General features: G+C 39.8%; 14 protein-coding genes across 15 annotated transcripts in view; 10 read left to right on the top strand and 4 right to left on the bottom strand.

Annotated features, from left to right (window-relative positions):
- aldh3a2b (aldehyde dehydrogenase 3 family, member A2b) overlaps positions 1-2,127 on the top strand; it is an 11,706-nt gene extending 9,579 nt beyond the window's left edge. The window contains exon 11 of the mRNA XM_062432705.1: positions 1,188-2,127. Coding sequence (XP_062288689.1) covers positions 1,188-1,202 — 15 coding nt within the window. The 3' untranslated portion in view covers positions 1,203-2,127. The remainder of the gene's footprint in view (positions 1-1,187) is intronic.
- Positions 2,128-2,955: 828 nt separating this feature from the next.
- On the top strand, positions 2,956-10,382 carry ca4c (carbonic anhydrase IV c). The gene is made up of 8 exons (XM_062432540.1): positions 2,956-3,010; positions 4,939-4,986; positions 7,577-7,741; positions 7,835-7,980; positions 8,355-8,447; positions 8,544-8,610; positions 8,756-8,919; positions 10,194-10,382. The coding sequence occupies exons 1-8, from the start codon at positions 2,956-2,958 to the stop codon at positions 10,380-10,382; spliced, it is 927 nt and encodes a 308-aa protein (XP_062288524.1).
- A 1,401-nt stretch (positions 10,383-11,783) lies between these two features.
- On the bottom strand, positions 11,784-21,980 carry asl (argininosuccinate lyase). Its single transcript, XM_062433109.1, has 16 exons — positions 21,859-21,980; positions 21,185-21,379; positions 20,354-20,437; positions 18,132-18,188; positions 17,898-17,995; positions 17,727-17,804; positions 17,531-17,608; positions 17,390-17,442; positions 17,165-17,227; positions 16,414-16,528; positions 14,870-14,954; positions 14,155-14,214; positions 13,988-14,071; positions 13,645-13,725; positions 12,334-12,440; positions 11,784-12,195 (listed from the first exon to the last, which is right to left on the bottom strand). The coding sequence occupies exons 1-16, from the start codon at positions 21,871-21,873 to the stop codon at positions 12,051-12,053; spliced, it is 1,398 nt and encodes a 465-aa protein (XP_062289093.1). The 5' UTR covers positions 21,874-21,980; the 3' UTR covers positions 11,784-12,050.
- A 3,069-nt stretch (positions 21,981-25,049) lies between these two features.
- Positions 25,050-37,994, top strand: LOC133994012 (serine protease FAM111A-like). The gene is made up of 6 exons (XM_062433178.1): positions 25,050-25,121; positions 26,928-27,287; positions 28,329-28,439; positions 28,652-28,729; positions 35,221-35,301; positions 35,580-37,994. Exons 3-6 carry the CDS (start codon positions 28,386-28,388, stop codon positions 37,500-37,502), a joined length of 2,136 nt encoding a protein of 711 aa, XP_062289162.1. The 5' UTR covers positions 25,050-25,121; positions 26,928-27,287; positions 28,329-28,385; the 3' UTR covers positions 37,503-37,994.
- LOC133994013 (serine protease FAM111A-like) lies at positions 28,862-32,228 on the top strand. Its single transcript, XM_062433180.1, is given in 3 exon segments — positions 28,862-29,041; positions 29,312-29,482; positions 29,484-32,228. Coding segments are annotated over 3 exon segments (1,959 nt in total). The 5' UTR covers positions 28,862-28,972; the 3' UTR covers positions 31,203-32,228.
- A 706-nt stretch (positions 37,995-38,700) lies between the features above and the next one.
- crcp (calcitonin gene-related peptide-receptor component protein) lies at positions 38,701-42,785 on the top strand. The gene is made up of 6 exons (XM_062433416.1): positions 38,701-38,763; positions 39,730-39,766; positions 39,866-39,964; positions 40,079-40,173; positions 40,326-40,383; positions 42,017-42,785. Exons 1-6 carry the CDS (start codon positions 38,756-38,758, stop codon positions 42,161-42,163), a joined length of 444 nt encoding a protein of 147 aa, XP_062289400.1. The 5' UTR covers positions 38,701-38,755; the 3' UTR covers positions 42,164-42,785.
- Positions 42,786-45,488: 2,703 nt separating this feature from the next.
- LOC133993987 (protein-tyrosine sulfotransferase 1-like) lies at positions 45,489-55,603 on the top strand. The gene is made up of 6 exons (XM_062433140.1): positions 45,489-45,733; positions 48,327-49,033; positions 49,856-50,014; positions 50,196-50,449; positions 53,568-53,769; positions 54,977-55,603. Exons 2-6 carry the CDS (start codon positions 48,626-48,628, stop codon positions 55,010-55,012), a joined length of 1,059 nt encoding a protein of 352 aa, XP_062289124.1. The 5' UTR covers positions 45,489-45,733; positions 48,327-48,625; the 3' UTR covers positions 55,013-55,603.
- A 1,706-nt stretch (positions 55,604-57,309) lies between these two features.
- LOC133993548 (pinopsin-like) lies at positions 57,310-61,118 on the bottom strand. Its single transcript, XM_062432539.1, has 5 exons — positions 60,794-61,118; positions 58,805-58,973; positions 58,362-58,533; positions 57,982-58,215; positions 57,310-57,468 (listed from the first exon to the last, which is right to left on the bottom strand). Exons 1-5 carry the CDS (start codon positions 61,116-61,118, stop codon positions 57,310-57,312), a joined length of 1,059 nt encoding a protein of 352 aa, XP_062288523.1.
- A 2,328-nt stretch (positions 61,119-63,446) lies between these two features.
- On the bottom strand, positions 63,447-68,733 carry htatsf1 (HIV-1 Tat specific factor 1). The gene is made up of 10 exons (XM_062432858.1): positions 68,557-68,733; positions 67,483-67,638; positions 66,896-67,109; positions 66,642-66,689; positions 66,392-66,546; positions 66,031-66,194; positions 65,806-65,902; positions 65,624-65,713; positions 65,371-65,508; positions 63,447-64,343 (listed from the first exon to the last, which is right to left on the bottom strand). The coding sequence occupies exons 2-10, from the start codon at positions 67,636-67,638 to the stop codon at positions 64,047-64,049; spliced, it is 1,359 nt and encodes a 452-aa protein (XP_062288842.1). The 5' UTR covers positions 68,557-68,733; the 3' UTR covers positions 63,447-64,046.
- A 215-nt stretch (positions 68,734-68,948) lies between these two features.
- LOC133993547 (uncharacterized) lies at positions 68,949-88,853 on the top strand. Its single transcript, XM_062432538.1, has 7 exons — positions 68,949-69,120; positions 70,592-70,716; positions 71,534-71,745; positions 80,571-80,756; positions 84,387-84,529; positions 87,113-87,324; positions 88,123-88,853. The coding sequence occupies exons 1-7, from the start codon at positions 68,983-68,985 to the stop codon at positions 88,424-88,426; spliced, it is 1,320 nt and encodes a 439-aa protein (XP_062288522.1). The 5' UTR covers positions 68,949-68,982; the 3' UTR covers positions 88,427-88,853.
- Positions 88,854-88,971: 118 nt separating this feature from the next.
- On the bottom strand, positions 88,972-93,287 carry bnip1b (BCL2 interacting protein 1b). The gene is made up of 6 exons (XM_062432862.1): positions 93,198-93,287; positions 91,833-91,925; positions 91,625-91,716; positions 91,173-91,280; positions 90,285-90,403; positions 88,972-90,145 (listed from the first exon to the last, which is right to left on the bottom strand). The coding sequence occupies exons 1-6, from the start codon at positions 93,279-93,281 to the stop codon at positions 89,949-89,951; spliced, it is 693 nt and encodes a 230-aa protein (XP_062288846.1). The 5' UTR covers positions 93,282-93,287; the 3' UTR covers positions 88,972-89,948.
- A 3,187-nt stretch (positions 93,288-96,474) lies between these two features.
- LOC133993785 (clathrin interactor 1-like) lies at positions 96,475-106,580 on the top strand. Its single transcript, XM_062432863.1, has 13 exons — positions 96,475-96,608; positions 99,641-99,745; positions 99,883-99,979; positions 100,372-100,480; positions 100,738-100,910; positions 100,980-100,983; positions 101,684-101,852; positions 102,222-102,438; positions 102,572-102,653; positions 102,854-102,931; positions 103,124-103,443; positions 103,836-104,013; positions 104,448-106,580. The coding sequence occupies exons 1-13, from the start codon at positions 96,568-96,570 to the stop codon at positions 104,852-104,854; spliced, it is 1,980 nt and encodes a 659-aa protein (XP_062288847.1). The 5' UTR covers positions 96,475-96,567; the 3' UTR covers positions 104,855-106,580.
- A 6,178-nt stretch (positions 106,581-112,758) lies between these two features.
- On the top strand, positions 112,759-126,813 carry tcerg1b (transcription elongation regulator 1b (CA150)). Of its 2 annotated transcripts, XM_062433172.1 has the most exons (21): positions 112,759-112,805; positions 114,371-114,602; positions 115,690-115,842; positions 115,998-116,274; positions 116,375-116,617; positions 117,878-117,937; positions 119,028-119,228; positions 119,674-119,780; positions 120,609-120,697; positions 120,799-120,959; positions 121,055-121,136; positions 121,259-121,394; positions 121,734-121,823; positions 121,947-122,065; positions 122,271-122,421; positions 122,535-122,699; positions 122,910-123,092; positions 123,344-123,523; positions 123,698-123,781; positions 124,389-124,489; positions 126,029-126,813. In XM_062433172.1, the coding sequence occupies exons 1-21, from the start codon at positions 112,759-112,761 to the stop codon at positions 126,228-126,230; spliced, it is 3,063 nt and encodes a 1,020-aa protein (XP_062289156.1). In that variant the 3' UTR covers positions 126,231-126,813. The 2 variants fall into 2 exon arrangements, with proteins under 2 accessions (XP_062289156.1, XP_062289157.1); XM_062433173.1 differs by lacking the exon at positions 117,878-117,937 and having other exon boundaries at positions 112,767-112,805.
- Positions 126,814-128,045: 1,232 nt separating this feature from the next.
- LOC133993909 (prenylcysteine oxidase-like) lies at positions 128,046-137,677 on the top strand. Its single transcript, XM_062433042.1, has 7 exons — positions 128,046-128,327; positions 129,495-129,701; positions 131,562-131,736; positions 133,034-133,245; positions 133,588-133,728; positions 133,940-134,351; positions 135,531-137,677. The coding sequence occupies exons 1-7, from the start codon at positions 128,219-128,221 to the stop codon at positions 135,778-135,780; spliced, it is 1,506 nt and encodes a 501-aa protein (XP_062289026.1). The 5' UTR covers positions 128,046-128,218; the 3' UTR covers positions 135,781-137,677.
- The last annotated feature ends 3,969 nt before the right edge of the window (positions 137,678-141,646 follow it).

Here is a 141,646-nt window from a genome sequence, read left to right as displayed (position 1 = left end):
AACGTTTACTGAGGTTAGAAATCAAGTGAGAAGTTGGTGAATTCTCCATTGACTTGTATAGAGACGGAAGTCCTTTTGACACCAAAACGGTCGCCCCCTGGTGGCCTTTTGATAGAATGCAGTTTTAGGTTACTTCCGCATTGGCATCATTTCAGAGGACCCGAACTCCCCGCCTGACTTTAACAGACAAACTTGACTTAAAGAAAATCGCTAGCTTAGCAACATGAATACAACAAGCTTCCCATAATGCAGCACCCATTGTAGTCTATTCAACGAGTATCTTGATGTTGTGAACATGTTTTTGTCTAATCCTTGAATGTAAGATGACCCCCACTTTGTCAAATGAAACCAAGGTTAAATATCAGCATATCATATATCATATTATATTTTATCCAGTACCACAATGTCAGCTCAACCATCAAGCATCAAGATTGAGACGTCTATACATATACATATGTGTATATTTATAATTACATGGATTGGAAAGTTTTGATTGCCTCGAATCAACCACTTATCCATCTTGTTGATGCAAGGAGTTGTTAATAAAAATGAAATTGATAAATACTTCTGACAGCTGATTACTGCAGAAAGTTTGAGAAGGATCTGTCTGCAGTCTCAGACCTACATGACATGCACCCCGACCCCTAAACCTGACCCAAGTGGGTTTGACCTGTAGATGCTACAAGTCTGCAAACACACCTACTTGGAAAGTTTAGACATGGTCTTTTTTTTCTTTATTCTTTTTGCTGCCAGTGAGCATGTTGGACATCTGCACTAATGCTCGTCCTGCTCACAGACATTTTTAAATTTCATTGTTTTGTTTACAAAAATATGTCTATCCTCTAAGGCTAACAAACATTTAGAATGCATTTCTTTCCCTCTCAATACATTTACAAATACACTTTTGAAAGTTAAAATGGTTCATTGCTGCCTTTCTGGCACATTTCGGTCACTCTCAATAAGCATTACTGCCCTCTACAGTTGGCAGAAATGCACTTCAGGTCCCCTCGGTGCTCATGCACAAAACAGGACACAGACAGGACAGGGACTCAAACATCAGATCACCATCACAGTCACAGCATACTGTACATTTAAAATCAATAACTCAGCAGGAAGTATGAATACAGATGAGAAGACAGATTCATGAAAACTAAAAGGCCTCTAACTGAATTATATCCTTTTTTCAGAATTATCTCCTTTGAAGACATCACACTGCTCTCCAGACAACAAACCTCCTTCACCCTGAGGACCTGAGAGAAGAAAAGCAGCAGCATGAAGTTCGTAACATCACATCAATGAGTTTCTGAATGAATAAGATCAAAATCTGCACAAGACACTAATGCTGCAGTACAGTGAATGTTCAGGGTGTTGCCTTAAATCATTCTTTATTTCAGTAACAATATCGTAAGTTTCACAATGTAGTGAGCGCTCTCATTTCCAGAAAGTAACTATTTATTCCATGCACGCCTCTTACATGTGTGTTCAGTATCACTACCTATTGTTTTAACCTGTTAAAACAGGTTTGCATATTTTAAGGACATGTTTTAAACACACTATATAATTGACCAATTATCGTCGTTATTTTGCTATGAATGATTTTAAATGAAGTAACACAATGTGTGTAAAGCTCATCACTGTGAAATAACAATATTTGTAGCAATCAATGCTCACTGAAGATGAAGTTCATAAAATATAACTGTTTTTATTGTTAAATAATTAACTACCATTAATTTAGGGTCCAATCTATTTCAATAATGGATCAACCATTAACTTTACGTCCAGCCTAAAGGGACCTGAGTGCAGGTTTGTTTGTTTTTTCAGTATGTGTTTTTTTTGTGACGGCAAAGATGGAGACAACGTGTTGATTGTAGTGTTTGATCATGAGTCAGAATCAGACACGATCATGTGAAGGACATTTTATTTCATTTTCTTAAAACACCAAATGCCCTTTAACAAATTTAACTATTATTGTAAATTGTTTGTCAATCTTTAAACAACTGTCATAGCTGAATGTGTTTTTTTAAATCATACTATCAAAGATTTTAAGTACTTTTAATTAATAGTTGAATATATCTACATGTATTTCTGTATTGGACTGATATACAAATAAATATATTTATACATGTATCTGTCTATAATATGATTTTTTTGTATTTTTGTTATGTATTAGTACAATATCCTACATGTTATATATTATGTTGGAGGTGGCCGTGGTTTCCTAAACTTCCTACTAATCATGGCGTCTCCTGTAGTCTGGGTTAGAAATAAACTCCCAGTCCCACATATAACAGTCAGACTACTAACATCTTACCAGGCACAAGCCCGAAAAAATGACGTACCCAAAAAATCAGTAACAATTACACAAATGTTCAAATGCAAGAATACAAAACAAAAATACAATTATCTTGCATTTCTGCAGAGAAAGCATGTTGTTCAGCAGCTACATTGAACCATTAATGTTATTATTTACATATGTGCTTCTCTTACAGCGACATATCAAAATGTCCTCCGTATAAAAAAGCCTATCTAGCAGTTTATTATGTCTGCTGGCATTTTCATGTATACTTCATTTTGTCACATTTCCATCTTATATTAAAACTCAAACCCAGGTTTTAATAAGCTTTTATGGGATTGTGACACCCACGTTTAGTCTGACGGAGGAAGCAGAAGGAGCATCGATTTAAATATGACCCACGGGAAACTGGAAATGACCCCACAGTATCTGATTTTGCCAGCAGGTGTCTGTCTTCTCTTTTTCACACACCTGCTGACAAGGTTGAGGCATTTGCTCAGAGTTTTCGCCCCTTTCTTACACACACACACACACACACACACACACACACACCTTTTGTCATAATCCCATGACCGTCTCCTCCCACCTTCAAATGCAGCTCAGAGTCAGTATGTGAAGGCAGCTGAAGGTCATCTATCAGGAGTCGTGTGCTGGTACTCATCATGGATTTTTCTCTCTACCTCCTGATTTTTCTCTCTCTCCTCTCTCAGTGCACAGGTAGGACGCACACACGCACATGCACACCCACGCACACACACACATACACAGAGTTACTATTAAACAATTAAACTGCTGCATACAAGAGCTGTGCTTGGGTTCAGTTTTCTGGGCCTAGTTTACACCTTCCCTCACGTATCCTCTTAATTAGGAGTTTTTAATTTGACTCTCTAACTAGAGAGCTTAATGTTAGGCAGTGCTTTCCAATCTGGGGGTCACAAGATAAATCTGAGGGGTTGCAATTTTGATTTTTACCTAAAAGGGGAGGAAAGCAGAAAAAAAATGTTTTGCAACACAATTGTTTTTCTGACTTTCCTGTAATCTTTCACTTTTTTCTTTTTAATTAGTAAATTGCCTTTAGCATAATTCAAATTAAACAACGAAGAAAATAACTTTCTGGTTGAATGGGATGAAACTTGGAGGCATGCGTGACAGGTGATGAGGTTTTTCAAGCAGACATTGCTTTTTTTTAAGAGGTCACAAGCAAAAAAAAAAAAAAAAAGGTTTGAATCCTCAGATTTAAGATAAGGATTTAAGTTTCATTCATTGGGAAATAAAATTCAAGTTTAAGAAAATAAAACTAGTAGGCTACGACCCGAACATCTTAAGTTTGACTTTTTCGTACTGCTCAGTTTGGCACAGGTGTATGAGCCAGGTGGAGAAAAGCCAGCCTCCACCTGTGCATTGTTCTCAGTTGGTGAGAACTATTATCCCCTTTCAAAGAATGGCATTGTGGGAGGCAGCGGGGTTAATCTGTGTTCCTATATTGGCTAAATGGTTCTCTATAGTGCCTTTCATTCCCACCGCAGAGTCAGACACTGGAACGTCATTCACATCAGCAATACAATACACAACCGCCGCACAACAGTAAATGACTTCACCAGCACCTGTTGGACGGACACGTTTAATGCAGCGGTGTGGAGGCGGTTAAGGAGCTGGATAAAGGTTTTCTGAGCCAACCGTCCACTTCACACTGAATGCAATCAATGTAATCACACTTTATTTGCACTTTATCTAAATTATTTGTTTAGATATAATGATGGAAAGCCATAAAAGATAATGACTTTTACTTACTTTACTGAAGAAGTGAAGTTTCTGCATTTATTTTAATACGCCATGTTAGTCAATAATAGCAATATTAGTTTTCAATAGTATCATTAATTTAACCACAGACACATCATGACAGAACTTAATCAAATGCAAACATAACAATGCCTCTATTATCAAATATAAATTAACATTTAAATGTAAAAGCACACCCCAGCTCCTAATGTTGTGTACTGAGTAGAATATATATTATTATATATTATTTTTATCCAGCGTTCTGACTGTTTTAACCAAGAGTGCATCAGTGTTATATCAGATCGTCCCTCTATCACTGAGACTCTTAATACATCATTAACTTGTCACTGGTGATGATTTTGTCATGCTTTTCTTTTACAAGTGCTTATTAGAGAATTTATATTTAACTAATGAACGCATAAAGGCGACTGAAGGACATGATTAGTAATGTGAGAATTAATCATTATCTTGGCTTGTGTGTGTGTGTGCGTGCGTGTGTGTGTGTGTGTGTGTGTGTGTGTGTGTGTGTGTGTGTGTGTGTGTGTGTGTGAGAGAGAGAGAGAGAGAAAGCGTTTTGCCCTTTTTGACTTCTCAAAGGTCAGCTGCAGAGCACGAAGGCATTAGCAGATCAGCCAGTAAGATTGCTGACTGAGAAAAAACCCCACTGAGGCTAATAGAGCGTGAATGTGAGAATTAATACTCATTTATTAACTGGAGGAGGGCAGCTTGTTCGGCACAAAAGAGAACTGTACCTGCACAGGAATATACTGTGTGTGTGTGTGTGTGTGTGTGTGTGTGTGTGTGTGTGTGTGTGTGTGTGTGTGTGTGTTTCTGGATCTGACCTGAGTGCTCTACTTTCTCTTCAGCTCAGTGGTGTTACCAGAGCCAGTACTCCTGTGATGACACATGCAGAGGTAAGACAAGGTGGAACGACTCACAAGTATTTTAAGAGGAAAAGCTCAAAATTTAAATACCACACACATTATCCATCACAAGCTTGTGATCTCTGATCTTTATCATCTTGGTCATTGTAAAACTGCAAACTGCAGGAGGCTAAAACTGCTAAAAGAGAGTGAATATTGGACACTGCTGCCAAGTGCCCAAAGTGTTTTGCAGGTTTAAAGTGGATGTAATCAACATTTTTATAATAACAATGCATGAAATGAGTAATGTATAACATGAGAGACATTGCTTGAAGTGATTTACAGCTGATAGAGTTTTATGGCGAGTTTCAACCCATTGTTTCTGGACTGCAACAGGCAAGTTTTAAGAGAAAAAGGGTCTAAAAACTCACTGTACACTACCAGCTCAGCACCAAACAGTAAATACACACATTTAGCAGCTAGTTGGTGAACAGAGTGGAGCATTTCACAGCTTAAGAGCCAGATATTTCCATCAAGAGTTGGTAGAGACCCAAAACTGAGCTAAAAAAGAGCGAAGGTTAGACTTAAATTCACCAGACTTCAATTTAATGACAACATTGTCCTGTAACTGCTGGTTATGTATATAACTGACTGTTTGATACACAGATTAAATTAAACAATGTGGAACAAAATGTTGATAACAGTCTAGAAATACAGGCCAAGGTGATGTCTTCAAATTGCAAAGAAAACTGACTAAAATGTTCAATAGATATAGAAGATATTCCATTGATTGTTATATATATAAAATCTGAGAAGCTGGAACCATCAAATATTTGTCTTTTTTTTTTAAAGAAAAAAGATTGAAACAGAAACTCGCTTCCGATTAATTTTCTGCTAATCAATCAATCAATGAATTGACTGATCATTGTGGTTTTGAAATTTTTAGAGCAGACATTTTGACTTGTTAAACCAGGAATAGCACAGCTGTAAATAATAACATTAACAATAGCTCCCTTCCATTATTTTTAAAGTCATATCAGTGAGAGAACCAGAGCACTGACTGGCTCACCTAATAAATGGAAAGATTATCTTTCTCTCTGTGTTCATTACTGTACATACTTTTCTGAAATAAGGTCACATGGTGAACAGTATAAGGGGTGGGACTTCCTCTATTTCAGTCAGAGCTCTTCCTGGACCCTTTGATACATGGTCCAGTTGATCTAGTCTTGTTTTTAATCCTGTCACCTCATAAATGCCCACTTCTCTCAAACCCTCCAGCTCCAATATGTAAGCATACTTTTTGTTAAAAATGATAAGCCTTAAACCGAGATAACCCTGATGACATTGTCAGATCCCAATTTTGGAAAGCTTTTAGACAGGGTGCTTTTTGTAAAAGGAAAAAGAACAGAAAGGAGAAGAGTCGGATCTATTGATACATATAGTGTTACCTGTCTGTGTAGTGCAGGCATCTCATAATTGAGGCAATGGGGAGTAAAACGTTTGATATCTGACCACAAGAGGTGTAAAATGAACTCGGCAACAAGCCTTCATATATTACCTCATCAAGTTATCATGACTAATGAGTCAGCAAACATTTAAGTCCGGAGTAGCTGCCACTGATGCATTAAACACATAGACTGTATATAAGAAATGGACGTAACATCCGTGACGTCACCCATTGATTTGTGGACTGCTGCTCGGAAGCCAATAGTATCGGATCTGGGCAGCGCCATCTTGAAAATTTCAGGTGCATGCCGGGAAAAATAAAAACAGGGATTCTACTTATATGGGCATCAGGAGGAGCAAGAGGCGCCCTCCTGAACCTGTGAACCAATCAACCTGTCAATCACAACGTAGCCACGCCCTAATGCATACCCTGCTTTATCGTCAAATATAAAATCAGGGAGGCCAAAATTTCACAAATGAACATCATACTGCATTGAAGAAGGCTTTAAACTAGCGACTGAGACCATAAACACATTTTGAAAACGTTTACTGAGGTTAGAAATCAAGTGAGGAGTTGGTGAATTCTCCATTGACTTGTATTGAGACGGAAGTCCTTTTGACACCAAAACGGTCGCCCCCTGGTGGCCTTTTGGTAGAATGCAGTTTTAAGTTACTTCCGCGTTGGCATCATTTCAGAGGACCAGAACTCCCCGCCTGATTAAACAACATCCAATCAACAGTTCATTCCACTGAGAGCACAAGTTTCTCACTTCATGTGACACATAAGCTTGAATAAGCATCATTCTTACACTCTCTCCAGTCCTCCTCTCTCATTTACTCACTACACTCATCTAAGCACAGAAAAGTATAGAGAGTATTTTTGTTCATAATAAAAATTAAAAGCAAATGGAAATGCTAATACTGCACAGCCTTTAAATGCTACTAAAACAAGGCACAAAAAATAAAACTTGTGCTGATCTCTCATTGGGAAGTAAACACTCTAAACCAAAACAATCAGATGAGCTGGAAGCAGAAGAGTGGTGTTCATTCTCAGTGGGATCAGCAGTACTAGTAATCTTTTAACATTAGTACTGAATGTTACTTAGAAATATTACTTTGTGAGAAGAACATTCAGACACGATACAGTCAGCAGAGCTTTAAGTGTGATGCTGTTGCTCCCGTTTCTGTTGTTTAGACCCGAGCCGCTGGGCAGCTCAGTTTCCCAGCTGTGGAGGATTACGCCAATCCCCAATTAACATCGTCACCAGCAAAGTGCACGTCAACACCGCCCTGCCACCCTTCGACTTCATTGGTCACACCAACAGAATCAACATTACAGTGGAAAACAAAGGACACTCTGGTAATTACACTGTTCTCTTCTCCTCTGCTTGACTTTTGTGCCAGATGTTGGAACACCTCTGGCTGATTAATATCCTGTGACTCTTCCCCGCAGCTCACTTTGCTCTGCCGCAGTCAGTCCGACTAACCGGAGGAGCTCTGCCGGGTCACTACAGAGCCGCCCAGTTTCACTTTCACTGGGGAGGGAACGGGAGACCAGGATCAGAGCACACCATCGATGGAGAGAGATTCCCAATGGAGGTACGTCACTGAGGACACAGTGGACACATCATTTGTTGCTATGGAAACAATAATGTTGTATTGGAAAACATATTTTTTTGCTTCAGCTTCTCCAAACTTTTACTTTTACAAAACTGCAAACACAAGTGAACTATACAGGAGTATTTATCTAAATATAGTTAAGTGTCAATACAGTTTTTAAAATGTTTTTTAACATTTAACGTATATTTCAAAACAGCTCCAAACATGAGTCAGCAAATCACAGTGGAAAACTGCAACTGTCCATTATTAATTATTTAACATAAAGGGATCAGAGGACAGTAAATGTTTGAACACACTCAGTATACTGTATATAATGTACTTCATTTTACTGTAACTCTATTCTGTCCATCCAGCTGCATATAGTCCACATCAAGGAACCGTACGGCTCTCTGGCCGAGGCAGAACATGATATGGCGGGTATAGCTCTGCTCGCCTTCCTGTTTGAGGTACTGCATGGTGCTAGATTCATCTTCACAACTCTTAGTAAAATATAAACAAATTATAATTTAGAAAAGACAGCTGATGGTTTTTTTTCCTCACAGGAAACGACAGACGATCATCCTCACTTGGACACAGTAATAGCTGCTTTGGGCCAAGTACAGAACAATGGTACGAGTTTGGTTTCTTAAATGTGAAAAATGTAAAAATCCAAAGTCATGAACCTTTTAAAAAACCATTATAAGGCCCTCAGCTTGTGACTTTGAATTTCCTAACTTTGCTTCTTCACTCTCTTTCACCCTTCTTATGTGTTAAGGCAGCGCCACAGTGATTTCAAACTTTCGACTCAGTGACATCATCCCAGCCGCCAAGGACCTCCACAGTTACTACCGCTATGTGGGCTCCATGACGACACCAGGATGTGAACAGGCAGTTGCCTGGACGGTGTTTCACAAGACTATCTCCATCAGCAGTCAACAGGTGTGCAAGCAACTATTTCTGTTCAATAGATTAAAGTTGCAATACCATAGACTGTATATAAAATGGACGTAACATCCGTGACGTCACCCATTGGTTTGTGGACTGCTGCTTGGAAGCGAATAGTTTCGGATCTGAGCAGCGCCATCTTGAAAATTTCCGGTGCATGCCGGGTAAAAACCCCCCACAGATTCTACTTATATGGGCATCAGGAGGAGAAAGAGGCGCCCCCCTGAACCTGTGAACCAATCAACCTTTCAATCACGACGTAGCCACGCCCTAATGCATACCCTGCTTTATCATCAAATATAAAATCAGGGAGGCCAAAATTTCACAAATGAACATCATACTGCATTGAAGAAGGCTTTAAACTAGCGATTGAGACCATAAACACATTTTGAAAACGTTTACTGAGGTTAGAAATCAAGTGAGAAGTTGGTGAATTCTCCATTGACTTGTATAGAGACGGAAGTCCTTTTGACACCAAAACGGTCGCCCCCTGGTGGCCTTTTGATAGAATGCAGTTTTAAGTTACTTCCATGTTGGCCTCATTGCAGAGGATTGGAACTCCCCGCCTGTGCAATACACGACTTTCAGCCACTAGAAGTCGCTCTATAGCACCAACATCTCAGACCAAAATAAATGTGTGTGCCGTTTACTCAGTAAAGTTGAAAAAAAAAGAAAGCTGACAGCTCATGAAAGTCAAATAAAACTGTCACACTGGGCAATGCTGATCAAACTTGTATCAAGATTCTGTTACTGCATTGCCTTTTTCTGCCTCAAATGTTTTCAGAGACATATTTTAGTGCACTGTTAAGCTATTATTTCAGTTTGTGCCATCTTGGAAATGGACGTAGAGGACATGGATGGACTTGGATGCAGTAACGTTCGGCCGGTGCAGCCACCAAAACAGAAGAGAGCAACTCTGATAACAACACACACAGACGTAGTGTGGCTTAATTCTCGGCGATGGCTGCCATTACTCTACTATCTCTTTACATAGAAAATAGTTGTTTGCTGAATGTCATTTATTGCATCTTTAAAAGGCATCCTGTCTGTATTGATTTGAGACATAAATTAAAACTTTTATTATTACAATTTTGGTAATTATAAATAAGACGTATAAGAGCTATAGTAAAAATATGAACTTACGCAACTTCTGATGAAAACAAGTCAAATCTGTACTCCTAACTTCTGACATCTTGTCACGTTCCTCCCTGTATAAACCTCCCTTCAGCTCATAAATAATTTACACTTTCTATTTCTCTCTACTCTAGCTGGATGCAATCGCTCAGAAGTGTCGATTTTGGACGGGGCAGCCGATGACCGACATCTTCAGACCTACTCAGCCTCTGGATGGCAGAATTGTGTACCGGTCCGAGGCAAGCTCAGCTCTGACGAGTGCGATCCAACTGTGGTTTGTTGTTTTTTCAGTTGTGCTTGGGACAACGGGTCTTATACACTGACTCAGCAGTGACCTGATTTACATGACAAAAGCTACTGTATGTATTAAGGCAACTTTTACCTGTGTTACAGTAAAACTACAAAAGTCTCCGTCATGTTTATCGTTATTCATTTAACAAAATGTCCACTGTATTTGCACATAAACTACGGCCCGCTACATTAATCATGACTGCTGTGACAGTGAGAGAAGATATTGTGCAAAGTACTTTTTTGGCTGTTGTTACTTTTCCACAACTTTGTTCAGTGTAGTTTTTCCCCATTGAGACTCCAAAGAGCTTTCAGGTGAGCAGCATTTCTGTGTACATTCTGTGTACTACTGTACATTTATTTAAGAATTGTAATTTTGCCTGACGAATGACCAGAGATGAAGTAGGTATTGTTACTGCTTGTGTGTGCAGGTGTGGATCGCCTCTTCAAATGATCAAATAAGTGACAGTGAGTCTGTAATCTCATTTTTGAGTTAGTAAATTGTCTATTGAGCTCACCTCTGGATAGCTCTCAGTCTTCAGCAGCATATTAGAATCTTTACTTCAGCTGGCTCAGTCTTTTATCCTAACTTTCTTTATTTTTGTTGCCATTAGTGGTCATTCTTTTATATTCTCAAATTATAGCCTCAAGTGAAATCTAGTTAAATGTGTAAAACAATAGCGTAATGAGGGAAATGTAGAATTAGGAGCTTACAGTCAGTTTTGTCTTTCTTGCAATTACAAGCTGAAGGACATTATACATCAAGTGCTATTCTGCTCTTTTTCTGCATTTATATTATGTTATAAAGGATTGTCAATGATATTTTAATAATTTCACATTAGGGATGTTCCATTTGGGCCAATAGTGATTGCTGATTTCATGTCAATAGAATCTAAAACTGATCACTGACTGTCTCTGTTTCTGTTCTTAACCATTTTCACTGAAAGTTTCCTCTTCGCCACCCTAAAAAACATGGCACTTTAGTATAATGTCTAAGAGTTATGAAGAAATTTGCTGTGACTCACCTTGCATTTCAATAAATTGTGTGGAGTTTTTCCAAATTAAATGTAAATAGACAGTGAGTTTATTAAACGACTAGAACACCAGACATATTTTACTGTTACAGCTGTGTCATTGGGCAGACGCGTGATGTTAAACCGCTTTCATGAATTCAATGAACAAACGTGTCTGTCTCTATTTCTGTCAACAAAAATACAAGCCTTTCCATGCATTTCAACAGCAGCATCTTAAAGGTTTACTGTGCAAGATTTTCCTTTAAAAAACTCAGACTTATTTTTTGCTGTGCTATGGACATTTCTGGGCATCAACCTTTGAGCAGTGTGTGTGAAGCCCCGAGCCTTCCTACACCTGGGAAGGCGTAGCATTGGAAATGCACTTTAAGTCTGAGTGGGTCTACACAAGACACAAAACTGTGGTGGAAATCAGGTTGTGAAAACATTGTTTGAGTAACATTTATTCACTTTTGTCAGCTATTTTACACTGGTCAGGTCATTTGTAACGTGTACTATCCATCCATGATCAATTGAAAATATGTTTCATATCCAACTGACATGTTAAATGTACTTAAAAGGAAAGGAATAGTAGAAAGGCAACATGGTTTAAGTTATAAAAGTTAGAGTTTGACCTATTTAACGTGTTTCAGTAAACCTGATTCTAAATGTTAAGGTGAAGTCGTTTTGAGGTCACTGTGCCTGTTTCTTCAGCCAGTTCCTCAGGTGTTCCACCTGTGCAGCAACACTACTCTTGGCTGTGCCTCCAGGGGCGCTGTACTGCTCCACGCTGCTCCTGTAGTCCCATACTGAGGAGATGTCACTTCCAAACAGAGGGCTACAACAACAGAAAAGATACAGGGAAGAAGAGAAAGGGAAAATATAATCATTTGAAGAGCACAATTTCCATGCTTAATCTGTGTGTGTGTGTGTGTGTGTGTGTGTGTGTGTGTGTGTGTGTGTGTGTGTGTGTCACCTGATAGCGCTCAGGTCCTCCGCAGTGAGTTGATTCAGGGCGATATTTTTCGATTCAGCTGCGAACACAGCTTTACCAGACATACCGTGGGCCTCTCTGAACGGCATCTGCAACACAGAATAACTGTAAAACACAGACATGTATAAAACCCTAAAAATATAAATGTTCAGGTTAAAACTGTTCCACATTTAAGATTTGTTTTAATCTTGTTTTTTTCATTTAATCAGATATTTAATCAGATTTAATCTTTGCTGCTCATCCTCTGAAGGGAAGCAGGGTCCACCCTCAACAGGCTGCCAGTCAGTCTAGTATACTAGTATAGTATAGTACAGTATACTTGTATAGTATACAGAAATTCACACCTAAGGGCAGTTTAGAGTAATCAATTAACCTAACCTGCATGTTTTTGGTCAGAGTACACGGAGATAACCCATGCAGACACGGAGAGAACATATAAACTCAACACAGAAAGGCACCAGCCAATTGGTGTGTTCAAACCATAGACTGTATATAAAATGGACGTAAAATCCCTGACGTCACCCATTGGTTTGTGGACTGCTGCTTGGAAGCGAATAGTTTCGGATCTGGGCAGCGCCATCTTGAAAATTTCCGGTGCATGCCGGGTAAAAAAACAAACACGGATTCTACTTATAAGGGCATCAGGAGGAGCAAGAGGCGCCCTCCTGAACCTGTGAACCAATCAACCTGTCAATCATGACGTAGCCACGCCCTAATGCATACCCTGCTTTATCGTCAAATAAAATCAGGGAGGCCAAAATTTCACAAATGAACATCATACTGCATTGAAGAAGGCTTTAAACTAGCGATTGAGACCATAAACACATTTTGAAAATGTTTACTGAGGTTAGAAATCAAGTGAGAAGTTGGTGAATTCTCCATTGACTTGTATAGAGACGGAAGTCCTTTTGACACCAAAACGGTCGCCCCCTGGTGGCCTTTTGATAGAATGCAGTTTTAAGTTACTTCCACGTTGGCATCATTTCAGAGGGCTGGAACTCCCCGCCTGGTTCAAACCCAGAACCCTCTTGCTGCAAGGTGACAGTGCTAACCACTGCACCTCTGTGCCGGCAAACAGTATGAACTAAATTTTTGAACAATGATCCTGCAGGATAAGCATCAGCTTCTGCTGGCAGACAGAAACAGAACGTGGTGTGTGTGGACTGCAGCAACAAATGATGAAAATAATATGCAAAGTGCCATACTGGCTTGCTTTGCATTGACTTAAAAAACAAAGTCTTACAATTAGCACAACATTTGGATGGTAATAGATCTACATAATACACTACTCACCCCCTTTCTCACGAGGTAGTAGGCCAGATCAGTAGCCAACATGTCAGGACTGAGGGCCGCTTCCATCACACTCTGGCTAATCTGAAACACAGGACAAACGTCAAAAAATCTACCACACAATGTTTTAAGCATTAACTCTGCCAAAAGTACTGAATACAGTTCAAGGTTTCTACATTGTGCGTTCTCTCAAAATGAAGCAAAAGACTTTACACACAAAGGATGTCAAGTATATAAAACAGAGGCAAGTAGTTTAAAATTTCTATCTGCAGCCACAGTGTACCCATGATTCCCAGTGTGTTTTTATACATTCATTTTTCAAACAACAGTGAACTTGACCTCTGACCTTGAGCGTAGACATGACTCCAGTTGTCACCTGCAGCACTGCATGAACAGTATCATAGCAGTCAAACATGGCCTCTTTGTCCTCCTGAGGAAGGATGACAAAGAGAGCAGAAAAAAAGGTTAAAGAGGAAATATCCAGAGTGAAACCACACAAAGACATGTTCATACCTGCAGGTCTTTATTGTAGGTGCTGGGAAGGCCCTTCAGCGTCATCATGAAGCCTGCACACTGAAATACAGATTAAAACTTGAGTGGGACAAGACAACCTATGATAAGTCATACAAATGGAAAGAGAAAAGCACTAAAATGTGTCTAAGTATGTTCTGCATTGCTTTTTTAAGGTAATAAGGGGGCACCAAGAGAGGACATTTCATTTTTTTAGGTTGCTGAATTTTTTCTATCTTGACTTTTTCATGCTGTGGCCGCCAGGTTTGATTTGGAAGTGATAAAAGTGAAAATAGTGATAGCTTTACAGCACATGAGGGCGCTGGTTTTCCAGTTTGTGGCAGATGGCACATGGAGTGAAAAGTCTGCAGTAAAAATATTTCTGACAATCCTCTTTTAACAAGTAAAAGAGAAAACTGTATGGGTTAAGGGTTTATGAGAAATGTGGTGTCCACATGTGCTAATCGCAGTGTTCTTGTATGTTTGATGCAATTATTTTACAGTAAGATACAAGAATTTAAGGTTAGAAACACATATCAAAGATTATTACACTTTTATTTTTCCACATTATGTGTTTTTTGCAACATCATCTGACTAAAAAGGGTTGTTGGAGTGAGCTCTTGGGACGCAGCATCCAGGCTGAAACTGGCAGAGAAGCATTCAATGAACAGATAAACAGATGATTTAATAAAATTCACTCTTTAGTTCAAGGTCTTACTCTGCCAAAGACTCGGCCGGCTTTACTCCTGATCAGCTCCAGACTGTCCGCGTTCTTTTTCTGGGGCATCAAACTGCTCCCTGTGCTACACACATACAAGGACAGGTGAGAGGAAAAGAGGAAAATAAAAAATGTGGTGAAATTGGAGGAATGTGTGGGGAAACATTCATACATCATATATGTGATGTGAAGCTAAGACAGCAGCCTTAAGCCAAAGACTCCAGGGAGCTGTTGTTGAACGTTAGAGCTGCGACAATTATTTGATAAATCAGTCAATCAAAAAGAAATTAACTGACAATCACTCTGATAATAAATTCATTGTTTAAGTTATTTTTAAGCCAAAATGACCAAATATTGTAATTCCAGCTTCTCCAATCAGATAATATTTTCTCTTTTCAATATCATTGTCAACTGATTGGCTTTGGGTTTTAGACATTTGGTCGGACTCCACCTCGAGCTTTGAGAAACTGTGATGGACGTTTTACTCTATTTTGTGACATTAACATACTGATCGATTAATGAGATAAATGATGAATGAGTTGATCCTGATATTGCTTGTTTCAGCCCTAAAATATATTTTTTGTTAAACTGACAAAAAGCCAAAATTAGTAGTAAAATATTAGCACCAGTGATTCATGTTAGATCAATAAAAAAAATTAAAAATAGAAACCTTCTCAGCAAAAAAATAGATTATCATATACAATAGGTAAGGCAAGGCAGTTTTTTTATATAGCGCATTTCATACACAGTGGCAACTCAATGTGCTTTATATAAAACAAACATTTAACAGAAAAAATTGGAAAATAAAAAAACCCCATAAAAACATGGAATTTGAGAAATTAAAATAAAACCCAATTATAATAAAACACATACATCCCCCCCCCCCCCCACACACACACACACACACACACACACACACACACACACACACACACACACACACACACACACACACTAATAATAAAAACAAAGTACAGAAACATAGAAAGAGAGAGAAATAAAATACTATAATAGAGCATTAAATATAAAGTTGCAGCATAAAATAATGATTTGCTTTAAAATCATTAAAAGGACATAGAGTGCAAATGAAAGATTAAAATTTAAAGTGCTTTGAAAGAGCTCAATCATAAGCACAGGAGAAGAGAAGTGTTTTTAACCTGGATTTAAAAATGATTTCAGTTCTGCTGGTAGTTTGTTCCAGTTGTGTAAAAGCTGCTTCACCATGTTTAGTCTGAACTCTGGGCTCCACTATCTGACCTGAGTCAGTACATCTCAGAGCCCTACAGGGTTTATATATATATATAATACAGCTTATTGTATTTTATTTCATATAATGAATTGCTTTGTTAAAGTTTGAACATGTTAACTTTTTTGTTGGTGGTTACTATGTTCAGAAACACCAATTCCTTGTTCAAACACACACCTTATGTCAATACATGTATTATTGACTTTCTGTAGTTCACACATGGCATGATCATAATCCAGAGTTGTGCAGAATATGTGCAAACTTAACTTTAGAATCACATAACGAAACGTAAACTGACCTGTAGGCATCAGAGAGGTTGATGAAAGAGAACTCCTTTGTGCTGTACAGCATCAGGTCTTCAGCCATCTTACTGAGATGGGTCAAACACAACGAAGCCCAGAACAAGAACTCCACTAAAGAAACACAAACACAGAGAAAAAGCAACTTATTTTGGTGTATTTTCCAGGCGGGGAGTTCAGGTCCTCTGAAACGAGGCCAACGCGGAAGTAACTTAAAACTGCATTCTATCTAAAGGCCACCAGGGGGCGACCGTTTTGGTGTCAAAAGGACTTCCGTCTCTATACAAGTCAATGGAGAATTCACCAACTTCTCACTTCATTTGTAACCTCAGTAAACGTTTTCAAAATGTGTTTATGGTCTCAATCGCTAGTTTAAAGCCTTCTTCAATGCAGTATGATGTTCATTTGGGACATTTGGCCTCCCTGATTTTATATTTGACGATAAAGCAGGGTATGCATTAGGGCGTGGCTACGTCGTGATTGACAGGTTGATTGGTTCACAGGTTCAGGAGGGCGCCTCTTGCTCCTCCTGATGCCCATATAAGTAGAATCCGTGTTTTTTTTTACCCGGCATGCACCGGAAATTTTCAAGATGGCGCTGCTCAGATCCGATACTATTCGCTTCCAAGCGAAAGTCCACAAACCAATGGGTGACATCACAGATGTTACGTCCATTTTATATACAGTCTATGGTATTTTCATTGTTTGTATTAATGTATGAATGACAGCTGACATGTGTGGTGTACGTACCAACAAAGTCTCTTTGGCCCGTAGCATCCAGGCTGTTCAGGCTGATGTCATCGAATCCCAACTCTATAGATCAAGGTGAAGAGAAATGGTTTCAGTTTTTAAAAACACATATTTTTAACTAAATGATACACAGTTGAAATGTAAGTGTAACATAGGGGCTCTCAAATAGTGTGGACATTACAGTGACAATCTGGTTTTTGTTTTGTTTTGTTTTTTTGTTCTGACCTTTCTGCAGAAGCTCCCTGTCGATGTCAAGTGGTGTCCCAGCGATGGCGCCGCTGAAGATGAAAAAAAAAATGTCTTATGAAAATGTGTGTGTGTGTGTGAAAATCAGTGTCAGACAGTGAGTGTATGTTTGCAGCGTACCTGCCCAGAGGTAAAACGTTAACTCTTCTCTTGATCTCCTGAAGCCGATCCACATCTCTGCTCAAAGCAACAGCATGACTGAGGGACAGGCCAACGGGGGAGAGAGGGAAAGAGAAGCAGGACAATGACATAAATCACGCATCGTCTAATATAAAGTGGGAGAAATGTGCCGCGGGTTTCGCTTCAGAAAGGTCACCTCAGAATCCAGTGGCTCCACCTGATTGGCTGAGCTCTCTGCATGTGGGTGTAACCAGGAAACAGGACGTCAATTTCTCTGAGGTTCAGAAAAAGGTGACACCACGAGCAAACTTTAAGAAAAGACAGTTAAAAGTATGTCTGTATGTTTGCGTGTGTGAGTTTTTCTTACGCTGCTGCACGCTCAACCATCGTAGATATCAGCTGCAGAGTATTGTCCGTCAGAGTTGAAATACCATCACGCAGCCACAGCCTCATGTCAGTCACAACCTGGTCGACCCAAACACATGCACCACAGTCTCACTATACTCTATCAAATATTCCTAGCAATGAAGTATTACACTGTACAGGATGCAACTGTAAATGATAATTATGTCATTACAGTTTTCATCTTGTCAAAACAAACCTGGTCGTTTCTGCTCCTGCCAGTGTGCAGCTTCCCTGCAGGTGCACCAATCAGCTCCTGAAAAAAAAAAAAAAGGCAAATGATTATAACGCAGCCATGACATGCATAGTGTATACTTATAGGCTATAATTAAAAGGAATAGGAGAAAAATATTATCCATAAGTTTCTTCAAATTGTCAATAAAACCCATGAAATGACCAAAACTGACAATGCACTAGTCTGTCTCTGTATCTTCTGATTTACCTACTCTGTCTCTGGCACCTATCAAGATCCTTAATTACTACTGTAAATTAAAAAAAATCTTTAAAATAGATCCAAAATATATTATTTCTTTTTTTAAAACAGTAGATTCTTATAGCAACAGCAGTTTTTTAAAAATCAAATGTCTCTAAAACAGGAGTAAATGTGTAATTGTTGGATACTTCTTCCAGCAGAAGAATAATACACATCTCTTGTGAGTCTTTATGCGGCAGGACGGTGTATGTGGCTTTTTTTTTATCAGAATTCAATGTAGACTTTTCCATGTGAGACCAAATCAAAAAGAAAGATGCAAGATGTGACTTTAGTTAGTGGTCATCTTAAAGAAAAATGTGCAGATTACATACATATTTTTATTGAGGGCTCCAAAATTTTAACAATGGAAAAGCTGCAATAGAAATAACCATTCCACAAACCAGTCCCCCCATGCTGTAATGAAGGAACATATCCTCTGCAAGAGTGTCGCTCATTGATGTGTTTTTAATAGTTTTTAAAAACAACGGAGCTCTGCGGCTCAGAGGATTAAGCTACATGAGGCTTTGTTTACACAGACAGAACTTAGTGGGATCAATTCATTGTTAGCTTTGGTCTACTCGTGGGATTTTTTAACAATAGTGTTGGAGAAAAAAAAGAATATTTCAAGACCATTTCTTTCAAGTATACAACTAAACTAACATTATTTCTAAAGTTAAAAAATCAGCTCTGTGGATAAATGGTTATATGCAGTTAAATCTGGTATGTTTGGGTAAGACATTGGTTAAATTTACAAGCAAGTTGGCAGATCTAATTGTTTTGCATAGCAGGATATAGGTTTCATGTAAATCCACTGGCCACACCCTACAATACACTTTGGGCCTGATTTACTAAGATCCCAAATAAAGAGTACTAAATTGCGAACACGGTGCAATAGATTGCGTGTGCCGTTTGCGTGCGTATTGCGGGTGATCTACTAAGAATAATTGCGTAAATGAAAACAGGTGCAACAGGGTGGAGACAGCAGTATTTAAATGAGGGTTTTGTGTCTTTATGGAGAGTTTGGACGAGCAGAAAGCTGCAAGACCAAAATGAAATGTGATCAGGTTCTAGTGGAAGAGGTTAACAAATATATTGAGTTAAAACAAAAACTAATATTACCAGAAAAACCAACATATGGGAGAGTATTAGTGACAAAGTCGATGCTGTAAAATCAAAAATATTCCACTCCAAAAATATTAACACAGGTGGAAAAACTCCGTCCTGTGCGTATTCTGTCATTGAGCCTCCGTCTCCTCGTCTCCATAGTAACAGCCGGTTAATACCTGCCCTTCAAAAGGTATTATTTATAGACGCAGTTAGCGTCAGAAATAATACCTTCAGGTTTGGTAAATCACAATGCGTGTGCTAAATAACATATTAACATTTTCTCCTCCCTGTATTTTGCACACTGGGGTTGAAACGCCTCATATTACATTCATTATGGTAAACTACTAATATTACATTCATTATGGTAAACTACTAATATTACATTCATTATGACAAACGTACTAAATGGACAGTGCGTACTATCTTGCACAATTGAAAGATGCAAACGTCAGTTCGCTGCGTTAGTAGATCAGCTTGCACATTTTTTGCGGGTGATGTCAAGTTTGCACACGTTTCTACACACGCAAACCTTTAGTAAATCAGGCCCTTTATGCCTTGTTTCCAGACTTTACATTATATATTTATTTCAACAGGTGTCGATCATACAGATTGCTGGAAGCAGATCTGTGTTGTAATAAACCAGAGTAATACTTTACTTATGTCAACAAACCCTCCATAATATCACTCTCCATATTTGATACAAGGCCTCGTAAAAGGAAACGTCCCTTGTCTCAAAACACTGCCTATAGAACAAACCATAAACTGTCAAATGTGGTCATTTACAATTTCAGTGTCTTCTGCAAAGTAATGATGAACATACTCTATAGTGCTATAGAGCTCACCTTTAGCCTGCGCTCATTGGCAGTGTGAATGTCTTCATCTCCGGGTTTGATCACAAACACACCTTTGGACCACTCGTCATGAATCTGGGTGGAGAAAGCACAATATCACTTAATATGAGCGTGATAATCAAACCTTTCAAATTCACCAATTTAACCACTAAAAGATGTGGGCAGGGATTCAGAAGTACAGAAGCAATTATGTTATATTAAAGGGGGGGGGGGGGTTCAGTTTGACTTCTGCTGTTCCTGTCAAATAGTTGTACTAGATATATGGATTTCAGGAGAGCATGAATCACTTCTTTGTGTCCCATTAGCGCCATCATTTGTTTTTCTGTGTTGTGTTGTGTTTACCTCGCGTCACATGCACTGTCAAAGCAAAACAGCAGCAGGGCAGAGAGAGGGCACCCTAAAATCTGACCTGAATGTGTGAGTGAACAAATTACTGGAGCTGTTTGGCAGCTGACATCTGTCACATGATGATGGCATTGTTCACCACACACTCAGCAGAATACACAGAGGAATTCAGCGCCATGGCACATTTTCAGCTGTTCATCTATTAACCTGCAATCTACACCCGGGGCTGGCAGTGACACACACACACATATATACACATATACACACACACACACACACACACACACACACACACACACACACACACACACACACACACACACACACACACACACACACACACACACACACACACACACACACACACACACACCTATAAGGCAGCGGGTGTGTATTTCCCTTTCTTGCATGCAAATGTGTGACCAAAAAGTTAATATTTACACAGTCTAGTCATCTCACGTGCAACCAAGTGTTCACCTGATCCATCCCATGTAATATCTGGCTCATCTCATCTGTGGTGACCAGCTTTGCCTTTTCCAGAGCTTTCACATAAGCTTTACTTCCTCGGATGTCAGCGTCCCACATCCTCTGATCATAAGCGATGGATGCATTGAACTTCTCCATGATAGGATCTGTGTCTCCCACGAAACGACCTCCCCACAGTTTACCTCCCTGAAGAGAAAAGCAGAGACACAATGGCAATGTTAAATATGTGAAAATACACACATTATCGTTAGCTAAAGCATATTTTATATGCATAATACAGTATTAACGTTAGCTAGCACAGGCACAGTGGAGGGTTTGACAGCTTGCTTTGTTAAGTCTGAGTCCAGCTGGGTGTTAAAACAACAACACGTGGATGTTGGTGTTAAGGATAAATCTGTCCCCCCTCAAATAATGTTCCCCCTAATGTCCAAATCATAGACTGTATGGTCCAAATAGTGTTTTCAGTAGCAACACCTCCGTGATTAAGGTAAGGATTTAGGTTATTGTTATAGTTAGTAGCGATAGAAAGTTGGATTAAGGTTGGGGTGAGCACCTAAGAAGACGACTGGTTCGTGATAATAAGGTGCAGTAGGGTTCAGGGGAGACATTTCGACGGGGCAGCAGACTTCGACACAACACCTATTACAGATAAATGTTAATCTTACCTCAGTGTTAGCCATGTTTATCGAGGCGGGTGTCTGCAGCGGCTCTGTCCGGTGAAGTGTTGTAAATGAGGGGACGGTGAATGCCAACGGCGGTACTCGGAGCTACTAGTCTTTAGTCGGTCTCCATACTGTCCGTAAATGGGCTGCTGTCCCTTTAAAAGACGTCACAAGACGATGACACGCACTTCACTCCGTCACTCCGTTCTGTCTGGATCCAAATAAACATGCTTATATATACTGACAATTGAATGTATTTTATTTGGTCTTTTTGATAAGGGCATGCCTACAAAGAAATTGTTTATTGTCAATCTCATTTCTTTATTAGCGAAATTCCTCATATCTGGACACACTGAAACACTGCACAAACTGTAAAGCTTTGAAAACTAGAGCTTTGTGTAATGACTTAGATTTGTGAATTATTGTAATTATTTTCATTTTTTCTATCATTTTCTTTATTTATTTAGGTTTTTTGCATTTAGAATGTATTATTGTTTTTCCTGTTGTTGTTTGCTGTACCGTTACCTCGAGCATTCCTTGTTATTGTTGAAACTTTAATTTGTACAAACCTTTGTATAAATAAAGTTTTGGGAAAAAAAGAAGAAAAAAACATGCTTATATCTGACCACGTTTGTTTTAAACTTTACTCATATGATTTTATCCAGCTGAGAAATATTTTTGTACATTTCGTTGTATTTCCCCTGAGACCAGGGGCGGAGCTAGGGGGTGGCTAATCTATTTAACCCTCCTGTTGTACCCCTGGGTCAATTTTGACACAATTTTAACAAAAAAATGTGGTGTAATTTCCATTTTGGAATAACTTTGGAATAACTATGTTTATCAACAGCTATATTAATGAAAATTTTTGGTTATTTTGGAAACATGCACATTGGAAGAAGAAAGAATAAGATAACTCTAAATTAAATTACCAGCTATATATTACAAATATTTTAAATGTATTGGCTGAATTTCAAATTCATAAAAGCAAATTTGCAGATAACAAGTTGAACTTGTTTTCTCTACAAACAGTGCATTAATTCAATTAGATTTTTCCTCTAATCCAAAGGCTAAGAACTGTAACTCCCTCTAGCTCAGAGTTTGTTTTTTTAACTTTTCTTTAGCAAACCCTAATGTAAATATTTTGATATTCTGTAGCTATATTATTTATCACTTCATGGACGAAGAGATTGTAACTGTTTTTTGTCAATAAATAAGGGGGAAAGATCAGTCGCCTATGGTAGGCTTCGGTTGGTTTGAGGCAAAGCTGAACTCCAGTCATGTAAAAAATGGATCATTAAGCCGTTTCCTCGTGCAGATAGTTTGCCATGGATGTATTATGGGGGTTTTTTTTAGGGTTTTTTTATTTAGATCTTTTGACAGAAAATCACAAACAACAAACATCACAGTACAAAAAGAAAACATCATGGCCAGGCACTTGACATCCTCTACATCTACACAATATGTATGGATTTTGGACAGGGGTTTGTATTATTGTTTTATAATTGAGTTAGGGTGAAACCATGCCCACTTCCATATGCTGAAACCTTCAACAGAAACCTGGATGGCTGCAGTCCCACTGACAAGGGGTCCAGCGGATGAATTTGTTGTTTATCGGACCACTATTGAGACCAGATTAGATAGCGTGCTATTTCCTAACTATGAAATTGCAGTAAGTTCACAGTCCTTTAACTTATTGGCATGACAGCTAGGGGATGTAATTTGGTAGGCTATGTGTCAATGTTACCACTCATGAAGTAGGCCAACAGGTTTCCAGTGTTGTCGGGCATTGTTTTTGGGGGAGCATTCAGAACTTCAGGGAAGGGGTGGAAAAGTAAGGATGGGGAGTCTTGTAAATTGCATTGGTGAGAGAGCACAGGAAGCAGGAGTGAAATATTTGTTGATGGACTCGACAGTGTGGTGGCCACCTTGTTCACCATGGCTTTTTTTATCAGAATTCAATGTAGACTTTTCCATGTGAGACCAAATCAAGAAGAAAGATGCAGGATATGCCTTTAATTAGTGGTCATCTTAAAGAAAAATGTGCAGATTACATACATATTTTTATTGAGGGCTCAACAATTTTAACAATGGAAAAGCTGCAATAGAAATAACCATTCCACAATTACTGATGCATCATGAAAACTGAATATCAAATCACATCAATATCTTCACTACAGAGTTTATGGCAAACTTGGTACTAAGGTGGGCTGAAGAAATTAGACCAGCACTCTCAGATTCTAGCACCAATGGTGGGAAATGTGGGACCAAACCAGATCTAGGCTAATAGTAGAATTATTGACTGTGTTAAATGGAGTATCTAGGTCAGGACACACTCTACTCACCCCACTAACCTCAACATGATCCCTCCACTCTACAAACTCCAATCGCCTCCTTCTCCCCAAGAATAGACTCAGCACCCTGGGTGATCGGGCCTTCTGTTCTGCTGCCCCTCGTCTATGAAAAACCCTCCCTGACCAGCTGAGGGCACCAAAGACTACTGAGAGTTTTCAAAAAGGGCTCACAACCAGGCGGGGAGTTCGGGTCCTCTAAAACGATGCCAACGCGGAAGTAATTTAAAACTGCATTCTATCAAAAGGCCGCCAGGGGGCGACAGTTTTGGTGTCAAAAGGACTTCCGTCTCTATACAAGTCAATGGATAATTCACCAACTTCTCACTTGATTAATAACCTCAGTAAACGTTTTCAAAATGTGTTTATGGTCTCAATCGCTAGTTTAAAGCCTTCTTCAATGCAGTATGATGTTCATTGGTGAAATTTTGGCCTCCCTGATTTTAGATCAGATCCGATACTATTGGCTTCCAAGCAGCAGTCCACGAACCAATGGATGACGTCACGGATGTTACGTCCATTTTATATACAGTCTATGCTTAAAACATTTATTTTTAGCAGAACTTTTTACTTTTAGTTAACCTTGCTTTTTGCTACTTTTATATGCTCTTGTTTTATGATGTTTTATCTTAGTTATTTTTTAAAAATCTGTCTTTTATATTGATGCTTTTTACTTGTACCACTTTGAGATTTGCTTCAAATGTAAAATGCGTTCCAAATAAAATGTATTATTATTAATAATAATATTTAACTAATTCAGTGGAGTTCTACAAATGACCTGTGACGGCAGTAATATGCCTTTGATAGGTCCAGTCTGCTTCAAATATCACCGGAAGAAGACAAAAGGGGAGACCAGTCTAAGACGCGCATTTCAGAACTGGATGAGGAAAGGAGTCTGATTTACTCAAACCGTCTCTGGTAAGTTTTTTCTTATCCAAAATGACTAAAGATGGTACAGATACTAAGTTAGCTGGTGTACACATTGAGACATGTAACAGAATATTATCGAAGAATGAACTCGGTGTCAGAAGCAGTGGCGGCTGGTGACAAAAATGTTTGGGGGGGCGCAGTTTGATGGTTGGTGGTCCTAGGGTTAGTGTCAAATAAGCCGTAGCACCACTTCATACCGCAGCAAAAAAATAAAAATAAGAAAGAAAAACGAATCTAAAAACAACACAACACACTATAATGTCCCCTGGTTTGTCCCAGTATAGTATCTCTGACCCACAGAGAGAGGAATAAAAAATTATAACCAGATATGATAAAATGCACATTTCACTCACATCACTTAAAGATACCAGCAGTTAAAGCAGAGTTACCAATAAGGTAATATGCTTAAAAAGAGACACCACCTATATTTTAGTTATTGTGTCTTCAGTCCTGATTTCACAGTAATCTGTTAGTTGTTGCAATACCTAAACATGACAATAGATGGCGCATTAAGCACTATACACTGCTGTGATTAGGCATAATTTATTTAACTTTAATAATGAAATGTACCCAAATCAACTGTAATAGTCAAAATTACTTCCATCACTTCTTATCCTGCATTTATGCATTTTAGTTTTTTACACTTCATAGTTATGTCTTTTATAAAGTATTTTTTAACACTTTACAATATTAATAACAGCAATGCAGCTACTACCTGATCTTTTATATGTCCTGTTGGAGCTGCTGGATGCAGCCACTGACTGAATCTATGTTCCTCTTCTGGAGCTTGGCATAGCGGAGGTCCACATGTGGCCAGATGTGGTGAAACAGCTGCAGAAAGAGCTCAGCAATGCTAAGTCTGCTAAAAACAACTTAGCTCCATGCTATTGTCTCGATGGCTGCAGCTTTCTGTTTGATTTTTTTCAGAGAGATGTTTTAGGTCTCGTTCCCCTGTCGTTGTCCACAACGCTTCGGTGCTGACACTTTGAAACAGCAAACAGATAAAGCAATAAAAGGAATAACTCACACTGCATCCAGCTAGCCAGCTCCGTTTATCATAACAGCAGCAGGAGAAACTCTCAGCTCCTCCATCACCTGCTGCTGCTTTATCCTCTTTCTCTCTTCTAGTTAAAGTCTTGTGAAATTATTTTTTTGTAGAGAAATTACAAAATAATCTTCTTTAATTTCCGCGGCTCCACTTTAACGTCATCTCCTGAACCTACCGTCAGCAGGAGTTTGGGTGACAGCAGCTGACGGGAGGGCGTGAATGACAGCCGGAACTGTCCAATCACAGTAGATTAAAAAACATGAAACAACAACAATTCGCTGCCAATAAAAGTGGGCGTGTCCGGGGCGCACTGAGCTGCGCCCCGTGGGAAACGTGACGCAGGCCAATGAGAGAGCAGATTCAGGTCACATGCTTGTCAAAAGTTTGAGGGCTTGCATTGACTTCCATTAGTCCGGCGCCCCACGTACAGGAAGTACATATAGAAATTAATAAAATACCATTTGGAATCGATTTATAATGAATGATGACAGGTGCTTAGAGGCTAACAGGACCATCTTGCAAACAAATACTATTTATTTCATAATTATTTAGCATTTTCTAATTCATTTATGTTTAATATGTTTAAGTAGATTTTGGCCAGATATTTGATGGGGGCGGCGCCCCAGCGCCCCGCATTGACCGGCCGCCACTGGTCAGAAGACTTCCGTGATAACTTAAATGGTTGACAGGAACATGTAGCTTTATGGTCATTATAACGTCACTGTATTATTTTTCTCCATCCTCAGCTGTGTGCGCCCGAAGAGAAAAACATTTCACAGATAAAACAGCCTAGTTTTCCAATAGCCTGCTACATTAACTTTTAAGACACCGTGGCCACTGTCAAGAGTCGGAGATGATGGAGAAAAAGCAAAACTAAAAATCCTGTTTCTCTAAAATCACAAGTAACTCATGGATTGGAAATATATGGACTGATGCCAACTTCCGGGATGACTTTGTTAAAAAAACAAACGACGCCGCTTTCCTACCATAGTAAGGTAGACACCGAACTACATCCTGATGTTCACTAAATGAGCCGTCCCCTGAGCTGGACTAATAGCATTTGGACAGGGACGGTCTTAAAAGTCCAACATTTAAACTTTCTGCAGGTGAGGAAACTCAAGCTGTTGTTGTAAAGTACCTTTTGCCATCTAGTGGATCTACTTTTTGTTTTCGAGTTTAACAGTTTGTTCTTAATGCACTAAGATATGGTTAAAACATTTAAAATACATTGTTTAATTTTTACTATATGGCGACCATATGCCTTTATAAAAAGCTTCTTAGACCATTAAAGTCAGCTGTGATGGATTTGTTTTGTTGTTGTGCTAGTTTTCATAATATTAAGAATTGTAATGTTAATATTAACAGAATTTTTTGGGGTTTGGCTCTATAAACACCAAATGTTGTATACAGCTTAGGGGGGACTGATATACACATTTTGAACATAAATGAACAAAATTGGTTAAAAACCATGGCTGCAATCAACTAAAATATCTCCGGAAAGGGTGGTGGTTGTAGAATATTGACCATAACTCATTGACCATTTGTCCAGTCATTATAAATCTTTTCATGTGTGTTCCCTCTGTCATTGGGAACAGGTCTACCAAAGCATTTTGAACTGGACCCCTTAGGGGCACCAGAATAATACAAACATGTATGTGAAAATCTGGTGGACAGAATTTCACCATACTTGGCGTTCTTGCTCTGGGAACATGTATTAACCAACATCTGAAGTGCTGTATTGGGTGGTGCAAGTGGACATGTCCTATCACGTATTTCCAAGTTTCAATTATTGAAATGCTGCAGGCTTTTTGATGATGACACAAGTGTATGAATGTTCTCACCTGTTTACACCTTTTCTTAAACAGAACTGAACAAGCTGAAATGACGTTGCTTACATTTCTGAAGCCTGAAACTCGCTCATTGCTGCTTGCGGCTTTAATTGTGGCTGATTGAGCTGCTTCCCTCTGTTGAGCGCAAAAAAGATTTGAACCCGCTAATTGCTGCTTGCAGCTATATTTGTTTTTAGGGTTTTATTTTTAGTAAAGTGAATCACAGTAAATGCCATATTGATTTGAACAAACTAAATTATATATTTTTGTACTTTAAGCCATTAGAAATCTGTCATGTTTCTGTGTCCTTTCCTGTAGGTAAACTACAACATTACCTCCTGTCAAAGTTGCTGAGATAAATCTCCAAACATCATAATGGGACCCAAGGTTAAGGCCAAAAGTAGTGGACCAATGGACAAATTCGTCAAGGTACTGATTTCTCCTGTTCCAAATTATTTCATATACTTTTACCACATTAGTTATTTGATTTGTGAGACTACTGTCTTATAAACGTTTGGCAGTTTCATCTAGCTCAGTGTCCCTTATCAAGAAAATATATTTAAAAAGTAATCATCAGGATCATGTCAAAACTCTTGCATTTTGTAATACATAGCTATTGACAACATTACTGTTATTGTTAGAGGAAGAAAATGGCAGGAAACCAGAATGGAGAAAGCAGTCCACCTCTTAATTTACAAGTTGACAAGTTACAACCAAAGGTTTGTCATATTTTGTTTAATTTCTGTGTTGGCTAATAATAATAATGAATAAAATACACAGCAACATCTTTACTGAACCTTCATTATTTTGATTAGTGCGACTACTGTTTTATATTAGTTTGGTAATTTTATCTCGCTCTTTATCTCTTATCAAGGAAACTAATAACATGTCAAAACTCTTGAGCATGCTTTTTTGTAATACATAGCTGTTGACAACATTACTGTTATTGTTAGAGGAAGAAAATGGCAGGAAACCAGAATGGAGAAAGCAGTCGGCCACCACGTATACAAGTTGATAAGTTACAAGTAAAGGTTTGTCATATTTTGTTTAATTTCTGTGTTGCCTAGTAATAATTATGGATAAAATACAGAGACTTATTCATTCAACATCTTAATTAACATTTTAGTCCCAACTGCTGCTGTTTTTTATTTACATGGTAAAAATGTATTTACTGGTAGTGTTAGTAGGTGTTTTCATTTCACTTCAGTTATGAGTTTGAGATGATACAACAAGGTTTTAGTGTGATATTTCTTTAACGGAATAAAGTTGTTGTCCTGATCATTTTGTTTTTTCATTGCCAGGAAGTGGAGCCACATGAAACCCATTCTTTTGATTGGTGCTTGGGTGACAAGAAACCTGAAACTATCACCTGTGATAAAGCAAGAACTGTTGAGGATGTGCTGAAGACAAGTGATGAGTTTAGAAAAATTGCAAAAATTAACAAAGACAAAGAGCTTGTTATTATAAGAGATGGGGAAAGCTATCAGTTCACACTTTCCATGTTGCTTAATTAAAGGTGAACGTCTGACTGTCAGATATGTTAAAGCTGTGGACAAGGCGAAACAATCAGCATGTGTTCCCCAAAGAAAGAGGCCACCTGGCAAGCTTATGATCTTTCATGTCCTAACAAAGGGAGGTAAAAAAGTAGTGAAAATCATGAGAAACCCAGCGCTACAAAGAGAAGCTCACATTAATGAAATTACTGTTTATGCATATAACGGGGAAAAAGTGAAGCAGGCTCTTAAGAGAGATGGCCGTCTATTGGATATTATATTCAATAAGACCTGCGCTCTCTCTCGCACAAGCACTAACATGGCAATGTCCAACCTCGTTGATGACCTTGATGGGGAAACTGTCAAGATCATACTACGCAGTAAGTCTAGTCCACCAGAAAGTCAGCCTGGTAGTCTTGATGATATGTACATGGTGCAAAATGAATCTCAGAGATCTGATTTAGATGAAAACCAAGATCCTCCACAGCAGTCAGCCACAACTGAGTCAGTGAATGACAACACACCAAAGGAGAAAACAGAGCTAAATGGTGGCACAACCACATTAAAAATATTACATGAAATACCCGATTCAAAACCAATGCAGCATCTTCTGTCTAAACAGTTAGAAGATGTTGTGAACAGGATGAAAAATCAGCGTGTTCCAAAGCGTTCTCGTATTCAAAATCTCTTCCATGTGGAGTATGGAAAGAATGATGAGACATGCAAGAAAGTGAAAACTATGAAGAAATTGATGCAGCTGAGTGATTCTGTGTGCCAGGTGAGAGTAGATGGGAGTCCACTTGGAACCGGCTTTCTCCTGTTTGGTAGGTTTGTCCTCACAAACAACCATGTCGTTAAAAATGTTAATCCTGTGACTGGAGGGAAACTTCAGCAGAGGGTAACTGTCCATTTCTCCTTTGAAAGTCTAGACCACATGCAGGGTGAGCAAGGGTCACAAGCAAACATGGTAGTGGAAGAAATCGTTGGTGGTGAATACGGTCTTGGTGTGTCAGGTCACATGCATGACTGGGCTTTGTTGAAACTCAGGGCTGATCAGACGTTGCCTGATGGACTGTTACCACACTTTGGATTCCTTCCCCAAGATGGTGGAATTTGCATAATTGGGCATCCTGGTGAAGGTGTGAAAAAGATTGATCCATGCTTCATTATTCCATCTGAAAAGCGCAGCCAGATTGTGGAGAGGCATCAAAATGAAAATCCAGAGGGCGTTTTGAGAGAAGACAGTGAACAGCGGATTCAGCTGATCACTAACAATTTCTTTAGAAATGTGGCAGAATCTGTCAAACATAAAAGCCAGGCTCTGACTTATGAGTCTTGTTTTTACTTTGGCTCATCTGGTTCTCCTGTCTTTGATAATCACTGCAATGTTGTTGCAATGCATACTGGAGGGTACCACTACCACAATGTAAGAGGTCACCCCCAAAGTGTCATAGAGTATGGCCATCCTTTGTCCGTCATAATGGAGCGCATCATCATCCAGATGGTGGAAAAGAGAAAACTTGATGTGTTGAAACACGAAAATGTGATGGTCAGTTTGAAGAAACTGATCGAAAGCAGAAATCTCGTAGAATTTAGAAATGCCGTAAGCAACTCAGTTAATACAGGTGATGAGAAACTCACGACGTTCTTTGAGTTCTTCTCTCAGACAGAGAACCCCGTCCCAATGGACACAGACTAAGCTAACTGCAGACTAAAGACACAGTGAAAGCAGTTTGAAAGCTGAGCAACAAGGGCTTGTACTTTTCGCATATAGCTACTAGGACACATTTTAATTAAACACCAAAGGAGTGCAGGGAGGGATTTTATTAGAAACTTGTTGTATTTTCTGGAATCTATATTTTCCTGTATGGAAATAAATGGTGAAACGTTCATGCACGTACACATAAAGATTTGAAACTTGTTGAGAAGGTAGATAATTGTTTTTTTAAATTTAAAAAATACATGGCATTTTGTGACATAAAATCATGTTTTCATTGTATGTGCTTTTTAATGAACTGTATTTTTTATAATTTTCTTTACTTTCTTAATACTTTACTTTCCTCAATCACCAAAACAGCCTTCTATCAGCTTAAGAACATATCCAGGGTGAAGGGTTTTATGTTTGAAACAGACCAGGAGAAGTTGATTCATGCTTTCATCTCCAGTAGACTCGACTACTGTAACGGTCTTCTGACTGGACTCCCACAAAAAAGCATTAAACAACTGCAGCTCATTCAGAACGCTGCAGCTCGAGTTTTAACCAGAACAAAGAGATCAGAGCACATTACTCCAGTTCTAAAGTCTTTACACTGGCTCCCAGTCAGCTATAGAATAGATTTTAAAGTTATGCTACTGGTCTACAAATCACTGAATGGTTTAGGTCCAGAATACATGAATGACATGTTAGTAGAATATAAACCCAGTAGGGCTCTGAGATCTACTGACTCAGGTCAGATAGTGGAGCCCAGAGTTCAGACTAAACATGGTGAAGCAGCTTTTAACTGTTAGGCTGCACACAATATTTTAAAAACCAGGTTAAAAACACTTCTCTTCTCCTGTGCTTATGATTGAGCTCTTTCAAAGCACTTTAAATTTTAATGTTTCATTTGCACTCTATGTCCTTTTAATGATTTTAAAGCAAATCATTATTTTATACTGCAACCTTATATTTAATGCTCTATTATAGTATTTTATTTCTCTCTTTTTCTTTGTTTCTGTACTTTGTTTTTATTATTAGTGTGTGTGGTCAGTGGGGAGTGGGGGGGGGGGCATGTGTTTACTATAATTGGGTTTTATTTTTATTTCTCAAATTCCATGGTTTTTTGGGGGGGGGTTTTCAATTTTTTCTGTTAAATGTTTGTTTTATGTAAAGCACATTGAGTTGCGACTGTGTATGAAATGCGCTATATAAATAAAACTGCCTTGCCTTGCCTGGCCTAATAAATTTCACACTGAAATACTGAGCATTTATTTTATTGTGTATGTAAAAGATTATTTTACACCCATTCTAAATTGTGTTTGACGGATTTCACTAACAGTCTGATTTTCAGTAGTGAGTCAGATTAAACAACAGGTGGAGACATTTGATTTCTTTGACGCTTTAATCTAGAGAGAGAGAGTACCAGAAGAAATTAGACCAGCACTCTCAGATTCTAGCACCAATGGTGGGAAATGTGGGGCCAACGCGAAAGTAACTTAAAACTGCATTCTATCAAAAGGCCACCAGGGGGCGACCGTTTTGGTGTCAAAAGGACTTCCGTCTCTATACAAGTCAATGGAGAATTCACCAACTTCTCACTTGATTTCTAACCTCAGTAAACGTTTTCAAAATGTGTTTATGGTCTCAATCGCTAGTTTAAAGCCTTCTTCAATGCAGTATGATGTTCATTTGTGAAATGTTGGCCTCCCTGATTTTAGATCAGATCCGATACTATTGGCTTCCAAGCAGCAGTCCACGAACCAATGGGTGACTTCACGGATGTTACGTCCATTTTATATACAGTCTATGCTTAAAACATTTATTTTTAGCAGAACCTTTGACTTTTAGTTAACCTTGCTTTTTGATACTTTTATATGCTCTTGTTTTATGATGTTTTATGTTAGTTCTTTTTAAAAATCTGTCTTTTATATTGATGCTTTTTACTTGTACCACTTTGAGATTTGCTTCAAATGTAAAATGCGTTCCAAATAAAATGTATTATTATTAATAATAATATTTAACTAATTCAGTGGAGTTCTACAAATGACCTGTGACGGCAGTAATATGCCTTTGATAGGTCCAGTCTGCTTCAAATATCACCAGAAGAAGAAAAAAAAAGGGGAGACCAGTCAAAGGCGCCCATTTCAAAACTGGATGAGGAAAGGAGTCTGATTTACTCACACCGTCTCTGGTAAGTTTTTCGGTCTTAAAAAAATACCTCAAACCGTTCTTTCTTATCCGAAATGACTAAAGATGGTACAGATACTTAGCTGGTGTACACGTTGAGACATGTAACAGAATATTATCGAAGAATGAACTCGGTGTCAGAGAAGACGTCCGTGTTAACTTAAATGGCTGACAGGAACATGTAGCTTTATGGTCATAACGTCACTGTATTATTTTTCTCCATCCTCAGCTGTGTGCACCCGAAGAGAAAAACATTTCACAGATAAAACAGCCTAGTTCTCCAATAGCCTGCTACATTAACTTTTAAGACACCGTGGCCACTGACAAAGCAGAACTAAAAAATCCTGTTTCTCTAAAGTCACAAGTAACTCATGGATTGGAAATATATGGACAGATGCCAACTTCCGGGATTACTTTGTTAAAACACAAACAACACCTCTTTCCTACCATAGTAAGGAGTTCCAGAAGTAATACAAACAATGTATGTGAAAATCTGGTGGACAGAATTTCCCCATACTTGGCGTTCTTGCTCTTGGAACATCTGAAGTGCTATATTGAGTGGTGCAAGTGGACATGTCCTATCACCAGTGGCGTGCACAGACATTTTGGGGGGCAGGTGCTCAGTGAAAAATAAGGGCACTTTGTGCAGCATGTGGAACTGCAGGCTGCCTTATTATAGCAGAGATTTATCTCCCTCATCTTCCATGCTAGTAGATGGCCTATTGCTGGACAGCACACAGCTGCTTCCCTGCTGTAGCTGCCTAGAATAGAATAATAATAGTTTTAATAATAGCCTATTTTTTAAGTTTTAATAATAGCCTATTATGGTAAATACAAGATTACTGCAAGTCTTGTAACATAGAAATAATTTATGGTTGGTACAAAATAATACAATTAGCTAATATATCTTAAACAGAACTGAACAAGCTGAAGAGGCGTTGCTTACATTTGTTAAGCCTGAAACTCGCTCATTGCTGCTTGCGGCTTTAATTGTGGCTGATTGAGCTGCTTCCCTCTGTTGAGTGCAAAAAAGGTTTGAACCTGCTAATTGCTGCTTGCAGCTATATTTGTTTTTATGGTTTTATTTTTAGTAAAGTGAATCACAGCAAATGCCATATTGATTTGAAAAGACTAAATTATATATTTTTGTACTTTAAGCCATTAGAAATCGGTCATGTTTCTGTGTCCTTTCCTGTAGGTAAACTACAACATTACCTCCTGTCAAAGTTGCTGAGATAAATCTCCAAACATCATAATGGGACCCAAGGTTAAGGCCAAATGTGGTGGACCAATGGACAAATTCGTCAAGGTACTGATTTCTCCTGTTCCAAGTTATTTCATATACTTTTACCACATTAGTTATTGGATTTGTGAGACTACTGTCTTATAAACGTTTGGCAGTTTCATCTAGCTCAGTGTCCCTTATCAAGAAAATATATTTAAAAAGTAATCATCAGGATCATGTAAAAACTCTTGCATTTTGTAATACATTGCTATTGACAACATTACTGTTTGTTATCTCAAGAAAATGGCAGGAAACCAGAATGGAGAAAACAGTCCACCTCCTAATTTACAAGTTGACAAGTTACAACCAAAGGTTTGTCATATTTTGTTTAATTTCTGTGTTGGCTAATAATAATAATGAATAAAATACACAGCAACATCTTTACTGAACTTTCATTATGTTGATTAGTGAGACTACTGTTTTATATTAGTTTGGTAATTTTATCTCGCGCTTTATCTCTTATCAAGGAAACTAATAACATGTCAAAACTTTTGAGCATGCTTTTTTGTAATACATAGCTGTTGACAACATTACTGTTATTGTTAGAGGAAGAAAATGGCAGGAAACCAGAATGGAGAAAGCAATCGGCCACCACTTGTACAAGTTGATGATAAGTTACAAGTAAAGGTTTGTCATATTTTGTTTAATTTCTGTGTTGCCTAGTAATAATTATGGATAAAATACAAAGAGACTTATTCATTCAACATCTTAATTAACATTTTAGTCCCAACTGCTGCTGCTTTTTATTTTTATTTACATGGTAAAAATGTATTTACTGGTAGTGTTAGTAGGTGTTTTCATTTCACTTCAGTTATGTGTTTGAGATGATACAACAAGGTTTTAGTGTGATATTTCTTTAACGGAATAAAGTTGTTGTCCTGATCATTTTGTTTTTTCATTGCCAGGAAGTGGAGCCACATGAAACCCATTCTTTTGATTGGTGCTTGGGTGACAAGAAACCTGAAACTATCACCTGTGATAAAGCAAGAACTGTTGAGGATGTGCTGAAGACAAGTGATGAGTTTAGAAAAATTGCAAAAATTAACAAAGACAAAGAGCTTGTTATTATAAGAGATGGGAAAGCTATCAGTTCACACTTTCCATGTTGCTTAATTAAAGGTGAACGTCTGACTGTCAGATATGTTAAAGCTGTGGACGAGGCGAAACAATCAGCATGTGTTCCCCAGAGAAAGAGGCCACCCAGCAAGCTTATGATCTTTCATGTCCTAACAAAGGGAGGTAAAAAAGTAGTGAGAATCATGAGAAACCCAGCGCTACAAAGAGAAGCTCACATTAATGAAATTACTGTTTATGCATATAAGGGGGAAAAAGTGAAGCGGGCTCTTAAGAGAGATGGCCGTCTATCAGTTATTGTATTCAATAAGACCTGCGCTCTCTCTCGCACAAGCACTAACATGGCAATGTCCAACCTCGTTGATGACCTTGATGGGGAAACTGTCAAGATCATACTACGCAGTAAGTCTAGTCCACCAGAAAGTCCGCCTGGTAGTCTTGATGATATGTACATGGTGCAAAATGAATCTCAGAGATCTGATTTAGATGAAAACCAAGATCCTCCACAGCAGTCAGCCACAACTGAGTCAGTGAATGACAACACACCACAGGAGAAAACAGAGCCAAATGGTGGCACAACCACATTAAAAATATTACATGAAATACCCAATTCAAAACCAATGCAGGATGTCCTGTCTAAACAGTTAAAAGATGTTGTGAACAGGATAAAAAATCAGCGTGTTCCTAAGCGTTCTCGTATTCAAAATGTCTTCCATGTGGAGTATGGAAAGAATGATGAGACATGCAAGGAAGTGAAAACTATGAAGAAATTGATGCAGCTGAGTGATTCTGTGTGCCAGGTGAGAGTAGATGGGAGTCCACGTGGAACCGGCTTTCTCCTGTTTGGTAGGTTTGTCCTCACGAACGGCCATGTCGTTAAAGACTTTTATGATGTGACTGGAGGGCAACTTCAGCAGAGGGTAACTGTCAATTTCTCCTTTGAAAGTCTGGACCACATGCAGGGTGAGCAAGGGTCACAAGCAAACATGGTAGTGGAAGAAATCGTTGGTGGTGAATACTGTCTTGGTGTGTCAGGTCACATGCATGACTGGGCTTTGTTGAGACTCAGGGCTGATCAGACGTTGCCTGATGGACTGTTACCACACTTTGGATTCCTTCCCCAAGGTGGTGGAATTTGCATAATTGGGCATCCTGGTGAAGGTGTGAAAAAGATTGATGCATGCTTCATTATTCCGTCTGAAAAGCGCAGCCAGATTGTGGAGAGGCATCAAAATGAAAATCCAGAGGGCGTTTGGAATGAATTGAGTGACCTGCAGATTCAGCTGGTCACCAAATATTTCTTTAGAGATGTGGCAGAATCTGTCAAACATAACAGCCAGGCTCTGACTTATGAGTCTTGTTTTTACTTTGGCTCATCTGGTTCTCCTGTCTTTGATAATCACTGCAATGTTGTTGCAATGCATACTGGAGGGTACCACTACCACAATGTAAGAGGTCACCCCCAAAGTGTCATAGAGTATGGCCATCCTTTGTCCGTCATTATTGAGCGCATCATCATCCAGATGGTGGAAAACGGAAAACTTGATGTGTTGAAAGAGTACCTCGCTTGCAGTTATGCACAACACCAAAATGTGAAGATCAGTTTGAAGAAACTGATCGAAAGCAGAAATCTTGTAGCATTTAGAAATGCCGTAAACAACTCAGTTAATGCAGGTGATGAGAAACTCACGACGTTCTTTGAGTTCTTCTCTCAGACAGAGAACCCCGTCCCAATGGACACAGCCAGAGACTAAGCTAACTGCAGACTAAAGACACAGTGAAAGCAGTTTGAAAGCTGAGCAACAAGCGCTTGTCCTTTTCGCATATAGCTACTAGGATACATTTTAATTAAACACCAAAGGAATGCAGGGAGGGATTTTATTAAAAACTTGGTGTACTGAATGTTGTAAATATTAATATTCAGTTTTAGGATAAAGGAAACCATATTTCTTTTCCATACTCATTTTTAGTGATATCTCTAAATACGTATTTGTTTGGTTATCCATAAATAATTATGTTTTTTAATTCGATGCTTGCTCATTGCAAATGCAACTATTATTAATATGGTTGGATTTATTAGCTCAACTGGCCAATATTAATGGCCAATGATTTTATCTTATGACAGATATATCAGTGTTGGGATATACATATGCCGAATATGATTATTAAGAAGAATTGCAGTATAAAAATGCCTTACTCTGATGTGTCTGGTTCATTACATATCTTCTGAGATACTCTGATTTCTTGTATTTATTTCTATATTTTCCTGTATGGAGATAAATGATGAAATGTTCATGCACGTACACATGAAGATATGAAACTTGTTGAGAAGGTATATAATTGTTTTTAAAATTTAAAAAATACATGGCATTTTGTGACATAAAATCATGTTTTCATTGTATGTGCTTTTTAATGAACTGTATTTTTTATAATTTTTTTTACTTTCTTAATAAATTTCACACTGACATACTGAGCATTTATTTTATTGTGTATGTAAATTATTTTACACCCACTCTCTAAATTGTGTTTGACGATTTCACAAACAGTCAGTAGTGAGTCAGATTAAACAACAGGTGGAGACATTTGATTTCTTTGATGCTTTAATCTTTCTTTGGATCAACATTAGCCATTACAAAAATGGTGAAGGATGGTCATTACCCACACTACTCTGCCTCTGATTGGTTTACCTTGATATTCCTATATTAACCATAGGCTGTATATTAACCTTAACCAGTCTTCCTATGGATGTATTCAACGAGGGGAACCAGCACCAGTCACCCAGGGGCTACAACAATGGTTGTCTGATTAACGTACCAAAGAATAAACAGCTGTCTTTTCAATCATAAAAGTCTAGTCTTTGTGAAAACTGAAGAAGACAACAAAGATCTGACATAACTAGCAAATAAATAATAAATAAAAGTAATTTAATGCAGGCGGAACGTTTGAAGCGATCCTCATTTTCCACACGGAGCCTTTTGCGGAGGAGCACAGCTGAACGCTTGGCGAGATGGAAGTGTGAGAAATCTTTTTGAATTGATCATTAGTTCATAATTGTTTATGAGTGTTAACTGGAAACTGTTTGCTGTGTATTATAAAACATTTTTTAATCTCTTGATATGTTGTTGAAGGTTGAACAGTTTATCTATTTATCAGCCTGTTGAAAACGCTCATTTTAAACTCTAAAGTCAGTCGTAAAACCCCAAATTGCAGTCTGCTTTAATGAGATTTTTTATTTAATTTAAAGATTAATTATAAAGACAAATAAATCCGTTAAAACATTGGATGTTGCCATTATTTATTTTTGACAGCTGACAGTGCGACACTTGCTCATGATACATAATACAGGATTCAAAATATACTCAATAAATCTTAGAGGACAAAGCTTTTAAATAAAAGGCAGACAGGTTTAAGACTATTCTCAGTTTTGGCTTGATGAAATAGTGCAGAAACAATAAACGATTCAATATATTTAACAGGAAATTAATCTGCCACATCGTTTGCCATTTAAGAAGAACATCCTGATACCAGTTTCATTTTACTGGTAATTGACATACATATTGAAGATCTTTTGGATTTTGGACTCTTGGTTGAATTCACCATATGATTTTGTGAAATTGTAACAGATGTTTTTCACAAATGTTCTGACTTTTTATATATTATAATAATATGTAAATAATAAATCATTATTAGTAGCAGCACTATGCTACAGTAGAGCATTTTTACAAAGTTTCCAAATGTAAAGAATAGACAGAAATAAAAACATAAGTTTCAGTATTGTGATCTACTACATCCTTAAATAATCACAATCAATTTTACTGTCACCAAAAACACTCTTAGCATACAAAGAAGCAAAATGCTATTCTCAACTGATCAGTCATTTTTCACAGTAAAAACAAAAGATATTTAAAATATAGAATCGTAAAAACAGCAGCCTTTAAAGTAAAGTGTTGATGTGAATGAACTTATTTTCTTCTTTTTTAGGAAAAATGCTAACGCTGCTATGCTCAGCAACTATGAGGTAAGGTAATGCATTTTGTCTCAGTGTTTTACATTAAATCTGTTAGGGCTGTTAAAGGATGAGACGAAAATAATGTTGTATGTGTGTGTTTTTTCTCAGGTATTCAAACTCCTGACGGACCTGAAGGAGCAGAGGAAGGACAGTGGGAAGAACAAACACAGCGCTGGGCAGCAGAATCTCAACACCATCATGTATGAGGTCTGCACACGTCCTCTCTCTCTCTCTTCATTGACTTTAACCTGCTTAGTGTACCTGTTTTGTCACATCTACTCAACATGAAGCCCTTACGGTGTCCTTTGCATTTCCACACAGACTCTGAAGCACCTGTCGAAGACGCCCTGCAGCCGGCAGAGTCCAGAGATCGTCAAAGAATTTCTCACCACCATGATGCCTCACAAACTCACAAAGTCAGTAAGATCGTTATTTACATGAGATGAACCCAAATACTTAATGTATGTTGTGTTCTGTGCACACACACACACACACACACACACACACACACACACACACACACACACACACACACACACTGATGATATTTTTCCCCCAATGTCATCAGGGCTGAGAAACTGCATCTACTGAACCACCGGCCACAGACAGCAGTGGAAATTCAGCTAGTGAGTGTTTTTCAATACTTTTATCAATTACCATTATCAGGAGCGCCGTGGTGGTGGAGGGGTTAGAGCGCATGCCGCATAATCGCATTGCCCTGGTTCGAATCAGGACAGGGACCTATGCTGCAGGTCATTCCCCTCTCACTCTCTCTCTCTCTCTCTCTCTCTCTCTCTCTCTCTCTCACTCTCTCTCTCTCTCTCTCTCTCTCTCTCTGCAGGTCATCTCTCTCTCTCTCTCTCTCTCTCTCTCTCTCTCTCTCTCTCTCTCTCTCTCTCGCTCATATCCCAGCATCTCTGCCAGTATAAAAAAAATTATCAATCTCTTAAATGTCTCAGTGTCAAGCTGATGAAATATATATATATATTTTTTTTTAAATATTGTAAACAAATCCCATGTAAAGACCAAAACTTAACAACAAATTGACCCTTCTAACAAGTATTGTGCATGTAGCCAGTGCCAGTTATAGCTTGTTGGCACATACAGTAGGAGGGTGCCAAACAACATATCTGTTGACCAGACTGTTGCACTGAGTGACATATTCCTTCATTATAATGAATCACTGTAGTTCATTTTAAGTTGATCCCAAGTGTACCGTCCTCATGCCATAAATAACAATTACAGTAACAATCTGTTTGGAAGTCAGAAAGTATTGAGAGACTGACTGGTAATTCTTATTTAGGATTATGTAATTAATGTGTTTAGTCAGAGTTGGGCCTGGGTATCCTTAAAAACATTACGATATCAGTATCAATCCAAGTACCCTTAAAGTGATACCAACACCAATTGAGTACTTCATTCAATACCCATCTTGTGAATGGAAGCATTAAATTGCATAAAATGCCACCACTCCTCCACAGATGGGTTGTAACTGCTGTGGCAGCGGGCCAATTACATGTCACATTAATTCAGAGAGCGCTGGCTGTGAACAAGTCCGTACAAATAGACATATTTTCTAGCTCTGGATGCAATAAGGATCGATTGCAAGTATCGTTTATTACGGGAGACGTTTCGACACTACTTGGTATCAATTAGATAAGAGTATCGAGTACTGATACCCAGCCCTAGTCAAAGTTCATATGTTTTATTCAGCTGTTTTGCTGTACATGGCTTCAGTGATTCCAAAATCTCTGAAAATAGTTCAGTAAATTTGCTTTTTAATGTAATCATTTGGGAATAGAAGAGGCAAAATAATGTCTAAGCTGCTCATGTTTGGGACTGAATTTGATTTCCTGATGCTCTTAAGGAGATGTAACTCCCATTAGAGTACAGCATGTACGACTTGTCCTCCAAAGCCGCGTAAATTTTGTGGACTCATTCAAATGCAAAGCATATTAAGTGATCCCTGACTGGTCAGCGTGGGAAACATAAATGTGCTCTGTCTGTGTATGTTGCATTATTCCTGGGAATTGAACTTCCTGTTTTTCATTTACTCATTCATTCATTTCCGTCATTTGTAACTGCAAACATCTACAGTTACACACTTGCAGCTTAAAAAACTTGCACTAATGTTGTTTGTGTGAAAAACAAACCCCATGCTATAATAAAGTAAGCTCCAGTTGCAGAATACTTAGTGTTACATCATTTACAATAACAGACATTGGTGAATATGACTTTTATCTTTCTGTTTGTCGTCAGATGGTTGAAGAGAGTGAAGAGCGGTTATCAGAAGAGCAGATTGAGGAGCTCATCCACATAGTCGCAGACGTCCTGCCCGGCGACCCGGAGCAAGAAAACGCAGCTCCAGCAGATGCAGAAATGGTTGAAGGTGGTGAACAATCCTGACACAGTGACAGATCACAACTGACCCACAGGAGACCCTGGAGCGAGGGTCAAACCTATTACACAGCTGGACTGGTGGCCTTTTACCTGCGCTATTTTCCATCCCTGTTTGAACTGAACACCATGCAGACAGAAGGGATGCACAATTGCTAAAAGGACTTTATTAACTCTGAAATAAATGGAAGATGAGCAGATTGTTTCAGATTTGCATGTACACATACAACTGGATTCAAACCTCACATACACATACTTTGTCCAGGTTTATCTACCATGAGCCACAGTTGGCCCTGTTTTGCTTCTGAGTCTTCTAATTTGTATTTCACATGTGATAATGTTAACGTAGAGACTTGTGTTTACTTTGTATATTTTTGGTTTCTTACTTAATTTCAGTCGTCAGTTTCTACTGTCTGCATAGAAATAAGGGTGTCTGCTGCTGTATGATTTCCCAAGCTGTAATATAAGGCAGTCATGCAATTAAATGTGCATTGGTATAGCACTAGCATAAGGTCATACAGTATTATTAGAGTGGCTGTGTAATGACACAAGGGACAAAGGAGGTGATCGTTGTCTCTTATTCATGAGAGATGTTATCTAAAATAAAAGCTGCAGCCCTTTTTTGAATGTTGATGTGCTAAATGAGATGTAAAATAGGGAACATGGAGTTAACGTGGTGCAACACAACACACTGCGAAGAGCTGGTGCTAATTTTGGAGTGTCTTAAACTTATTTCACAGTCACATGATGGTGGTGTCACCTTCAGCTGCAGGAAACCACTTGAGTGTATCCTCATTCTTCAACTACTAGTAAGTGTGGCAATGCAACACAAAAACAGGAAAGCACCTGCAGGATGCCTTAAAAAACACTATGGCAATACATTAATATGCCAACTATACTGTAGTAGCCCCATAACCAGGGTGAATTGCCATTTTGTTTCTCTTCATTAGTTACTTTGCTATTTATTTTTAATCACTTAAAAAAAAAGTGTGTGGGCAGTGTTGTCGCAATCAAAAGAGGTCTGCAACAAGGCGAGAACCACAAACCATGTAGCAGCAAGAGGAGTGGCACACCAAGGAGGGGCGGGGGAATGCTTCTTTTTTTTTTTCTTGTACCATTGATATTTATGTATTGATGTAAAAACAAGATGCAATCACTAATGATAGTTAATAATTGGCTAAACACCTTTGAATATTTTTGTAAACCTTGAAACAGGTTTCAAGGTTGTAAGCTCAGCCGGCATCATTTTTTAATAGAAGAACAAACTTCTGTAAACACTCAGAGATTAAACTGGATATAAATTGTAAAAACACAGTTTCCAGATCAGCTCAAGTCTTCTGCGTTGGGATGTCACGAAGAAGCAGAGGAAGGATGTGCTGGTTAGACGCGTGTTTCTCAGTTTTGGGCTTCCTGTTAGTGTATAACTTTAGTTTCCTGTTCTTATTTAGTACCTTACTAAGGCGAGATACTGAGGCGTGGGTGAAAGTCCTAGACATTGATTTTGTACAGGAGACACGGCTGACGGAAACATTTGAGAAGTATTTTTAGTCAGTGGTCAGGTATAAACACCAAACATCTGCAGCCTACAGCTTCAAAAATGTGAATAATCGATTAGTGCTTCTCTTAATTTCATGCTTATCTTTTTTGATAATATTTGTTTAGTTACCAGTCAGACTTAGTAAGCAGTTTTACGATGCTTCTTTGGCCCTGCAGAGATGAGACAGAGGTGAAGCACCCCTGTCTGCTGCTCAGACTGACACCGAAGCACAGAGCTAACGACAGTATGTGTATGTAATTGTTTTTGATCATTTCTACAATTAATTATTAATTGAAAAACAATCCATCTCTATTGAAAATCTTAAATTGCAGACCCTCAGTCTGCTGTTTTCCAAGAAGCATTACTAAATGGGCAAAGCAGTCAACTGCCCCAGGGCCCACAAACACCAGGGGCCCTTGAAACTTTATTAATTGTTTTAATGTATTTAATCAAAATCTGTTTGACAATATGTACCACTAAAGCACATATTAACTTAGGGCCAAATTAAGGTTTATTATCAGATTTTCAGACCCAAGAGTTTTAACAACTTTTTTAGATTTGTGCCTACAGGTTGCATATGTTGTCCTATATCACCACAAAGCAAATACAGGAACACTGTACACAATGCACAGAGTGTGATGAACAGGGTTAATGGAAGTCACTTTGAAAGTTTTTTCCAGACTGTGTTATTCATGCAGAAATATTGACATGCTGTCACAGTGTTGACTTGGTAGAGTCAACATAAGTGCAATGGCAACAGACCGTTTTTACAGCAGACATGTTGACTTATCATATTAGTAAAAGCAAAGGTGTAACTAATAACATTAGGCACGGCTGTGTTATTTTAAAGTGATAGTGAGCAACCATGCACAATACTGGGATCGAAAGTTGTGATTGAAACTGAAACAACATTTTATTGTCATATTGAACTTGTCAAAATGTACTCTTTGCAGGTACCTTTTGGAAGTAACATATAGCACACATGGGGTTTGCAACAATAGCTGGTTCCTAGTTTCTATTCAGTTCAAAATATGCATATTTTTGTAGAGGAAATACACTTATTGGCTTTTTTGTTTGTGCCGAGAGTAGGGCTGGGAAATGATCAGATTTTATTGATACCGATGCCATTATCGATTCTACGTATCAGTCTGATTCTTTATCGATTCCCTTATCAATTCCTGATCATTTGTGGCCTACACAGGTTTTCAGTGACAATGCAAAGCCTATATATGTCTAAAAGCACCTACAGCTACAGCTTTTTAATTTAGTTGTTCAGGTGTCTGTACAATGACAATAAAAGTCTATCTATCTATCTATCTATCTATCTATCTATCTATCTATCTATCTATCTATCTATCTATCTATCTATCTATCTATCTATCTATCTATCTATCTATCTATCTATCTAATTTTGTTCACATTTGGTCTTCCACATAACTCCATCTTCCATAAAGATCAACATGAACCTAAAAAGGTTATCAAAATCTGTTGTACTAATAGAACTAATAAAAACGGCGGTAAATGAGTTTAGGCAGTTTTAACCTCATCTAAATCCCATTCTGGGATTTCATTTCCCCTGAGGGCTTTTAGTGTGCAACATAAGAATCGATAAACTCAAGTAATTTTAGCCTCTAGTGAGAAAAAAAGGTCACTGCGGTGGAATTGCCCTTTAACGTGTCTTTAACCAATAGGAATCGTCCAAGCAGATGAGTTCTAGAATTCAGAACGACCATCGACCAATCAGCGCGTAGCTTTCTCTCCCTGGCTGCGCTGGTGTTCACCGTGTGTTTTTTTCTCTTTCTCTCTCGATACGGTTCAAAGTTACGTTTTGAAACAGCAGCAAGACGTCGATCAGTAGGCAATGTTTTGTTTAAAGCTCTAAATGGCTCAGACATCAACGCTGTGACCTCTGCCGATAGATTCCCCCACATGAGAGGGGGACCCCGCTGTGTCTGTGTGTGTTGAGGAGCTGCTGGATCCAGTCTTTTTGGATCCAGGTTCGTGTTTTTTTCCGCTGGGTTTCGGCAGTTTCACGGACGCTGGTGAGTGAACTCCATTTTTAACTGGTTCGATATGTTCACGAAGCGTGTTTGGCGACCTGCAACCCAGCCAAATTAGTCCATTTATACCAGGCAGAGGTGATTACAAAACACTGACAGGCTGTTTGGTGGAGCTGTAGGTGTCCGCTGGTGTGTGCTGGTTGATAGCAGGTCATTCACCTGGTGGCTGCCTGTAAGCCTCGGGTGCATTTTTGCAGATATACCATCCAGCAGGCCAGATGTTCGTAGCTGCTGGGCCTGCGCTTTGCAACCGTGGAATAATCCCATTTCTGCACATACCACTGAGTGCGATGATAGCTTTGACCTGCTTATGATATTTTCACCAGTGTGCATATGTTTCACCACATTTGTGCAAAAAAAAAAAAAAAAAAATGCAGCAGCTGCACAAGTATCTTAAATGCACTTAACATTGAGGGAGGAAATGTCATGCAGCATTGAATGCACAGAAGGAGAATAGCTCATACAAAAATGCATGTGTGCAACATTAAAATTCTGCCAAAGATTCAACAAGGAGAATTCACGGAAAGAGCTGCAACAATGGTCAGGTTCCTCATTGACATATATATGCACCAACCCGAGTTTGGGGGAACATTTTGGACCTGTAAGGAAGTCTAATTGTGTCCTGTGAAGATTCAGGAGCTGTTAGTGGCTCTGGGTTTCCTGAGATGTCAGACTGCTGCTTTCTTGCCAGTCCCCTCAACTATGGTACAGAGACTGTGACTATGATCATATGCCACTGTTGTTTTTTGGCTTGTCCCTTTTCAAGGTCAGTTCCCAGATATATCAGAGCGGGTAGGATTTATTTGATTTAAGATATCTGTCTCCACTCTGATACATTGTAGGCAAATTGGATTTTAAAGCAGCATTGGTTTAAAAAAAAAGAAATAGCCACAAAGAAACATTTAAATTCACCCTCATTGTATTACAGTTTGAATAAATTATAAATCTCTAATCTTCAAATATCTTATAACCGCCGAGGTTAGTGATTTTTTCCCCCCACTGTAATCTCTGTGATCCAGCCTTTTAAATCTGTTGAGAAAAAAAAGCAAGCCTCATCTTAAACCACTGGCCTAATTCTCTGCAAACTCCAAGTGGCTTAATCTCTGCATAGAAATGCATTACAGTTATATGTAAAGCTTGTGGATACCACACTCGACTTAGCATGGCTTAAGGCAGCACCTACGTATTCCAGCATGGCCGCAATGCCCTCATTTCTAGCAGGGGTTTTTTCTGTTTCTTTTTTTTCTTTCTTTTTTCTTTGATCGACAGACCAAATTTTACTGGCAGGCTATTCCAACCGAGTGAAAGGAGTGCTCCCCACGTGGCATCCAGATGTCAGGCTTCCTCCACATTCAGTCTGAACAAGAAAGAAACCAAAGCACCTCTGAGAAAGGCAGAGATTTTCCATATTTGCTTATCACTGCTGTTAGAAGTAAAGCTGCTGTTGTTTCAGAGCTGTAATGTGGCTTAGAGAGTAATTCAAACACTAGAGTGAAGCAAGTATTCAGACACATTAGTTATTTAAATCAGACATATGCACATTTTACAGGTCTATAATTATATGCTGGGGCTCTACTGGAATATTGTATGAATTACAGTTCAATAAACTCCTTATTTATCTTATACTGGCCTTTCATGCAGCTACTCAGTTCAGCCTCTGTCTGTAACAGGCCGTTTTAGCTCCTGTCTCTTTAAGGCCCCCCGCTCTGTTCTGATTGGCTGACTTCTGGCTGATAGAGCAGCTACTTCAACAAACTATGTCGTAGGATTTCACTTGTTTTTCATTTTCTTTTACCTGAAATGTCAAATACATTCATCCCTACACGATCGATCATTTGTCAAGCTCAAGTCTTGCAACTTTGATTAGTTTAACAAGGATATCCAACGTTACAACCGTATATACATTTTTTTTTTAAGAGAAAAAGCATCATTTTCTCCCTTTTAAATCAATATTCAGTTCAATTCTGCTGGCTAAGTATTGTTGTGGTTTGGTATTAAGAGGAAATAGAGCCTGGTGTAAACTCTTGAAACTGCTCATGTGCAAATTGCAGAAGAGAAATGGAGAAGTTGCGGAAAGGCTCGCTTGGCCAATAGCAATCTGATCGTAAGGAAACTGCTTTGCGTTTCAGTGAGCAGGAACTGTCAGTGAGAATAAAAACAGAAGGAGGCTGTAATTAGTAGCTTCAGATACATTGCGTGAGTGAATGTGTGTGTGTGTGTGTGTGTGTCTGCGTCACAGGCTGCATTGAACTTTTGATATGGCTTTAACAGTCAGTGGTTCCCCAGAGCAAAGATGCAAAATAGCTGCTTTGAGAATAAAAACTGGATGCATTTCAGCTCTTCTGAACAGTGTGTGCAAGTGTTCTTGGCAAAAAGTCTCTGCAGCCACCGTCACACTCACTGCCTGCTGATAATAGCTCGCTCATTCAGGGCAGTTTCAAGGATGTTTGAAGATACTGATTATATTTAAAATAAGATGACCTGTGTTTTACAATCCTGGAAAAAAAAAGAGGCATTCTGTGTTTGGTTGTCAGCTGTATGAACTGATGCCGAGATGTTTCTTCTCATGTTTTAGGGAGGAACGATGGGTGAGAGATGTGGCTGGCTGTGGAGAGCAGCAGGTCTGGATCCTGCTCTCCGACTCCAGAGCTGAGGAACTGCAGAGGAGTAAGGAGTTTCCCCAGCCCACACCTGTATATCACACCCAGACTCTGCCCTCCTGGCCTCCATCTGGCTGCATAATTTTCTTTGACTTTCACTGAGATTTTAAAGAAGTAGATTCAGTCAAATCTGATTCCAGCCTCCAGCCTCGCCTCAAACCCCCTAAAGGTGGTTTTATGTCCTCCTGACTCTCAAAACACACCCCGGCAAACCATGAGGAACACCAGATCGAGCCTGCTGCTGGGCTGCGTGCTCCTCTGCTCCGCCTCCCTGCTCTACCTGGGCATGAGCGGGACAGAGTGCCCCCCGAAAAGCCATCGGTACCGGTGGATGGAGCTTAACTTAGGCTCGGCCAATCAGAGCATGTCTCTGACCGAACACTTTCCCGAAGACACGCCCCTCATCTTCATCGGAGGTTTCCCCAGGAGCGGCACCACACTGATGCGCGTCATGCTGGATGCCCACAATGACGTGCGGTGCGGAGAAGAGACCCGAGTGATTCCCCGACTCTTGACCATGCGGGCCACCTGGAGCCGCTCGGTTAAGGAGAGGATACGACTGGACGAGGCCGGCGTCACTGACCAGGTGCTGGACGCAGCCGTGCGAGCGTTCCTGTTAGAGGTGAGCTGATTGGTTGAATTAGGCCTGAACCATGAGTGTCACATTCAGGGCTTGAAGATTTAGGACAATGTCTTCTCATACATGTATGCCGAATTTCTCCTTTTTATGTAAAGTTTTACTCATAGCCCAATTTATTCTTCAAAGTTTGTAATAATTTTACCACATTTTAAAGGGCTATTTAACACAAAATCACAAGGTTGGTAAAAACAACCTTAAAATGATTACTAACAGGATCATTTTTGCAAATTCTGCAGTATCCTGGGTAGCATTGTAAAGATTATGCAATTAGTTGATTGACAGAAAATTAATGAGTATAAGTAAGCCAAGTTAATTCTCTTGTTCCAGCCTCTTAAATGTGAATATTTTCTGGGGTTTTATGTTGTCTGATAGTAAAAACAAATAAGACATTTTAAGTTGAATCTTGGCTTTGTGAAATAATTTTTCCCATTTTCTTTGACATTTCATAGACCAAACAACTAGTTTAGTTTATTTCTGTCAAATATATATATGTATAAATAAAGTAAATAATCATATGTCCTCGTTTTCTTCATCTCTTAGAAATACTGACAAACCACAAGGGAAAAAAATAAATACATAAAGCAGTTTCTGACCTAAAAGGTGTCAACAAAAACAAAAAAAACAACAACAGATTAATCAACAATGCAATGGATAATAAATAGTCCACATTGGGTAAAATAAGTGTTTTTCTTTAATGTAAATGCTCCTCTGTTGATATTTATGTCTGCTTCAATAACAAAAAGCCTTTTATTAATGAATAGTTTTCACATCGATACATAAAAGCTTTAACTCCATGTGTTTCAGGTGATAGTCGGCCATGGGGAGCCCGCTCCTCGCCTTTGCAACAAGGACCCGTTCGCCTTGAAGTCTCTGTCGTATCTGTCACACATATTCCCCAAAGCCAAATTTGTGCTCATGCTACGAGACGGACGAGCGACCGTCCACTCCATGATATCACGCAAGGTATGCTGGTCCTCTTTCCTTATCAGGGCGGCACACTTCCTCACAGGCTCATGTTTCCTAACGGCCATTTGCCAAGTTTGTACTGGTGCCACATTGTGACCAAATAAACTTTCCACTCTGTATTCAGTCCCCGTCGTCTTATCTCTTCATCTCATTTCTCCCTTCCTTCCTTCCTTCACAGGTGACCATCTCTGGCTTCGACCTGAACAGCTACAGGGACTGTCTGACCAAGTGGAGCAGCGCGGTGGAGACCATGTATAGCCAGTGCAAGGCGGCCGGGGAAACCCGATGTCTGCCCGTTCCCTATGAGCAGCTCGTCCTTCACCCAGAGGAGGAAATGAGGAAGTTGCTTCACTTCCTGGAGCTGCAGTGGGACCCGTCAGTGCTGCACCATGAAGAGCTGATTGGGAAAGCTGGCGGTGTGTCTCTGTCCAAGTGAGTGTGTTAAATGTGCTGATTTATTCATTTTAGCCATGCAGATAGTTTCATTTTTACAAGCTGATTAAGCGGATTATCAAAATAGTTCATTTCTGTTGATCGCTTAATTGGTTCATTCTTGCAACTCTAGTTTTAATATTATTATTATCATTATGGAAATATTAATGGTCTGAGATGGTCTTGAGTACAGTTACACATTATTTTCTCCTTCATTACAGTTTTAGATGCCTTAAAATAAATGTAACACACTCATCTCTAATTGGCCTTTGATGGGTCATTAAAAAAGATTCAGTCATTTCTAATCAAGCAGATATTCTCCTGTCAGCCCCTCCCCGCTGTCATAAGTGTTCGAGCATGTTCATTAGGAGGCTCGGCCCAAATAAATTCAGCATGTAAGTGTTTCGAGAGTCTCACAGATGTTTGTCTGTCTGTATTTTACTCACCACTCTGATTCCTCCCATGAACGCCCCACCTGCTGGCTTTGGTTTATTTTAGGATAAAGGTGTCATTTTTCCGGCCGCTAAAAGGCGGCTTTGATTCTCACGTACTCACACGTCTCTCTCCATCTGTCAGTCAACTAAAACGGTCCATGAACTGTTGCTCAGAATAAGCAGACTTTGCTCTCACCTGCGCTGCTGTTACGGACTGTAAAACCTCTCTTACATAAAGTGTAAAAAGACTGTTGAGTTTATCTAGTGACCAATGACTCATCTAGTTTTGACGACTCTCACTTTTTTGAGTGTAAGGAAGTAGATAAAACGGTTGAGTGACCGATGATTTTTCTCATTTTTATTTAATCGTACTTTCTTGGTAATGGATGAGTCGGTTCTTTTCTGTAAACTGTCAGCAAATAGTGTGTCAAAGAGTCAAAGAGGAAGTCTTAATACATCCTGATTTGTCCGACCAACAGTCCAAAACCCAAAGATATTTATTTTAATATCATTTTATGACAAAGACAAGGGTTTAATCACATTTGAGAAGCTGGAACAAGTACACTTCTGGCATTTTTGATGATTATTCAATTATCAAAATAATTAGCCAACACATTTTCTGTGGATTGATTAAGGCAGAGGCTATTTGCACCCCAGTACAATTAGAAGTGGATGCTATTTGTACCCTGGTGTATATAGCAAAGTGTCAATGTATGCTATTTGCACCCCAGTACAATTAGGAGTGCATGCTGCGGTACTGAGTGTCGGAGGGGAGCGTCTGGAGATACGGAAGACTCCCGTATCCCACCGGGACAGCGGGATAAATATACTTTGCTGTTCTCTTCTGTATATCATATAATCATTTCTGTCCGGTGAGATATATCACTTCCCGGTGTGAGAAATGTCAGGTGTGGCATGTGAGCGTGAGAGCAGCTTGAAATGCATGTGTCTCACGGCCAATGCCTAAGACTTCAGAGGTCTGAAATGTATTTGGTATCCACGGCAACCATAGACTTATCTGTCAAGATTTGATTTCCATCATATAACAAACTGAAGGTTTTAAATTCAGACATTTTCGGGTTGTATGAATTTACTTAACAAAGTTATGAAAATGTAGCAGAGTTTTTCCGCTGAAAACATCAATATATAACTGCTGCTGCAAAGACTCGAACCAGAGTCTCCTGTACTAATGACGGACACGGTGCCCGTTACGCCACTGCTTCGGTGCTATGTAATGATGTGACAGCCCAATATGTGTGCTAATACGGAAGATAGATATTGGCGACAAATTATTTCTAACTGACAAACTGACGCTTGTATGCATTCACTGAGGAAAGATTATGAAAATATAAAACAACTTTCCCGCCAGAAATGTCTTTAGAACAAACATTAGAGATGAAACCTTTCGAAATTCGCCCTTTTCTGTTGGCGTGGAAGATGAATGTCCGCCATGTTTTCACGTTGTTATACGTCTAGGGTGCAAATAGCTCAGCTGTGTGGCCGAGGCTATTTGTACCAGGGGTGCAAATAGACACTCCGATTGATTAATCGACTAATCGTTGCAGCTCCAGTCAGTGTAATCTCTATATGACCTCTGTTTTATGTGACAGCATGTGAGTGAAAGAGAGACGACACGGGTCATTTGAAACTCTACTCAGCCTGTCCACCAGAGGGTAAGAGTGCAGGGTCAGAGGGTGATCCGTACACATGATCACCTCACTAATGTAAAGGTCTACTCTCCTCTGGGATCGTCCCTCAGCAGTTCGTGTCACCAGACAGTGCAGTCGAGGTCTTTGTGATGAAGAAAATGCTGATCGGGATTTTTTTTTTCAAGCCCAAATTTAAATATCCAAACAGCTAGAAAATAAGCCAAAGTGACATTTTCTAGCAGAAAATGACTCAAATGATTTTCTGTGGATGGATTAATCAGTTAATGGACTAATCGTAGCAGCTCTATTCTTTTCTGTTGAAACCTTATGTCTACTGTTAGAATAAAACGACTAATAATATTCATACCGTCATAATAAACTGTGATGGCTGGAAAAATCTCTTCAAATCATGCACAACCAACCCGTTATCTTCAAGATTTTCAGTTATATCCGCAGGCAGGAATTTAAGAAGTACTTGGATCATGAATCCAACTCAACCCACCTAAGAAATGTTTGAGTAGCCTCCAAAAAAACACTGAGAATTAAAATTTAATCGGGTTTTCTGAGTTTTTAGCTGAAGCAGCCAAACCTTTTCAAGGTCAAGTAAAGCTTACAGACTTCCCTCCAGTAGGTTTTTAATTTGCATTGCTCCACTTGTGTGTCGTGATTCGTGCAGAGCGTCTCATCTCGGGGCAGAAGCTCAGGGGATTTGTCTGCTTCCTAAAGCAGAACCCAAACCTGCCATGTATTTGAAGGAATTAGGCCACATTCTGGGAGAATTGGCCCCCTTAGTTTGATTAGTTATGCAACGGTCGGCGCTATATTAGTCACACAAATGTTTTATAAGCTTGTCAGAAATGTAAATTATCATAAGACGTGACATGCTGGGGTTTTTAATTCATGTGTGTGCACTCTTACACACGCTTGTATTAGGGGCGGACGGGTTGATTTGTCCTGGTTATTTCTCTCTTTCATATAAACACTTGTAACATACAGTACGACTCTCACACACAACCTCATGTTTTTATCCTGCAGGGTCGAGCGCTCCACAGATCAGGTGATGAAGCCGGTGAACACTGAAGCCCTCTCCAAATGGGTGGGCCAAATTCCCTCCGACGTGGTGAACGACATGGCTGAAATCGCTCCCATGCTGGCTCGCCTGGGCTACGACCCCCACGCTAACCCCCCCGACTACATGAGATCAGAGCCCATGGTGCCTACGAGCAACCACTCACAGGTGAGACCCACAAACCAGATTTGTCAAAAGCAGTAAAAAATGTCAAAAGCAGCAAATTCTCACATTTGAGCAGCTGGACCCTTTGAGTGTTTCTACATGTTTGTCTTGATACTTTAATTTAAAGTCGATTATATTATTGCTGATTAGTTTTTCTATCATTCGACTAATTGACTAATCAAGTATTAATTTCAGCACTACAGGTTTTGGTCTAACATTTATGTCTCCATACATCAAAAAATATATTTTTCAAGTTGTAGGAGGATGTTGCACACCAGAGTTTACAGTAAAGACGAACATCTTGCAACACTGACGGCAACATTAACGAGAACAATGTAGAGGAAGTGGAAATTATGAGTGGCCGTCCCTCTAAATAAACTGGGCTAAAAATGTTTAAATACAGACTGATGGCACTGCACATTTTATCTTTAAAGCACATTTTGGCATTATTGATGGAAATTTTCATTTTTATTTTCAATCAGCATGTAAATTGATGAATTAAAAAATAGAACATTTAGACTAAAGAAGGATTTACACTTGATGAAGTAAAGATGAAATGTGTTAAAGGAAAGGTGTGTCCTAATATAACAGTCAGGTTTCCATATGAACACTGAAAGAAGTTTTCCTTGCTGTCATCATTCTTCCTTTTTATACTTGCTGTTAAAAGATCTCCTTCAAATCCCCAGTCTGTCCACACAGCCATTTAAATGTTTATCTGAATCTTACAGTCTGAGTTAGTCATATCAAGTGGATATCTGCCACATTTACAGTCTTTTTAGCATCTAATTCCCTCTTTGTGTTTCCCTGTTGATTTGTGGTGGTAAGTAAAGTAACAAAAAATACTAACATTGGAAAATATCTACCTGATTTGACTAATTTGATCAGCTGAAGTTTCTCATTAGTTCAGTTGAAAAATTATAAACCTGTCCTTTTAACTACTGCACAAATTGTATTAATTGTTGTTTTTATTGTCCAATAAAATATCAGTTAATAGTCTGTGTTATAACCATTTACATGACATCTGTGGCTTGAAAAAATTGCAATAGCATCTTTTTAGCAGGAGTCCTGATGTAGACGCTCGCACTGTATAGTTCAGTGTCTGACCACAGTTCATCCACCTGCTATTTCTCTAACTGCTGCAGCCTCATTGTTTGCTAACACTTTTACATTTTTAAGTCATCAGTGAACATGTTGTGCCTTCTTTCCTCAGAGATTGAAAGCATCAGAAAATCCACACCCCAGTTAAGCGTTTAAAGGAGAACGCCATGAACTTGGCTCCACTGGTCGACGAAAGGGATGCACCTTAAACAGACTTCCAGTAAAGCAGTAAACGCACCTCACAGGGACATTTTTTAAAGTGTATTTTTTGAATTGTTTGTAAGACTTGTGTGACAGTGTTAATGTCTGTACACGGGTGGAGTGTTTAAATACCGACTCATCAAGCTGTGCGGGGGTTTCGATCTCTGCTCCTGCACCATGTGGACTACCTGCTCAGGGAAGTTCGCTGCTTCTCACCCACCAACATCCACGGTGAACCGACATTTTGCATTTTTAACGTGTCCTCTCACCTTGTACCTGAAAGTATTTCAATGTGTCTGTCAGTTGTTACGACTTCACCACAAATGTGAATGTGTCTAGACGAATCTCTCATTCACTGAGACTCAGTCAGTGTTCACAAAGCATAATGACTGTATATTTTTGAAGATGTATGTTTATTTTCTTAATAAATTATTTTGGTGTCGGACCATTCATTCAGGAATTTGAAGTTGTAAAATTCTGAATTGAGGCTTTTTAATCGTTGTATATTGTTGAACATGAATTAAAAGCCTAAATGTCACCTTGTAAAATGGTTTACTTATTTTGTTCATCAGTTTCACACTCATCATTTCAGTCAGCTGAGCCTCAGCGCCCTCTTGTGGTGCAAATACATAAGATAACCTGACAGCCCTGGAGAGTGAGTGTCAGTTTCATATAATAAAAAAAAACACTTCTGTCTCTTTGTTACTGAAATTTAGTCAAACTTGTCTTGTTTGTCTTTAAAGAATGAAGCTTACATTTTTTTTTATTGTAAATAAATCTCGTGAAGAGCAAAAACCAGTGATGAGCTCATGTTCCTTAAAAGCATTGTGTGTATCCAGAGCCTGGTATATGGTATCCTCTGTGCTTTAGACCTCCATTGTCATCCACAACCTATTAAAAAAATGTCAATGAGTCATGTCGCTGCACTGGGTGATATATTGCTTTACCCTGAAGATCATAGTTATGTTAGTTTGTCTAGAAATGGGTCCAAAGACTAAATACCAGCGATCACATGTTTAGTCTCCAAAGAGCATGTAGGTTTGTTTACTTCGTACTGCACTGTAAACATCTCCGATAGGTTCGGTATTAACCAGGCGGGGAGTTCCGGTCCTCTGAAATGAGGCCAACGCGGAAGTAACTTAAAACTGCATTCTATCAAAAGGCCACCAGGGGGCGACCGTTTTGGTGTCAAAAGGACTTCCGTCTCTATACAAGTCAATGGAGAATTCACCAACTTCTCACTTGATTTCTAACCTCAGCAAATGTTTTCAAAATGTGTTTATGGTCTCAATCGCTAGTTTAAAGCCTTCTTCAATGCAGTATGATGTTCATTTGTGAAATGTTGGCCTCCCTGATTTTATATTTGACGATAAAGCAGGGTATGCATTCAAGATGGCGCTGCCAAGATCCGAAACTATTCGCTTCCAAGCAGCAGTCCACAAACCAATAGGTGACGTCACGGATGTTACGTCCATTTTTATATGCAGTCTATGGTATTAAGTCAAGACGTTGTGAAATGTAGCACAACAAACTAGTGAAGCTCTGTAAAGAGAACCACGTTCCCACACATGAAGAGATGTCTGCCGTACAAGGAACTGCTCTCCACAGACTGAAAATGCTGTTATTAGTCATAAATCAAACTCTTTGTGGTGAAGGAATGAGTCACCCACTACAACAGTGTTGCTCATTGACATATTTTTAATAGTTTTGATACACACACAATACTTGTAAGTAGGATCAATACATTGTTAAGATTTGTTGACCAGAAGAAAAATATAAAAAATATCTACTAAATAATTTAATGTAATGTAATTGACAACACTGAGAAATAGTTGGCAGCTGACTGTTATCAAAGAAAAATATAACACATACAGTAGTTTAAGGCATAATTAAATGCTCTGAATATTAGACTACAAAATGAACAGAGTGCAGAGTGAAACAACTGACTGAGGTAACACAGCTGAAAACGTACATCTGACTGTCGCTGTGAAAAAGACTCAAAAATAAGCTTCATGTTTACTGACACAGAACATTTGTTTTCAACCAGATTTAGCAACAAACTTAAATTTAAAAAATGGGAGAATAAAAATAAATAAAAATAATTCCAGCAGCATTTTTCCTTTTTTTAGTTTCAAAATGAAAACATGAAAAAGTAGACCCTCTTTTTTTAAAATTCATTGCTGACTTAAACGACCTTTGACCTCCATGCTGCTTAGTGAGCCACTAGCATCAGAGCCAGCAGCTTCAACTGGATGTGAGCGTGGTGGGTGTCATGTTTAGTTTGTCAGTTGGCGGGATGACAGCTGGAGGCCAATCTCTCCTGCTGCAAGGCAACGTGTGGTGGATCAGAGTAGGCGGGGCGTCTGAGCTGCACCTGATCATGTGCAGGAAACACCTGCTGAACTAAGAGGGAAAAAAGACACAAACAGAGGAAGATGAAGCAATAAAATAAATATGATACAGTGATACAAGCACATCCAGAGCTGTGCTGGCAATTTAAGGGACAGTTTCACAATTATTTTACAATGTACGTGATGGGGGACAAGATCTACAGTCCTCGATCTGTGCTAAAATGTATTTAAAACTTTATTTGAGGCTAACAGGAAGCTTCAGCTAACCAAATGTGTCAAGTCAAGTCAATATCTTTGATGTTGTCTTTTTAGTGCCAAATTCCCTCTTTTTGTTATTCTAGATTAACAGAAAAAACATGCATTATGTGTCCTCTTTAAGAAAGACTTGAAAAAATGTGAGCTTATCCTTTAATTACTGAGGCCTATAAAGTTTTGTAAAAGCCAATTTGCCCCTCTTGTTTTTTTTTGTTTGGAGTTGAAGAAAAGCATCTAAAAGGAGAAAAATAATGTCCTCAGGTGACTGTGAGAATGTTCGGAGGAATGTTTGGAGGAGAAATGTTGTTACCTGCTTGTTGAGCAGCACATAAATGACGGGGTTAAGGACGGTGCTGGTCTTTGCCAGCAGGGAAGGGATTAAACTGGCGGCAGGCGGCACCACACCGTTCCGTCCAAAGGAGGACAGCATCGCCACAACCCCGTATGGCATCCAGCATAACAGGTAGCCCGTCACCATGGAGACCACCATTACAAGTATGCAGACTTCTCTCCGCTCAGCTGAGGACTGTTTGCTCCTGGTGACCTGGACGCACACACACACACACACACACACACACACACACACACACACACACACACACACACACACACACACACACACACACTGCTTTCACAGACACTGCTGGGAGCGAGACACATCAGAGGTCAAAGGTCAATCTGTGGTCTCACCTGTCTCGCCACCTTTCGCACAGCCAGCAGGATCCTCCCATAGCAGAACAGCATGAGCAGCAGTGGCAGCAGCAGGCAGAAGACGAACAAACAGCTGATGTAGGAGCGAGCTGCGGCCGAGCGCTGGTGCCACTCGACCGAGCAGGTGGTGCCGGGACCCTCGGGCCCATAGCTGCCACACAACACAGGACACATGCTCTGATCTCACAGGGTTCATGTTTAGTGTTACAGCTTTAGCTCTGTGTAATGAGTATAAGTCCTTAAATTCAGTTTGGTGCTGATCAAATGCAAACAAGCCAAAATAATCAAAACTGAATATGGACAAATTGAGGAAATCTTTAAATGAATACCAGTATGTTTGAAGTGTGTCTGAAGCTCAGTTTTGGGTTAATAAATGATCTAATGAGTGACCTGATGGGTTAATATTGAGTCAGTATACAGACCTGCTCCAGCCCAGCAGCGGCGGCAGAGTCCAGACCAGCGAGTAGAGCCAGGAGGCCGCCACAGCGAGTCTGGCCCTGCGGTACTGAGAGCAGTCTGACCGGCTGCTGTGGAGCACGATCAAGTACCGCTCAAAGGACAGCAGAGAGAGAGACACCAGAGATACTACACCTGCCAGAGAGAGAGAAAGAGAGAGAACTAAGTAGTAAACATCTATGAATCCCTCCTTTTATTGGCCTATAATTACGACCAAAATAACAGAAAGTGAAAATATTCTTCTACTTTGGACTCTATCCGAAAGCTTCTTGCTCTCTTCTATTTTGAAGTTATGCATAATGGGTAATTGTTAGTAACAATACTCTTGAGGACATTTAGCTGGTAATAGACCTTCTACACATCTTCTGCTATCAAAGCCTAAACGTGACACTGCACATTTATTCCCTGATTTCTAAACACAGGCATGAAAAATATAACAGGTCACAGTCTCTTACAAATGTGTTATTTTATAATATATAATGATTGGAATTTAATAGAAAATTAAATCAAAATGTAATCCACATCTGTATCCGGATCAGCATGAAGTAAAGTGACTATCTGTTTATTATTAGGTTATAGGTTGACTGTAAATTTAGGACTGTATCATTTTTATTTCTTAATTTCTAAACTTCTTATTTATTTTGTTTTTCATGGAAACAACGGCGTAAAGAATAAAGCAGATCTAAATTCAGGAGCTTTAAAAGTCCTCGATCACTCACAGGGTTGGACTTTACCTTCAGGCAAGGTAAACAACTAAGAGTGTCACAAAAGAATATAGATTTATGATGATGTCTAGATCATTTTACACCAAAATAACTTTCAAAATGCACTTACAAAAACATGTAACTGTACCTCTACTTCAAAGGAAACTATTGTACCACACATTTACCCAAAATAACATAAATGTTACTGGTTATGTTTCAGACTTTACTCACAAAATATGATATATTAAAATTACTTACTTAATTGAACTATCATTACTATTACTATTCATTAAAATAAGTCCACCTTAATATGAATTTAAGATGACTACAATATTCTGAAACAATTGAAATCTGAGTTGTATTGTCATTGATGTACTTTAACTAATTGCTACATTAATTAATTGTTATTATGTTGTATCACTGGGTCTTGTGCGTGTTATATTAAAGCTTATTACAGGTGCAAGATGCATAAAATTATATGATGACATAAATAAAGTATATGAATAATGCCACCTTGAACAGACAATAATCTATGTTCATTGTACTGATAATTCCTCTCTTTTACTTTCACTTTAAGTATGAATGCAGAATTTCTATTGTGCAGTAGGCCTGTTTAACTTGTGCAGTATTCATAGTTTCAATCTGGCAATAAAAGGACCCTCACAACCACAGCCTGGACTGTAAATTTGAATTGTAAAAAGTATATTCACTAAATTCACTTTAATTTCACTTTTTTGTATATTGCACTATATTTTTAGGTTTATTTTTATTTTTACCTTTATTTTATTTTATTTTACGCACTTTATCACACAGCCTCATCCTCAGACCATGTTGTTCTTATTTTAGTATTTTAGTATTTAGTATTTAGTATTTAGTATTTAGTATTTAGTATTTAGTATTTAGTTTTTCTTCTTATTTGGTATTTAGTATATTGTATTCAATGTTTTAGTATATTGTTCTTTGATGTCTTTGTGTATTAAGCTGCTGGACCCTAAATTTCCCCAAGGGGATCAATAAAGTTTACATCTATCTATCTATCTATCTATCTATCTATCTATCTATCTATCTATCTATCTATCTATCTATCTATCTATCTATCTATCTATCTATCTATCTATCTATCTATCTATCTATCTTTTGAGTACTTCTACCTCCAATGCCAATACCAACATTCCCAGTTAGAGAAAGAGTGAACAGTATGTTATTTTCCAGGCCCCCCCCAAATTACTCAATCCGCCTCGGATCGCTCACCGCAAAGCGCGTTTGAGAAACCGTACCACCGGCACCCGTAGGACCCGGTCAGCCACCTGCCACGCACGCTGGCCGCGAAGCTGATGGGCGTCCCGCAGATGCAGACGAGCATGTCGCTGACGCTGATGTTGATCAGCAGCAGGTTGGCGGGAGTCCGCAGCCCGGGGAACCGCGAGAACACAACGAGCACCAGGAAGTTACCGAGGAAGCCCAGGACCAGGATGAACCCGAGGAACACGGCCGCCGCGGTGTGTCCCCCCCGGCTCAGCGCTGCGGGGCCGTGACCGGTGCTGATGTTGTTGCTATGCTGCAGGAGCGTCACCATGGCAACCGGGTTATCAGTCTGGAATTCTTAAACCAGACACAAATGGAGGTTTCTTAAAAGGAAAAGCAGTTTTATTTATATAGTGCATTTCATACACAGTGGCAACTCAATGTGCTTTATATAAAACAAACATTTAACAGAAAAAATTGGAAAATAAAAAAAAAACCCATGAAAACATGGAATTTGAGAAATAAAACCAGCATAAAATAATGATTTGCTTTAAAATCATTAAAAGGACATAGAGTGCAAATGAAAGATTAAAATTTAAAGTGCTTTGAAAGAGCTCAATCATAAGCACAGGAGAAGAGAAGTGTTTTTAACCTGGATTTAAAAATATTCACAGTTGGGGCTGATTTCAGTTCTGGTAGTTTGTTCCAGTTGTGTAAAAGCTGCTTCACCATGTTTAGTCTGAACTCTGGGCTCCACTATCTGACCTGAGTCAGTAGATCTCAGAGCTCTACTGGGTTTATATTCTACTAACATGTCATTCATGTACTCTGGACCTAAACCATTCAGTGATTTGTAGACCAGTAGCAGAACTTTAAAAGACGAAGAAGAAAGGATTGTTTCACTTGAGGCAATAAAAAAAGCCTTGTTATGTGAAAGTGAACTCAGTTTCTACTCTGAGTTCCACAGAAATCTAACTTATTCTGTCCACTGAGGAGAAAACACGACCACAAGATGATTAGCTATATATATATACCACCGGGGTTGATGAAAGGGGTGGGAGTGGTAACTTTGTCTCTCACACACCTGTGACACACTTCCAGTCTTCGTTTGTTTTCACTTCACCTATCAGAAAGGATTTAAGTAGCTCTGACAGAAATATTGCAAACCTACCCGACCATCAAAGAGAAGGAAACACTGTCACGAAGAACTTACAAACACCAACAGGAAGAAAATACACTTAATTAACTCATCAATTGAAGGCGATGAAAAGAAAGCAGAAGGCTGGTTATTTATATTTTTAGCTATTTAAATTAATTTGTTGAAACAGCCTGATATCTAACCATCTTTAAACCCAGACTCTCAACAACAAGACCAACAAAATACACAGGAAAGAAATAAAGAATATTGTTTAAAATGAATCCTTAAATCACCATTCAGCAGAGAGACACTGACCTTCAATGAGACCAAGCAGACTCCCTCAAAGGATGAAATGAAACAATCAAAGAAGCAGAAGTTTGATGTTTTGCCGTAGATGACCGTCACTTTATCAGAACGTTTCTTTATTCTGTTGCTTTTTCTATTCTGCTTGAATCTAGAGCAGATTGGGGACCTAAATATCTGAGCCAACATATCAATAATACAAGCTGTGGTTGACTCGGAGGACGAGCCAAGAACACGCTCAGCTTGGTGAGATGCTGAAAACACAATAGCAAACATTCACAGGCTGTCGCTGTTTGTCTGTTCTCCATAAGATGTACCTTTGTAAAAATGAGTGAAAATGGCAGGTGATTATTATTATTTCTTTCTTTCTTTTCTTTTACATCTTTGGTCAAATTTCCCTGGATGAGTTGTCTCTTGAATATCTTTAATGGTGTGAAAAACAGTATTTTTATGCTGCTCATTGCAACAAAAACTAAAACTGTTAATCATCAATTGAGTCTTTTAAGTGACTACTCTCCACTGCCATTATTTTTTTATCTCTACACAATTAATATGACTGTTTATTTTACTTTTTTTTTCTTCATTTGTTTTGTAAAGCAACATTAAAGATTCTCCATAAGTAAACTTTATTATTATGACTATTTATACACTACACACACACACACACTAGATGTGGGCTCATGTTTCTGTTATAACAAAGCCAAACATGGACCATCTTTCATTGATCCATCTCTGTTAAAAGAGAGGTTCACGTCTGTTTTAAAACAACAGTCAGAAGCTCAAATGAACAATGAAACAGGTTTTTCTCGTCATTATCATTCCTCCTGTTCATACTGACCATCGTAAGATTCATAATGCACTTACAATGGAAGTGAAGGAAGACAAAAATCCAGTCCTCCTTCTCACCAGAAATGTATTTATGTTTATCTGATGCTACTATGAAGCTTCAGTCGTCTAAATGAGTCAAACCAAGCAGATATCTTTCAATGTTAATGTTTAGTGCCAGTGTCCCTCTTTTTGTGACTTTACTTCTACCGCAGCTCAACAGGGAAATACTATAAAGAGGGAATCTGTTGCTAAAAAGACTGTAAATGTGGCAGATATCCACTCAGACTGCTGAAGCCTCGTATAAGCTTCACATCAACTTTTAAATAACTGTGCAGACACAATGTGGATTTTGTCCTCCATCACTTACATTGAAAGTACATTTGAAGGAGATCTTTTAATAGTCAGTATGAACAGGACATATGATTACAGCAAGGGAAAAACCTCTTTCAGTGTTCATATGGACACCTGACTGTTGTTTTAAGACAGTGAACTTGTCCTTTAAACCTTGATTGACGCAGGACTGTCCTTTGGTGGTGCTCAATCCTAAAAGCAGTGATATAGCTGGAGTCTAATGCCAAACACAAACACATAATGGTTCTGGATCAGAGACACATAAAAACTGTACTAATTCTGATATGATCTGAGAAATAAAGAACAAATCAGATGTGGTACGTAAAAAAAGTAATGAGGACATTTTCATTCTTAGTTATCTTTTATAATTCATTCATTGTTTAGAGTATTGTAAATGAGCGGACTCAAACATTAAGGACAAGCTGTGTGTTGACGCTTGTTGAGTGGAGGTTTAATTACAATGTAAACCAACACTGGAAATGATGGAAATAGTGTAGACAAAAAATTATCGTTTTATTTTTCTACAAAACACGTCAAACTGTCCAAATTCCTCTTCCCCTGCCCAACACGGAGCTTTGCAGCAGTTCAAGCAGGACTAATTGGTTGCCATGGGGACCAAAGATGTGCCTGTAAGTGTCTCTAATCTTCCTCGTCATCACTTCCTGCCATGCTGCTGTCTGTGGAGTCCACTTCCTCTTCCTTTTCCTTTTCCTTTTCCTTTTTCTGTGAAGGCTGCGGTTCTGTTTCTGGGCGCTGTTCAGGCTCAGTGGTGCTGGAGGGTTCTGAAGGTTCTGTGGGTTCTGTGGCAGTGGCGCCATCTGCTGCTGGTTTGGCGGCATCGTTTTTGTTGTTGTTCTGCTGGCCCGCGGCGCTTCCGTCGAGGAAAGTGGACCAAGTCTTCAGCCGCTCCTCCCGCTCTCGTGTCGTCTCTTCCACCTGCACAAGCAGATCCAGATATTACCCGAAAAAAATCACAATGACTCAAATATCAACCGACCTGTTTATGTAAAGTGATGACTGATATGCTACGGTAGCCTCTTGGTGTGTAAAAATGTATTTTTATGTTTATTAACCGTAATGACTTCTTCCATAAATATTATTATACACACGTTCTAATAGTAAGGGTGATTATAATATCAGCCAATGTGAGGAACATTTTAGACCATTTACCTACAACGGTAATGCTATAATAAATTATATAATAAATAAATAAATCAGGGTTATCGGTACTGTGGAGTGTGGACCTGCCAAAACAGAAGCCTACCTTTCAACCGAGACATTCTTTAAATGTTAAAGAATACGCCTGCGATTTAGTACTGAACTTCCATAAATTATACAGGAAACACATTTCTAAAAATGATCAAAATTGACGTGGCAGAGACATTGATATCCTGAGTTTAAGTCCCCATAAGTTGAGCTCCAAACGCTGATCTTCTTCACATTCAAAATGCATCTTCAAAAACGTTCTGTTAAAGCACGTTACTGTGAACAGGTATGATTAAATGTGCAACAAGATTTTGACACTATCTGCTTCATCAGAACTGTGTGGTTTGATCAAATCTGATTGACAGCTGTCCACAAGTGTCATGACATTTTGATTCAAACTTTTCTAAACTCTGATTAACCCACAGATGAATGTGATGTCCCAAGTTGAGATAACTCTGAAAACATTTTCTCAGACTTGTCAAAGCTCCTCGAGAACAGCAGAACAAATTATTAATAAATTGATCCTGATGTTCTCCTTTAAAGACGCACTCCTTAATTTGGTTAACGCAGCTCCAAAATCGCACATTTCTGCCTCATCTCAGTGTTTACGTGCCTACACAAACAAAATGTGTGTGTGTGTAAGTACAAATAAGCAGTTTGAACCAGCAGGAGCATCATATCAGGACAAGCTAAAATCTTCTCAAAGTTGTAATTGACATAGTTGTGTTCAAATCTCCAGATGTTGCATTTGTTTTACCTGATAGTCTGTCGTTCCATCCCACAGCTGAGCAGACAGCTGCCTCCCTCCAAACCAGCGAGCGTTGAATGACTGGATGCATGCATCAGCTTGCTCGGGCTCCTTAAAGGCGATTGATGCAACACCGTCTGGGTGTCTCTGCAGCAAAAACACAACCACGTACCAGCTCTTTATTGATTCTACTGTGCACGGAAAACTCAAATCAAAGACTTGGTTTGCTTTTATTCTACTACGACACTGACGGTGAACTCACATCAAAGAGGATGACTTTCTTCACCTCCCCGAACTTCTCACACTCTGACCGCAGATCGTCACGATACTCGTTCAGCACCAGTGGGTCTTCCTACAAGAGCAGAGAGATTAGTACCCACAATGGACAATGAGTGTGTGTGTGTGTGTGTGTGTATATATCTTTGTCCATATGTGTGTCCGCACCTCAAAGTCACTGGGATGGAACATGTTCCTGATGATGACAACTTTTTCATGTCTCTTCCTCACTTCTCCTTTTTTCTCTGGCCTCCAATCCAACTGCCTACACACACGCACACACACACGCACACATACACACACGCACACACAGGTAAGATCAGATTAATCCAGTTCAGTATATTTGGGGGATGGAGACTTGGTTAAATAATGACAACTGGAAGTAAAGCGTACTTCTGTTGCTGCTGCATCTTCTTCCTATAGTCTTTGCTCTTCTTCTTCTTCTTGCTGGCGTCATACTGGCCCTTTAGCTCGAACCTTGCCGCTTCCACATGGAGTTTGTAACCTCGGACCTCCGACTCATCAATCAGACGCATAGCCAGTGCCACCGACTCCTTCTGCAGAGATTCAGAAACACAAACAATCAAACTGTCACTTCATTGGAGAGTCATGGCGTGTAATTCAAAGTCATGACTCAGAGGCAAAGAAAATGCGCAACTCTGACAAAGAGAGAATACTCGAAATAATGTTACCAATATCATCTTTATGAGGTGATACTTTTTGTGTTTCATGACAAACAGGAGGACAAACTGACCTTAAGATAGCAACAGAGGCCATCTCCCTTCAGATTCCCTTGGTGGTCCTTGTAGAGTTTGACTTTGTACTCTTCAGTGATGGGGTCCCGCATAACGATGCCGCATTTGGACATTATCTCAGCAAACTCCTCAGTGCTGGTGTCAGGGGGCAGGCCTGGGGAGAGGAAACCAGGGGGGGGAGAATGAGTAAGGACTACTAATTGGACAGCTGCCTCCTTAACAATGAGGAAAAACATTAGTGATACATACCTGACACATAGACGTTTGTGTTTTTAGTGTCGTCAATATCAAACCATCCTGCGGGCACAAAAACAGGGAAAAAAAACATTCATCATAAGAGGCTTTAGTACAAAGTTGAACTTGTACAAACACATGCATGTCGTTCTAGACGGGGAGAAAGGTGGAAATATACACAAAACGGTCTCCTTTAAACCATTATTTGATTCCTATCTGTGTGTTGCACCGGTTTCCTCTCTTCTCTCTGTGTTTTGATGTTGCTCTACCTGGATCCCCTTTCCTCTTCTCCCCTTTCTGTTTGGCATCTTTGGCTGAGGTCTCTTGCTCGTCTGGTTTTGGCTTTTGAGAGTCATCTCCCTTTTTCTCCTTTTCTGAAGCTGCTGGGTCGGTGCTGCTCACTGCGGCGCCGCTGGCGTCTGGTTCTCCTTCCTTGGTGAAGCCATAGTTGGCCTGGTAAGCTGCGATGAAGTCTTCTGTTATCTTAAGAGAGGAAACAAACCTACTTAAAATTAACACAGAAACTGGCTTAAGTGGCCACTTGTGAATGGATTTCGCTTCCCCGCTCACATTTGATTTTTGTTCCGGCCCCTACTTTTTTTTTATTCCGAATGTGCGCATCCACTACCTAACTTTTTCAAAATTACAATAATACGAAAGTGTCTGAAGTCTCAATTTAGAGTAAAAAATAAAGTTTTCATTATATTCTGTAGCAGTACATTTTAAGGCAGCATCATATCTATACTTGTCTACGACAGCCGCCAACACAAACAAAAACAAAAACAAAAACAGCAAGTAAAAATCTGAAATGAGCAGATGAGTTACAAAAAAAAAAAAAAAAAAAAAAAGGTCATACTTTAGGGAACCAGGCCTTCTTTTCATGGTCCCAGTCATACACGGTCCCATCCTTGTCAGTGTAGGTGTTTGGGTCAGAACCGTCATCATTTTTCTGACCGTAGAGTTCCTGCATCCGCAGCTGCTCCATAAACTCCTTGTTGGCCTCACCGCTCATCTGCAACAACAATGTATCGAGTCAAATCACCCACATTAATAGCAAAACATTTCAACAAGCATATATGTTTTTATATATATTTCTGCTGCTCAGTCCATATGGTTTTACAGCACAGTAAAAAATAATAACCAGGATGGCCGCATGACAAATCATAATGTACAGCTCCACACATTCAAATAGAAAACATTTTAGAGCACTCAGTTTACATGACAGAAATGTCCTGTTATGATTGAATTGAATGTTATGACAGTTTTCTCTGTCTTATCTATAAAGCACAACACAAGTCTCCAGATTAAAAAGATTAAAACTCAACATTTCAGCATCAGACAACCAAAACACATCAGGATCTTTCAACTGGATCTTTTAAAACAAATTATCACTCAAGTCACTGTACAAAGGGCAATGAAATACAAAATGAAATTCATAACCAACAACACCAAGAGCACCAAAAAAAGCACATAAATGTTGCTATTTGGGAACACCTTTACTACCAGTTCTTAACTGAGCATGCATACCATTATCTTCTCTGTAAATCTACTATATATATATAAATCAGCTGTGAGGTGGCCTGTGAGGTGGCCTGTTTTACACTGAAATTCTGCTTGCATTGTCCTACTTAAGTTTAATTATACAATATTATTGCAATATTTCAGTTTCTAGCTTGCTCCTGAAACATGAGCACTGGTCCCTGCCCAGTAACTCGGGTCAAAGGTGTCAGACAACTGCATTAATTCATCACACTCAGCCTCAAATGGACCTTTAAGCGTAATAAAAGCTGACGTTTAGGGCACATTAATCTGATGCCGGTGTTATCACGGCTGAAGTGCACGGTAGGGTCGTTTGGGGACATTTGAAAGTCTCTGCTGATGTTAAATAAGTGAGTTCATGTTAAAGCTAACTAAAATTAGCTCGCTTTACCTTTCACGTCAGTCCGGCCAAACACAGATGTAGTAGATGTGAAGTTTCACCAAATACACCTCCTCCCCCTGTAGATACAACCACAGAACACACCTGGTGTCTGGATTTTACGATTATAGTGTTACTAAATCACTTTAAAGCCCAAATAATCACAGCCCACTAACGTTTAGACCTCAGTCCGCGACGAGGCTTGAATGAAGTACTTCCGATGTCAGATCCGAGTGCGCATGCGTGACACTGGAAATGGAGCGTTCGATTTGGAACACGGCGTTTACCGGAGAACCTCGGGCCAGTCTGACTAACGATCACCCCGCCCGCTAATGACTAACACAGAACTAAATCGAGCCCATCCGCTGCATAGAAACAAGCACAAGTTGCTCTGCAGCTAGCTATCACCGTAGCTAACAGCAGCTTTACTCCGGATTGATGGCGGAGGGCACTGGGAACGCGGCCAACCTCCCACCGGGAGACCCGCAGCTCATCGGTATGATTGTGGAGCATCTGAAGAACCGGGGGCTCTTCGATGAGTTCCGTCGGGACTGTCTGGCAGACGTCGATACGAAGGTAAAGTTAGTCGGCTAAGGCTAACCTGGCAGCTAGCATAATCAATAAATCCTGTTAGTAGCTAATAACGTTATCGATCAAGTTTCTGATCAACCCTGATTTTGTTATTTTGTTGCCTTACATGCACAATAAACTACACCCTCCTTAAAACCTCAGTAAGACAAATCTTTACACACCGTTCAGGGCCAGATCTGAAGCATCTAAGAGCAGTCAGAAAAACATCTTAAACATCTGAGAGCAGTCAAAAATACACCTTAAACATCTGAGAGCAGTCAAAAAAAACACCTTAAACATCTTAGAGCAGTCAAAAAAACATCTTAAACATCTGAGAGCAGTCAGAAAAACACCTTAAACATCTAAGAGCAGTCAAAAAAAACATCATAAACATTTGAGAGCAGTCAGAAAAACATCTTAAACATCTGAGAGCAGTCAAAAAAAACATCGTAAACATCTGAGAGCAGTCAAAAAAAACACCGTAAACATCTAAGAGCAGTCAAAAAAAACACCTTAAACATCTGAGAGCAGTCAAAAAAACACCTTAAACATCTGAGAGCAGTCAGAAAAACACCTTAAACATCTGAGAGCAGTCAAAAAAAACACCTTAAACATCTAAGAGCAGTCAAAAAAAACACCTTAAACATTTGAGAGCTGTCAGAAAAACACCTTAAACATCTGAGAGCAGTCAGAAAAACATCTTAAACATCTGAGAGCAGTCAAAAAAAAACACCTTAAACATTTGAGAGCAGTCAGAAAAACATCTTAAACACATTTTTCTTATAGCCTAAGATTTTATAACTTCTCTTAATGTAACTCAGAGGATAAAAAAATGGAAATATAAAATCATGTTGTGCAACTGATGCACATTTTTGTACAGTGGTTGATCCATATTGACTGATAAAAAAGCCATTGAAAAGTATTATAGCATTTTTCACATTTAATGTCATTCATTTAAATCGTTATGATCTCCTATTTTATGTCTTTCATGTTATTGTAAATGTTTTTTCTACTTAACCAAAAATTTAAAAACTTAAAAATCTCTTAGGTAGCAACATAAAGTTTCAAACAAACAACATAAAAACAAGTAATAGGCTACAGACAGACCTCTTGACCTGGCAGTCTGTAAAATAAAAAGACATGACTAAAACTACAACAAAATAGAAAATAGAAAATACAAATTCAACACTAGAGCTAGACTAAGAAACAGCAGCAATTTGAGGAAATAAAACTTCGTAGCAACCCCACTGACAGAGAGTCCCTGCAGCGAAGCTTTAAACCTGTCCAGAGAAACCACTGAAGCTTTAAGTATGTTGGTATAATATCTTTCTCTTCTCTCTCTCCTTTTTTAAAATAATTATAAATATTTATTGTATATTTCTAATTGGAACTTGAGGTGGAAAGGTCCCAAATTTCATTGCCTTCAATGTTGCCCAAAAAGCTCTGGATTCTCAGTGTTGTTTGACATTTCCTTCAGCCAGCCTACCAGAACCTGCGACAGAAAGTCGACAACTTTGTCACATCGCAGCTGAGCACTCAGGACTGGAACCCGTCTATCAACAAGAACCAGATGAGGAACGGCCTGAGGCAAAGTGTTGTCCAGTGAGTTTTTCCTCCCATTCAGCTACTTCATGAATGTAGTATATTTCTGTTGTAAGTCAGTTGCTTCTGGAGAGGCAGCCTGAGCCCAACTCTGCTGTTGTACAATCATCTCGACATGTTTAATGACATGAAAACTCACATCCTGTTTCTGTCGCCAAGATAACCCTGATGATATCATATCAACAGTACTTTTTCTGAAGTATGACATTTTAGTACTTTAACTACCTTATGGCGCTTTTCCACTACACAGTTCCAGCACGACTCGGCTCGCCTCGCCTCGGTTCTTTTTGCGTTTCCACTAGGGAAAGTACCTGGTACCTGGTACTTTTTTAGTACCTGCTCTGGTGAGGTTCCAAGCGAGCCAAGCCGGTACTAAAATGTGACGTCGACACACTGCTGGCCGCTGATTGGTAGTTGTCGCTGGAAGCGTCATGAGCCGTCCCACACAAGAATCAAACCCGGCATTTTTAAATACCGGCAGCAGCGTTACAACCATAGGTACAGCGTTACCATAGTTACAGCTATACGGCTCAATTTTCTTGCTTTGTGTGACAGAAAGCCTCATACAGCAGCAAGTACACCACTGCCTCAATGTCCTCCGTTGTTTGTGTTTTGTGTCGCGTATAAAACGAAGTCACAGCAGTTTCGCGGAGCCATGCTATGACGACCCCGCCCACGTTGAGTAGGTACTTTTTTGTAATGGAGGTCTGTTCTGGAGCCGTACCGTGGAGAGCCGAGTCAAGGCAAGTCGTGCTGGAATTGTGTAGTGGAAAAGCAGCATTTGTTTCTTTAGCCCACCTATTTTGTGGTGTTTCAGATCGGGCATGTTGGAGTCCGGTGTGGACAGGATCATCACTCAGGTTGTGGACCCCAAGATGAACCACACTTTTCGGCCGCACATAGAGACTGCCATCCATGACTTTCTGTCAGGGGAAAGGAGGGAAGAGAGCGTGCTTAGTTGTAACCCTGCACTGTCTGAATACACGGAAACACCAGAGGTCCCACCTGCTTCTGGTCCCAAAACCCCCTGAGGTCTGTTAAAAAACTGAAGTATGCTCTAAGGTCACAGGCAGCTGAGAAGTAAAGTTACAGAAATGTGTATTTCTCTCTTTCTGCAGATACACGTGCTGGTTTACTGGTCTACACTTAATGTTGTTTGGCCCTTTTTGAAAGGTTCAACATCAAGGAAGAGGGAAGAAGAATTTGAGGTAGTTTCCTGCTACCTCCGTTCAAAAGACTTAAGTCTGGAAACATTTGTAATGTTCAGCACGAGATGTTTCTTGCCCGTTTGTGCTGCACAAGGCTACTAGTGGAGAAATCAGACAAAGCTGAGCGGCGCACCATCACAGCCCTGCCTTTAAGAAAACATGGCACACAAACTGGATTATTATTTTTTAATGCTTTTTTGTTCCTGTTTTTTTTTATGTGCGATATCAGACAAATAAATTGGAATAATGCAGATTAGTTACAGAGTTTCTTTGTGTTATGTTGCTGTTTGTATTGACGTTTTCCACTTGAAACGTTGACGAGTGTCCACACTTATTCAAAATGATTAACGAGCTGATTGACTTCCTGAGAAGACGATTAGAGAAAGAAGACTTTGAGTGTCTGCAAGTTTAAAAATAAGCCTGAAAAACCCCATAAATTGAATGATTTAATTCGAAGTGAGTATAATTTCTCATTGTGCCATGTCAGGTTTCCTTTTTGGTGCATGTATTTAGTCTGTAGTTCTGAGTGTGCATCTTTTCTGCTTTACTAAACACGTGACATCATCTTTCTCTCTGTGTTCTTTTTCTTGTTTTACCAGTTTATAGTTTCTGAGCTTTTATCAGTTTAAATACTCTCATGTCTGCACAATCATTTCTGTCCTCTGAGTGAAGACAGCGGATGACTGTGATACTTGTGGAAGAGTTGAACCTGTAGTACCTCAGCACTGCCACCAGGTGGGGTAGTTGTTCTCAGTTAGGTAGTTTAAAGGTACAATCAACCCAAAAAGTAATTCTAGGTTCACTGGAAGTGGTTTTGCTGTTCCTACTGCTCACATACAGGCCAATCTGCATACAATCAAGACAATCATAACCATGAACTGCAGGGGCTGCAAGTAACAATTAGTTTAATTCATTATTTTCCTTTCAAGAAATTGCATTGATGAAGAGTAAGTATTGCACAGTCTACTAACCTATTCATTTTTTTTCTCAATCGGTTGATCATTAGGTCAATAAAACATAAGGAAACAGTGAAAAACACCGTTCACAATATCCCAAAGCACAAGATGATGTCATCAAATGTCTTATTTTGTCCAACTAATAGTTCAAAATCAACCAAAATATTAAATTAATAGTAATGTCAAAGTAATAAAATAAACATTCTCATAATTTTAGAGCCTTGAACAAGCAAATATTTGGCATTTTTAGCTTGAAAAATGAATGATTATTTTCTGGTGATCAATTAATAATCAAACCACTTTAGTTTTAAATATACATCTTGACCCCATGAAGTTATGAGTTGCATTCATTAATGGCTTTAACCCCATACATTTGTGCATGAGCCATAAAGGGACCGTCATGTCCGGAGGTCAGAAACACAGTTAAACTACTTGTGTTCATCTTGTTTTGAAAACTATAGCATCGTCCCTGCAGAGACATGTAAAAAAAGTCTTAATCTTTCTATGTAACGTGCATCATTACTACCCTGAACTACAACTAGTGTTATTGCCTGTGGGATGCAGAGTGTGGATCATTTCCTTAAAGGATCAAAGGCAACACTGAAGAATTTGTCAAAGCCTCAGTAAATCCCGACCAACACTTCAGTGAGTCCCTTTTTAATGTTTGTGTGTGGATGTCATCACAACTTGCGTAACTTTATTGATTCAGCCACTTGTTTTTGACAGGGGACTGATCCACATGTTAACATAAATGTGTGTCAAAGTGTGTGTGTGCTCTTGCTCTTTGTTCGTCTCTGTGTGTATGCTCTGTGTGTCTTGTGTGCATTTGTGTCTATGCTGCACAAAAACCAGAGGTCATCGTCCCATGAAGTCACTATGGTTGGTATGCTTTAAAGGACAGGTTCACAGACTTAAAACAACAGTCAGGTGTCCATATGAACACTGAAAGAGGTTTTCCTCGCTGTAATCATTCCTCCTGTTCATACTGGCTATTAAAAGATCTCAAATGTGTTTTCAGTATAAGTGATCCGATCCAAAATGGGATGGGAACCACAGTGTGTCCATGCCGTCATTATATGCAAAAATAAGTTTATCTGAATCTTATATGAGGCTACTGCACTGACTTCAATAGATGGATGAATATATTCATTTTTAAATGATTTGAATAATCCTTACTGACAATTTAAATATCAGTTAATTAAATACACATGAATTAAATGTATTTATGAATGAATTGATTTATTAATTAGCAGAAAAGTTTATTAATTCCTTTTTTAATTGTCTTATGAGATATCAATTAATAAAATTTATGTGACAGCTGCTATCCTCCCTATCAGATAACCTACATCACACAAAATCATATCTTCTTTTTTATCACTAGAGGTGCTCAAAGCATCACTGTTGCATATAAAAAACTCAACAGCAGTGACAAAGTCTATAGGTATAGTCTTTAATGGATAATCTGTACACCACGTGTAAACTGGTTTTGCTGGAATTGTTTTTGCAATTTCTAACACACAAATTAAATTAGACGTATGTTCCTTGTTTTGGAGGCAAATATGTATGGAATGATTGATTGATTTAATAAATCATGCTATAGATTGAATAAATTGTGTGCACGGATTACTTAATTTGTGCTCTCAATTAATCCATTTTGCCTGTTCCCCTTTTGTAGAGGCAAATGCATTCAGTCAGCCAGATGTTTAAAGGAGGCAACTGAGAAGACATTTCCTCTTTAATGTCAGAATGAAGACTGGGTTGTTTGATTAACTTCAGGTTTGTGTACATTTAAGGTATCTTATAGATTAACACTTACAAGTCAAATCCCAAAGTATATCTACATATCTTAGTCCAAGATCAAAATAAAACCTTATCAAAGCCAAGCGATCCATAGTAAGGGTGTATGCAGGATGAGAGAATGGCAGATAGATAGATATATAGACAGATAGATAGATATACTTTATTGATCCCAAGCTGGGAAATTACAGTGTAGCAGCAGCATTACACGGACACATAGTGGCGATACATATACTACGATATACTAAATACGGTAACTATACATACTAAAATAGCAAAATATAAAGAATAGGCTATACTAAGAGACTACTAGAGAATGAGTGTTTAGATCAATCGAGATCAAAATCTCATGCTCCATAAATATGTTGAAACCTCAGCACAGAAAATGCTGCTTGGTGGTTATAAGTGTTGCATCCTATCACAAGAACTCTAGTGAACTGAACACATAAGAGCAAAACAGGTAGCTGATAGCTGAGATTATAAACCCAAAGGTTACGGTAATGCTTCTTCAGATCTCAAAGAAGGTACTTCTACTACTAGTTTGATCTGGACTCTCAGAGGCAGACATGTAAGATGTTGTTTACAACATGATCATGTGAGAGACAGAAAGTACAAGAGGGTCCTGCATGTGTACTGTTTGCACAGTGGTGTCTATGTGCATTAGTGTGCCATTTTGGGCATGTGAGTGTGTGTGTGTTTGGTGTCGGGGTCAAGGGTCATTGTGTGGGTGGTGGTGGTGGTGGTGTTCAGGGATGTTGTTTTGAAGCAAGATGAGACAGAAAAACACATGAGAAAGATTGGGGGGGGGGGGGGGGGGGGGTCCTACAAACGTCCAAACAGAAGCCCTCGAATGGCCTCCCAGACGGGGCCCCTGCATAGAAACACACACACACACACACACACATACACACACACACACACACCCTGACCATCTACCTTGACCTCCCACCACGACGCAAATTTATCCTCAATCTCATCCACTGAAGGCCTCTCTGATGAAGGGCCAATTAACCCAAGGAGGCAGGAGGTGTGAGGTATTTGTTTGGGCGTCACATGACTGTGGCCTGTCCGTTTCTGCATGTCAAAGGTCGAGGGTCACGGCCGTCAAAGTCAAAACATACAACCACAACAACTACTCTGAAAGCTTTGAACGTATCGTAAAGGAAAACACCAAACTTAACTCACCTTGGACTCACAAACGCAAACATTATACAAAGTGTTTTTTTAAAGAGACAGTAAGTCTTGTGCTCATCATTAGAAGCGGACAAGAGATTATAGAAATATAATACTAATGACGTATGTTCCTCCTGGTTTTATATGCTGGATTACACCCGTACCCAAAAATAGTGACTCACTACTGATCTCACACTACTGAGTCACAATTGACTCAGTTATTTATAGTCAGTTACTTTTTGCTTCCCCCTTCAGTTTGAAAGGCTCAGTTCAAACAAATTAACAAACACACATATTTTCCTAAACTATTTCTTTCTGGCGAGAGATGTTGCCGTTGAACATTTAAAGGATAGGTTCATAGTTTTTCAAGTCAGGTGTCCATATGAACACTGAGAGAGGTTTTCCTCGCTGTAATCATTCCTCCTGTTCATACTGGATATTAAAAGATCTCCTTCAAATGTGCTTTCAGTGTGAGTGATGGGGGCCAAAATCCACAGTGTGTCCACACAGTCATTTAAAAGTTGATCTAAAGTTGAGCCTTCAGTAGTCTGAGTTAGTCATATGAGGTAGATATCTGCCACATTTATAGTCTTTGTGTTTCCCTGTTAAACTGTAGTGGGAGTAAAGTAACAAAAACAGACTTTTTGTTAATAAAAACACTGTAACGTTGAACAATATACTTGATTTGACTCCTTTGGGTGGCCAAAGCTTAATATTGGCTTCAGATTATCGTCTAAATACAATTTTTTGCACAGGAGGATTGTGGATATTGACCTCTATCTCTTACATTGTAAGAGCATTATGAAAGGATCTTCTAATGATCAGTATTAACCAGGCGGGGAGTTCCGGTCCTCTGAAATGATGCGAACACGGAAGTAACTTAAAACTGCATTCTATTAAAAGGCCACCAGGGGGCGACCGTTTTGGTGTCAAAAGGACTTCCGTTTCTATACAAGTCAATGGAGAATTCACCAACTTCTCACTTGATTTCTAACCTCAGTTAACGTTTTCAAAATGTGTTTATGGTCTCAATCGCTAGTTTAAAGCCTTCTTCAATGCAGTATGATGTTCATTTGTGAAATTTTGGCCTCCCTGATTTTATATTTGACGATAAAGCAGGGTATGCATTAGGGCGTGGCTACGTCGTGATTGACAGGTTGATTGGTTCACAGGTTCAGGAGGGCGCCTCATGCTCCTCCTGATGCCCATATAAGTAGAATCCGTGTTGTTTTTTTACCCAGCAGGCATCTGACATTTGTTTTAAAACAGCCTTTAAAAAATTGTGAACCTGTCCTTTAATTAAAACAAACGTGTTTCCAGGTTGTGAAAAATCTCTTTGTGTTCATCCTTTATATTTGGTAATAATTATAATAATTCTCATTGGATTCAAGCTTTCTGATAAGCCATAAATCATCATTAATTAAGTGTATATAAATTGGTAATAAATGTCTTCAGATATTTCATTAGCGACGCTGGCAGCATGACTGGATAGCATTGTCCACCAAACTGAAATATCTCAACAACCTGTGAGTTGCAGAAAAGTTTGTACAGACATTTGTGATCCTCGGAAAATGAATCCAACTGAATTTGATGATCCTCTATCTTTCCACCAAGAGTTTGACCTTTTTTTGGTTTTTGTTGAAATGTCTCAACAACTGTGTATTACTTAAAGTCTGTGTAAAGTAAGAATAAATATGTGTTCTGAGTTTGACATACCACAGAAAAGTGTGTTGTTAACCACCCTGCCAAATTTGAATGATTAAAAAAATCGCCAAATATATGAAATTAGGCTTCAAAGTTGAGTAAAAGTCTGCCTATTTCTCTTCTCCCAAACGCTGTGGGAGTGGCCGCCGAGTTCGCTGAAGCCCCGCCCCCTACCAACTGTCACCTGTCAATCAAAGTCACCACCTCTACCAGAAACATGGACGCTAGGCCTGAGAGCTTTCTGCTGCTAACTCAGCTGCTAGCTCGGCGGCTAACTCGTGGCTAACTCAGCGGTTAGCTCGGCGGCTAACTCAGCTAACTGGCTAACTGTAGACTGTAGTAGTAGTAGTGTGCGCTGAATGTATTTATACCTCTACAGCAGCAGGGGCGGGTTTATGCTCCGGTGTGTAACCGTGCTATTGGTTACCGGTTATGGAGATTTCCAGACCCGTCCATTAAATCCAGACACAGAAATCTTGAAACACAGTTTGTGAAGCCTAGCTCCACAATTCAAATCTAAAAGGTTGAAATGCTTTTTACACCTTTTTTAGAAATACATTTATGACCTATTAATGTGTTTAGAAAAAAATGTCTGAATTCACTTTACAAGGTCTTTAAGATTTGGTTCACATATCCAAGTTCTCCTCAGGATGAATTGTAATAATTTGGGTTTTTTTAACTGGCACTTGCATCATCACAATATAAATGTATCGTGTAGTTTGTTTTTTTCCCATCAGCCTCTGCTGTACTTACTGCTTTAGCAAATGTTTGCATGCAACTCCTTTAGTCTTGTTTAGAAAGATGTTGTCAATTTGTCTGAGTGAGTTTTCACAACCTGGTAACCTCAAAGTTTTTCTTATTAATGGCCTATAAACAGTTGTGGAAAGCGAGTAATTGCATTTAGTAAGTAGTTTACCTAAGTATAATTTTGAGGTACTTGTACTTTACTTGATGCTACTTCATACTTCCACTCAACTACATCTCAAAGGGAAATATTGTACGTACTGCTCTACATTTATTTGACAGCTGTAGTTACTTTTCAGATGAAGATTTGACACAATGGATAATGGGTAATAAGCATAGACTGTATATTAAATGGACGTAACATCCGTGACGTCACCCATTGGTTTGTGGAGTGCTGCTTGGAAGCGAATAGTTTCAGATCCGGGCAGCGCCATCTTGAAAATTTCCGGTGCATGCTGGGTAAAAAAACAACACGGATTCTACTTATATGGGCATCAGGAGGAGCATGAGGCGCCCTCCTGAACCTGTGAACCAATCAACCTGTCAATCACGACGTAGCCACGCCCTAATGCATACCCTGCTTTATCGTCAAATATAAAATCAGGGAGGCCAAAATTTCACAAATGAACATCATACTGCATTGAAGAAGGCTTTAAACTAGCGATTGACACCATAAACACATTTTTGAAAACGTTTACTGAGGTTATAAATCAAGTGAGAAGTTGGTGATTTCTCTATTGACGTATAGAGACGGAAGTCCTTTTGACACCAAAACGGTCGCCCCCTGGTGGCCTTTTGATAGAATGCAGTTTTAAGTTACTTCCGCGTTCGCATCATTTCAGAGGACCAGAACTCCCCGCCTGGTAATAAGATAATATAATAAGATAATATAACACGCTTTTAAAATACAACACATTGTTAAAGATGAAACCAAAAAGCAGTGTGTAGTCGGGCTCACATTTCAGATGTCTATGAGTTGTTAACAGCTCCACCAAAATAGTGATTTTCCCCTCTAAACTTCTCACATGCTTTAATTCCAATAAATGTTCAAATGATCCAATATTTCACCAAAAATCAAAGATTAAAGAAAAAGTCCAAAATCTGAAGCAGCTTCATGTATCAGAAAGTTTTTTTTTCTTCTTTCCTCTCCCTTTAATGAACTCACCACCCCTTAGATTTATGTGGTGACCCTTTGGAGGGGCCCGACCCCTAGGTTGGGAACCACTGGACTAAACTAACTAACTGTATATAAAGTAGTGTAAACTAGCTCCACCTCCAGCAGCTACAACAGTAACATGCTGCTCTAACACTGATGCTTCAGTATTAATAATCTAATGATGTCATATATAATAATATATCAGTCAGAGGGTTCAGATGAATAACTTTTACTGCAATACATTTAAATAATTATGTACTTAAGTAGGATTTTTCATCATTGCTATATTGGTACTTTAGTAAAGGATCTGCTCATAAATAATTAATTAATAAAGCCGTTTTTTTTAACCATTTATAAAGCTATTCTAGCCTATATATATAAGTATATAAAGCCTGTTAGATAATGTTAGATAGACACATATTCATGACGTGAAAACTTCCAGTTAACAGGAATGTAGCACTCTAAGAATTTGGAAAGCCTTTCTCTGCTCACATACTCCTGCTCTGTCTTATTCAGTCTGGCTGTTTCAGATACGTTGCTCACTGCACGTCTCCCTGCCAAGAAAGCAGCTGCTAACCCTCAACCACACACACGCGCGCGCACACACACACACACACGCGCGCGCGCGCGCGCGCGCGCGCACACACACACACACGGCTGGCGGGTTAATTGAGTGTGGATGTCTTGAGTGGTTGACCTTCACGTACTCCCACCGACTCCAGAGGAAGAGAAAGACCTTATAAGAACATTTTCACTTTTTGGGAGAGTTTATGAATGTGGCATTTATTTTCTCCCAGGCCCTTCTTCTGTCGAGCACTCATTCCACCCCCCCCCCCCCCCCCCATTCATTCGTTCATTCATTTTTTCATTCATTCAGTCTTCAATGAGGAGGCGGATCCAGATCGACACTCACTCAATCAATCAGCTTTCCTGAAACACAGCAGATATATTCATCATGCTCTTTTCTCTCATCGATAACAAACTTTTTAGCTCCAGTGTGGTGCGCGTGCACATGGCTGCCCTGTGATTGGTGGAGACACGAGCTCCCTTCACTCAGGCCGTCGTGAACGCGCAGCCTTTATATACTTCAGCCTTCACGGTCGTGTTTAGTCTGAGCTGGAAACTCCAGAGAGGAACACAGACAAACACAAAGCGTCAGTATGCAGGGGAACTTGTCAGCTGTGCTTTTTGTTTTTTTTCTGCCCCTGGCCTGTCGACAGGTGCTGGCTCTGGATCATCTGCATGATGCCCAGGAGAAACAAGTGAGCCAAGCCAAAAAACGCCTCTCTCTGCAGAGCACAGGTGAGTTGTTAACAGCAGTCCTGCCTTCATTGTCCTCAGCATGGCACACTCTATTCAGATATTATAACTTTTAACCAATATTGGAGCCTCTGGTGGTCGATTAATGTCACTGGTCCTTTAATTCTTAGAAATGTTTTGTTTTCTGTTTTAACGTTTAAATGCCCAAAAGTACCTTTTATGGGGATTTAAATGTGGTTTTTATTCCATTTGAGTAGCTTGTTGGTCTGATGTACCAGTTGTACGTCTGGTCATGATAAGTCGATTAATCAATTAGATCCCAACTATCGTATTAATCACCATTTTTTTTGATAATGGATCAGAAATCATTTTTTAATTAAAAAAAAGGGTCCAAATTGTCTGCTTCCAGCTCCTCAGATGTGAATATTTTCTGGTTTCTTTATGACAGTAAACTGAACATCTTTGGGTTGTGGACTGTTGGTCTGGACCAAACAAGACATTAGAGGGCGTCATCTTTGGCTTTAGGAAACTGTGGTCGAGATTTTCTTTTCCTAAATTTTATGGATCAAGCATCTAATCGAGGAAATAAATAATTGTTAATCGCAGCTCTAGCCTGGCTTGACACTGTGGCTGCGATGCTCTCATTGGACAACCAGAGCTGGAGACTTACACCTGTTGAGTATTGATTGTGACACCTGGGCTTATAATAATAATAACATAAACACACATTGACAGTTTAGTGATTCTGCTCCTTTACGGGACAGTAAAATACTCAGTGGTGAGTTAATTAAAGTGACCTCTTCACACCTCTTATTTTGATCTAATGGGACCTTTCATTGCATCGTTAAACTAATGTTCCCCTCTGGATAGTTAACATTCAGTGTACTTCCTCTTTAACATCACAGGCCGGCCGGGTCTGTTCCGGGCCGTGCCGTTCCCCTGCTCGCGGGAGCGCGCGTGCATTCAGCGAAGGCGGAGAAACAGCGCTGCGCTTGATTTCACCCAAGTAAATTAAAACTAACAACAATTGCATTGTTGAATTCAATGTTTTGGTGTTGTAATTATCTACGAGGTTTTGCAACGTGGCTCACCCATCAAAATAAATGCTTGTATTCTTTTGTACGTCGTCACGTCGTACTACGTACTGAACGGAAATACCAAGGCAATCATTTCCTCGTGTGATTTGACACATAACACGCTGTAATTCAAGTCCTGGTATGGCATTTGTCGAACTAAATAAACGTCGATAACCAAAATCAAGATCATTGTGATTGTTTTCTGGCTTCAATGAAGTCTATTAAATCTACTTTACTCGAAATGTAGCTACTATAATAGACAGATGAAGCCTGGCCATCAAATGATTCACTGTGTGTGTACTTCAGATAGGCTACCACTCTATAACTTCTATAACTACTCTATAACCTTTTCTTCTGTTCTAGCCAAAGATATGGGGGAAACATATTATTTCAGACTGTTTACCTGTCTGCCAGAATTTGTATCCCCCTCTCTCAAAATGGACAGATGAAGCCTGAACATCAAATTATTTATTTATATATAGATACTACTCTACAACCTCTGTGACTATGAGCAAGTTTCTTCTCTTCTAGCCAAAGATATGGGGGGAAACACATTATTTCAGACTGTTTTTCTGGTCTGCCAGAATTGATGGATGATGCATGACACAAAGATTTATTGTACTTTATTTATAAGATATTATAATTAAATTACAAATATGTAAATAATATATAGTTGAAATGAATAAAAGCACTAAAAAAATTTAAAAAAAACTAAAATTAAATGAGGACAGACTATGTACACTAACTGAAACTGAACTGAATTGAAAACAAAAATAAATCAAAAGTAATGGAAACATACAAGACTATAATAACTGACATGCACACCACTTATCAATATACATATATCAATCTGTAGTTGCATCCAGGTTGGATTCACTGGGGGAGGGTTCGGAGAGATGAGAACTGGAGATGGTGGAGGCCATTATGAACAACACACATATGGACTAATGTGGACGCTCCTCTCTCTTCACTACAGAATGGAGAGATATAGAAGATCTTTTTTTCTTTTGTAACCACAGGCTTCACACTTAAATGTTTTAATTAATGGTAAATGGGCTGTCTGAGTATTGAACTTCCCTTCAGGGATAAATAAAGTCATAAATGTGATATAACACACACACACACACACACACACACACACACACACACACACACACACACACACACACACACACACACACACACACACTACGCACACACTTATATAAAAGTACAACTTACATAACAGATAGAACCTATACATCACAGGCAAGACAAGAGAAGGCCTCTCCATCTCTTGCAAATGTCATACTGAATCTGGAAAAACAAAGAATTTGGGTTTAAAATTAGACGTCTTTGGAAAGAAGCTGTTCATTTTCATTCTAGCATATCGATGTTACATTGTTTAACATATTTCATGTGGAATTTAAATAGTAAAATCTTGGTAAAAATAGAAAAATCCAACATAATGCTACAACAGAAATCTCAATATTTTTGTTATAACAGAACACATGTTTCATGAATCCTAGTTAATTGATTTTATTACCCAATTCTGTCTTTGATGTCATCTATGAAGAAAAAAAAAGAGGGACACTTTTTATCAATCGATTTTCAATTGATCTATTATTGATGGTTTTTAACTTGGCTTTTTATCTATATATCCATCTATCTATCTATCTATCTATCTATCTATCTATCTATCTATCTATCTATCTATCTATCTATCTATCTATCTATCTATCTATCTATCTATGACCATAGAGGTTGTAGAGTAGGTTAGTAGCCTATTAATCATTTGATGGCCAGGCTTCATCTGTCTTTTATAGCTACATTTTGAGTGCATTGTTTAATATAAATTTTACTTGGGTGAAATCAAGCGCAGCGCTGTTTCTCCTCCTTCGCTGAATGCATGCGCGCTCCCGCGGCCAGGGGAAACACTTTCTGTCGGGGATAACTACATTGGCACAACACCTGTTGGTAAAGCGCACCTCCCTGCTCGCTGTGTTGGTGGCTGTAATTCAATGCGCAGCTCCGGCGGCTCGATCCTGTCCAAGCACATTCCCTCCGTACCAACCGGGCTGTGCATGCCGGCACCTCCGGCCCGGAGCACCTGACCTGCAGCCTGCACAGCGGACATTTGGCCTATAACCGCACGTGCAACATCATCATAAGGATCCCTAATGCTGTTCCAAGATTAAAAAGGGTGTCATCATAAAGCCACCACCGTGCTCTGTTCCTTTGAGGTCTCAATTGAACTTTCATGTTGCTTAATTAATAGTAAATTGGAGTGACCTTTATCTTCTGACACCCAGATAAGTTTCTCATAACAATATTTTATTTAAAAATGAGACTTTCTGCAAACTGCAAACACTCTTGCCCATCACTGATTTTGGACAGTTTTATCTGGCTGTGTCTCCTCATCTCCTCACCCCACCCTGCTGTCCACCACAGTGCTTCCTGCGTGACACAACGTGAAGTTCCCTAGGTCATGCAGACTTGAGATGTCTATATTGAACCTGCAGTGGAGTATATGCTTTGGACGACACTCTCTTCTTTGTGATCTCTGTACTGTAGGAAAGTATTTGCTGATCTCTTTCTGTCTGTCTCTTTCGGTCAGCTGAGATTCAGAGTTGCCTGGTGGGCTCAGGGGACGTTGGCTGTGGGATGTTTCAGTGTTTTAGCAACAACTCCTGTGAAATCCAAGGCCTGCACCACATCTGTCTCACTCTGCTGCACAACGCTGGGCGCTACGACTCACAGGTGGGGAGGAGAACGAGAGTATGACCTCATGACACACACTAAGACATACACAGTATCATTAAACACTTCAGCAAACAATTAGTGAAAGTAATTTGTCATTTGGCCACTTTTGCACCGACTGACAGTCTAAAAGTACAACAGCAAGTAAGGGCCGGCTTGTACATATTGAGATACGTTGTTTTTTTTCAACATTTAATCCCTTCAGTAATTACAGTCATTTGTGAGGAATGCCTGTTGTATAAGGAGGAGAGTATAGTTCTGCACCGGCCACAGAACAAACTGAGAGCTGAAAGTGAAATGAGAGAGGGAACAGCTTGTCTACTTTACTAGAATAGAAGTAGACGAGAGAGTGATGCAAGTCTAGTGTTTCTCCAGAATGAGCGGACACAGTGGAGGATGTTCAGTGAAGATCTGTGACTGACAAAACAATACTATTTATAAAAAAATGCAAGAATTATGAGAGTATTTATCTCTGATTGGTGAGGAGATTTGTATCCTTCAAGTTACCATAGCAACGTTACTGATGCTTTAATTTTCAGTTTGTTAATTGCAATGATAATGGACTTTAAGCTCAGCCATACTGTTCCTTACTTACGATGCTAATAACCTCAGATGTTTACAACAATTTATCAACCGCTGAATCCAAACAGAAATACTCAATTGTTCCTGGATCTTTGTTAAAATGTGTTTTTATGACAAAAAACCCAAAAAACTGTGATTAGGCATGACAGAGGATAGTGTATGTGTCCTTTCCTACACTGACTTTTAATGTTTTTACAAAGATAGATCATTCAAACTTTATTAAAGTCTGTGTAAAGTGAAAATAAATATGTGTTCTGAGTTTGACATACCACAGAAAAGTGTGTTGTTAACCACCCTGCCAAATTTGAATGATTAAAAAAATCGCCAAATATATGAAATTAGGCTTCAAAGTTGTGTAAAAGTCTGCCTATTTCTCTGCTCCCAAACGCTGTGGGAGTGGCCGCTGAAGCCCCGCCCCCTACCAAGTGTCACCTGTCAATCAAAGTCACCATCTCTACCAGAAACATGGACGCTAGGTCTGAGAGCTTTCTGCTGCTAACTCAGCTGCTAGCTCGGCGGCTAACTCGGCGGTTAGCTCGGTGGCTAACTCAGCTAACTGTAGACTGTAGTAGTAGTGTGCGGTGAATGTATTTATACCTCTACAGCAGCAGGGGCGGGTTTATGCTCCGGTGTGTAACCGTTCTATTGGTCACCGGTTACGTAATTGCCGGGTTTACGTAACCCGGCGGTGATTTTCAGACCCGCCCCTTTAAATCCAGACACAGAAATCTTGAAACACAGTTTTTGAAGCATAGCTCCACAATTCAAATCTAAATGGTTGAAATGCTTTTTACACCTTATTTAGAAAATACATTTATGACCTATTTAATGTGTTTAGAAGAAAATGTCTGAATTCACTTTACACGGTCTTTAAAGTAGTAACAGAAATAAAGTCCTCTACCTGCTGCCTGGATCCTGTTCATTCACACACTTCATTATGGAGATGATGTATCACATTGCTAATGCATTGTAAATTGGTGTATTCCCAAAAGGTGAAGCTTCAAATTTACCACTCATCAGTATAATTCCAGAAAGAGTAGTGGCTATGTTAGCAGTTAAGTAGCTTTTTTTAGTAATAACATACATGAAACATATCAATATGGATTTAAAAAAAAATTACGACACAAAAAACCACATTAATAAATGTCTGAATGCCGTATTTGATACAACAGATCAAACTGTGCTAGGTTGAAACATGTTGGTATTTCTGGAAAGACCCTCAACTGGTTTAATACATATTTAGAGGGATATAGTTTTCTGTAATCCAAACGGTGTTCCACAGGGTTCACTACTAGGTCCTCTGCTTTTATTCATTATTATTGAAAAGTAGAAAAGCCTCACTGTAAATATCAGCTATGTAGCTGTGGTTAAATTCCATTTTAAGCAGTCAGTATCCTTGCATTTATTTGGTCACACTAGAAGATTACTTTTATTTCTTTTAATCTTATTCTTCTATTTATTGTATTTTAATACAATAGTCTTGTTTGCCACCTTTTGATTCATTTATTTAAACATGAACATGCTAAAAATTAGTTAGAGAAGACACTCTTTTTTTGGACAGGCTAAAAAAAGACTCTTTACAAGCATAAGAGTATCATTCTTATGCTTATCGCTATGATAGGTGAAGGGATCAACCGCTTTACCGTTTAGAGTTACAGCTGCTAAAGCATGAAGGGGAAATCGTAGTTCAAAGGAGGGGTTTAGAAAATGGTAAATTGACAGGTGGCCAGAGACTCAAAACGAATGCTATAACAGCAATATTGTTAGATATATATGTTTTTCTTGTTTAGGAGTTCTACTGCCCACAAATGGCAATAAAAATCAACAAATATTCCTTTAATAGTAGAAGTTTCAGGTCCTGATCAAGCCATATTTGATGCATGTAGCTTTGCTAACCAACCCACCAGAAATCCCACTAATTCCTCCTCTTCCTCCTCCTCCTCCTCCTCATCCTCCTCCTCCTCCTCCTCCTCCTCCTCCTCCTCCTCCTCCTCCTCCCAGGGTAAGTCATTTGTGAAGGATGCGTTGCGGTGCATGGCGCTGGGACTGCGGCAGCGCTTCAGTTGTGTGAGCCGCAGGTGCTCAGCAGTAAAGGAGATGGTGTTCTCACTCCAGAGAGAGTGCTACTCCAAACACCAGCTTTGCCTGGCTCTGCGGGACCACATGGACACTATGGGAAACCTGGTCCAATTCCACCTGTTGTTCCCCCCGGGGTGAGATTAATGCACACATACACGTTAACTAATAATCAGCAAGCTTTTATAAATACCCAAATGTAAAAGGCACAAGTGCAGCCATCGTCCGCAGTGCTCTTTGATACATAATCATGCACTGTATCACCATGTATTGACCTGAGTCACCCTTAAAGCTTAATTATAGAAGACTTAATGCAAAAATACGCAATTCTCACAATACTTGTGAGTTTAACTAGTACTTAAAGGAGGGCTGTGACTGTTCCCAAAATGTAACATCACATCACATCATTTTGTGAACGTCGTTAAAATGAAAATACAAGATCACAAGCTATTTTAAAGGAAGAGTATGCAACATTTGATAGCAGAAATAACACAACACTCAACTCACAAGCAGATAGAAAATATACTGAATAAAATTTAACAATGTCAAATTATATTAAAAGAGAAAAATATATAGAACTTTCAAAAGTGGATATGCAAACCAACTTAAATTATCTGGTAATGTTGTCCACAATGTTACTCAAGAGTTTTTGTTAGGAGGAAACTGAAGAAATCTGGCTTTGTGAATATGATATTTGCCCAAAAGACACAGCATTTGTGAGTCTCCCAGATTAATTTGAGAAATGTGAGTCCAAAAGGTACTTGAATGTGTAAAGATATAAAATAAATGAGAAAATGAGTCAACCTCCTCTTTGCAGGAAGGGACAAAAAGGAGAAACTGGGTCTAAAATTGTGCATTAATTTGTCATAGGGATAGTAGCTATGTACAGTTTTAATATCAGTTTCTTTAAGGAAACATCACTTATGTCCTACCAGACCATACGTGGAGCTGATGAACTTCCTGTTGAAGTGTGGAGATGAGGTTAGGTCGTGGGTGGGCCGACGGCTACGTGGGCAGTGTGAGCTGCACTGGGGGGCACTGTGCAGCAGCCTCGGCAGCACCTGTTCTCCCAGCCAACTGGATGCCCTTCAGCAAACTACCACCCCAACACCCACCCCACCCCGGCCTATCACAGCACAGGGACCCCTGCAGGAGTCAACCGGAGTTTCCGAACTAGAGGATGCGAGCAGGCTGAGTCAGACTGACAATGCAACTGAATCCAACGTCCCTGCTTCGTAGATATAAAGCGAGTCACAAAGACATACAGGGAGGTGCAGACAGGGTACAAAAGAATCCAAAGATGCACTTATTACCATTATAGTAGTAATAGAATTAATAAAAGTAGGAATAGTTATCAGAGTATTCAGTGTAGTATTGCTGGTTTATTTAATCTGTTAAGTATTTGTGTTGTATTTTTCTTAACATTTGACTTTGTACAAGGATAAAAACCAAGAATCTACCTCATTATTAACCACAGTGGCTGCATCCCCCTCTCAAAGGGCACAGACACATACGAGTAAAGACTACAGGGATTTTGTCTCCAGTTAAAGTGCAGCTGATGGCTCAAAGTCAGTATTCTACCTATTTAAGTCTGTTTTTTTAATTTATGAGGTATGTTATATTATGCACCGTACAGTCCGTTTCAAACACTATCAAACATTATATTGTAGACAGAGTGCAGTCTGCAGGAAGGGAAGCGCTCTTACGTTATGCTGTGTTATAAATATGTGCTTTAAATGTTCTACTTGAACAACCATGTGTCATACAGACCCCACGTTTCAAGCTATATTTTGTAAATTTTTATTTAAATGAATGTACAAAATACATTTGTAAGTGATTATGATTGAAAGTAAATAAACTTGAAAGTAAGTAAGTCAATTGTGACGTGTAAAACTGTTTTATTCACAACCGCACAGTTGATATAATGTTGGGTATTCTGCCATCTACTGGCATGTTTGGAGCAATGCTCAATATGTAGATGAAATATATACAACATTATACAAACAGCCCCTCTGTTTAACACTCACACAGTCTCTGACTCAACATGTTAGACATCAGTGAGGTGGTAAGTAATCACACAGATTTCTAATTCAGTAGTCTGATTGGAGGAAAGGAAGGCACAAGATAAAAGTACACATACACAGATTGTAATTTGACAGAAAAGTAAAAGGATTAACTGGAGGTTACTTCTGTGACTTTTTGTGCAAAACCATTAATGCCTTTGAGAAGATACTGTATGAAAGTGTGCACCCTTACCTCCAATTGTAAGAATTTTTTTAATTGTGTCTGCAAATTCATATAAAAGCTACTGAGTTCTGAGAGATCAGAGGGCAGTGTGATATCAAGTGCGGCCATTTGCAACAGGTATAAAAACTTTTGCCTTTACACAGTCCAACGACAAGTTTGTTTGAAGCAGACATTAAATCAATAACCCATTTTGCTCTTTTCACTTTAGCTGAAGGTTTACGTGTTCCTTCATAGGTTGATACCTTCATAAACATTTTTATAAATCCACATTGTTGCATATTATTCAAGCTAAAAACGAGGCTGCTAAAGAGGATGAAACAGACTCAAAGTGCATCAATTATTTAGTCACATTTAGTCCTTGTTTCCTCTCCATTCCTGATAAAACCCCACTTTGTAACATGTTGTAACTTCCAGCCGACCCCGGTTCGAATCCCGGCCGGAGGTCCTTTGCTGCATGTCACACCCCCCCACTCTCTCTCCCATGTTTCCTGTCTGGGGAAAGTAATCAACTTGGCTAAATGAAGGGGAAGAGGCGTTTTTTAAGGATGTAGAGGACGGTGGCAAGGAAGAGGGCCAGAGCAAGAAAGATCAGCAGCTTGTCTGTCAGTTCCCGCCGGTTGTACTTCAGGATCAGCTTCCTTCCCAGATGGATGGTCCCTGTCATGTTTTTAAACTCCTCGTTGGTTTCCAGCACTGTCCTGGAGGAGCTAACTGTGGTGAAAGGGAGGAGATATTGACAGTATAAGAGGACATCAAAACTTTGTTGTAATTTGGTTTCACCCTTTGTACAAAAACTATAACCCTGACAAAATCCCAACAACACATGGACAAAGAAGAGTTTTGTTTTTACCGAGTGTGCCGATGGTGTCATCGCTCTGATTCACCTGTTCGGCCATCATCCTGCTGATAGACATCAGACTCTCCGTGATGTTGCTGCTGGTTTCTACTAGGCTTTCTTTAGTCACCTTCCTGAGGACAAAAACACAAATCAGCTTTTTGTTTTCTACAATTCTGCAAAGTAGCAGAGGAATTTTTCGTAATCCACTTTTTTAGAGTGGAGGTAGGTTAGAGTGCAAGGTATTAAGGTCATGACCATAGACTGTATATAAAATGGACGTAACATCTGTGACGTCACCCATTGGTTTGCGGACTGCTGCTTGGAAGCGAATAGTATCGGATCTGGGCAGCGCCATCTTGAAAATTTCCGGTGCATGCCGGGTAAAAAACAAACAGGGATTCTACTTATATGGGCATCAGGAGGAGCAAGAGACGCCCTCCTGAACCTGTGAACCAATCAACCTGTCAATCACGACGTAGCCACGCCCTAATGCATACCCTGCTTTATCGTCAAATATAAAATCAGGGAGGCCAAAATGTCCCAAATGAACATCATACTGCATTGAAGAAGGCTTTAAACTAGCGATTGAGACCATAAACACATTTTGAAAACGTTTACTGAGGTTAGAAATCAAGTGAGAAGTTGGTGAATTCCCCATTGACTTTTATAGAGACGGAAGTCCTTTTGACACCAAAACGGTCGCCCCCTGGTGGCCTTTTGATAGAATGCAGTTTTAAGTTACTTCCGCATTGGCCTCATTTCAGAGGACCGGAACTCCCCGCCTGGTCATGACCCATAAAAAGTGAACCACTTACTCAAGCTCAATGGCATCACACTTACTGTATGCAAGTTATACTGATATGAAACTGACTCTTTTCTTTCTGTTTCGACTGCACTGACCTCTGTCTGGTGCTCCCGGTGTCTCCCCCATGGAGCAGCTCATCCTTCTCCATGTTGTCTATGGACAGTTTACAGGCCAGGTTAGCTTTCCTCCAAGCTGTCTGGTTACTGGAATCAAAAGAAAACATAACACAGTCAACAACTTTGTAAACTATACATCATCTTTTTTTTTGTTTTCATGTCCTCTGGTTAGCTTTGTCTGATTTTATTTTGTATGCATGCTGTTAAACCACATCAATGTCAGTATTTACTCACATTTATCTACCTACTGGATGACTAGGCTCATATGAAAATGAAGAGATAATACATTTGAATGGTTGCATGTCAATGAAATCTGTGAGGTTTTTGGTGAAACTGAGAGCAACTGTGGTTAAATCAGCATAAAATCCATTCTTGAATGGAATATAAAAATAATCCCTAATTCTCATATGTGTGTGTTTGTATCTATGTACCTCAGCATTTGCTTTCGCTGGCTCTCCGTCTCTGCCTGAATGGTCAGTCTGTCAGTCTCTCTGTCCTGCTCTTTGGCCATCTGCTCCAGATCCTTAAAACAATAACAACAGCAACATGGCATCCCCCTATCAAATAACACATTTCCAACTTGGAGAGAGAAATCTGAAACACGGCAGAAACAGCAAGTATGTATGGCTGAGGCCTGACCTGTATCCTGAGTCTGAGATGGTTGAACTTATCTTTGACCTGAGAGTTAAACTCCAAGAGAGTAGACTGAGGTCCAGGGCAGTCTCTGATGTCCTGCAGGTAACACACACACACACACACACACACATATAAAGGTTCATCAGTATCTAAATGAATATTACAAATAAGAAAATGTGTCGTTCTCTTAATCAAATGAAAACTGATTAAGAAATAAAGAAATAGAATTAAACAGATGTATAAAATGCAACATAACTCGAGTCATTCAGTGGGACAACACAATTAACAAAATCTCATTAAATCATTAATTGTATAAAATATAACTTGCAAATTAATGAATTACATTTTACTCTAATTGGTATGCATATAGTGTAGTGGGGAACCATCACAGTTAACACGCAGCTCAACTGATCATTAATCAATTACCAATCTTGTTTTAATGGCTATTGATTGTGAAAATATTGAATGACCAAAGTCTGCAACATTAAGGTAAACTTACTTACATACTGTTCTTTTGATTTATTGATTTGACTTTAGGACCACAACTAATGATTGTTTTAATACTTGATCAATCTGTCAATTATTTTCTCAATTTATCAATGAATTGTTTGGTCTATGAAATGTCAGAAAATGCTCAAAAATGTCCATCATTGTTTCCCACTACTCAAAAAGGTCTTGTTTGGAGATAGATAGATATTCAGTTTACTATCAGAGGACTCAAGAAACCAGAAAATATTCAATACAGTATTCAATATTCTAATATTATAATGCTTATTTGAAAACGAAAAGAAAAGAAAAGATTTAACTGCTTTTAAAGGTTATTCTATAAAGATATTGTGTAGTTATATTTCAAAAGGAAAACATAACTTTTCTACCTAAGTGAAAACAAGAGCTCTACATGTCCATATGGTAAGTGGGTTTAGTAGTCTGGGTGGGAGGAAGCAGTGAAATCAACGTTTTTTGTGTTTTCACAAGCAAAATAAAGGTGACATACATTTAAAAGTAGTGTTAAAGGACGTTAAAGCTTTTCAAAAGTAATTATTTTTGTTTCCTTTAACCCAAAATCAGAAGCTAACATTAACGCATTACGTAACGACAACAACGACATTCACTTCACGCTGCTGTTGCCTCAGTTATATTTATAATGTCATGTTAATGGCAGGTATTTAAACAAAATGTTGCATGTGATAAAGAAACTATTGTTTGGACTCATCAGTGTCCTCTTTCTTCCTTACTGTGACACTAATTAAGTTTGGCCGCCGGCTAATGTTAGCTTCACTTCTGTTGCTAACCTCTCCAAACTGAAACCAACACCAGAAACAGTGAGTTAATAAACCAATATACTGACTACGCCTTTTCACTTCTTACCTGGATGAGGGCCTTAATCTCCAGGTCATATTTTATAATTTCTTGTCCACAGATACGGACATGAACATCCGCAGAAGACGCCATGTTTGTTTATATACGGCAAGCCGGAGGCTCCAAAGACAAACGCGCTGTGTTGGTGCACCGGTAGTTTTAAAGGGCAAACGGATGTAGACCTTATATGGGTCAATGAAGTATAAGGATTTTCAACAACTCAATTTTAGAATAATAAAAACAAGCATATCTAATGCAGTAGTTCAAACATTCAGAATGTTGTGTACCTGAAAATCCATATTATAAATTTGAAAGTGATTTTAGTGGGTTTTTCAAGATTAATTGGCACTGGCCTTAAAAAAAGTCATGTGGTGCGACCATGATTCATCTTGAAATATCTTATAAAAATAAAAGATCATCATTTACAAAAAAAAAAAAAAAAAATGCAAATACTATTTCAAGATGAATCATGGTCGCACCACATGACTTTTTTTTTAAGGCCAGTGCCAATTAATCTTGAAAAACCCACTAAAATCACTTTTACATTTGTAATATGGATCTTCAGGTACACAACATTCTGAATGTTTGAACTACTGCATTAGATATGCTTGTTTTTATTATTCTAAATTTGAGTTGTTGCAAATCCTTATACGTCATTGACCCATATACAGTCTATGATGTAGACAAGTTAACTTATAAATTAGATTCAACTGCGCAATCAAATTTTGTGTCCATGTTTTTATTTTATAAATTGCGATTCTCCTGTTTCTTTTCTGTTATAAAATTTTATTTTTTACATTCCTTTGCAGGGAATAAGGCCAGAGACCCTTAAAATATCCCAGAGGAATCTTCTTCTGTTATATCCACTGTGTCCAGTACATCCTCTGCCTCCGTCAGTGATCACCTGCCATGAGGTACGATGAACGACATGTTGAGTCTCTCCTAGGGCTGGGTCTCTGTATGTTTATAAATCCCTTCTTAAAACCCATCTCTTCTCCATGGCATTTGACACCTTGTGAGACATTGATTTTATTTATTTTATTTTATTTGATTGTTTTGATTGTATGGCTGTTATTTTTACTCATGTTTCTGTATTTGGTTTATTTCATTTTATTTTATTTGTATTTTATAAGCAATTCTATGCCTCATGTGAGCTGTTATGCCTTTTATTATGTCTTTTCTTCTGTACAGCACTTTGGTCCACTGTGGTTGTTTTAAAGTGCTTAACAAATAAAGTTTGATTGGATTGGATTGGGTATCGGTAAACGAAACCCTTAAAGTATCAACCGAAATAAATCAATGCCAAGTACGTCGAAGAAACATCTCCTGTCAAACTATACTTGCAATCGATCCTTTTTGCACCCAGAGCTAGAAAATATGACCATTTGTATAGACTTGTTCACAGCCAATCATCGCAAGCATTCTTTTTGATTTAATGCGACATGTGATTAGTGCTTCTATTCACATGATGGGGATCGATTGAAATAATCAATTGGTATCAGTATAACTTTAAGGGTACTTGGATTGGTGCCAATATCGTAATTTTTTAAACAATACCCAGTCATAGTCTCTCCAGTCAGTCAGTTCAGTCATGTCTCACTGCTGAAGAGATACCTCTACTAGTACCTGCATTTCCTAGTCAACCAAGACCAGTTGCTTGGAGAGAGAGTTTGGACACGTCAGGTCCCACCAGTCAGGATTAGTCCGTTCTTTACCAACCGCGTGGCCAGTGCAACCACCTATCCCACAAAACACTGCCTCACAAGTTTCATTAAACCTAAAGAAGTGAGAAAAAGAAGAGCATCTGACAGAGGGGCCAGACAGGCTGAGCACAAAGCCTACAGTAAACAGGCCTCTGGGACAAAAGTCAGAGGCAGGGCCTGGCTCATCTGAGGTACAGGGTCCACACAGGTCAAAGGGAGGGTAGCTCCAAAACAAGAACAATAGAGACGTATAAGAAGAGTCTGTGAAAATGACATGACTTCACTACATTGATTCATCTGGACCCTGAAACAATTTTTCTCCATTGTTCAGATGAATTGTTAGAGTTTTGTTTTGTTGTTTTGAGAATAGGTGACAAAGACACCAAAGATGGATTCCAGTTTGCTAAATATCACAGACCTACGTGTATTCTGTAAACTGGGTTGTGAATAACTTTAATAAACTAATTCAAATAAAATGTCTTGAAATGAAAACTGCTCATTGAAGAGTATAAAAGTGTATCAATCAAGTTGCATCAATGGACGGCTTCATAGTTCAAATCTTAAAATGCCAGTCAGGTGCCCAAATAACCACTGAAATAGTTTTTTTTACTCTTTCTCACACACACACACACACACACACACACACACACACACACACACACACACACACACACACACACACACACACACACACACACACACACCCACACACACACACACACACACACACACACACACACCAGACCAGAACATACAGTGTATAAACATACATAGTTGGGTTTTTCTTTTAAATTTTTATCATACAGTCCATTTCATCACAGTCCAAATAATGACCAATTGTGAATTGAAATTATAATCAAGTCTAATAGTAATACAGTAAACGACATATTAAACATAAAATAAAGGCAATTCCATATGTTTTCAAAAATGTAATTACTGTTAATAACCCACTGGTGATTTGAAGAAATGTTTAAAAAAAGAAAGAAAGTGAAATCATGACCAAAAAACTAACTCCCTGATCATCTGATGGCACCACAGACTACTGAGAGTTTTAAAAAGGACTTCAAACATTTCTTTTTAGCAGAACCTTTGACTTTTAATTAAGCTTGCTAGTTGCTGCTTTATGCTATTGTTTTTTATGATGTTTTATGTTAGATCTGTCTTTTATATTGATGATTTTACCTTTTAGCACTTTGTGATTTGCTTCAAATGTAAAGTGTGTTACAAATAAAATGTATTATTTTTATTAAAAACTCATTATAATTATTTTATTAACAATACTGTTTTACTAATACTTGATGTAATACTTTTTTATTGTAACACACTGAAACATCTGAAATTGAAGTCATGTTTTTCCTCTCAGTTTGCTGTTTGAGGATTGTCTGCACAAAGCGCAAACCTGCGTCATTTTGCTTTGAACGTTTGCAACTGATTCAGTCCGCGAGCTGTGGGCGCATCTCGACGCCTCAGTGACGTAGGCAGAGAACGACGTTTCCGTAGCAACTGGGGCCGGTCCGTTAACCGCAGCGGCCGCTGTGCTACCCGGAGCTCATCGAGGAGTAGGAGGTGGCGGGGATTGTCTGTCGGATAACCGGAGGCCACCTCTGTCTGTGGGGCCGTAGAGACACGGGGGGCGACGCAGTATCGAGGCGGTGAGCCCGCAGTTCCGCGCGGAGATGCTGAATATGTGGAAAGTCAGAGAGCTGGTGGACAAAGCGTGAGTACCGAGAGGCTGTGGAGCTAACCGCTAACCGGCTCTAACCGGGCAGCATCAGCAGCTTTTACCGCTGACAGAGGAGAGGATACGGGCCGTGACGTCACGGTCGTAGCCCCTCAGCTGTTAGCTCCGACTACCTGGCTAGCTGCCAATCATCTTACTAGTGGCTTAAATAGAAATGTGTGTTTTCACCCTGGTTTAGTTAAATGCACCTGTCGCCCACATTGCCGTGCACGGGCCGGGCAAAATTCAACATCACACACCGGAGATGAATTTGTTTCCGATGCAGCACGAAAGCTAACCAGTTAGCTAATTCCGCTAGTTTTGCTAAGCCCAGCTCGGCTGTGTTATTATCGGTGTGCTGTTTCCGACAGGGCTGCTGCAGAATCACGCCCTGTCCCGCCCTGCTGAATCCGCCACCTCCACTTGGCATCCACCTAACATCGTGTAACCCTACTAGAAAGAGCTAGATAACGGTATCTTGATAGTAAATTACCCCATCACGTTTCACACTGTAGCTACACCGGTATAAACGAGGCCCTTGCCCCCCCCCCCTGATCCGGGACAGGTTGACACAACAAAGCAGAGACAGATCATAATGGAGTAGCTAATGCTGGTGTTGCAGCCTATCACATGTTTGTCTGGACAGTGCAACCTGTGCATGCTCCTGAGTGCTTTGTCAATACTGTTTGCTGCAAGTATAGTGTAATTTTACCCCAACACAGGGTAACAGCAGCTTCCTGCCCTGCTGAGGCAGGTAGACTTATATGAATATATGCTGAGTAAAACCCAGACACCTTCAAATTGGGAAGATGCACTGATGCAGAAACAGTCCTGGTTTTACTCAGCAGGGTAGTCGAGTTAACTAAGCAAATCTGCCTCTTGAAACAGGCCCCTTCATTTAATAACGAAGTACAAAACTTGTGCATTCGATGAAGATGACACCATTTAATAAAGGCTGGATTTGTGGAAGCTGAAAATTAAACTTTAAACATTTTAACGCAGCATTACAAAAACAGTTACATTTAAAAGCAAGACTGGTTTTTTTGTAGTCCAGTTGTTAATACAGCAGGGTTCACTGTCTCTCTACAACAGGTTGAGTAATTTTAATATTATTGAGTCCTATTTTTTACCAAACTATCTCAACTATCTCAATCTTTGCTGGTGTATTTTTTTAAAGGCGGGGGTTCAGGTTGCATTTTGATACAAATCCTGCAAACAAGCATTCAAACTGTACTTATTGTACCAGAACAACACGGAAACCTTAAAAAACACATAATTAAAAAAACACTCTGCACTGTTGCAGTGAGGGGTCAGTTTGGCACAAAAGTGTATATGTTTTTGTTTTTTCTGAGACAGTACACATAAAATTGGCCTCGTATATCTTTTAAATATAGATCAAGGTGATGATTTACATAGATATGGCCAAGAGGAAGAGGGAGTTGCCCTCAAGTCCTGTTCTATATTTTCTACATCACATCTTTTCTTTTACACTTTCTCAAAAACAACATAACTGTCCAAGCAAAAGTAACAACAGGAATACCAACATGAAAAGGAATATTATATTTCACTTTATCTGCTTAGTTTGAAAGACCATTCTCCAGTTGGAATCGTCTTTTAAAGGACCAATTATACCGCAAATGTCATAAGGGGAAAAAACGAAATGAAGATGTAAGATTAGGGGTTATAAAGAAGTAACAGACAGAGAACCCAGCATAGCTCAGACGGAGTAATAGACACCAGCTCCCATCAGCTGTTGGTTGTGCCTGGCTGGGCATCATGAATACACCATTATTGATCTACCTCGGCAGAGCTGGCAGCGGTGGCCTTGCTTTTCCTGCAGATTAAGAGTCACACTATTGTGGAGCCTACGCTTCCTGTCTCCATCTTATCTACTGACAAAAAACAGTCACAGGCAGTTTCTGTAACATACAGATGCCTCTTATTTCCCTTCAGCGGAGAGGGTGGCAGACCTGAGAGGAGAATGCGACGGAGAGGAAAGGACAAAAGAAAAGAGAGTGACTGCTTAGGATTAAAGCACCGAGAGAAATGAAGAGCAGGAGGATAGAAGATGAGATGGAGGGTACAGATATTTTAAAAAAAAGGGGCAGATGAGAGGAGATGAGGGAGGAACGACAGGCTGCTGGAGTAAGATAGAGTGATGGCAGAGAGGAGAGGAGAGGGAGATGCTGCAGTGCTTTGGCGGTGTGTTTTGCCAGAAGTTTGTAGCAGCAAGCCGTGCCCATCACAAACACACACACACACACACACACACACACACACACACACACACACACACACACACACACACACACACACAAAGTAAAACAAACACAGCAGCAGGTGAGTTCACATAAAACAAAGAGAGCAGGAAGCAGATGTTGTTTATGGGGAGGTTTCGCTGTGTTTTCCTCGTTCTGTACACAAACACACAGACACACACAGACTGATATACAGGCCCTGCTCACCTCACTTTCATACACACACACACTAAAGCTTTTGTGTCCTAAACAGTTGAATATTTTCTTAAACAGTATGCTTGTGTGCACACACCTGCATGTCTTCCCTCTAAGAACTGAGGCAGGTTTTTAAAAAGCTGTCATTTATTATTCAGTGAACTTTGATTCTCTTTTTTCATCTGAGAAACATTTATTTTATTTCCCCACTCGATTTCATTGTGTGTTTAGCACGGCTCTCCACAGTTGCTCTTAGTTTGAGTGTGCATGAGTGAGGTGTTGCAATATGTTGCAAAAAGTAAACATCTGTGGTGTGTGCGCACGTGTTTAAATGTCTGCATGTCAGTCAGCCATCTTCACACAATCTATATACTCTCTTTCCGGAAATAGAGTGGAGTGTGGGGGGAAATCAGCACAGAGCATTTACTGATAACTAACAAGGCTGACTGTTTGAAAGATTGACAGTAATAAACATAATATATTTACCATAAACTAGAATGTAAAGAAATACGGTTTCACATTGTCTGAAATTCTAATGGTAATCCTAATATCTATTTTACATGTTTGTGTCAACAGCACCAATGTGGTGATGAACTATTCAGAGATTGAGTCCAAGGTGAGAGAAGCCACTAATGACGACCCCTGGGGACCCTCTGGACAACTAATGGGAGAAATAGCCAAGTACGTCGATTTAACACACGATAATGACAGATAGACTGTACAATGTGTCGTTACACACAATTAGAAATGACAGAAAAAAAAGTGATTCTGTTTTGGTTAATACCTTTGTTTGTGTGTGTGTGTGTGTGTGTGTATAGATCTACCTTCATGTACGAGCAGTTCCCGGAGGTGATGAACATGTTATGGACAAGGATGCTGAAAGACAACAAGAAGAACTGGAGACGAGTGTACAAGGTACGATCACACTCAGCGCTGTGTCTGTGTTGCATGTGCAGGATTTGTCAAATATGAGCTTCGTTGTGCCTGCTGTCGGAAACGCACATGAGCACAAGTTTATTGTAGCTAGATATTATTACACCGTTTTCTCTGCTTTTACCCTTGTGTGCTGTGTGACTGTACATGTGAAATGCAATGATTTCAGAGGGAACGATACTCTCTGTCATATTGGAGTAGCAAAAGCCAAGGAAGAGAGTGTTTGGATTTTTAGATCCTGTCCCGACAGTCTAACTGCTCGTTAGCCTGTCGGGGGGAAAACCTTTCACTTGAATTGTTGAATTAAACAGAATTATCTATAATTCTGTCTCTGACTCAAACTCTTCCTATATGTCTCCTTCTCCCTCTACCAGGCATTACTGCTGCTGGCCTACCTGATTAGGAATGGGTCGGAAAGAGTCGTAACCAGTGCCAGAGAACACATTTACGACCTGCGATCTCTAGAAAACTACCACCTCATCGGTAAGTCCCTAAAAGAAACTCTTTAGTGTTTTTTCTTTTTTCTTCTTTTCATGTCAAATTGAGATATCTTGCATACAAAGTATAAGGATTGAGACTTTGGGGAACATGAATATCTACACAAATTTCATGGAAAATTTGACGTTTAGTTTTCAAGAAACCTTGTCATTGACAAAAAGTTGGCACTAGATGAGGTCAGATATTTACCAAAATGTCATAGTCATACCTGTGTGTGTGTGTGTGTGTGTGTGTGTGTACAGATGAGAATGGTAAAGATCAGGGCATCAATGTTCGTCAGAAGGTGAAGGAGATGGTGGAGTTCATCCAGGATGATGACAGACTGAGAGAGGAGAGGAAGAAAGCCAAGAAGAACAAAGACAAATACATCGGAGTCTCTTCTGACAGTATGGGAGGAGGAGGAGGAGGAGGAGTAGTAGGAGGAGGAGGAGGAGGAGGAGGAGGAGGAGGTGGCGGCGGTGGTAGCGGCGGCGGCGGCTTCAAGAACTGTAAGAAACAGCTCAAACCAGATGTGGATTAAAAAGATAATATAATTTCCCCTATCCAAACCCACAGGGATTAAAATGCATGAAGGTAGAAGGCTATAGTTTAAAGCAACTTTTTGAATGGTATTAAAAAGTTAAACTAGAATTGTGTCTTAACAAGTTATTTTTAAGTAATGATTAATCTTTAACTCTATAAAATGTCTAAAAAGCTCCTCCAGAGCTCCCAGCACTCAGCATCTGTCTGTCCCTCTGTTCTGTCCGGTGCATTTATAAACATCTCACACACTCAGACTTAACGCTGCAGCATTGCTCATAGTGTATCTGTTTGATGGCAAATTTTCATGTTTAACATACAGCCAATGAGTTAGTTAGGAGGACACTGTCAGTGTGTGTGTATGTTTGGGGGGAAATCAGCGCTTTAACCCACATCGCTGCTTTTAGCAAACAGCTGAGTGGGCGTTTCTATATGAACAACACAGAAAAAAAAGGAGTTGTCCTCAAAAAATATGAAAATAATAATTTTCTGCAGCTCTAATCTTATTGTGTCTTGTGTTTATTATAGACCGTCACTTGTCATGCAGCTATATTCAGGTGGCTTCACACACAATTATCGATGACTGTATGAGCCTTTTAATGGATAGCTGCAAATTCACTATGCTTCTCTTTTTGTTCATTTCTGTTTCTCTTGTCTTCTTCCCTCCAGCTAATGAGCTGGATCGGAGTAAGTGGGATGAGGACTGGGATAAGAGCAGAGGAGCTTTCCCCTTTAGCGAGAAGCTCGGAGAGATCAGTGACAAAATAGGCAGCACCATCGACGACACACTCAACAAGTTCAGGAAGAAGGAACGAGACGACTCCCCCGACAGGATCAGGTGATCATAAACGCTGACAGTATCCATGTGCACATTTACACATGTTTATACCATGATCTGAGCAAATGTTTCTTTTAAAATGGTCTGAGGGTGTATGCTAAAAATGCTACATGCTTTCTTGTGCATTGTAAGTGTTATTATTAGCTGATTGGCTTGCCTATTTTAACGCAGAAAAAAAGATGAAATGATGCAAAGAACGACCCGCTCATTGCTCATCAGATGGTTTTATGGCTCTGTGCCATGTGTTTACAACCTGTGGTATCTTGGATTATCTATTACATAACACGATGACAATGCATGACAAAGTGCAAGCACAGACATTCAATCTCCTGTGCTGCTTCTAATACATCCTTTATATGGTTGCCATAGTGACAATGAGGAGGACCGAGCGTCAAGAAACGGTAGACAGGACACTCTTGAGTTCAAAGATGAGGAGGAAACTGTCACGACAAAGAGCATCCAGATCACACAAGCGACAGAAACCACAACCACCACCACACGGAAACGCAGCGGAGCGACAAGCAACAAGACTCTGGACCTGGGTGCTGCTGCCCACTACACTGGAGACGGGAGCCCTGAGGAGAAGGTACACACCACACACACACACACACACACACACACACACACACACACACACACACACACACACACACACTCCCAGATGTGAGTTAAATTTTCAATAGGACATGTTTAATCACTGTCTCTACTTCTCTCTCAAGTCTTCAGTCAGGCAGTCCTCCAGTAGCGGTTTAGCTGACCTGTTGGTGATCGACCCCTCAGCCAATCAGAGCACTGCGACAGGTAATGACAAACTGTAACATCACACAAATAAGGAAAAAAAAAAAGTGTCTTTCATTGTTTTACTCCTTTGATTTTTGTGTGTGTGTGTGTGTGTGTGTGTGTGTGTGTGTGTGTGTGTGTGTGTGTGTGTGTGTGTGTGTGTGTGTGTGTGTGTGTGTGTGTGTGTGTGTGTGTGTGTGTGTGTGTGTCCATTTATCCAGGTGGTAATCCAGACCTCATTGGTGGCTTTGCTGACTTCTCCTCTCCTGCGGCCTCTGCCAGCCTGCCAACCTCCACCGGTAAACTCTCTTAAGTCTTTCCCCTCTTTGCTCCTCCTGTAGCAGTTCTCATTGCTGAAATGTACCCTGTCAGAACAAGTCCAAACGAGGTCCACCTTGACAAAAAAACCTTGTTGTACATTCTTTATTTTGACTGTATTTATGAATGTTACAATCGCAATCAAACTCATCACTCGTATCTCTTGTGTCCAGCTGCTGCATCATCCAATGGAAATGGAGAATTTGGAGACTGGAACGCCTTCTCAAATCCACCTGCTTCATCTAGCTCTGGTCCCTCGCAGCCCACCACAGACCTCTTTGGCAGCGCCCCATCACCTTCAGCTCCAGCGTCTAATCCTGCTTCCATCCCACCTTCTGCTGAGCTCTTTGACCTGATGGGTGGGGTCAACCATCAACTAACCAATCCGCATACAACACTGAGTGCCTCTCAGAGTATGACTTTCTCCCTGGGAGGAGCGACGCCAGGAGCACCTGTTGCTATGACCACCATGCCCCTTTCTCGCTCTCAACAGGTAGGTTCGGTACACATCACAGGAAGGCCTAGTTTCCTGCAAACTGCAAGAAAACGTTGTGAATTATGCATTTTTCTGAATGAATAACCCAGAAGCTTCCAATGTGTAGTACGTAGTCTAATTAATAGTCTAAATTAATATTGCATTAAAGGAAATCTGAGCTTAATCAAAATGTTATGTCAGTGCACACTTTAAGAATGCTTTTTGCTCTGATTAAAAAAAATAAAAATAAAGTGAGAGATTCCAGTTTAGGGCTGTTAATTGCTTTCAGTTTGTCTTTGATTTTGGATTTGAGTTTTTTCTGTTTATGTCAGATATTGTTCTTGATTCTATTTTTGAAGCTCAGTGATCATTTATTCATCTCAATGTAAAATAATTATGATTTTTCTCAGAGTTTGGGAGGCATGACGTCTCAGCAGCCCATAGGACAACAGCAGAAGGTCGGAGGTCAGGGATCATTAGGGTCGACATGGTCCGACCCCTCTGTCAACATCAGCCTGGACTTCCTATCAGCAGGCCTCAACCCCACCAAGTCACCACCCACACTCAACAATATCATCCAGCAACAAGGTACGGTGCCGTACTATAATTCATTTTCTGTACTAATTTTACTCTTACTTCAAAGAGAACATATTAATTACTATGGTTTTATGTTTTGTCTAAACATTTTAAAGAGAGGATAAGTCAGGAAGTGATTAAGTGTGATATGTTGATGTCAGAGAACATTCAGAGTATAAAATGTTTAAATTAGACTGGTCAGATTAGAAAAAACAAAGCAGATTAAAGGCCCGTCCACACAAAGAACTATAACAATGACGATGTTAGTGCTCTGAAAGTAATCCCAACGATATCGTTCGCCACCATTGATGTGGTTATTGTTGTGGTGTGGACTCCGCCATCCAGTTGAGATAGAAGAATTTTTAAAACTATGTATTTATTGTTGTTGTTATAGTTCTTGGTAAGGACCTACCTTAATTCCTTCTTGTCCCTATGTGTCTATTCAGGAGTGCCTCCCGTCAACTTGTTGGCCCAGAACTTCGGAGGACTGAACCTCAGCTCCCCGCCCCATGTGACACCCATCAGACCACCAGCCAATCCCATGATGGCTGGTAATACCATGATGATGGGCATGCCTACGTCAGTGGCAACTGGCATGCCGGCTTCAATGACAACGGGTATGCCACCTTCGATGACCACAGGGACCATGGGAATGGGGGGACTTCCTGTAAACCAAGGCATGATGGGAATGAACATGAGCATGAATATGGGCATGGCAGCTCCCGTGATGATGGGTGGTATGACTGGCATGGGAGTGCCAGGAGTTGGTATGGGCCTCACACACTCCATCACTCCAGCTGTTGGTCAGCCCAAACAAGATGCCTTCGCTAACTTTGGCAATTTTGGGAAATGAAGGAGTGCAAATAATCGTGTGAGTGTGAGTGTGCATGACTGAAGTTTGGAGAAGGTGAATCACAGAAGGACTGCTGTACTTGAAGACAACTTTGCATGAATCTTCTCTCTCTGCTTCTGCTCTTTTTGGCGAGCCAGTGATCGTTCACCATCTCGGTCTGTTGACGTGATTTGGAGGCAGGGGAGAGCGCCCACTGGTACCCCTTACCCAGTGGTCACTTGATGTGTGAAATGATGTCACACAGAGGGCACCCAATGAGCAGAGAAGGTGCCAACCCACAGCCTTGAGTCATTACTTTCCTGCGATGAAAGAATTTTGTTCTTTACCTGTTTTATATATGAACTTCCATACATCCCCCCTTCGTTACAAAAAGTCTGTTATGACACCGAGTTAAAAATCAGTAAACTTGACTCAAATCAAAATGGCATAGCTGCCTTAATTTTGCATTGCAGCATGATATATGTTTTATATCATTTCAGTGAAATTAAGTCGCAGAAGTTAAGCCATTACATTATTCCCAGGGAGTGACTCTATTACTTTATCTCGCTTTTTGTGCAAACATTTAAACAGTTACAGTATCAGGAGTATACAGAATACATTCTCCACTCCTCCAACAGAGTGCAGGATGGGTATATATGGTCATAATTATTCCTCTTGAGCCATATTAGGGTAGATGGAATTGCATATTACAAGCTTTTTCTCTTTGTCTCCCCTCTCCTCTCTTTTCATCGGGCTTGTAGCGGTTTATACTAGACGGATGCACAGTAAGACACCGAAGGGTTTGTAGATATGTGAAAGACAACATGAGTGAAGCCTTGAACTTCTCAGGACAATTGTCCCTAAAATACTGTTTGGCTCCTTGTGTTATGTCACTTTTTAGATTCCTCTGTCAGATTAATGCCTGATGAAAGGGTCAGTCAGTATTGTACTCAGAATACTATTCACTGATATTTTCCTCTCTCAGATCTATTCTACTTTCGCATACAGACACAGTTTACTGAATAGCATTACAGAATAATGTTTTTGAAGCTCCAAGCTATCACTGGCAGGACACTGGCTGTGGGAAAAGAGGGGAAACAATCACTTATCTACAAGATTTAACATCACAATCTTTGAAATTTCTTCCGTTTTTAAAGCATTGCCACATAGCAGAATTTGGGGCACAAGCCAGCAATGCTCCTTTTAATCACAGAGTATTAGTTTGCAGCAAACATTTTTCATCTTGCAGCTAACTTAATGATCTGCTGGTGTAAAGGATGCAGGTCTACACCTCACAAACTGTGGATCAGAAAATGACTACCGCCACATTCAACATGGATCAGATAAGTTGGAGGAATTGAGTTGAGTTTTAATAAATGATTTCTCTGGCTAGTTTAGACAAATCGAAGGGGTTTGAGGGTCTTGAGTGAAGTGAAAAATGAGTGAATGAGTGTGTGTGACTTTGTGTATGGATAGTTTTCTTTGTTTGATGTGCAAACACAGCTAAGCAGAGCCTTTTGTCATTTTCTGAGGCAATGCACTCCAAATGACCAAATCTTTATTTTGTTATTCTCAAAAAAGATGATTCCATAGCTGTTAGTTTAATATTTTATTAGTTCACTTGTAAGGTTATGTTCATATGGGAGAGCTACTAATAACATTGTTTAGTTCAGAGGAATCATGTTTTTGTTTCTTTTTCAGTACAGCTAATTTCATTTGATTGTACTCTCTATTTTCTGTACTTCATTCGACATTAAATTAAATTATAACATTAAGTATAATGTTTTGTCGTTTTTTGTAAGTGTGGAAAAGTTTGTCCTCGTGGTCTTTCTGATATTTGCTTTACATTTGATCCTGGACAGGGCCAAAGCTACCATGCCCTCTGCATGTCTGAGAATTGGGGGTTTTATACACCAAGGGTGAGTTTACATTATGCAATTACAAACTAACCAATGGTGGATCATTTCAAGGCTGGTTCCATTATTTTTTTTAATTCATTATTTAAGGCGTGCAGGTGGTCGAGTCGTTAGAGTGCATGCCATATATGCAGCCGACCCGGTTCGAATCGCGACTTGAGGTCCTTTGCTGCATGTCACACCCCCCTCTCTCTCCCATGTTTACTGTCTGTCTACTGCTAAAATAAAGGTGTCTATGCCGGAAAAAATCTTTAAAAATGAATATATATATATATATTCATTATTTAAGATTTGACAACTTTAAGACTTCTACCGAGATAGGTAAGTCGGGATCCCGAGATAACTTTTTGTTATCTCGGGATCCCGACTTAGTTATCTCAGGATCCTGAGATAACTGGCATCTTTTTGTCATTTGACTTCTTTTTTTTTGGGGGGGGGGGGGTCTCGCCCAGGGCGTCATTCAAGCTAGAACCGCCACTGCATATTATTTGGTCTTTTAATTTTGTTGGAATTCATGATGTTTTGCCTTCTGCGTTAAAAAACTAGAAGCCTGAATGTTCACGTGTAATGTTATACAAAATATAACTTAGTTAGCTTTAAAATAACTGAATAGAAAAAAAGATCAATGCACTGGAGCCTAGTTGTCCCACATTAATCAATGTCCCACGTGGTCCTAATCCACCCTACTTAGACACTGTTCAGTTTCCTAAACGTTCTGTTGCCATGACAACAAGCGGTTTTTAATTCATCACAGTCCGGATCAAACAACACATTACATTCAAATCTGGCTCCTACGGTCCAAAAGTTAACACGGCAGTGGAAAAACAATGGACAGGTGGCACAGAAAAAGACACCGAGAAACTGTTGAAGAACGTGACCCCGACTACAGTCCGTATACCACCAGACCACCGGACCGGGACCGGCGGCTCTGTCAGGCCGGAGACGGGGGCTACTTTCAGAGGCTGAGCCGGGAAAACGCAAACTACGCGGCGGCACCATTTACCGCAACGTTTGACGCTGGAAACGGAAAGCTACCCCCTTTTTCTACTTTTTTTGACAAAGCCCTTCATCAAGGTGTATCAGCCAAGGTGAGTGATCCCCATTAGCCACTATACCTCGCAATTGGCTAGTTGCGTAAAGTGACGGTCTACAACTTCCGGTTTGAGGACGGTGGGGTTACTGGGGTCCACACAAGTAATAATTACATCATTATTCAAGACAATAGTGTACTAAAATGAATGGTAAATAGTGAGCAAAAGCAAACAATGAATCTATAACAAATCTACTAACAATAACAGAAACAATCACAAGTACCCAGTGGTGTAGTCCAGGGTATACTTATCTTTCAGTAGTATCTGCGAGCCAAATTGCCCATTTTCTTCCTAGGATGGTGAAGAAAGCACTTTTGAGTTTATCTGATTGATTTTGATGTGTGGAAGAGAATGATATGTGTTTGTTTTTTTTTAAATCTAAGGTGAAATATGAACAAGGATGCATTGTCAAATTCAGATCTGAAGTATTTTATTTAAATAAATGTTCAAAAAATAACTAAAACACCATGTTTGCCTCATTTATATTGTACATTCATGCAGGCTGCCTGTGTGACCATTAATACCTACAAACTGCTCCTGATCAAGTCATGTTAATTTTATAATAGTGGCACATCTGGCCCACACTATCTGTTGCAAATGAGCTGTTAAAAAAGACAGTTTACAAAATAAACTACTGACTTGCCAAGTGAGAGAATAGGTGTCATTCCTTATTCCTTAGTCCATCCACAGTGTAGATGGACTAATAGTTCACTCAAAATGCATAGCTGTCTCTCACAAGTCTGTGGGCCTGTATTGGTTTAGTAATTTCATAATCCTTCCTCCCTGAGATCAAGCAGCAGAAATTATTTGACAATGAGCAAATACTACTGACGGATCTTTGGGTAAACTAAACAGAGTAGTCACTGTTTGTAAAACAGGGCGTTTTTCTGGGCTGCGTTAAAAAAGGGCAAAATTGAGAGTATACCCACAGGGACCACTACACCCACACTATAAATAGTCAGGAGTTGCACAACAACATAGTGGCTATATGAAACAAGGAAATTCCTCCTTAATGATCATATAGTCACATATTCTGTAAAAAAAAAAAAAACTAATAGAGGGGCTGGTTTTTTTGCCCTGAGGTAGTCTATTTCCTTAACCTCTTTTTAAAAACCTTTTTACTTGTTAAATGTCTGATGTCTGATGGAAGATCACTCCATGTTTTTATTGATCTGTACATAAAAGTATGTTGCCTTGCATTAGTTTTTGAGACAGGAGGTGAAAAACAACCTCTTGATGCATGCCCACACTTCTGAGCTACTATTCCCACTCCAGAGCACCAGGAGACAGGTCACTGCAGCTAGAGAACCGCTGACCCCAGATCTAGTCCACCTAACCCCAACCTCACCTGGTCTCGGATGTCCAGTCATCAATTTTACTATTCAGCCAACAGAGGAAGGTACAGTGCTCCCAAAGACCAGGGGTGATGAAGACAAATGTATTATCTTACAGATTTCTATGGGAGTCTTTTTCTAAATGATGAGTAACTTTTCCTCCACATGTCTCTCTCAGATCTGAAGCAGATGCAGACTGGCCAGGACAAGAATGGACACATTAAACGGCCGATGAATGCCTTTATGGTGTGGGCTCGCATCCACCGGGCTGCCTTGCACGAAGCCTTCCCCGAAGCCAGCATGACAGACATCAGTATTCAGCTGGGCTGCGAGTGGTCCAGACTGAGTCAGGAACAGAAGAGGCCCTACTTTGAAGTGTCTGACAAATTGAAACACATCCACAGAAAGCGATTCCCTGGTAAGAACCATTACACAGCTAAATGTCAGTCACTTAGAGGATAATTAATATTACTGTAAGTTCAGGATGTATTATCAGTATGAATCTGGATGGTAAACCTCCGACTTTCACTTACTGTGGCTCAGATTATGAGTTTCGGCCTCTGAAGAAGAAAGACAGAGAGAGTTTTACCTCAGAGCAAGAAGGAGGACAGGAAGCAGGGCAGAAAGCAGGACAGAGAGCAGGACCAGAAGGAGGACAGAGAGCAGAACAAGAAGGAGGACAGAGAGCAGGACCAGAAGGAGGACAGAGAGCAGAACAAGAAGGAGGACAGAGAGCAGAACCAGAAGGAGGACAGAGAGCAGGACCAGAAGGAGGACAGGACCGTGACATTTCCTTTTTTGTCCCACAAGCCATGCCTCCAGCTCAGTCCGAGTTGCTGGGTGTACCCGTGTACCCATGTCTCACCATGATGCCCTACACAGTGGGCTACTATCCCTACCCATCTATTTGTCCATATCATCCAATGGGTCCACACTCCAGGGTCCAGATCCACTCGTCAAGGTAGCGAGCAAGGAACACATTTGTTTCAACACACCAGCGTCCTCAGTTTTATTCTACAGCCAGCTTTGTTCTTACATGCACATTATCAAGATGGATCATTTTTACAACATTTACTGTATTATAGAAGAATAGGAGGAATTCACAGCTCAGACACAATTTAACACATTTATTAAAGGACCCTTTTCTAATTGACTTGTTGCATGCTTTAATTCAGTTTTTTACACAGATGCCAAAATGCCAGCGGCCCTCTACAGGGAGTGACGAATCACCACAACCAGCAGAGGGGAGAGACCGCTCTGAGCAGCCTCACCAGGGAATTCATGCAGTCGGAGCATCCGCCAGCTGAAGTCCTCATTAGATCCACCATGACATTAGAGAGCCTCGGACAGCCTGATACTGGCGCCAGTCCGCAGTTTTCAGCTAACAACAATGTGCAAATTAAATGTGAGGATGACGTCGACGTCGTGGGACTGCTCTAGGAGACTTTCAGACATAATACAGCTATATTTCGGAGGATTAGTCTGCATTTGGTTTCATGGTAAAATAAAATGTTCTGTGACTGTCCCTGTTGGTCTGCTGTTATTGTATAATACGTTATGATATAAAATAAAATGTCATGTTTGGATTTAATAATATGCTGATAAATAATATATTATTGTTACCTTGAACATTTTAAAGTAATTAAAGTAATTTTTTAAAGGTGTTTACGTTAGCATGAGGTGTAGTCTAAAAAAGTGGGTTTTCAATATTTTTACTACTTAAGCTTAAGTCTATATTGTGTTTTCCTTTTTTAAGCCACATCTAACATGTTGACTACAGTCTACAGTTGGATCATTGTATCCTCATATGACACTTGTTACCGTTAAAAAGAAGCGAGGATCATATATGACGTGCAGAATCAAATAATCTGTTAAATACAATGAAGTGGAGCAGATGTTTTTTTAAATTGACATTAATATTATTTTAACCGTCCAGTTTATCAGCTTTACATTACAGTAATGTTAACTCTCCTGTCGTCCTCCCGGGTCAAATTGACCCCATCTCTTTTGACTGTTCCTTCTTTCTTTCCTCCTTCCCTCTTTCTTTGCTCCCTACTCCTTCCATACTTCTTTCCTCACTTCCTTCCATCCTTCCTTCCTCACTTCCTCCTGTCCTTCCTCCCTCCCTTCCTCCTTTCCTTCCTTCCTTCCTCCTTTCCTTCCTCCCTTCCTTCTCTCCTTACTTCCGTCCCCTTTCCTTCCTTCCTTCGTTCCTTCTTCCTTTCCTTCCTTCCTTCCTTCCTCCCTTCCTTCTCTTCTTTCTTTCTTCCTTCCTTCCTTCTTTCCTTCCTCCTTTCCTCCCACCCTCCTTCCTTACTCCTTACTCCCTTCCTTCCTTCCTTCCTTCCTTCCTTCCTTCCTTCCTTCCTTCCTTCCTTCCTTCCTTCCTCCCCTCCTCCCTTCCTCCCGTCCTTCCTTGACCTGAGGACAACAGGAGGGTTAAAGGTGCTGTAGGCTCTGCCTCCAACATCAATAAATTAGTAACAAGTAGATTATGTTTCCTTCACTGCAGTTTGCTTTGCATCAAAGAACGATATACTAAAAAATTAATTACAAAATACAAAATACAATATACTAAATACTAAATACTAAATAAGAAAAACAGCAAAGGCTGAGGCTGTGTGATAAAGTGATCAAATTAAAATTAAAATTAAAATTAAAATTAAATTAAATAAAATATAGTGCAATATACAATTTAAAGTGAATTTAGTGAATTTAGTCCAGGCTGTGGCTGTGGGGGTCCTTTTATTGCCAGATTATAAAGTTGTACGGCCCTGGGGACAAATGAATTACTCAGTCTGTCAGTTTTGCATGACAGTGAGCGTAGTCTCCAGCTGATCATGCTCTTCTGCTGGATGATGGTTTGATACTTTCTTTAATGAAGGAATTTGGTTTAACCCCCTTTTGGTTATAAAGCAGCTGCACCTGTCTCTCTCTCTCTCTCTCCAAATGCACCACAGTGGATAAGAAGTTTTATTAACCAATGGCAGTTGTTGTGTTTCCTGTGATGATACTGAAACTACTGATCATTTCTTTTTTTCCAATGCATGTATTGTGAAGCTCTATGGCTTGATGTTTCTGAATGGCTTTTCCCAAATGTCCCTCATCTTGAAAGCTTCACCCAAAATGACATTATTTATGGACAATTAAAAAAGATGACTTTCTGGTCATTTGTTTTTGATTTGTCTTTTCTGTATGCACCTTGCACTACATGACAATATAATGACCCTCAAGGATACCATACTTTTTTCCACCATTTCTTACAATAGTGGACGCACAAAATCCCAACAGAGTACACCATACCTACCACCAGTACAGTAAAGACAGATAACTGGTCATATCAAGTGCCCATATTTCAGTCCTATCAACCACAGTCCGCTCACTGACTGAACAAAGACATCATGATACATTGGACACAGCGGACCAATGAACGCTGAGCCAAACTTATTACGGGAACTGATCAGCCAATCAGAACCCACACAGCGTGGCTTTCGCTATGATTGACAGCACACGTCAGCCAATAGGAAGAGTAAAAAAAACACTTAGGGGCGTTTCCAGGAAGACAGTGGTTACATTTTCCTGTAATGGCGGACCAGGCAGAGAGCGAGGCTATCGGGTTCAGCGACAACAGGTTAGAAAAAAAGCATATAAAGCATCATATTTATTATTCGCAGCATCTGTGTTATTAAGCACAAGCTGTGGATTTATATGCAGTTAATCAGCGTTGATTTATATTGATAGATTTTGATAAACAGGGGCATTACTTGTGAATGGAGCCACGCTAGCTAACTAGCTCGTAGCTAACTAGCCTGTGTTGCCAGGCTGCTCGCGTCTGCTGTCCGCTCGTGGCACGCGGTAAACACCGGCAGCCAGGTCAATCACAGACCGGTGGTCTCCCGTTTTACCGGACTGTTTCTCATCACACGCCCTTCCTGTGTTCACGGTGCTGCCTGTGCGCCAATGTGTCTGCAAAATAGCTTCCTGGCTAAGCTATGCTACGCTACATTCATTGCTGTGCACATAATATAATGAGACTCCATTCAGTGTCTGTCACGTATGAAGTGTTCAGTTTGTTTTGGATCAAAGTGTGTCCCCCTGCAAAGGAAAGAAGATATCACCTTTACGATTTCACAGCTCACATATGTATGAATACTAAACCCCTTAAATATCCCACCCAGACACGTTTTAAGATGTGTATAAATATGCTGAACTTTGAATAATTTGTGTGTAATATGCTTTTCCACAAAGAAGTTCACTTACCTTTTTTACATCCTTAAAATTGCCTCTACTCCTTCTCTCCTGTTTATCTATGCATGTGTAAAATATTTTTCATTTTAAAAGTTTAATTGTTGGATATATGATGTCTCCTTATTTCACTGTTAAGTCCATCCTCACTGTATGTGCACTGGAGGCTTCAAGTTGCATATTGGACCAGGATTGGCTCCAAACTAGTTGTGATGTTAAAATCCCGCTCAAACATGCCTTTAAAGTCTGACTTTTTGTGAGCTCAGAGAAACTTTCCACTCTGAACAGACGAATGTGAAAGTGGTTTGCATGTTTTTGTGTGCAGCGGGACTTCAACGATAACTGCATAAAGTACAACAGCTAAAAGCTACACAGCAAAATCCAAACCCATTTCAGTGGGATTCAGCATTTCCAGGAACATATTTCTGCTTCTCATGTAACGTGCATTAATCAGCAGTACAATATTATTGTAAAAACAAAACAATAATTGCATTATGGTTAGACTACTAACTACTAAGAGTCATTACTCAATATAACAATTTTAATATACTCTTTCTGTGGTGTTAAGTAAACTCCAAATTGTATCATTTTGCATAACCTTCAGTATGTATGCAGTATATTACTTATATTATGTCATTGTGGGACATTTGATTCATTTTATGAAGCACAATATTGGTGCCCAGATCAACGCTGTAAAGAATGATTCCTAAATGACTTTTTATGTATACGTATATATTATGATATGCAAGAACATCCTTTTAATAATTGTAATTTTTTTTCATAATACCCCACCTAACCTGTAATTACAGTTTCGGACATTAGAATTACTCAGTTTTGTTGAGTCGTTTGATAACTCGAGTTAGTATTGATCAGAGTTGTGATATCAGAGCTAATGCTACTCGACAGGTCTGGTATCGAACACTGATAAAAGTTGATATTTTGGTGTTTTAGAATGGCACAGCAGGCGGTGCGCTTCCGTGGCCCTGCATCTGCACCTGCGCCTGCCCAGACCCCGGTGTTACGTGGCCCACCACCACTCCTAAGGCCACCGCCGCCTCCTTTTGGGATGATGAGAGGACCTCCGCCACGACCCCCCTATGCACGTCCACCCTTTGACCCCAACATGCCACCCATCCCACCACCAGGAGGCATGCCCCCACCTATTGGACCTCCCCACCTTCAGGTAACCATTTCCATTGTTAAGTGAAGGGCATGTTTTACTGTATCATCGTGTTTTTCTTCAGGTTGGATATTCAGTGAATATTACAGTGCTCTTAGTCTGTTCATACAATTTATTGTAACGCAATAAATATTGATAAATCATTATAAAAGTACGTACACTGTGATACGGCATTTTATTCAGTTTGCACCCTCCTGTTCTGAGCCAGAGTAATACCACTCTGTAGTGTGGAGGGACAAGAGAGTACAGTATATTGTTACCACATACAAGGTGCTCAGATTTCACCTATTAGTACACTTCTGAGTCTGGTCCAGTCCAACGCAGCTACCTGTGTGGATGAGTGGAAGAGAGAGAGAGAGAGAGAGAGAGAGAGGTGAAACCATAAACTTGTATCTGGTAATTATTCTGTGTAAGTCAGTGGTTTATAGGCCTAAGTTAAGTGTAAGGAACTAAATTGCAAGTCTCTGCTATCAGTTAAACGACCAGAATGACCACTGTCTCATATGAATTCATCCAACTGCACTGAGCAATGAGAAGACCTGAGTCATTTGAAAAGAGATACCAGACGTAGTATTGAAGTTAAATCATTACCTGTTTACTCTGTGGTTGCTCACAGTCATCGTATAGTCACAGGGTTGATGTGAGTCCACTGATTGATACACTCCATCATCGATGACTGATTCCTTCCAGTGTGGCTAATCTTGATGTTAAGGCTTTTTCTTCTACTCGTCATATGCAAAGACCTCGGGATAAAGATGTTAGGTGATTAGCCCCGGGGTGAATATGAGTGTGAATAAGACATCTGGCAGTTAGAGTCTGCAAAGAAATTGACTCGACAGAAAGCTTGATTCCTGTCTAATTGAATAACAACAGTATTATTATTATTATTACCACAATTTTCTTACTATGGGTGGAGAAAATAATTGATTCTCGAAGTGCATGGTGATTCTTGGATGATACGATATCGATTCATGAACCACCTCATTTAGAGGGTCACATTTTGTTGGTGGATGGAGGACTTATTTAGATTATTAACCCCTAGTCCTTACAGTCAATTCAATGCTTGGCCCTTTTTTCTTTTTTTCTGCAGAGACCCCCGTTCCTCCCCCCTCCCATGGGTAACCTGCCCCCGCCTCCAGGGATGTTGTTTCCTCCTGGTATGCCCCCCGTCCCTGCATCTGGAAACCCTGCACTTAACCCTGCAGAAGAGATCTGGGTAGAGAACAAGACGCCAGAAGGAAAGGTAAGTTGGGAGTAACAGGGTTGTGCATGCTGTCAATTTTACATGACTTTAGGATTTTAGGAAAAAGAGTTAAATGTTGTTCTAATATTAGACTTTTTGTAAAAAGTAGATAACCGCTGTTACATGTGTCGTCTTCTCTATTATTCCTTCCAAAGGCATATTACTACAACGCCAGGACCAGAGAGTCATCGTGGAGTAAACCAGATGGTGTGAAGATCATCCAACAGTCTGAACTCAACCCCCTTCTTGGGACCGCAGTGCCGGGTACAGGTGTGGGGGTGACTGCAGCTGCAAGCTCAAGCAGTGTCAACACTACAGCCAGCACGGCAGCAGCAGTCTCCCCTACTCAGGCCCTGTCCACAACCACCTCCCGCACACACACCTCCAGTCCAGACTCCATTAACACCTCTGCCCCCTCTGTGACCATCGCAGGTTAGTACATAGTCTTATATCAAGTATACACATGCATGCACAGTAAGAGGGAGCTAATTAAAAAATGTCTCTTCTTTTTGTTTTTTTTTGTTCCCAATAGCCACTGTTGTAGCAGACCTTAACTCTATTGCCTCAGTGACCTCAACTGTTGCTGTGTCTCCAGTCACTGTGGTGACTGTTTCCACGGTGCCATCACCTGTTACGGCAGTGCAGACCATGCCACTGCTGCCTGCAGCCATGCCTCACAGTGTTGCCCAGACCACTGCAGCCATACCTGCCTTCCCCCCTGTCATGGTGCCACCTTTCAGGGTGCCTCTGCCAGGCATGCACATCCCTCTACCAGGTAAGAAACACAACCTGCTGTCACTATGTAGTTGTAATTGATAATACGTTTATATACAGAATGAAAGAAGAACTCTAAATAATAATAATAATATTAACTTTATTTGTTTGGCACCTTTCATACAAGAAATGCAGCTCAAAGTTTAGCACCCAGATAAACAATGATGTTGAATTTGCTGCCTGTGTGTCTGGTCGAGCTGACGGACCCATAAACAAACAGAATCTGGCTGATTTTACAGTCCCACCCTGTTAATTGGGGTTCATGCGCCTGCACATTTATATCTGTAATAAGATGATCATTTGGGTTTTAGTCTGACATGTAAGAAGTTTAGTGTTGCCAGTTAAGATTGATGGTTCACTCTAATGGATTTCCTAACCGTATAAAACATTTAGTGATGAACGACATTTAAAACTCTGACTCAGCATTAGGAGTACATTTCATAATAACAGTAAAATGAAGGAAGCCAGCAGACTCCACGTCTGACTGTTAACAGAGCATCACAGGAGGGCAGGATTAATTAGAAGCAACACTTACTCATATTATTATTAGTTATACATGTAAAGATCTCTTAAAGACAACATGCTGATCAAGCGTCACACAACAAGTCTTTAGTGCAGTGGCTTGAATTTAAATGTGGGCTAATGCAAATGTTGTTTGCTTTCAAGGTCTTTTTTCTGTTGCTTTTCTCCTCTGTTATGTGTCTTCTTTGGTTCCTCCTTTTCTCTCTGTCCCTCATTTTACTTATTGGAAAGTTTATCGTGTTCTTTATGGACAACGTATCTGGCAAAATCAGGATTATAATCAGACAGGGCTTTGTCTCGGTTAGGGATTGATGGTTATTAATATATAAATATCAGACTGAGAGCTTCTTGATTCAACATTCACTCTTTCAGATGTGCTTGTTTACCTTTTTTTTTAAAAATTATTTCTTTTTTTTCTTTCACTTTTCTTAATATAGACATAACAGCCTCCAATTAAATCTCACTTTAGATTTTAAACCCAGTGTACATTGTGCTCAGTCCTAACATCTCCAAACACTTAACAGGCACATCAACATCAACAGAGTGACTGTTGTAGCTCTACAAGCATAACAGTCATCCACAATCCTAAATTTGGGCGTGTGTTTGTCTGAGTGGGGCCACACACACACACACACACACACACACACAAACACACACAAACTCTTTACACACCATGGTAGCTGATGTCCAGTGTCCTGCTGTTTTCAACCAGATGCCTGCTTGTCCGTTGTTCTTGCAGGTGTAGCAATGATGCAGATAGTAGGTGCACCCTGTGTAAAGGCAGGCCCCAGCGCCAACGGTAAACACCCAGCCGCTCGCCTCTCAGACCTACAGTAGATGGCATGGTAGTGAATGATGTCTACATGAATCATGTGGTATATATGGGTACCCCTCAAACAGTGGCATGGTGGTGAATGCTGTGAACATGATCCATCCGGTGTACATAGGTGAAATTTCCTTCATTCTAACAGACAGAAGCAGAGTGTATCCAGCTTCAATGTGACATACTTGCAGACTTAACATGTTCAATGTATTGTATTTACTTGAATTATAAAACCTAGACCACATGCAACATTTAATCACCAGATTTAAGATGTTTTACATGTTAATATTTAAAATCTAGTTCCCAGCATTCCCTTGTTTAAAACAGACAAAAACTCTCACTTGATGCAGATTGAAATGAATGCACTTTGTTTGCGCGTTGTCCTCAGCACTGTTTGGAGTAAAACTCAATTGTTTTTTTCTCGGGTTACTGTGACTAGCAAATGAAGAGACACCTGTTGCAGCAAGCAAAATGTCAGATCGTGCCAAATCATTATTGATCATCTCTATTTTGATGTGTGCGGTTGGTGACAGTAAACAGACAGAAGCCGTCTTTGTTAGGACAATCTGGAGACAACAGTAATGATCGCTAAACTGTTATTTCTTAAGTGTTTTGTCGTAGGGATTCAGCAGCGCTACAGTTAGGGCTAGATGTGTTGTGGTCATGTGGTTGTCTACTATTGTGGCATGGTTGTGTGTGTGTGTGGTCACTACTTTGTTTGTTTGTGTATGTGGTCGGTGTTTGTTGTCAGTCAGTTATGTTTGTTCAAGGCATCTTTAGACTCGAGCAGCTTCCTCCACAAAATGATTAAGATATTCTTTTATAAGTATTCAGCAGGATGAGCAGGCACTTAACAGAGATAGCTTTATTTAAGTTGCAGTGAATCAGTCTTATTCTACCCTTGAAGCTCTCTGTCCTACCTCTGGTTTTGCTAATACACATGTTTTGGAAATAACATATCACAAATGGATAGCAATGTCTTTTCTAGAGTTTAGTCCATTACAACTACCATCAAAATAACTCACCCAATCATCAGTGTGTCTCTTTCCTCCCCGACCCATGATAGGTATGATCCCTGGTATGGGCCCGCCTTTAGTTTCCATGATGCACCCACAGCTGGCTCTCTCGGCAGCTCCCGCCTCCATGGCCGGATCATTGCATCTCCCTGAGTGGTCAGAGTACAAAACAGCTGATGGGAAAACGTACTACTACAACAACCGAACACTGGAGTCCACTTGGGAGAAGCCACACGCCGTGTTGGAGAAAGGTGTGCACAGCTGACTAGTACACACACACACATACACACACACAGGAGATTTCAAAGCACTCAGTAGCTTTCAAAACTGTCATATCATAATTGGTATTAGTGCTAAGCTAAAAGTTGGTTTCCAGAATAACCAGTAACATAGCTTCACCTTGTTTCACTCTCTGCTCACCAACAACACTCTTATTTGTCAGATGAGATGTGCAGCCAAACATACCAGAACCCCCCCGATCCCACATTAGGTGTCCTAAAATTTACCAGTGTCACCTGCAGGTATGACACCTGATGAATAGCAGGTTTAAGTCAGCGTTTGTAAAGCATTTATAGGAATGGAATAATTGGCTGAATTGTTGACATGTTGTATTTGTTGAGCTGAACTACATCACATTTAGTTATTCACTCTCTGTGTGTGTGTGTGCGTGCGTGTTTCCGTCCTCCCTGTCCCCAGAAAGAGAAGCAGAGAAGATCAAGGAGCGTCTGGCCCAGGAAGAAGCTGAGGCAATGGAGATGGAGGACGAAGAGAACAAAACAGAGAACACTAACAATGTCAAGGAGGTTTGTGAAGACTAAAATTACTTGGTTGAATTTTTTTTTTTTTCAACTCTCAAATTTAAATTCAAAATTTTTGACATGACAATATATATACAGTGTCACCAAAACATGTAAAAGAAGGTTTGATTATTACTACACTGTACAGCCTATACTTATGCTACCTCACAAAAATACACATGTTAAAATACTACTATAATAAACAATACAAACATATCCTTTTAAGAATATAATTAGTCTAACATAATATATGGTAGAGTTTAACAGTTAAATCCATAGACTGTATATAAAATGGACGTAACATCCGTGACGTCACCCATTGGTTTGTGGACTGCTGCTTGGAAGCGAATAGTTTCGGATCTGAGCAGCACCATCTTGAAAATTTCCGGTGCATGCTGGGTAAAAATAAAAACACGGATTCTACTTATATGGGCATCAGGAGGAGCATGAGGCGTCCTCCTGAGCCTGTGAACCAATCAACCTGTCAATCACGACGTAGCCACGCCCTAATGCATACCCTGCTTTATCGTCACATATAAAATCAGGGAGGCCAACATTTCACAAATGAACATCATACTGCATTGAAGAAGGCGTTAAACTAGCGATTGAGACCATAAACACATTTTGAAAACGTTTACTGAGGTTAGAAATCAAGTGAGAAGTTGGTGAATTCTGGTGAAGTCCTTTTGACACCAAAACGGTCGCCCCCTGGTGGCCTTTTGATAGAATGCAGTTTTAATTTACTTCTGCGTTGGCCTCATTTCAGAGGACCAGAGCTCCCCGCCTGGTTAAATCTAATTGTAAAGGTGATAAACACATTCTTTCTTTTTCAAGGAGCCTAAAGAAGAGGAGATGACAGAGGAGGAGAAAGCAGCTCAGAAAGCCAGGCCTGTCGCCACCAACCCCATCCCCGGCACGCCGTGGTACGCCAACTACAACACCACAGAATATCTCCTCCCCACTAAATTGCAATCAATCTAATTCATTTTTTCCTCCCCTTTCTTATCTCTCGATCTTGGATCAGGTGCGTGGTGTGGACGGGTGACGAACGTGTGTTCTTCTACAACCCGACAACGCGGCTGTCCATGTGGGACCGGCCGGAGGAGCTGGTTGGTCGATCTGACGTTGACAAGCACATTCAGGAGCCTCCGCACAAGAGGGGCCTGGAGGACAGCAAGAAGACAGGTGCGGACAAACACTCACTCACATGAAGTCAGTGATCATAACAGAATACATCAGTTTTGATTATTGGGAATAATGAGATGTGTGTTTATATACAGGCGTCAGTAAGGAAGAGCCAGAATTAGCCATTGCTACTGAAGAGAATCAGGATGAAGAGCCAACCAAAGCCAAAAAAAGGAAGTAAGTAACGTTATTCTCCCATTGGTTAATGATACTATGCTGCAAAGTCTATAAGAAGTGACTTTACTTCTTCATCCCCAGTCATCTTTATCTCTTGACCTTTTGTTGTTTCACCCTCACAGGAAGGAAGATGTGAAGGAGGCCGATACAGAGAAGGAAGCAGCGATGGAGGCAGAGCTCAGAGCTGCCAGAGAAAGAGCTATAGTGCCGCTAGAGGCTCGGATGACACAGTTCAGGGAAATGCTGCTGGAGAGAGGGGTGAGAAATACTTCAGTTACATATTTTAACACAGTCTCAGGACTGGGCTTTCAGGCACTTAGGCAGTCCTAAAATTAACAGGAAAACCCCTGCATCATTTATTTTATGTGAGGTTTTTACAAACCTCGTTACATCTTATCTGGTCTTACCTCGTTGCAACATTGTCAAGGACTACGTGAAATTTTACATAATGTTCTGAGTTTTGTGTTTTGTTTATTTTGCTGAATGTAGACTAAAATGTTGAATCTTTTCATGTGAGACTTTAGTGGGTTATAACAGAGCTTCATGGTCACTGCTCAGCGGTCTGTCTAACGCCGGTGTTATCTGTCTTACATGTAGGTGTCTGCATTCTCCACTTGGGACAAAGAGCTTCATAAGATCGTGTTTGACCCTCGGTACCTTCTGCTCAACCCTAAAGAAAGGAAACAGGTTCAGTTGCTCTCCCTTAACATTACTCATCCTCATGTTTTTCACAGTGTTACTAGTACCATGTCATGGTCATTTAATTACAAATTAATCAGTCATAGTTTTTACTCCTTATGTTCACTTCAGGTGTTTGATCAGTATGTGAAGACACGAGCAGAAGAGGAGAGGAAGGAGAAGAAGAACAAGCTCATGCAGGCCAAAGACGAGTTCAGGAGGATGATGGAGGACGCCAAGCTCACACCCAGGTGAATTTTACTAGGTTCATATTACAAATATTACACCGTTACTAATTACCATCTAGTGGAGAGTTACATTGTGGGGAGCACAAGTGAAACATTAACTATGCATTACTCTTGGTTGTGCTGAAGAATCCATAGATAGTCTCTTCACTTCTCTCTTTGGTTTGAAAAATGTTCCAACTGCAATTTTTTCTTTCCATCATGACATCAGGACAACATTTAGTGAATTTGCGGTGAAGCATGGTCGAGACCCCCGATTTAAGACCATAGAGAAGATGAAGGACAGGGAGGCAATCTTCATCGAATTCATGACTGCTATGAAGAAGAGAGAGAAAGAAGACTCAAAGTCCAGAGGAGAGAAGGTATCACTCAAACACCATCAGAGTGCAGTGTCGGCTATTATCACTCGTCTGCAACTGAGAGCTTTTTGCTAGATGTTAAATTCATTTTGATGCGTGTTTGTGTTTTCGTGCAGGTGAAGCAAGACTTCTACGATCTAATAAGTGAGCAGCACATGGAGGGAGGCCAGCGGTGGAGTAAGGTCAAGGAGAGGCTGGAAACAGACCCTCGGTATAAGGCTGTGGACAGCTCCGCACTCAGAGAAGAACTTTTCAAACAGTACATGGAGAAACAGGCAAAGGTAAGAGCTCCTTTGTGAAATGTGTATTTGACAAATGGAAAGAATGACTTCAATCAGGCGTGAGAGCAGCTGTTATTAGTTACTTGATTTATTGATTTATGTTAATTTGTGAGAAGCATCGTAAGATAGATTCCAGCTGACCTTTATTTACGGCTCTGATGTTGAGCTAACAAAACTGACACAACTGACCATGTGTGTTGTCCCCCGCAGAGCGTGGACATCGATAAGGAGCGAGAGCTGGAGCGGCAGGCTCGTATCGAAGCCAGTCTCAGAGAGAGGGAGCGGGAGGTGCAGAAGGCCCGATCAGAACAGACCAAAGAGATCGATCGAGAGCGGGAGCAGCACAAGAGGGAGGAGGCCATCCAGCATTTCAAAGCTCTCATGTCTGATATGGTGAGATACTCTGCAGTTGGTTTATTTCCCCATGAAGCTTTCTGTGATGTGACTAAAAGAATTGTCATATTTAGATTTTAATTAAAAAAATAACCGATTCCAGCCATTTACGATGAGTTCTAGCAGAAATGTCAGATTTTAGAGCTAGGACTGCTGTTATGATGTCATACAGGATGTTTTGGGGAGCTCTTTTTTAATGTTTGATGAAGTTAAGTATGTTTAAAGTGTTTTTTTGTTTATTGAACTCTTAGGTACGTTCTTCAGATGCGACGTGGTCAGACACACGCCGTAACCTGCGGAAGGACCATCGCTGGGAGTCGGCATCACTCTTGGAGAGAGAAGAGAAGGAGAAGCTGTTTAACGAACACGTAGAAGCACTGGCCAAGAAGAAGAAAGAACATTTCAGGCAGCTGCTCGACGAAACCAGCATGGTGAGAAATGCACACACAAAAGAAACTGTCAACAACTGGGAAAAAAGTCATCTTTATGAATGATGCATCAAATATTTATGTGCTCCATCAATTATTTAGAAGGACTCGTATCCCCTTCATAGCAGATTTTTTTTTACAGGCTTTTACAGATTTTTTGTTTTGTTTGTGTTGTAGATCACGCTGACGACTACATGGAAGGAGGTAAAGAAGGTCATCAAAGAGGACCCTCGCTGTATTAAGTTCTCCTCCAGTGACAGAGTAAGGCTTTAAATCTGTATCCTCCCACCTGTGCTATTATGTTTGTATTATTAGAAAATGATTAATTATTGCAGTCATTTTCTAACTGTAGTTTTTTGACAAGTGATACTAGGACATACTATAGTTACCTTGCAAGAATCTTCAGGTAAAAGAAGAGAAAAAAACAATCTATGAAGATCAAAACTAACAACTCCTGGCTACAAGTCTGTTTTTCTGTTGTCCAATTAGTTATTTAGTTAGTTGTCCCTCAACATTTCCTTGCTGTTGAACTTATTTCCATCTCAACACTGTCAGTATTCTCTTTCAACTATTCAGTTTAAGCAACCTTTGACAACATCTGTATAATGTTCCACGCCCACCTATTGTTCCACATAAATGTCTCCAGTCAGCCCAAACAGCATTTGACTAAACTCATCAGTCTTATAGTCAAAATCAGCATTTGTCTTTTTCATTAACTCAAATCCTGAATGAATGAATTAAAGGTGTTTAATATTTTCTCTTTTGGGTCTTAAAGAGACTATTGTGTGAGTTTAATTACGTCCCAATATTAATGTGAAATGCATGTCTGTTTTATCTGCAGTCTGATGTGTTAATCTGTGTTTTGTAGAAGAGACAACGGGAGTTTGAAGACTACATCAAAGACAAGTACATCACAGCTAAAGCCGACTTCAGAACCCTGTTAAAAGAGACAAAGTTCATCACATACAGGTCTGTACTCTCACTTACACATACATGGAGTATAATCAATATGAGTATCATTAAAATCAATTATATATATATTAGAAATTGTATTTGCTGAAAGTATATTTCATATATATAACCTGATACAACTGCAGCACAGAAATATTAGAGATTCTTCCTCGTTTTTGGACATAAGTATCAGAGCAACTCCACTTTTTTATAATTTTTCCATTATTTACCCACGACCGTAGATGCAGTTTGAGTTAATTATTCACTATATTAAGCAGATTGTGAGACAAATATTTCAAAATGTGTGTTTGAAATGGGTAAAAAAAAAGATTTGGCTTAGAAACTTTGGTAAATTCATCTCAGCTTTTTGGCAGATGCTTTTATCCAAAGCGACTTATAAACGAGGGAAGACGAGCATTAGAGGACAGAGATTCAAAACATCCGTGTTACAAATTCTCAAGTAGCTGAACAATGAGGAAGTGCGCTAAAAACAAGTTGCTGTTTTTTTTTTTGCTGAGATAGCAGTTGAGTCAAGGTGCAGACATAATAGATGACAGGATGAGATTGTGATAATCTGTCATTTGACACACATTGTGTCTCTCACTGGCTACATGCACCAAATATTCTGGTTTTTGACCATATGCTGAAAAAGACAATATTCCTACTAAGTTGTTTACATGGTTAATGAAAATCAGTATTCCAGTAATATTCCTGTTTACATGCAGAGGGTTGTCAGGATTTCCCTCTGCTCCACTGGGAACAGGAATCACTAAATCTCTGCAGGCACTGAAACTGTTGCCTGATATTCATAAGTGATACTGATATATAACTATTTATTATAAATATATAGTTACAGGCACATCTAGTACCTCGGTTCTCCCATAATTTTTACTACACTGCTGAGTGTTACTGGTACATCACACCGAGTTGTCGATGTCAGTCTGTGAATGCGTGTCAGGATAATAACCAATCCCCCTCTGTCCCCATCGTGGAGAAGAAGCGCTCTTGTTTTTCAAGCCAGCTCTGAACAGCTCTCCACTCTGCTCTCATTCCTCTCCTCTGTCCGTTTTCCTGCTCCAGTATTTAGCCTGCACAGGGGTAAACAGGCAAGAGGCTATGTGTCGCAGACTGCGGTAAAATCCCCTTTTGAGACACGTATTTCAAATGTGCTGTATACATGTCCAAAGAACACTCCTAAAACATGAATGATATCGGCAAATCCTGAATGTCTTAATTGGAAAATGCTGCATTTGGAATGAGGCCTAATGACCTGTAAAACATGTGGTATATTGTCATTGTCTGAATAATAGTGGAATATTAATATGCACATCAAAATGGTCAGTATCTCAGATGTTTTTAAACCTCTGACCTGTCAAAAAGTCAAAAAATTAAGGCCATGTTCTAGAAAAGGGAATCAATGTAGAGACATGAACCAAAATCTGAACAGCTGCTGTTTTATTTAAAACTCAGTGTGTCTAGTATACAGGAAGGATACTGTTCATAGTATCATCCTGCCCCAGAGTACCTCTGCATGTCTGACATGCTCTTCTCCCCCAGGTCAAGAAAGCTGATCCAGGAGTCAGAGCAGCATCTGAAGGATGTGGAGAAGATCCTTCAGAACGACAAGCGCTACCTTGTCCTGGAGTGTGTCCCTGAGGAGCGCAGGAAGCTCATCATGTTCTATATCGAAGACCTAGACCGCCGTGGCCCACCACCTCCCCCCACAGCTTCCGAGCCCACCCGACGCTCTACAAAGTGACCAACAAAATCACCTTCTCAGCCGGTGCCCTACTCCTCCTTGCCCTCCTTTGGCCAGAGCATGACCTCCCCCCAACACCCCCCGAACCCCCTCCTCTAGGCCCACGGCTGGCCTCGCAGTGTTATCGCTGTGGGTTATGTTGCTTAGAGATGTACCATAGAGATGAACGGTTAAGATCTCTGTGTTATGTCGCCTCTTAGCCCTGAAATAGCCCAGCATCTAAGGCAAGAGCAGGGAACAGAGGTTACCTGATTTCAAGGTGTCCCTTGACCCTTTCACCTCTGACTGACTTCATTGGAGGGAGAGGGATAGTGACATGGCTGCTGCCCGAGCAGCCACAGAGGTGTAAGATAGCTGATGTAAATCAAGTTGAGTATGTGTGAGAATGTGTGTGTGTGTGTCTGTGTGTGGTGCGTGCATGAGCGAGTGTGAGTGCATGAGTCTGAGGCATCCTTAAGCCTTACTGCTCCACTGTGCCAGTCATTGTTTCAGCGGCTCAGTGTGAATGTTAGTTTATGCTCAGTGGTTTACTCCGATGTTGCAGCAGTTTCTCTGTTGAAGTAAATAAAGGCAACTTCCACTGTTTTTCAATATGTCGTCCGGTGTTTTTCTTCTTTCTAACTTGGCATCACATCAAATACACTTAACACTGTTGTGCAAATATTACCATTATTATTAGGAAGTTATGACCCAGTGTAACTCATACTATTGCTTTTTTCTCCCCATCACTTTATTTACAGAAAGCATCACTTACAACATATGTGACATTAATACATATCAAAACAGAAAACAAGTTGGCAGCATAATGAAATAAAGATAGCAACGCATATGACTTTAATTTCAATTTGCTGATAAAGTCGACATGGTCATAGAACAAAGGATGAAAGTAATGATCATTTTGTGAGAAGAGGGCAGCACTCAAATGTATGTTTCACTGGATTTAATTTGCCATCTGGCCTTCATCCAGTGACCGAGAACGCCCTGTGACAGACGAACAATTAAGTGAAACATACAGTTCTGAGTGTGACCCTCTTCACAAACTGGTTATATGCATATAGTGGCATGCAGTAGCATCTCTGCAAACTCAAAGTGATGATAAGAAATAGAATAACACAAAGGTAGGAAATGAAATTAGATTTCTTCATTTTAAAAAAATCTTGGAGAATTAATAAGTAGGGAGGGCTCAAAATACTCATACACATGCATTACAAGGCTTTTTATGGAAGTTTTTTGACCTCTTAATTTAAATGGCAATGCATTTTGCAACTGGAAGAAACCTCCCACTCGCACTAAAACAAACTGATTCTTCCCTCACTGTAAATCCCAGCACACATACTGTATATAATCTTAGGAACTTCTGCATATTGCACATTTATATATTGCAGATTTATTTACACAGAAATTGTTTACTTTATAAGAGTATTTTATTTATTTTATCACTTTCACCCTTACAGTGCTACTTTTTCCACTGTACTGCTGTGTCAATTTGAATTTCTCCCATGGGGGATCAATAAAGATCTTATATATTTCTTATATACAGTCTATGATAAAGATACACATCTTATCTTAATGTGCAATATGAAATGTAAATGATTAAACTTTCATTCTAATTTTTAATTTAAAAAAATCAAACTGAATTGAAGGTTACATCGCCACTAAGCACAATGAATTGTAAACTTGAAAATGCATTGACCAATTGTCAATTGAGGATGACGTAATATTTTGTACGTAAAGACGTCCATCATCTTCTTGCGCGGCTGTGATTGGTCAATGTGAGCCAGTCTTCCTGGTCACGTGATGTTGCCGGACGCGGACGTAAGGACCATATATCATCATTCTATTTGCATCATCATCATCACCATCATCATGGAGCCATCCTTTTAACACACGGAGCTCATTTAATACTTTTACCTACAGCGGCCTTTGAGCTGCTGACCCTCCGCCGGACTGCTTCCTCCTCCCGGTCATCTCTCTGCTCTGTCGCCGCCATGCTCGGTTGTCTGCTCCCTCTGCTCACCGTCGTGCTGTCCGTCCTGTCGGCTGCAGGAGACCCGGCGGGATCCGCTCATGTCGACGGAGCACCGCCTTCTAAAATAGGCAAGAAGTGGCCCATCATCTCCTCCAGACCTTCATGTATTGGGTTAATTAGCTAGCTGCAGGCAAACCTTTACTATATTGGATTTGTGTTACTGTGCCTGCAGGTTAGGTGGCTAGCTCAGTATGGTCAGTACATAATTGAGTGTGGTTTCATTGTCCTTTTTACTCCTTTTTACTCCAATTTACAAGGAGATCCTTTTATCGAGCATCAGCAGTGGCAATCACAGGCATAGCTACAATTTAAGGGCCACCCCTCCTCATCTCCATCCTATTTCCACCTGAGCTGTGTGTCCACCTGTTCACACTCAACAGCTCCCCTCCAACACACACACACACACACACACACACACACACACACACACACACACACACACACACACACACACACACACACACACACACACACACACACACACATACTTAAAAAAGGCATAAAATGATCCTGCTTTTCATCACTACAACTACTTTGACATTATTTATCTAACCATAAGTAAGTCAAAGGTATAAGACTGTGCAGCAACTTTAAATCAGTCACTTTGTTTATATCTCCAGGATAACTTTTCAAGCAAAACTTCCACTGAAAAGTTTCACTGGTCTCATCGCTGCTCACATTATCTGTCATTTAAGATGGGAAATGTAATGTCTTCTGAAATCAAGAAAACACATGACAGTGAATTGATAATGAAAATAATTTGATAGTTGAAGCCCTCAAAAGAGAAAGTTAACAATTATGAATCCTTAAAAGTGTTTTAGGATCTCTAGTGTGCATCAGTGAAGCTGGCTTGAAGAAGGAGACTCCCATCATCCTTTATTGAGTCATGAGGATGCTGTGAAAGGTGAAAGGTGAAAGTTTGAAGCGGGAAAAATACCTACAGATCCAGCTGCATTAACAAAAAACTCTCCTTTAGTTACACCGTTGATTCTCATCTACATGCAAAATAGACTCATTAGACTTATTACTTTTTAAACACTCAGTTGTGATTAGTTTATTTTCATCAGTTTGAGAGACATACATGTTTTCAGTTAGTCTATGTAAGCGTTTCTCTTTTAAAATACCACACAATGATGTAAAGAATTCTGTATTATTGACGTTTAAGACTTCTCCAAAACCAAACTCTGATCTCACACTTCTACTCTTGTCATTGGCTCGGATCGTCTGTGCTCCAGCGGTGGTGGGGGCGGGGATAGGAGGCAGCGCCACTGCACATTTCCTGCGCCAACACTTCGGCCCTGAGGTCCAAGTGGACGTGTTTGAGAAGGGCGAAGTCGGAGGCCGTCTCGCCACCGTGACCGTCAATCACAATGACTACGAGTCCGGAGGTTCTATCATTCACTCCCTCAACCTCCACATGCAGGAGTTTGTCAAACAGCTCGGTGGGTTTTACACATGCGTGCACACACACACACACACACACACACACACACACACACACACACACACACACACACACACACACACACACACACACACTTTTAACTGCAAGGATGTGTGGTAGCATATTAAATAGAGTCAGTTCCCACAGAACAGCAACAGAGCCGATTCCCAGTGAAACCTGTGAGCATCTGTTTAGAGTTAAAAGATAAGAAGTAATGTTTTCCTGGTGGAAATGTATTATGTTTTATTTTTGCATACTGTGGACATCCTGTGTAAAGGAAATGAAGATAGTTATGAGCCTGATCAGTTTTATTTAATGCCTCTGGCAGATGTAAACTAAGCAGGAAGAGCGGTCATCAGTCGAGGAAGTCTTTGGGTTAAATAAACAGCGCCACATGTGTGTTCCTTTAACTAGAATACAAATCACAGTGAATCTGCATCCAGTGTCCAGCATCACAAAGTCAGACTACTTGACTTTTTACATGTTGTTATGATGCATTTTTAATATTAATATTAAAGCACAAAAACCTTTACAGAATATATAAGATACAAAAATCAGAAATCAGGTTTTTTTTTATTGCATTATTGCGTTTTTGTGTGAAGCAGGGGTGTCAAATATGCTTCTTCCTTCCTTCCCTTCCCTCCTTCTTTTCATCTGTCCTTCCTCCCTTTCTTTCTTCCTTCTTTTCTTCCCTCCTTCCTTCCATCTTTTCTGCCTGTCTTTTTTCCTTCCTTCCTTTCCTTCCTATCCCCCTTTCCATTCCTTCCAACCTTCATTCCATTTGTCCTTCTTCCTTTTTTCCTTCCTTCCTTCTTTTCCTTCCTTCTTTTCCTTCCTTCCTTCCTCTCTTCCTTCCTTCCTTCCTTCCTTCTTTTCTTCCCTCCTTCTTTACTTCTTTTCTTCTCTCCTTCCTTCATTCTGTCTTGTCTGTCTTCTTTTCCTTCCTCTCTTTGTTCCCTCCTTCCTTCTTTTCTTCCCTCCTTCCTTCCATCTTTCCTGCCTGTCTTTTTTCCTTCCTTCCTTCCCTTCCTTCCAACCTTCATTCCATTTGTCCTTCTTCCTTTCTTCCTTCCTTTCATCTTTCCTGCCTGTCTTATTTTCCTTCCTTCCTTCCTTCCTTCCTTCCTTCCTTCCTTCCTTCCTTCCTTCCTTCCTTCCTTCCTTCCTTCTTTCCTTCCTTCCTTCCTTCCTTCCTTCCTTCCTCTCTTTCTTCCTTCCTTCCTTCCCCTCTTTCTTCCTTCCTTCCTTCCTTCCTTCTTTTCTTCCTTCCTTCCTTCCTCTCTTTCTTCCCTCCTTCCTTCCATCTTTCCTGCTTGTCTTCTTTTCTTTCCTTCCTTCCTTCCTACCTTCTTTTCTTCCCTCCATTCTTCAATCTTTCCTGCCTGTCTTCTTTTCCTTCCTTACTTCCTGCCCTCCTTCCTTCTTTTCTTCCCTCATTCCTTCCACATTTCCTGCTGTCATCTTTTCCTTCCGTCCTCTTTCTTCCTTCCTTCTTTTCTTCCCTCCTTCCTTCTTTTCTTCCTTCCTTCCTTCCATCTTTCCTGCTTCTTGTCTTCCTTCCTTCCTTCTTTTCTTCCCTCCTTCCTTCCATCTTTCTAATAGTCCGGCCCACATGAGATCATATTGAGCTGTGTGTGGCCCTTCAGTGAAAATGAGTTTGACACCCCTGGTGTAGAGAGACGCTGTGGGTGTCAAATATTCCTTTGATTTCCTCAGTACAAAAGGAACAGGCACATTTTATTTGACTACTTTTACAGACTCATACATTAAAAACCTCCTCAGTATTAAATCCCTCTGTGTGTGTGTGTGTGTGTGTGTGTGTGTGTGTGTGTGTGTGTGTGTGTGTCTTTTGTTGAAGGTTTGAAGTATCGCCGCAGCGTGGCAGGGAAGACGGCGGTGTTTAACAGCGAGGAGGTGATTCTGGAGGAGACAGACTGGTACCTGCTGGACTTATTCCGTCTATGGTGGCGCTATGGCATCAGCTTCATACGCCTGCAGATGTGGGTGGAGGAAATCATGGAGAAATTCATGAGGTGAAGCCAGAAACACATTAATGCTCTTTTTTGTGTTTTGGTCTTGTGGAGGCTGCTTGGCATGCTGGGTACTTAACGTGATATAACGGTGGTGCAGCTAAAGCGTTTTCAAAATGTGTTTATGGTCTCAATCGCTAGTTTAAAGCCTTCTTCAATGCAGTATGATGTTCATTTGTGACATTTTGGCCTCCCTGATTTTATATGTGACGATAAAGCAGGGTATGCATTAGGGCGTGGCTACGTCGTGATTGACAGGTTGATTGGTTCACAGGTTCAGGAGGGCGCCTCATGCTCCTCCTGATGCCCATATAAGTAGAATCCGTGTTTTTATTTTTCCCAGCATGCACCTGAAATTTTCAAAATGGCGCTGCTCAAATCCGATACTATTCGCTTCCCAGCAGCAGTCCACAAACCAATGGGTGACGTCACGAATGTTACGTCCATTTTATATACAGTCTATGGTTTGGATGCACCTCTTTAAAACAATATGTGATTGGTCCTCTTGGTCTTCATATTTTGCCAGTAGTGTTACTTGTAAAACCATATCCAGTTTATTCCACCATTGTTTTCACTCAATCTCAAAGTTAATAATAGGCTGTAAAAACAATTGCTTCAGGTACAGAGCGAACAGTGCTGCCTTCTAATGTTGCAGCCAATAAATGCTGAGCTATTAATTTTTTCCCCCTACTCGTTAAAGATCTGCAGCCGTGATTATTGCGTGTGACTTTCCAAGCATGAGGTCTGTATAAATACAGATAACCATCTGCCTGAAATTTTAAATACCGTTGTCATGAAAATTCAGCTCCTTTTAATCCTACAACAAGAAAGTCATACAATATAAAACCACAGAATAGAAGTTGCAGTTTCAGATCATCTTTGATCAGCTAATCCTGTTTTAGATATCGGGGTGTCAAATGAAGCCGACACTTTGAATCTTTCGGCTCAGTCATGTGATCTTGACTCAGTTCCTGCTTGAAACTTGAACCAGACTCAGATTTGCACTTTACCCCTTCACCAACCTCTATTTCCTCTCTCAGGAAATGATTTATCTCTGCATCACTTTGTCTTTCTTTCCTTCCTGTACATTGCTCATTCTTTCTATCACAGTTTGTTTTTATCATCCATGCAAAATTTTACTTTTTTATTAAGCTCTTATAATTGCAGTGAAACGTGCGTATCCATGTCATGCAGGAACGACATTAAAAATAAAGAAAAAAAGATTAATTTATTTATTTATGTATTTGATGATAATAAATGAATGATGATTTGATGAAGTGTGTTTGTATACATTTTGTAGGATCTATAAGTACCAGGCCCACGGCTACGCCTTCAGCTCAGTGGAGGAGCTGCTGGACTCCCTCGGGGGGAGCGGCTTTATCAACATGACCCGAAGGCCGCTCTCTGATTCGCTCCTTGAGCTGGGCGTGTCGCAGCGCTTCATCGACGAGGTCATCGCGCCCGTCATGAGGGTCAACTACGGACAGAACGTCAGCATCCCTGCCTTCGTAGGTCAGATGAGTGGGAAGAAATAAGCAGCTTAAAGAGTAGAGTGTGATGAGTAGGAGAGAGGGAAAAGAGAAATAAAACATTAATGCTAGTTATGAACTGAACATTGGCATCACTGTGGATGTAGGGCAATGAGAGCAAAGGAAGAGGAAGGTAACGGAAAGCAGTGAGGAAGGGAGGAGCTGTGAGTTGAGAACAGAAGAGAGGAAAGCAAGGTGAGAGGAGGGTGATGGCCTGAGGGAGCCAGAGAACAGGAAAGTGTGTGGGCAGCTGATAATTGGTTTATAGCTCTTGGCTTTATCTGAAGTTAGTGAGCTCTTGTATGTGTGTGTGTGTTTGTTTTAGGAGCCGTGTCTTTAGCTGGTGCCCAGAACAACCTGTGGGCGGTGGAAGGAGGCAACAAGCTGGTGTGTTCGGGGCTTCTGAAGATAGCCAACGCTAACCTGCTGCAAGCACAAGTCAACTCCATCTCCCCCGTTTACTCTGGTACTCCACCCCAATGTTTACTGAAGCTCCAGCAGTGCTGCACTGTCATGTGTCTAATGGCATGTACCCAAGAGGTCCCATCTTATAAAATACTGTGAAAACTCAAGAGAGAAGGGCTGCTGGATTATATCTGCTTGTAGATATCACTGAACTTGTGAAGATGGATTTATATCTAAATGATTGACATAGACATTGTGTATTTGCCCTACAGGGGAGGTGGTCCAGTACCAGCTGAGCTTCACCACAGCAGAGGGAACAGGATCAGAGCTGTATGACATCGTCGTGCTGGCGACGCCACTGCAGGCCAGCGTCAGATCTGGAGTGGAGTTCCAAGGTTTCACGCCTCCTTTTGACCAGCTCCCCGGCAACTATCACAGCACCGTAGCAACCATCGTCCACGGTTACCTCAACACCTCTTTCTTTGGTTTCCCGGACCCCCGTCTGTTCCCCTTTGCCAGCGTTTTGACAACTGAGACGCCAAATCTGTTCTTCAACAGCGTGGCTAGCGTTTGTCCTGTCAACATCTCGGTGGGTTTCCGGCGTAAGCAGCCGCAAGAGGCCGGAGTCTATAAAGTGTTCTCAGCTCAACCTCTGGAAAAGGCTCAGCTCAAAACACTCTTCAGGTCAGTAAATACTCCATATTTATGGTTTTGTTCAGGACTCTAACTTACCATTATTTTCCCTTTATCTGCTTCTACTAAATTTCTGAATTAATCATTTGTTCCATTAACTGAACAAAATACAATTTACTATCATATAAGCCTAAGAGCAGCAAATAATCACATTTCCAAATTTGAATCCAGTGTATTTTTGGTATTTGTGTTTAAAAATGACTCAATATTCTTTCAGTCACCTAATCAATTAATCAACTAAAGTTTCAGCATTGACCAACAAAAGCAATTCTTCTAAAGACATTGTGTTCATTTTGTAAGAGGGGACAGTAAAATCATGTAAAATGAGACAAAGAGCCTACAGCTCTGTGAGACTGAAGTTAGGCACAGTGGTGCTCTGAGCTGAATGCCAACGCATGCATGCCAACATGCTCACAGTGACAATGCTAACATGCTAACGTTTACAAATGAATAATGTATTGTAAAAAATAGTCATGTTAACCCAGGCAGGGAGCTCCGGTCCTCTGAAATGAGGCCAATGCGGAAGTAACTTAAAACTGCATTCTATCAAAAGGCCACCAGGGGGCGACCGTTTTGGTGTCAAAAGGACTTCCGTCTCTATACAAGTCAATGGAGAATTCACTAACTTCTCACTTGATTTCTAACCTCAGTAAACGTTTTCAAAATGTGTTTATGGTCTCAATCGCTAGTTTAAAGCCTTCTTCAATGCAGTATGATGTTAATTTTGTGAAATTTTGGCCTCCCTGATTTTATATGTGACGATAAAGCAGGGTATGCATTAGGGCGTGGCTACGTCGTGATTGACAGGTTGATTGGTTCACAGGTTCAGGAGGGCGCCTCTTGCTCCTCCTGATGCCCATATAAGTAGAATCCGTGTTTTTTTTTACCCGGCATGCACCGGAAATTTTCAAGATGGCGCTGCTCAGATCCGAAACTATTCGCTTCCAAGCAGCAGTCCACAAACCAATGGGTGACGTCACGGATGTTACGTCCATTTTATATACAGTCTATGTGTTCACCATGTTCACCCTCTTAGTTTAGCATGTTAGCATTAGTACCAAACGCATAGTAAAGCCATGCAATAGTAATTCAAATGGATGATAATGTACTATCATAGACTTTTTTTAAACAACAATAAGAATTTTCCTTCTTTTAATTTTTAAATTTTAGGTCGTACTACTCAGTGCAGGTGACAGAGTGGCAGGCCTACCCTCGTTACGGCAGCACGCAGGGACTGCCGCCAGTGGAGCTCCACCCAAATCTTTACTACCTCAATGGCATCGAGTGGGCCGGGAGCGCCATGGAGATGAGCTCAGTGGCTGCCAAGAACATCGCCCTGATGGCTTACCACCGCTGGAACAGACAGACGGACATGGTGGACCAGAAAGATCTGATGCACAGGATCAAGACTGAACTATGACCTAGTCAACTGAAAGTCAAAACATGTGAAGTTCGTAGCTTATACATCATCTCATAGCTGATGTGGCAGATCTGAATTCTTAACTGCACATCAAATATCTCCTGCTGAATTCTTGAGCCAGAAAAATAGCCACATCCAAGTCATGTATTGCCTTTGCTGCATTCATCGGCATCTATACAGACTCAAGCTGAAGATAATCAGAGCCTGCCTTACACTAAACATGCATTAAAGAGAAAAACAAGCGTCAGCATAAACTAAAACAATTTGAATGCACCACTAAAGACAATTGAAGTAATCTGTTGTCATCCAAAGGCCACTTCAGCGGTCGTCCTCTGTGTCAGCTGAACTGTAGATAGTTGGGAGATGTTGCAGTATTGTTTGGATATTGACTACTAATGCTAATTGGTGGTTTCATCCAAGTACTCGGCTGCTGGCTGGTTTTGTTTGCCAAGAAATAAGGACGCCAAGCAACCATGGAAAACACCTGTTAATTTTTAAACTGAGTAAAAAAAAAAAGGAAAAAGTACTGCTTTCTTGAGTTGCTCTTTGCTGTTTATACCTCCGTAGTGTAAAGTAAAAGTCAAGAAGTCAAGGATTTAAGATTCAGAGCATGAATTAGACACTTTTAATTGGCTGCTTTTTGTCTGACCTGTAACAGCTTTAACCTACCTTATAGGCACATAAACCAGCGCTCTGTTGTCTAATCAGAAACAACGACAGCACTGCTATCACTGTCTATGTATTTAAACTGTTAATGGATTTGCTGTTTGCGTGAACTTCTCCGAGGAGAACTCATTAAAGTAATCTCACTAGGATTTTTTTGTAAATTAATAAAATCATTATTCAGTGACTCATGGTAGTGGCCACTGGTGCTATGCTCCATTGCCCCTTTCATCAGACGATTTCATTATCTCCCCTTCCTGAGGCTTTTGTTGCGTAATCCAGCGGAAAGAATCTTTTTTCGGGGAATGGAGCCAACAAGCTTCCCCGCCGGACCGAATAAAAGCAGAGGACAGCTCTGTGGGGCAGCTGGTGGTGATGATGGTGATACTTTTCCCCCTTTTCGCTCAATCCCTAAAGCCTTGTTGAGATCCTGCTTTTTTAAAACACATATATGAGGATAAAGTTGGATGTTCGCTTCCAGAAGCAGCACGTGCTAAAAAAAACCGCCACAGACTTTTGATTATTCTCATAAGACTTGCAGAAATGCCTTATTTTATTTATTTATTTCTAGTAGCAGTTTTGGACTGTAAAGTTTTTCTCGATCCAGAAAAAAACTTTACTTAACTATTGTCAACTGAAAATCTTGTGACTCCAACGTGCATCGGTTGATGGGTAATGTGATTGTGTCACGTGATGAGAAAACGCCACAGCCCTTTAATCTGATGGATTGTTTAAAAGCCTCATGACAGTGTCCGAAATGATGCGGTCAAGCTGAATTGAAGGATGTTTTCACTGAGCTCCTGTTTTTTCTTTCCTTGTATGTGAAAGAGTCAAATATTGGTAGTAATGGTCCCCTATAATTCACACCTGGACTGATCATCAGATGAAGATGGATCCGTTGACGCTCAAGCTTCTCAGATTTGCAGACTTGTTGTCTGTGTTGCCCAAAAAGTTAAGCACAATAAAAACCATGTGATATGGTTGAAAGCTCCTGATAAACCTAGTAAATGCCTCTTGAGTTGAGAACTACTATTTCTAAGGACAAGAATGAACTTTACATGCCAACAGAAACAAAGTCCTGAAATCACACCTCAGAATGAAATTTGATACTTGATCTTTTGGATATTTTACATTTCAAGTATTAGTACAGAGTCTATCTGTAGCTGAAATAAAACATTTATGGGTCAATGACGTATAAGGATTTTCAACAACTCAATTTTAGAATAATAAAAACAAGCATATCTAATGCAGTAGTTCAAACATTCAGAATGTTTTGTACCTGAAAATCCATATTATACATTTGAAAGTGATTTTAGTGGGTTTTTCAAGATTAATTGGCACTGGCCTTAAAAAAAGGTCATGTGGTGCGACCATGATTCATCTTGAAATATCTTTATATAAATAAAGGATCTTCATTTACAAAAAAAAAAGAAAAAAAAAAGCAAATACTTTGTTTCCAAACACTTTATATTACTGAAAACTTGTAAAAAAAAAAAGAAAAAGATGTGAAGCGTGTTAAGTATATTAATTTATTTCAAGATGAAGCATGGTCGCACCACATGACTTTTTTTAAGGCTAGTGCCAATTAATCTTGAAAACCCACTAAAATCACTTAATTTCACATTTATAATATGGACCTTCAGGTACACAACACTCTGAATGTTTGAACTACTGCATTAGATATGCTTGTTTTTATTATTCTAACATTGAGTTGTTGAAAATCCTTATACGTCATTGACCCTTATGCAAAAAAAAAGGACCGCTAGTATATCTAAAGAGTGCTGGCGATATTAACAACCTCCTCTTTGTATTTGTTTGTGTAACACAATGCAATTTTGTGTCATTCAAACCCAACTTCTAGCTTCTATTACTTCAATATCACAAAAGATACTGAGCACTGTGTTAAAGCAGTTGATTGTATAAAGTAACAAGAAAGTGTGAATGTCAGTTCTTGACCGTAGGAAAAGTAGTTTGACAAATTGTGCGTATATTTGAATATGTTTATGTTTTGCCTTTAATTGACAGTCACAGTGTCGAGAGAGGCAGGAAACATGGTGGAAGAGCAAGTTGAAGATGTCACACCGGACGTGGTTATGCGGTATTCATCTTAACCATTAAGGCTACCAGAGCTCCCACAGTAGCTCGACTAAATTATCTTAACACGAGGTCTACTTACTGCCTTTTTGCTGAGCTTTCAACTGCATCTCACAGTCTTGCAGGACAGAGAAACAGACAAATGGTGCAGATCTGCTGAATAAGATCATGAAATGTGATTTAAGTAAAAGCGAGTATGTGGACGTAGAGTAAAGATTATTTTATCAAACTGCAGAATCTCGAAGTCTGCTCAGTACAGCATGTACCAACATATTTTATCTGCCTGATAAACATAATAATGCAGCTATTTATATTGAATGATGTGTATTATTCTGTCTGTTGAGAGAATAAAATGATTGACCAGTTTCCCCCTGATTAACAGCTTTGTTTGTTTTGCGTACTAAAACGACTGCCTCCGATTTACCGCGGCCATTCAGGTTTAATTTCCTGTCAATAATTGCACAGAAGAAAAATAACTAAACTACCTCTGAGCACTTAAGTCTTATTTTAATGCTTCATCTTATATTCATTCAACTCATCTGAAGTATAATCTTTTTTTTACTGAAATGGGAAGAAAAGGAAAAATAGTAAAAGTAGTAATATGTCACTAACAGAACAGGTGCCACTGTTGTCCCAGCGGATAATTTATCAATTTTGGTTTATGGATTTATAACTGACAATATGCTATAGCTTTGTCACTGATGGCACTGAAACTACTTATTTACACACTGAATTAGTATTATTATTATTTATTTTGTTCATTGACGTCTTGATGATGTCATATCTTTGTGACATCACCTAAGGGGACAATCACTGTCCTTCAGATCACACGCTTTTCTATTAGGGACCCCAAAATGAAATTCACTATATACCATGGACCTCAATTTGTTAAGGTTAAACCAATTTTTGCTCTCAGTGGTTTTGAAAAATCGTTTTTTTTTATCATCTTGTGGTTTAAATGATAAAATAGAAAAAAATGTATTTGAAATATATTCTGTGGACCTCCAGAAACCCATTTCAAAACTAATTTGGGAACAGCTGCATGAGGTCCCAGTATGATACCACTGATTTAATTTACAGTATTCATAATTACACATGGAAAACTTTCATGGGATCAATACATTTATCTTATCTTATCTTATCTTATAGTGGGCCCTGTGTCGTGTCCTCTTGGCTTCCTAGCATCAAGAAGCTAATCACAATGATGATAATAGAATCAAAGGGGAACATTTGAAACATTCAAGCATCCCAAGACTCAAACATATGACTGAATATGGTGCAATATAGTTCACTTATGATCTTTTTGCTTTAATATCTTTACTGTATGATAGTGAGTTATCATCAGAAGTCACACAAGTCTAACTGTAGTTAAGGTATTAAATAATATCACATCTGTGTCATCAGAAATCTCAAAAATGTTAAATATAAAATAGAAATAAAGGTGCATTCAACCAATTTAACAGATGAAGCTCGTTAACTTTTCACAAGGAGCACTACTCAGCCTGTGAAACGCGCGTGTGGTTTCTTACACCTGTACGTCTAAAAGAAAAACTAACCCTAATAATGTGTAACCCAATATTGAAACTCAATGGCCAACTTTCTAGCTTTCAGACATTTCAACTGCTCCTCACAGTCTTCATTCATCAAATGGTGCTGGCTCAGGTACAAAGAGGCCATTCACATCAGACGCCACCATACATATGACCACCTATTATCACATGATGGTGAGCCGTGTTTGAAAGCCTGTTTAATTTAGTGGATCTTTGGGGGCGTAGAAAATGTTCTTACATAATATTCCCAAAGATCAAGAGTGAACCTCCATGCTCACACCTTACTGATGTTCCAGGGATTATCTCAGCCTGAGCTCGGACTCAGATGTGGGCATTCACCAGATGATGCTACCAAGTTGCATTGTGGGAAGTGTAGGTTTTCTAAGCGTGACTCAGCATCGAGATGTCTATCTATACCACTGCAGCTTCAATTTTTACCATTTCTACCTCTGACTAGCCCCCCATCACTGGAGTTTACTTTTAACCCTCCTGTCGTCCTTCCGGGTCAAATTGACCCCGTCTCTTTTGACTGTTCCTTCTTTCCTTCCTTCCTTCCTTCCTTCCTTCCTTCCTTCCTCTTTCTTTAATTTTTCCTTCGTTCTTCCCCTCCTTCCTTCTTTCTTTGCTCCCTGTTCCTTCCTTCCTTCCTTCCTCCTTTCCTTCCTCCCTTCCTTCTCTCCTTACTTCCTTCCTCTTTTCCTCCCTCCCTCCTTACTCCTTTCCTTCCTTCCTTCCTTCCTTCCTTCCTTCCTTCCTTTCCTTCTCTCTTTCTTTCCTCCCTCCCTCCTTCTCTCTTTCTTTCCTCCCCCTACCTTCCCCCTTCCTTCTTTCCTCTGTCCTTTTTTCCTTTCTTTCCTCCCTCCTTCCTTCTTTTGTCCCTCTCTCCTACCTTCCTTCTTTCCTCCGTCCTTCCTCCCTTTCCTTCCTCCTTTCCTTTCCTTTCCTTCCTCCCTCCCTCTTTCCTTCCTTCCTCCTTTCCCTCTTTCCTTCCTCCCTTCCATCCTTCCTTCTTCCCTCCCTTCATTCCTTCTTCCTCCCTTCCTTCCTTCCTTGACTTGAGGACAACAGGAGGGTTAATATGTACTTTTCTCTGAACTTGTATTATTTTTAAATCAGCTCAGGTTGTTTTACATCTTTTTTTTCTTCATTTCTGCACTTTTAATATTCATTTTCGCATCTTCTTGAATGTCCTGTTTGTTTTGTGCATTGTCTAATGTGCAGGAGACTTGTTATAACAACACTGTTTAATGGCTTTGGGTTGCAAAAAAAATTCACTAGAAGTGTAGTTTCAGTGGAAGCTCGGAAATCCCCCAGAACTCACACTCACCGACACACGAACATGCACTCCCAATTTCGTTTCATTCTCTTCTCTCTGATATTCTCCCATCCTTGCCAGTCTGGCAGAACTCTCTGCAGGCCATTTGAAGTGTGTGTGATCTGTTTACTCAGAGACCATTAGATCAACTTGGCGGAAGCCTGTAGGGCTGCTGTGTTCCTGCTGCCACCAGCTTCAACTGACCCGACTGATAGAGAGATAGATGTAGGACAACAGCCTCCAA

Source organism: Scomber scombrus, chromosome 14 (genome assembly GCF_963691925.1).
Source record: "Scomber scombrus chromosome 14, fScoSco1.1, whole genome shotgun sequence".
Taxonomy (NCBI): domain Eukaryota; kingdom Metazoa; phylum Chordata; class Actinopteri; order Scombriformes; family Scombridae; genus Scomber; species Scomber scombrus.
The sequence above is the reverse complement of the archived record's forward strand: the minus strand, read 5'-3'. Positions and strand labels throughout refer to the sequence as shown.

Coding starts and splice junctions, on each gene's coding strand:
- htatsf1 (XM_062432858.1), bottom strand. CDS start 67,638: ATGAGCGGTGAGGCCAACAAGGAGTTTATGGAGCAGCTGCGGATGCAG. Junction 66,195..66,391: donor GCCTCTGTTGCTATCTTAAG/GTCAGTTTGTCC, acceptor GAATCTCTGCAG/AAGGAGTCGGTGGCACTGGC. Junction 64,344..65,370: donor ATGGAACGACAGACTATCAG/GTAAAACAAATG, acceptor CTGCTTGTGCAG/GTGGAAGAGACGACACGAGA.
- LOC133993909 (XM_062433042.1), top strand. CDS start 128,219: ATGCTCGGTTGTCTGCTCCCTCTGCTCACCGTCGTGCTGTCCGTCCTG. Junction 129,702..131,561: donor GGAGTTTGTCAAACAGCTCG/GTGGGTTTTACA, acceptor CTTTTGTTGAAG/GTTTGAAGTATCGCCGCAGC. Junction 133,246..133,587: donor CAGCATCCCTGCCTTCGTAG/GTCAGATGAGTG, acceptor TGTTTGTTTTAG/GAGCCGTGTCTTTAGCTGGT.
- LOC133993547 (XM_062432538.1), top strand. CDS start 68,983: ATGGCGGAGGGCACTGGGAACGCGGCCAACCTCCCACCGGGAGACCCG. Junction 70,717..71,533: donor CTGAGGCAAAGTGTTGTCCA/GTGAGTTTTTCC, acceptor GTGGTGTTTCAG/ATCGGGCATGTTGGAGTCCG. Junction 80,757..84,386: donor CCTCTCTCTGCAGAGCACAG/GTGAGTTGTTAA, acceptor TCTTTCGGTCAG/CTGAGATTCAGAGTTGCCTG.
- tcerg1b (XM_062433172.1), top strand. CDS start 112,759: ATGGCGGACCAGGCAGAGAGCGAGGCTATCGGGTTCAGCGACAACAG. Junction 112,806..114,370: donor ATCGGGTTCAGCGACAACAG/GTTAGAAAAAAA, acceptor TTGGTGTTTTAG/AATGGCACAGCAGGCGGTGC. Junction 122,066..122,270: donor GACGCCAAGCTCACACCCAG/GTGAATTTTACT, acceptor TCATGACATCAG/GACAACATTTAGTGAATTTG.
- LOC133993987 (XM_062433140.1), top strand. CDS start 48,626: ATGAGGAACACCAGATCGAGCCTGCTGCTGGGCTGCGTGCTCCTCTGC. Junction 50,015..50,195: donor ACTCCATGATATCACGCAAG/GTATGCTGGTCC, acceptor CTTCCTTCACAG/GTGACCATCTCTGGCTTCGA. Junction 53,770..54,976: donor CTACGAGCAACCACTCACAG/GTGAGACCCACA, acceptor TTCTTTCCTCAG/AGATTGAAAGCATCAGAAAA.
- asl (XM_062433109.1), bottom strand. Junction 17,609..17,726: donor TGGAGCCACTGGATTCTGAG/GTGACCTTTCTG, acceptor CCTGTCCCTCAG/TCATGCTGTTGCTTTGAGCA. Junction 17,228..17,389: donor CAGGGAGCTTCTGCAGAAAG/GTCAGAACAAAA, acceptor CTTGATCTATAG/AGTTGGGATTCGATGACATC.
- LOC133993785 (XM_062432863.1), top strand. CDS start 96,568: ATGCTGAATATGTGGAAAGTCAGAGAGCTGGTGGACAAAGC. Junction 102,654..102,853: donor CAATCAGAGCACTGCGACAG/GTAATGACAAAC, acceptor CCATTTATCCAG/GTGGTAATCCAGACCTCATT. Junction 103,444..103,835: donor CCCTTTCTCGCTCTCAACAG/GTAGGTTCGGTA, acceptor GATTTTTCTCAG/AGTTTGGGAGGCATGACGTC.
- bnip1b (XM_062432862.1), bottom strand. CDS start 93,281: ATGGCGTCTTCTGCGGATGTTCATGTCCGTATCTGTGGACAAGAAATT. Junction 91,281..91,624: donor CAGCGAAAGCAAATGCTGAG/GTACATAGATAC, acceptor TTTTGATTCCAG/TAACCAGACAGCTTGGAGGA. Junction 90,404..91,172: donor ACCGGGAGCACCAGACAGAG/GTCAGTGCAGTC, acceptor TTTTGTCCTCAG/GAAGGTGACTAAAGAAAGCC.
- ca4c (XM_062432540.1), top strand. CDS start 2,956: ATGGATTTTTCTCTCTACCTCCTGATTTTTCTCTCTCTCCTCTCTCAG. Junction 3,011..4,938: donor TCTCCTCTCTCAGTGCACAG/GTAGGACGCACA, acceptor CTTTCTCTTCAG/CTCAGTGGTGTTACCAGAGC. Junction 8,920..10,193: donor TCTCCATCAGCAGTCAACAG/GTGTGCAAGCAA, acceptor TCTCTACTCTAG/CTGGATGCAATCGCTCAGAA.
- LOC133993548 (XM_062432539.1), bottom strand. CDS start 61,118: ATGGTGACGCTCCTGCAGCATAGCAACAACATCAGCACCGGTCACGGC. Junction 58,974..60,793: donor TTTCTCAAACGCGCTTTGCG/GTGAGCGATCCG, acceptor TCTCTCTGGCAG/GTGTAGTATCTCTGGTGTCT. Junction 57,469..57,981: donor ATGTGCTGCTCAACAAGCAG/GTAACAACATTT, acceptor TTTCCCTCTTAG/TTCAGCAGGTGTTTCCTGCA.
- LOC133994012 (XM_062433178.1), top strand. CDS start 28,386: ATGGGACCCAAGGTTAAGGCCAAAAGTAGTGGACCAATGGACAAATTC. Junction 28,730..35,220: donor TTGACAAGTTACAACCAAAG/GTTTGTCATATT, acceptor TGTTATTGTTAG/AGGAAGAAAATGGCAGGAAA. Junction 35,302..35,579: donor ATGATAAGTTACAAGTAAAG/GTTTGTCATATT, acceptor TTTCATTGCCAG/GAAGTGGAGCCACATGAAAC.
- crcp (XM_062433416.1), top strand. Junction 39,965..40,078: donor TCAACACCATCATGTATGAG/GTCTGCACACGT, acceptor ATTTCCACACAG/ACTCTGAAGCACCTGTCGAA. Junction 40,384..42,016: donor CAGCAGTGGAAATTCAGCTA/GTGAGTGTTTTT, acceptor GTTTGTCGTCAG/ATGGTTGAAGAGAGTGAAGA.